The 109,103-nt window shown below is 37.9% G+C and overlaps 20 protein-coding genes and 2 non-coding genes across 39 annotated transcripts; 10 read left to right on the top strand and 12 right to left on the bottom strand.

Annotated features, from left to right (window-relative positions):
- The first annotated feature begins 1,269 nt into the window (after positions 1 to 1,269).
- LOC121782230 (glucose-6-phosphate 1-dehydrogenase, cytoplasmic isoform-like) lies at positions 1,270 to 7,752 on the top strand. 6 transcript variants are annotated; one of them, XR_006046277.1, is made up of 18 exons: positions 1,270 to 1,462; positions 1,854 to 2,076; positions 2,221 to 2,306; positions 2,469 to 2,523; positions 2,614 to 2,800; positions 3,068 to 3,225; positions 3,329 to 3,397; positions 3,481 to 3,539; positions 3,688 to 3,724; positions 3,951 to 4,022; positions 4,184 to 4,331; positions 4,434 to 4,529; positions 4,662 to 4,732; positions 4,823 to 4,938; positions 5,034 to 5,079; positions 5,145 to 5,324; positions 6,801 to 6,931; positions 7,012 to 7,545. XR_006046277.1 is itself a non-coding variant. In XM_042179979.1 (17 exons), the coding sequence occupies exons 2-16, from the start codon at positions 1,900 to 1,902 to the stop codon at positions 5,310 to 5,312; spliced, it is 1,545 nt and encodes a 514-aa protein (XP_042035913.1). In that variant the 5' UTR covers positions 1,270 to 1,462; positions 1,854 to 1,899; the 3' UTR covers positions 5,313 to 5,324; positions 7,618 to 7,752. The 6 variants fall into 6 exon arrangements, 4 of the variants coding, with proteins under 4 accessions (XP_042035913.1, XP_042035914.1, XP_042035912.1 ...); XR_006046276.1 differs by having other exon boundaries at positions 7,019 to 7,545; XM_042179979.1 differs by lacking the exons at positions 6,801 to 6,931; positions 7,012 to 7,545 and adding an exon at positions 7,618 to 7,752.
- Positions 7,643 to 8,226, top strand: LOC121782231 (54S ribosomal protein L37, mitochondrial-like). Its single transcript, XM_042179982.1, has one exon. It carries the CDS (start codon positions 7,643 to 7,645, stop codon positions 8,024 to 8,026), a length of 384 nt encoding a protein of 127 aa, XP_042035916.1. The 3' UTR covers positions 8,027 to 8,226.
- Positions 8,227 to 8,312: 86 nt separating this feature from the next.
- Positions 8,313 to 11,851, bottom strand: LOC121781766 (lysine histidine transporter 1-like). The gene is made up of 9 exons (XM_042179453.1): positions 11,801 to 11,851; positions 11,401 to 11,567; positions 10,544 to 10,927; positions 10,335 to 10,479; positions 9,136 to 9,384; positions 8,946 to 9,051; positions 8,777 to 8,868; positions 8,644 to 8,712; positions 8,313 to 8,571 (listed from the first exon to the last, which is right to left on the bottom strand). Exons 1-9 carry the CDS (start codon positions 11,849 to 11,851, stop codon positions 8,473 to 8,475), a joined length of 1,362 nt encoding a protein of 453 aa, XP_042035387.1. The 3' UTR covers positions 8,313 to 8,472.
- A 1,491-nt stretch (positions 11,852 to 13,342) lies between these two features.
- Positions 13,343 to 16,181, bottom strand: LOC121782372. Its single transcript, XM_042180176.1, has 2 exons — positions 14,678 to 16,181; positions 13,343 to 13,520 (listed from the first exon to the last, which is right to left on the bottom strand). Exon 1 carries the CDS (start codon positions 15,596 to 15,598, stop codon positions 14,687 to 14,689), a length of 912 nt encoding a protein of 303 aa, XP_042036110.1. The 5' UTR covers positions 15,599 to 16,181; the 3' UTR covers positions 13,343 to 13,520; positions 14,678 to 14,686.
- A 188-nt stretch (positions 16,182 to 16,369) lies between these two features.
- Positions 16,370 to 19,750, bottom strand: LOC121782371 (lysine histidine transporter 1-like). 2 transcript variants are annotated; one of them, XM_042180175.1, is made up of 8 exons: positions 19,576 to 19,750; positions 19,359 to 19,516; positions 18,724 to 19,107; positions 18,158 to 18,548; positions 17,617 to 17,722; positions 16,842 to 16,950; positions 16,686 to 16,754; positions 16,370 to 16,600 (listed from the first exon to the last, which is right to left on the bottom strand). In XM_042180175.1, the coding sequence occupies exons 1-7, from the start codon at positions 19,615 to 19,617 to the stop codon at positions 16,709 to 16,711; spliced, it is 1,236 nt and encodes a 411-aa protein (XP_042036109.1). In that variant the 5' UTR covers positions 19,618 to 19,750; the 3' UTR covers positions 16,370 to 16,600; positions 16,686 to 16,708. The 2 variants fall into 2 exon arrangements, with proteins under 2 accessions (XP_042036109.1, XP_042036108.1); XM_042180174.1 differs by having other exon boundaries at positions 16,842 to 16,933; positions 19,576 to 19,746.
- Positions 19,751 to 22,653: 2,903 nt separating this feature from the next.
- On the bottom strand, positions 22,654 to 27,571 carry LOC121781153 (COP9 signalosome complex subunit 3-like). 2 transcript variants are annotated; one of them, XM_042178859.1, is made up of 12 exons: positions 27,294 to 27,571; positions 26,671 to 26,786; positions 26,334 to 26,580; positions 26,182 to 26,239; positions 26,011 to 26,100; positions 25,485 to 25,550; positions 24,817 to 24,906; positions 24,557 to 24,715; positions 24,344 to 24,465; positions 24,123 to 24,195; positions 23,940 to 24,049; positions 22,654 to 22,842 (listed from the first exon to the last, which is right to left on the bottom strand). In XM_042178859.1, the coding sequence occupies exons 1-11, from the start codon at positions 27,488 to 27,490 to the stop codon at positions 23,981 to 23,983; spliced, it is 1,287 nt and encodes a 428-aa protein (XP_042034793.1). In that variant the 5' UTR covers positions 27,491 to 27,571; the 3' UTR covers positions 22,654 to 22,842; positions 23,940 to 23,980. The 2 variants fall into 2 exon arrangements, with proteins under 2 accessions (XP_042034793.1, XP_042034792.1); XM_042178858.1 differs by lacking the exon at positions 22,654 to 22,842 and having other exon boundaries at positions 23,815 to 24,049.
- Positions 27,572 to 28,582: 1,011 nt separating this feature from the next.
- Positions 28,583 to 31,599, bottom strand: LOC121781767 (50S ribosomal protein L13-like). Its single transcript, XM_042179454.1, has 6 exons — positions 31,580 to 31,599; positions 30,823 to 30,964; positions 30,346 to 30,417; positions 30,097 to 30,263; positions 29,805 to 29,916; positions 28,583 to 29,047 (listed from the first exon to the last, which is right to left on the bottom strand). The coding sequence occupies exons 1-6, from the start codon at positions 31,597 to 31,599 to the stop codon at positions 28,823 to 28,825; spliced, it is 738 nt and encodes a 245-aa protein (XP_042035388.1). The 3' UTR covers positions 28,583 to 28,822.
- A 1,214-nt stretch (positions 31,600 to 32,813) lies between these two features.
- Positions 32,814 to 34,334, top strand: LOC121780802 (60S acidic ribosomal protein P1-like). The gene is made up of 3 exons (XM_042178434.1): positions 32,814 to 32,950; positions 33,051 to 33,266; positions 34,113 to 34,334. Exons 1-3 carry the CDS (start codon positions 32,882 to 32,884, stop codon positions 34,164 to 34,166), a joined length of 339 nt encoding a protein of 112 aa, XP_042034368.1. The 5' UTR covers positions 32,814 to 32,881; the 3' UTR covers positions 34,167 to 34,334.
- A 2,763-nt stretch (positions 34,335 to 37,097) lies between these two features.
- LOC121781296 (caffeic acid 3-O-methyltransferase-like) lies at positions 37,098 to 40,013 on the top strand. The gene is made up of 4 exons (XM_042179037.1): positions 37,098 to 37,584; positions 38,740 to 39,047; positions 39,454 to 39,518; positions 39,614 to 40,013. The coding sequence occupies exons 1-4, from the start codon at positions 37,226 to 37,228 to the stop codon at positions 39,896 to 39,898; spliced, it is 1,017 nt and encodes a 338-aa protein (XP_042034971.1). The 5' UTR covers positions 37,098 to 37,225; the 3' UTR covers positions 39,899 to 40,013.
- Positions 40,014 to 40,525: 512 nt separating this feature from the next.
- Positions 40,526 to 43,092, top strand: LOC121781836 (putative pentatricopeptide repeat-containing protein At3g15200). Of its 3 annotated transcripts, none has more exons than XM_042179537.1 (3): positions 40,526 to 40,829; positions 41,059 to 42,960; positions 43,050 to 43,092. In XM_042179537.1, the coding sequence occupies exon 2, from the start codon at positions 41,090 to 41,092 to the stop codon at positions 42,563 to 42,565; it is 1,476 nt and encodes a 491-aa protein (XP_042035471.1). In that variant the 5' UTR covers positions 40,526 to 40,829; positions 41,059 to 41,089; the 3' UTR covers positions 42,566 to 42,960; positions 43,050 to 43,092. The 3 variants fall into 3 exon arrangements, with proteins under 3 accessions (XP_042035471.1, XP_042035472.1, XP_042035473.1); XM_042179538.1 differs by having other exon boundaries at positions 41,087 to 42,960; XM_042179539.1 differs by having other exon boundaries at positions 40,527 to 42,673; positions 42,857 to 42,960.
- A 2,220-nt stretch (positions 43,093 to 45,312) lies between these two features.
- LOC121780724 (uncharacterized protein At3g27210-like) lies at positions 45,313 to 47,922 on the top strand. Its single transcript, XM_042178356.1, has 3 exons — positions 45,313 to 45,554; positions 46,980 to 47,060; positions 47,431 to 47,922. The coding sequence occupies exons 1-3, from the start codon at positions 45,389 to 45,391 to the stop codon at positions 47,733 to 47,735; spliced, it is 552 nt and encodes a 183-aa protein (XP_042034290.1). The 5' UTR covers positions 45,313 to 45,388; the 3' UTR covers positions 47,736 to 47,922.
- Positions 47,923 to 48,212: 290 nt separating this feature from the next.
- Positions 48,213 to 49,453, bottom strand: LOC121780815 (ribonucleoside-diphosphate reductase small chain-like). The gene has a single exon (XM_042178449.1). It carries the CDS (start codon positions 49,366 to 49,368, stop codon positions 48,376 to 48,378), a length of 993 nt encoding a protein of 330 aa, XP_042034383.1. The 5' UTR covers positions 49,369 to 49,453; the 3' UTR covers positions 48,213 to 48,375.
- A 1,177-nt stretch (positions 49,454 to 50,630) lies between these two features.
- On the bottom strand, positions 50,631 to 54,795 carry LOC121781049 (uncharacterized protein YciO). Its single transcript, XM_042178730.1, has 9 exons — positions 53,158 to 54,795; positions 52,966 to 53,081; positions 52,574 to 52,627; positions 52,436 to 52,460; positions 52,140 to 52,262; positions 51,817 to 51,983; positions 51,592 to 51,661; positions 51,270 to 51,368; positions 50,631 to 50,977 (listed from the first exon to the last, which is right to left on the bottom strand). Exons 1-9 carry the CDS (start codon positions 53,344 to 53,346, stop codon positions 50,912 to 50,914), a joined length of 909 nt encoding a protein of 302 aa, XP_042034664.1. The 5' UTR covers positions 53,347 to 54,795; the 3' UTR covers positions 50,631 to 50,911.
- A 6,879-nt stretch (positions 54,796 to 61,674) lies between these two features.
- On the bottom strand, positions 61,675 to 62,628 carry LOC121782130. The gene is made up of 2 exons (XM_042179851.1): positions 62,212 to 62,628; positions 61,675 to 61,794 (listed from the first exon to the last, which is right to left on the bottom strand). The coding sequence occupies exons 1-2, from the start codon at positions 62,561 to 62,563 to the stop codon at positions 61,775 to 61,777; spliced, it is 372 nt and encodes a 123-aa protein (XP_042035785.1). The 5' UTR covers positions 62,564 to 62,628; the 3' UTR covers positions 61,675 to 61,774.
- A 375-nt stretch (positions 62,629 to 63,003) lies between these two features.
- On the top strand, positions 63,004 to 63,077 carry TRNAN-GUU. The gene has a single exon. It is a non-coding gene; the product is annotated as a tRNA-Asn (tRNA).
- Positions 63,078 to 66,307: 3,230 nt separating this feature from the next.
- Positions 66,308 to 69,375, bottom strand: LOC121780672 (ACT domain-containing protein ACR6-like). 8 transcript variants are annotated; one of them, XM_042178295.1, is made up of 7 exons: positions 69,180 to 69,365; positions 68,689 to 68,734; positions 68,487 to 68,601; positions 68,335 to 68,402; positions 67,280 to 67,885; positions 67,046 to 67,189; positions 66,308 to 66,957 (listed from the first exon to the last, which is right to left on the bottom strand). In XM_042178295.1, the coding sequence occupies exons 1-7, from the start codon at positions 69,224 to 69,226 to the stop codon at positions 66,619 to 66,621; spliced, it is 1,365 nt and encodes a 454-aa protein (XP_042034229.1). In that variant the 5' UTR covers positions 69,227 to 69,365; the 3' UTR covers positions 66,308 to 66,618. The 8 variants fall into 8 exon arrangements, with proteins under 8 accessions (XP_042034229.1, XP_042034228.1, XP_042034230.1 ...); XM_042178294.1 differs by having other exon boundaries at positions 67,046 to 67,195; XM_042178296.1 differs by having other exon boundaries at positions 67,046 to 67,150; positions 69,180 to 69,358.
- A 599-nt stretch (positions 69,376 to 69,974) lies between these two features.
- LOC121781768 (exocyst complex component EXO70B1-like) lies at positions 69,975 to 72,250 on the bottom strand. Its single transcript, XM_042179456.1, has 2 exons — positions 70,219 to 72,250; positions 69,975 to 70,085 (listed from the first exon to the last, which is right to left on the bottom strand). Exon 1 carries the CDS (start codon positions 72,248 to 72,250, stop codon positions 70,229 to 70,231), a length of 2,022 nt encoding a protein of 673 aa, XP_042035390.1. The 3' UTR covers positions 69,975 to 70,085; positions 70,219 to 70,228.
- Positions 72,251 to 73,020: 770 nt separating this feature from the next.
- TRNAQ-UUG lies at positions 73,021 to 73,092 on the bottom strand. The gene has a single exon. It is a non-coding gene; the product is annotated as a tRNA-Gln (tRNA).
- A 1,627-nt stretch (positions 73,093 to 74,719) lies between these two features.
- On the top strand, positions 74,720 to 78,740 carry LOC121781172 (probable protein S-acyltransferase 7). Its single transcript, XM_042178886.1, has 5 exons — positions 74,720 to 75,011; positions 76,212 to 76,394; positions 76,657 to 76,950; positions 77,692 to 77,925; positions 77,988 to 78,740. Exons 1-5 carry the CDS (start codon positions 74,925 to 74,927, stop codon positions 78,498 to 78,500), a joined length of 1,311 nt encoding a protein of 436 aa, XP_042034820.1. The 5' UTR covers positions 74,720 to 74,924; the 3' UTR covers positions 78,501 to 78,740.
- A 2,134-nt stretch (positions 78,741 to 80,874) lies between these two features.
- LOC121782642 (uncharacterized protein At2g33490-like) lies at positions 80,875 to 85,041 on the top strand. The gene is made up of 10 exons (XM_042180573.1): positions 80,875 to 81,178; positions 81,693 to 81,765; positions 82,058 to 82,132; positions 82,747 to 82,808; positions 82,882 to 82,950; positions 83,024 to 83,052; positions 83,133 to 83,340; positions 83,434 to 83,643; positions 83,719 to 84,712; positions 84,882 to 85,041. Exons 1-10 carry the CDS (start codon positions 81,065 to 81,067, stop codon positions 84,890 to 84,892), a joined length of 1,845 nt encoding a protein of 614 aa, XP_042036507.1. The 5' UTR covers positions 80,875 to 81,064; the 3' UTR covers positions 84,893 to 85,041.
- A 2,420-nt stretch (positions 85,042 to 87,461) lies between these two features.
- Positions 87,462 to 91,555, top strand: LOC121780850 (aspartokinase 2, chloroplastic-like). 2 transcript variants are annotated; one of them, XM_042178489.1, is made up of 13 exons: positions 87,462 to 87,553; positions 87,711 to 88,249; positions 88,325 to 88,407; positions 88,489 to 88,529; positions 88,950 to 89,104; positions 89,253 to 89,402; positions 89,499 to 89,594; positions 89,821 to 89,937; positions 90,033 to 90,152; positions 90,235 to 90,327; positions 90,421 to 90,543; positions 90,699 to 90,815; positions 91,118 to 91,555. In XM_042178489.1, exons 2-13 carry the CDS (start codon positions 87,854 to 87,856, stop codon positions 91,307 to 91,309), a joined length of 1,683 nt encoding a protein of 560 aa, XP_042034423.1. In that variant the 5' UTR covers positions 87,462 to 87,553; positions 87,711 to 87,853; the 3' UTR covers positions 91,310 to 91,555. The 2 variants fall into 2 exon arrangements, with proteins under 2 accessions (XP_042034423.1, XP_042034424.1); XM_042178490.1 differs by lacking the exon at positions 87,462 to 87,553 and having other exon boundaries at positions 87,715 to 88,249; positions 90,421 to 90,537.
- Positions 91,556 to 100,519: 8,964 nt separating this feature from the next.
- On the bottom strand, positions 100,520 to 107,140 carry LOC121782891 (histone-lysine N-methyltransferase, H3 lysine-9 specific SUVH4-like). The gene is made up of 15 exons (XM_042180881.1): positions 106,693 to 107,140; positions 106,544 to 106,615; positions 106,306 to 106,374; positions 105,935 to 105,989; positions 104,851 to 104,981; positions 104,021 to 104,197; positions 103,831 to 103,929; positions 103,656 to 103,754; positions 102,775 to 102,824; positions 102,591 to 102,679; positions 101,997 to 102,159; positions 101,708 to 101,813; positions 101,430 to 101,612; positions 101,045 to 101,272; positions 100,520 to 100,905 (listed from the first exon to the last, which is right to left on the bottom strand). The coding sequence occupies exons 1-15, from the start codon at positions 107,041 to 107,043 to the stop codon at positions 100,792 to 100,794; spliced, it is 1,986 nt and encodes a 661-aa protein (XP_042036815.1). The 5' UTR covers positions 107,044 to 107,140; the 3' UTR covers positions 100,520 to 100,791.
- Positions 107,141 to 109,103: the final 1,963 nt, after the last annotated feature.

Raw genomic sequence — 109,103 nt, forward strand, 5'->3', positions numbered from 1 at the left:
GCCTTTTCACTTCCACTTCCCTCAATTTGCATAAAAATAAATAAAATCTTTTCATTAAGATATTTTAAAACATTATTGATTTTAAAATACTTAATAACAAATATGAATTATACAACTAAAACATACCATATATTTAAAATACTTAATAACAAATTATAAAAAATTGTAGAGCTCTGATTCACAATACATGAATGGGGATATTTGAAACAACATTTTGATTAAGCTCTAAGAAGAAAAATGAATCTAATTCACATCACCTATAACAAAAGATTCCAATTATAATAGTTACAACATTAATTTAATGCTCAAATATAAATAACATAATAATAAAAAATAATACTCATTAGAATTAGTTGTATAATGTAAACAAATAGGTTTTAAATTAATATTAGACAAATTCAGATACACTTATGACTATTGTGTTACATACAACACACTTAATAACAACAAATTTAAAAAATAGGCATGCAAATAAATAATAGAAAATAACTAAACGATTTAGATAATATTAAAGTAACAAAATTAAATATGAAGAATTGGGAATATAAACAAACATTATTATTATATAATAAAATTTATGATGTAGAAAACGAACTTCATATTAAACTAACATTGATAGAGAGTCAAGAGAGTACCTAAAATTTGATCAAATCTCTGCAAAATGTTCAACAAAGAATGTAATGAGAAAAATATAGAAATGTGTGGATTATAAGCTATCAAATGCTATATATTTATAGTAGAAATTAGAAGTTAATTTCTTTCAAAACCTTTCACTTCCTCCACTTATAATTAAAATAAAAGGAATTAACTTCCTACAATCAAAACCTATAAATATGAAGAATAAAACGTTAAAAAAACTGAATAATTAATTTCATTGATTGGTGGGGTCAAGACTTTATAGGGGACACGTTATTTCTTATATTATGATGAGAAAGTTTTTATTCTTAAATGTCTAGATTGTAGTATTTAAATTATATATTTAAGCTTAAATGATAATTCCATAAATACCCCTAAAACTCCCCCTTTATATATGTATAGATAGATTTTAGTTTATTCATTCCTATCTTATTCGCCTTTAATTTTTTTATATCTTTACTTAATTTACTAAACATTAATACCTACGGAGTATTTTATTTTTTTAAAATTTATTTCACTAAACACTAATTTCTTAATCTTTATGAATGAAAAAAGCGTTTTACCAATTAAATTATACGAGAAGAGAGCGTGACAGATGGCGAGCTCTCTTGCCGTCTCCCACCAACCCAGTCTCACACCATCTAGCGAAGTCAAATTAGGCAGCTCTGCCAAATCAACGTATCATCACAAAGCTTCCCTGCCTTCTCTCTCTACAAATCTCAATTCGCAGCTGCAGCAGCATTTACACCATCCCTCCACCTACTTTTTTAGGCAATCTAAAAGCAGCGAGGAATTGCTTTCCGGATTGCTGCTCATTTTCGCTGCGGTGAGTTTTTCCTCTTCTCCATCTGAGTATCCTCGATCATCTCTCGTTTGTCGTGATTTTTCCAGAATTGTAGAGCCTGCTTCGATCTGTTACCCGTAGGGGATCATTTAACCGGTTGATTTTCTGTTTGGATCGCGCAAAACTGTATGATGAAGTATTTATCGCCTAGTGTTTAATTTAAGACTGAAGAAGAGAATTTTGTTTTTATTTGAATTTGTAGCGGTTTGAATTGCAGCTGAATTGTAGTGAATCATCACTGGAACTGATTTGAGATTATTTCCCCCAAATTTTCAATCGCAGCTGGAATTTTTGATGTTTTTTACTATTGTTAGTATCGATTGACGAGAATTTAGTTATTGATATTTGTTGACGTCACGTCCTTGCTGTGCAGATTAGGAGCTGCTAATCGAGAAATTAATTAGCTCTAGCGAATTCTGATGGCTGCTGTGGGCGAATGGCACTGTGAAAAGAGGCCTTTCGATAAGAGTGAATCATTTGCGAATAATAATGAGAATGTGCCTGACACTGGTTGCCTCTCCATCATTGTCCTCGGTGCTTCCGGTGATCTCGCTAAGAAGAAGACGTTTCCTGCTCTCTTTAACCTTTACCGGCAGGTTGATCCGAATATTGCTTGTTTTTAGAATGAATACATGCTATGAATTCATGAGTTTGGACCTTTTACTTTGTTTTGGAAACTGATGTTAAGTGTGTCTGGAAGGCGACTCATCTCTTGTGTTATTTTGGATTGTGATGTTCAGGGATTTTTGCAATTAAATGATGTTCACATATTCGGTTATGCAAGGACCAAGATCTCTGATGATGATTTGAGAGATCGGATCAAAGGGTACTAATTCTGCAACTTTTTAGTTTGAGCTTATGGTGAAAATCATTTGGAAGCCGACTGCTATATGCCTTGGAAATGAAAGAAATATGTGCTTGATCATTCAGTGATGCATATATATACATTTGTGATTTGGATTCATTTCTCTTTTTTAAATCGTTGTAGGTATCTTCCCAATGGTAATGATGTCACTGAAGATGTCAAAAACTTTCTATTGTTGGTTAGTGATTGCTGTTTGGATGTCATATCTTATGCTTGGCCATATAGGATGATGTGTATGTAGCATATCCTATCATTGTTTTGCTTGCAGATTAAATATGTGAGTGGTTCATATGATGCTCCGGAAGGGTTCCAAGCACTAGACCAGGCAATATCTGAGCACGAGTTCTCAAAAAACAGTATAGAAGGATCATCCCGCAGGCTTTTCTACCTTGCACTTCCACCGTCTGTTTATCCGCCAGTCTGCAGAATGATCAAGAGTCACTGCATGAATAAATGTATGCACCATCACCAGAACTAGTTCTAGATTGCTCATTTCTCTGCATTTCCCTTTCGTGAATCATTACTCCCGTTAAAGGAGCTCCATCAGTCCATCTTCATAACTACTTCTATTTGACCCACTTCAATGTTTTTTAGCGTTGGGATGCAGTGTTGATCTATGAGTTTACTTTATGTATGGAGATGATAGAAATCCACTTAATATGCCTGCTTCTCATGCCTTACATCTTGACCCTTCCATAAGTCTTTAGTGTAATTATTTTCAGCTGATCTTGGTGGATGGACTCGTATTGTTGTTGAGAAGCCTTTTGGAAGGGATTTGGAATCAGCTGAGGAACTGAGCTCACAAATAGGTGAATTGTTTGAAGAACCACAGATTTATCGTATTGACCATTATCTGGGAAAGGAATTGGTGCAGAACCTGGTAATGCTTGTTACAATGTTCTGATAGATCAGTTTAGTTATGTGCTGCATATATAGATTTTATTCTAGAAGGAAATTGATCTCTATCTTAAAATATTTTGCAGTTGGTACTTCGATTTGCAAATCGCTTATTTTTACCTCTCTGGAACCGTGATAACATTGCTAACGTACAGGTGAGCTGCTTATGTTTAAATAATGAGAAATTTCAATAAGTCTACTCTGGCTTTTGATGCAAGCTTGACTTTTCTGTCCTCAGATTGTGTTCAGAGAAGATTTTGGAACTGATGGACGTGGTGGATACTTCGACCAGTATGGGTATGCCCATAAAAAAATTTGTTCTTGAAAATGTGAAATGTTCATAATTCTAATGAAGTATGGTTGAAAAATTTATGCGTTCTTCTTTCTGCTTTAATCACAGGTTATGAACTTGTAGTTTACTTATTTCGGTTTTTTGTTTTTGCAGAATCATCCGTGATATTATCCAGAATCACCTATTGCAGGTTATACTTGTTAATACAGAAAATTTTCCTTCTCGTTTCATGCTCTTTACAGAAAGTAACTTTTTTGTTGAGTTAAATGTATCCTAATCATGTGGTATATGTTAACTTCATTAATTAGCATACACAAGCATGAATTTAACTAAAAAAATGATTCATAATACAGGTTAACCTGAGTCAGTGCTTTCCCTTTACATATATTGACGTCACAATTTTATAAAACTTGCAGGTTCTTTGCCTTGTTGCAATGGAGAAACCTGTCTCCTTGAAACCTGAGCATATTCGGGACGAGAAAGTGAAGGTATATATAGGATGTTAAGAAATCCTAATTGGGAATTAATAAACCTTAATTGCATGTGGTCAACTTGGTTTCACTATGCTCAACTAAGTTAAGCTGAATTACCTCACCCGATGATTGTCAGAAGTATATCTCGGCTCGCTAATTATGTAGTTGGAATCCAGGTTCTTCAATCAGTTCTTCCAATAAAAGACGAAGAGGTGGTGCTTGGACAATATGAAGGCTACAAGGATGACCCAACCGTTCCAGACAACTCAAATACTCCTACTTTTGCAACAGCGATTCTGCATATACATAACGAAAGATGGGAAGGTAGCCACAATTATTCCAATTTGTGATTTTTATTTTTCCGTACATGAATAAGTTGACCTTGAAAATAGAATTTCTGATTACATTATTCATGACTTTCTGTAGGTGTGCCTTTTATACTCAAGGCAGGAAAAGCTTTAAATTCACGAAAAGCAGAAATTCGGGTTCAGTTCAAGGAGGTTCCTGGTGATATCTTTAAATGTACGTATTTTTCAATGCATGTATTATATGAATACTTATGGTGCCATCTTCTTGTTGTGTGATTGTATGAAAATGTGCAGTTTATTGTTTTAATTTTTTATTCCAATAAACTTAATTAAATCATGTGTGCAGGTCAAAAGCAAGGAAGAAATGAATTTGTAATCCGTCTGCAACCTTCCGAGGCGATATACATGAAACTAACGGCAAGTTAAATTCAACAATGCTAGTTTTCTGCAATTGGAACTCTGGTTTTTCCCTTTGTCTTGAACTTTAGTTTCTTCGTGATCATGCAGGTGAAGCAGCCTGGGTTGGAAATGTCAACTGCTCAGAGCGAACTCGACTTGTCATATAGACAACGCTACCAAGGGGTTGTCATACCTGAAGCCTATGAACGCCTAATTCTTGACACGTATGCTCATCTCTATACGGACAATATCTTTATTATGTGTATTCATTTTGTTTCTTCATTCATCATGAATGCTAATGTGATATCTCTGTATGCAGAATAAAAGGTGACCAACAACATTTTGTCCGCCGAGATGAGCTAAAGGTAAACACTAGATCTCTCTTTCATTGCTCGTATCACGTGTATTGATACTTAGCGGCCGATGTTAGGCTGCCTGGGAGATTTTCACGCCCCTTCTGCACCGGATTGATAAAGGGGAGTTCAAGTCCCTTCCTTACAAGCCTGGAAGCCGAGGCCCCGCAGAAGCAGATCAACTGCTGGAGAAGGTGGGTTATGTTCAGACGCACGGCTACATATGGATCCCTCCGACGTTGTAATCGCTTGCTCAGGTAACTCGTCCTTCTACCTAAGTATATTGTCTAGTACGAGGCAAAGACATGAGCAATATATGTATGATGAGTTGTGTCTCGAATAATTTTGTTTTTGAAGACAATAATATAGGTTGAAATCATGATTGATGCTTGCTTTGAGATTGAAAGGATTGATCTCTGTCTTCATACTACGACAAGAAGTGATCATACACATTTGCAATTGAGAAATTATTAGAAGTCTTTTGCAGTTTCAATTGAAATCCTCTACATCCAGGGTTCTTTTTTTAGGAGCGTGAGCTTGAGCTTGAGCTTGAGCTTGAGCTTGAGCTTGAGCTTGAGCTTGAGCTTGAGCTAAGGCCGTGTTTGGTCCGAGCAACGTTATTAATGGCGTATTACGGTTTACGGCATTTAACCAAAAAACCGCCACACAGTTATAGAGGTCTGCCTAGCAGGATATGACAATCGATAAATAAATAAGTAAAATATAATTAATATATAAAAAAATATGAAACATAATGCAAAAAATTTAAAGCAATAAAAATACAATATGTCTTTATAAATTCTTAAGCTAACAATTGAAATATAAAGTCATTATACATGAAATACATATTATGTCTTAAAAAATGGCTACTAATAACACACACGTAATTTGAAGACAACAAAGCAATAATAATTGGTAAAAGGCAAGGAATATACAGAGATGCTAAATTTCAAACAAAGCATACATTCAATCAACAAAGATTGTTCAGTTTATTATAGTACAAGATAATGGTGAGATACAATATACTTATTTATCCACGAAAAATAGTTCCATTTTAACATTTTAGGATGTTTATAAAAAATAGTCTAATTTCTAAAAATTAAATGTTTATCTTACATATTTTACCTACTTTTTTCCCCGGTCATGCTTTACCTATTTTTTCTCCATACCTCTCTTATTTTACTTACTTTTTTTTTTCTTTTCTCATACTTTACGACTTTCTCATTAAAACTCGTAGTTCACAAATTAATTTTTTTTTGGAGTAGATAAAACCAAAAAAAGGTTTGTCTATGATTAGATATCAAATAGCATGCTCAAGCAAACTGCACCAATGTGTGAACACAACAATCAATGACGGATCTAAGTTGTAATTAGTATAAGAGTGATTTGGTCGTCATGGTGAAGCTAAGATCAGACTCTTTTTCGACATCGAAAAATCACAAACACAAAATAACAAAAAAAAAACAACTTCCTACTAAAGTTGCATCTATGTTTTGCAAAAGGAAAAACAGTAAGAATATGAATCGATCCCAAAGTATAAAAACAAGCAGAAACCCCATCCGATAAGAATAGAATCACGAGATGTTTATGAGCATATTGCAAGCGACGTAAGAGCAGCAGCAGCTGAAAAAGACGAACTATTTGCTATCAAATTAAGAGAAAAGACTACACTAGAATAGTACAATACCAAATCTAAATCTTAAAAACATGAACATGCATACCTTCTATTGCAGTGCATATGTTCAGCTTGCGCGTTGCTGAAACGGTCTGGGTTGCAGAAAACGATACACAATACAGTTTAATAACCAGAAGTCGGGATCAAGAAGTTATAGCAATGATGTAACTGCAAAAAGAATATTAAGAGGTAGATTGAGCATTCTTTTGATTGCTTGGAGTTTAGCATTTTTACCCTTTTGGCTTCTAATCATAAATAAACACTTTGAGGTCGTAGTTGTCGTACTCCTCTTGCTGCACCTTCTGAATTTGTAGTGCTGAATTTCTTGGAGAGTTGGGATATCTCCAATGTCACCAGGGGATTTCCTCTAGCTCTTTGGTCTCGTTGGCTCTCCAGCGCACTATATTTAAGGAGTGGAGGCACAGACACTGCAGTGAGTGGAATCCATCTCCTTCTTCCTCTGCCTCTCCGGCTCTTTCAAACACACAATTCCCTATTTTGAGCAGACGTGGACTAAGTTGTCAAGAAACTCCGAGATACCACACATTTTAATATAACTAACTTTCTGATACTGCATGGAAATTTGAGTTTGTTCAGAAAACGGCTACCCAATTATAGCTTCTGGTTAAGATTATAGAAACTCTTGATTGTTGTTCATTCTTATGGTATCTTGTTGGTACATAGATATAGCAATGGCGCTGATGAGGCCATTGAAAAGCATCACCACTTCGAATGAGCTACTTAAAGTGGCGGGCTGTAGAACATTTGAGTTGTGTACATGTTCTAATATGTCATTGTGAAAATCACAGCTTCTGGTTATAGAAAATCTCGAGTTAAATACCTTTGATCCTTATGGTATCTTGTTGATACAGCAGACATATAGGTATAGCAGTGGCGCTCATGTGGTCATTGAAAAGCATCACCACCTCGAACGAGCTACTTAAAGTGGCAGGCTGCAGAACATTCGCTGCTGGAGGTGCTAAAGCGAAGAAAGGGAAAGGCGGTGCTGGTGGAGATGCCCCCAAAGCATCATTGATAAGCAAAGAAGTGAAATCCACTACTGTTTATGGTGCCAATATACTGAAAGATGGGCAAGACCCGAAAATCTTGCCTGATTCCGAGTACCCGGATTGGCTGTGGCACCTGCTTGACAAACGCCCCGCCCTCAGTGAGCTCAGGAGGAAGGACACTGAAACTCTTCCATTCGACGAGCTCAAGCGTTTTGTCAAGCTGGATAACCGAGCCAGAATCAAGGAGAATAACATGCTGAAGGCCAAAAATTAGGACACTAGTTTGTTTTGGTGATGAGTTGATCAAGTTCTATATACAAGTAGATTAGCTCTACATTTTCCCATGAGAAATTATGTAGTTGATGTTGAGTGAATAACACCTCTAGAAATGGTTGATGTTGCTCTCAAATGATGGTCTGTAAGTTTGGCCTAAAACTAGGACAAATCAGTAAAAACCTGATGATTGCTGAACCAGAATCGACATATTGGTCCGGACCTACCGGTTTTAAACTGGGAAAAAAATGGGTTAAAACCCTGCGTAAACTAATCAAGAACTGATGATTTGACTCGTAAACTATCATATGATGAAGGCCTAAAAGCCCTAAACCCTCCTATAACTAAGTCTTCAAAATCAAGAATCAAAGTGACAAGACAAATTGAGCTCCATTACACTTGAATCTCAACTTGCTTTATTACAACAATAGTAAAGAAACAAATGTTCTAATTATAGAATTCATATGTTCTGGCTTGGAGAATAATCTGTCTTAGCCCTCCAATAGGTGCAACAACCATCAAAAGAACCCCCAATAATATGCACACCTGAAAATCAAATTTCAAAATCAACTCTCTCTCTCTCTCAAACCCAACATTCCTCAAGTTGGATAAACTTACCCAATTCACCAACCAAGATAGGCTGAATCTCTTTGGTTTGTAGATGGCAAGCCAAATGATGCAGAGAAGCTGCACAAAATCAATATTTCATAAAAATTTAACACACAATCATATATGCAATTACATTGCTTACAAAGTACGTGTTTGGCGCGAATGTGAAGCCTCCAAAGAACCCGACAAGTGCGCCAAAGAACGGGAATGTGATGGCAATAAACATCGTAAGAGCTGAAAATCACAAGACAACAACAATGTCACATATTTATTAGGACATAAGTATTTTAACATAATCACAGTTTGCTTACCAACATAAGTATTCCTAGTAATAAACCTCAGATACCAAGTTGGCTTGAACTTGAGCTTCTTCACAAGCACAGTCTCAGTCATGTCATAAACTGGTATGGCATATAACTGCACAAACCAAAGCCAGGCACAAGAAATGAGAGGTTTCTTGCTAGAATGTTGGCGAACGAGCCTTTGAGAGCGAGCGCGCACCTGATAGCCTCCAATGAGGTGAACCGCGACAAACATGTTAGCCGTTGCAACTAGCCACTCGGGTCTCTGCAGGGTGATCAAGACGTTGTCCTCTACTGTCGTCCCAAAAGTCCAGTACCCGATGAGGGCAACGGGGAAGTAGCACAAGGACACGATTACATAAGCAACAATGGCTCCCTTCCACATAGCTTTCTTCGACGGCCTCTGTGGCGTTGAAGGGAAAGAAGCTTGGATCTCCATCAGGACGTTGTGGCTGTTAAGAATATTAGGGTTTCTGCTGCTGCCCTCTCTACTATCCTCACTTAGTTCTTCCGGCTCTACTCTACCTGAAATTATGTTTTGTTCTGCTCTACTGCGCTATTATGCCCAAATTTGGGTTTCTACCACTGCTATATTGCACAACTGCTCTATTCTGCCCAAATTAGGGTTTCTGACGTTGCTGCATTCTGCGCTATTATGGTTCTGCTATACTACTCTTTCCGAAATTACAGTTCTGCTATGCTCTATTCCGCTACTCTGCCCAAACTAGGGTTTTTACGTTGCTGCATTCTGCGCTATTATTTGCATGTTATTCTACTCCTGCTCTGTTGCTCTACGCTATTATCTGCTTGCGCTCTTGCTTGCTTTTTATCTACTTGCGCTCTTGTCAGCCGTTATTATTCTACTCCTCCTACAGTTGTCCTCCTGCTACAGTTGCTACTCTGCTACAACTGTAACTACTACGCTGCATCTACTACTTCTGCTACAGTTGCAACAACTGCCCTACAGCTGCTACTCTGCTACAGCTGATACTACTACCCTGCGTCTGCTACAGTTGCAACTACTGTCCAGCTGCTACTCTGCTACAGCTGACACTAACTACCATGCATCTGCTACTCTGCTGCAATTGCTACTACTGCTCTGCATCTGCTACTACTGCCCTATAGCTGCTACTTTGCTACAGATACTACTACTCTGCCTTGCAGCTCTACTTATGCAACAGCTGCAACTACTACTGCCGTATAGTTTCGACTACTACTATTGCTGTCGATGTTTGAGGAAAAACATTTTTGAGAACTTTGTACCAAGCTGGACAATATAGATGTTCCAGCTTGAGGGGGAGTGTTAAGAATATTAGTATTCTGTCCCACATCGATATGTGGCCTGTGTTGAGTAATAAAATACACCAAATACACTACTACTTTTCCGCTTATATCTATGTGACCATTGTAGGCAAAAGCCGCAGTCCCCAACGCACTGAAGAAGTCGAACACAGCACCAGCCGTTGTCATTGATCTACGCCCATAGTGCCCGTTAGGCTGCACGCCTTTTCCTACAGAAGCGCCCCACGCGATTGTGAAGTAACTGCAGAGCTCAAACATGTTAAGGTGTGGTTTGGTAACCAACAAAACCTTAGAAATAGACAGACCTTATAGACATAACTGCTGCGGCCAGAGACACGCCCGAGATTGCGTTGAAGCTCGGGAGCTGGGAGAGGACGAAGTGGGCAGACGCGGTGACCATGATGAAGTAAGTGAGTTTGATGTTTTTGCAGTCCCTGCAGACCAAGTAATGGAATTTCTTGAGCGAATGGCCTCCCGTGATCATGTAAACTATGTCGACAGCAACCAGGCACGCGAGCTGCTGAGGCAAGACGATCCACAGCCCAAGCTTGTCGCCAAAGGCGTGCTGGCCTAGCTCGTGGTACCTGTCGAAGCGCCTCCCCGGGACCATCTCATGCATGTGTGCCATTTGCAACAAGGTGTAGAGAGTGATCATCCAAGATATCACCAAGGCTGCCACTCCAGCTCCCCTATTCATTCAACACAAATATCACAATGTTGGTGAGCCACGGAAATTCTGTGTCTCTTTCTGTTTCTGTTTGTCACAACACACAGCATTCACTCACTTTTTTCTCAAACAAGATAATTGCTCCCCTCTCTTCTCCTCCTTATGTTCTATTACAAAACACTCAATACCTTTTTTCTCAAACAAGAATTGCTCCCTTTGCTTTTCCTCTTTTTTTCTATTGAAAATCATTCAACATCTTTTTTTTCAAACAAGATCATTGTAAACTTATCTTATCCTCTTATGCTCTATTAGAAAACACTCACTTGTTTTGGCTCAAACAAGATAATTTCTCCCTTCTCTTTTCCTCTCTTGTTCTATTAAAAAATACTCACTTGTTTTGGCTCAAACAAAATAATTGCTCCCTTCTCTTCTCCGCTTTTTTCAATTAAAAAGTACTGACTAGTTTTGGCTCAAACAAGATAGTTGAGAGTTTACCATCCGAGTTCGGACATGGCATAAGGGAGGCTGAGGACTCCGGCTCCGACAATAGCAGTGATATTGTGAAGAGTTGAGAACCACCACCTTGCTTTTCTTGAAGCAGTGATGGGAAGCCAATCATCTATGGCTCTCTCCTCTGCAGACCGCTCGTCTACCTGTGTTATAAACAACAATCAAGGCCTCCGAAACAACCACCGAGAGTTCAAGAATCCGATATGCAACTAGCAACCACATTCTTTACAAGGCCACAAGTTTAATTTGAATTTAACGAAGAGCATAGAAGGAACCATGAAAAGTTCTTGAAATATATCATGTTTTTTGTATAGTGACCAAATGTGTCATTTTATTGCCAAAACAACAAACACACACACCTACACAACACATAGAAGGAACTTACATTAGAATTATTGTAGTTTTTCCTGTCATAACTTGGGATTTCTGCTTCCATATCTAACTAGTATAGCTTATCTTAAATTTCCAAGTAATATAAGAGAATGAAGATTGAAGAGGTGGAAGTGAAGAAAAATAATCAAGAATCTGGTTCAAGCACATGTGAAATTTAAAACATGGCATTATAGGATCAGAATGTAACAAAATTCACTATCACAATCCTATATATATTTATCAAAATGGCATTTTAAATTTCCTGCCTACATTTTACTCATGTGGGTTGATTACAGAAATTGATATTGAATGAAAAAAACAGTTTAAACAGTTAAAAAAATAAAAAAATAAAAAAATAAGAAAACCTAGTCTTTGACTAATTTGCTGCAAATAATGCCCAGAAAGCTACATGTTAGCTAACTATTTGTCACTCTCTGTCACATACACACACACACACACACACACACACACACTCTAAGAGTCAAAATTATACTCCTACTACTTATTTTGTGAAAATTGAAAAAAGACATGAATTTCCCTAATAATAGCTGCATATCTTTGTGTGTAATTTGACAATTTGAACAGTTTTGCTAGACACTTTTGTCACTTCGGTTTATCAAATTTTAATTCATGGCACTTTAAGATGCATATATATTTTCCTAATTTACTAATAAAATTGTTTTGCTTAATGATGACTTAAATATAGAATTTATTACATATTTATTGAATTTGTATTCCCTGTATGTATAAATTATTTTATTAACATTGTGAGTTGGATATAGGAAAAGGATTATTTGCCAAGTAATGTGTCAAGGGTGTAGTTTTCTTTTTCACTGGATTAATATACAAACATGCATTTGATATTTGGCAAAAAAAAAAATACCTCATGCAAAATCAGGGACAAAGCTACATGAGGATTAAAAAAATTTGTTTGTGATTTATCTCATATTGTATCACACAATTATCTTATCTATTTAACTAAAATTATCTTGACATATTCCAGCATACATATAAATTGAGAAAGCGTGATGCCGTGCCATTAGAAATTGAAATATAAGCGACGCCTATAAATTTGACTGTGTTAATTTAAGGGAAAATTTTTGTATTCTTCCTTAGGAATCCAGTATATAATTAAATTAAAAATGAATTTTTTTCAAGTGAAGAACGACTGTAGTAGTGTAGATTATCTGAATAAACTGACTCTACATAACTTTAGAGTTGTCCAACGTTGATGTGAGATGTAACTTATAAAAACAACATTGGATTATTATAACACAATAATAATACTAATATTTCATGAGCTCATCCTTTTCTTATTAATGAGAGTCATCATTTTTTGAATTTTCAAATATGTCACTATGTATCAAAGCAAACCCAGTGTAAAGAATGCGTCTTTTTGTCCCACAAAAGGGTTATGGAATTCTTTATCTTTTCAATTTATAAATTGTTTGATTGTTTACTAAAAATTGATTTAGTTTCATAGATGGTCACTGCTGAAGATGGTCTTTAAAATGTACATTTACTCAAAATCTGGACTAATTTGTTGGACAGAGAATGAACAGAAACATCATAAATCATCAACTAAATATGATGTAAATTGTAACTATACATGCACAAAATGTATTGGGTAGGGGTGTAACAGAGCTTCTCTCAATCATACATTACATGAAACTGGCTCCCCTCCGAAAGCATCTCTCAGAAATGCACCAATCTGTTTCATGGCCTTGCCTGACCTGCATTATTCATCACAGCAATATTTCAACACCAAATTCTTAAATTACAAACACAATTCACCATGGCAAGACATAACAGAGGCAAGAGTCATGTTTCAGTTTGTTTTTTTCCCAGAAAGCAACAAGACATGAGTCGCATAGCAGATGATCACGATAGAGGCGTAGAAAAGCCATAGCCATGGTATCAAATAAATCATGGTTTTACCACATCTAATATAACTTCAAATATCAAATCAAATGAACCAACATCAGTAGCTTTCTATGCTTTACCAAGTTCACTCTAACTCATGACTGCCCGCAATAGAGAACTGACAACAAAAAGCAGTTTCCCCCCCGACATAATCACACTCTGAATTGCAATGAAATAACATCATCCCTATGACTTAAGAGGCTTGAAAAACCAGACTATTCTGGTTGTTTCCCTGTATCATTGGCCATCTTCCCAGTCTACCTTCCTTCACAAATGACACCTTAAAAAACTGGCTATCTTGCAAGAATAGGGCTCATTTTTCATATAATCATCTAGGTTAAACGAACTAGCAAGGATTATGCATCCGAAGCAAAAGAAGGGATTTGTTGGGCATTACAAAAACAATCACTTATTCTCGATCCACTTCTGTTTTTCTTCACCAGAGTCCTTCCCTCGCTCCCCATGAAACAAGGAACAAACATAATTGCTCCCCATAAAACTCCGTAGGACCCAAAGCTCGACAAAGTGCTCCTAACAATTTTCAATAAGAGGATCCCAGCGAGAGACGTATGCAATGCTTCGTCTTGATTAAATAACATAGCGTTCATTTAATGCATAGATGCGATAGAGCGACCATACTCCTTTCATAATCTGTCTCTCTCAGTTAGGACTTTAAAGCTAACTTAGTAGTAAGGCAAAGCAATGATGTTATCAGGAACAAACAAGAACAAGTAATTCAAGTAACTAATCAACATACATTACCTCCATAGATGCAAATCTTCAAGCATACGATGTCCAACAACCACACAATACATCATCATTGAGCAAATTAGAAGCAACCAGAAAGCATTTAGCAGACATAAAAATGTTATGCCAAACAAAAATCAGGATAGTCATATCTTCACACCACAGAATAAGCTCAAATTCGTGAAATTAGGGGAAACAATAAAAGAGAGAGAATTGGTACCTAAATTGACTACGCCTGGGTGCCGGCCATAGATTTCAATTGGATGTGATTCGAATCCAGTGAAGTATTCGGCAACGCTTCATACGATCCGAATCTCGTACGGACGCCGAGCGTCTTCGCAACAACAGTGTACACCACAAGGAAGATAACAAGCACGAGCACGACGTGAAGAACAAAAACTAGGTCGAGAATCGCGGCGGCTCTCATCTTCGAGTCATCCAATTCGCACTTGGTCGATCCCTCGACGCCGCTCACCACATCCAGCAGCTTGTGGCAGCCCTCGGGAATGAATGCGTCGACGTAGAGCGATAATCCAGTCTGCAGCGCCCACAGCCCCTGCAAGCAGAAGGAGGCGCCGAGGGCGGCGTCGGCGATGAAGAGCTTCGGGTGGCAGGCGAGGGCGAGACACAAAACGGAGGCGAGCGCGGCGACGGCGGCGGCGGTGGAGTCGCATTTCGCCTGGAGATCGGAGGTCTGCGCGGCGGCGGAGGAGGAGAGGAGGGAGAATTGGAGGAGGAAGAGCGCGGCGGCGGCGGCGAAGAAGAGATCGGGAGGGAGGGGGAGGAGGGAGGGGAGGAGGAGCGCGACGGCGAGGAGGAGGAAGGCGGAGAGGAGGAAGGCGGATTGGAGGGAGGTGAAGAGGTGGACGGCGGTGCGGCCTTTGACGAGGGGATCGGCGTCGGAGGAGGCGAGGAGGTGGTGGACGATTGCAATTAGGAGGCAGAGTATGGTGAGGTGGAGCTGGAGGTGCCGCCAGCGATGGTGATTAGCCACGGCGGCGGGGTAGGGGAGGGGGTGGTAGGGTTTGGCGACGTAATCTGCGGGGAATTTGAGGTGGTTTCGGGAGGCGGAGATGAGGTGGTAGAGCCCCTGCGCTAGCAGCGCGGTGGAGGAGAAGATCTGGTAGATTAGGGCTGCCATTTGCACAACCCTAAGGGAATTCGGCGGTGGTGATCAAGCTAATTGATCGGACAACAATGGCGGATTTGGTCATCAACTAGTGGAATCGCGTCACTGTGATTTTGGGGAGAATTAATTTACATTTTTTTAGTGTTAAAAGATAAAACCCTCTTTCAAGTCTCACTAACTTTGTCAATTGAGATCACCTCTGCTAATTTGTGTTAAATTAATGATTTGTTTTATGATTTAATAGATTTCAATAAATTTTAAATCCAATAAATTTGTTTAATATGATTACTTTAAATTCATATATTGATAAAACAATGTGAAAACTAGTACAAAAAAATACAATTGTAGGAGTAGCTCGAAAAAAAGTGAAAAAACAAGCAGACCATCCAATGTGCACTAGCATATCGAACCACCAATTTATTGATTATAAGTACACAACTTTATAAATAATAAAAATTGTTAATTAAGAAAAATGTATATAATTGATTCGGGTTTTGCAGGAAAAGCATAATCTTTCTTCATATTATATGCTTTCACTTTAGTTTTACTTTATATTTGATTTGTCAATATGGTTAGATCATATTTATCAATATAAATTAGAAACTTAACTGTCATAACATCGGTTCTAAGTGGTAAAGACATATATATTTGCAATAATGCAAAGGAGTTTGACTTCCCATTTATTATTTCATGCCATACTCATCAATTAAATATTTTAATGTATAAATAATTGACAAAGTGTCATCTTTATAATTTAACAATATTTGACCTCTTCAATAAAAGTGACATAGGAAGGTGGTATGTGACTTATCTTTGAAGCATTTTCAAGTATAGAAAATACAATGTAATTAATTTAACCAATTTATGGAAAACTACACATATATAGCTATAGAGTGTTAAATGTTAATCATCCAAGTCATGGTAGAATTTATAATCTTTAGCTTGAATAATAACCTGCCTGAGCCCTCCAATTGGTCCAACAATCATCAACAGGACACCAAATATTATGCAAAACTGAAATTTCACAAACCAAATTAATTAATTAAATTGAAAAATTCAAGAAATTAAATAATTGGCATTAATTTGTGAAATTGCATACCCAAGAGGCCAACCAAGAGAAGGTCAACATCCTTGGCTTGTGAACCTTAAGCCAGACAATACAAGGAAGCTGCAAAAATATTAAAAAATTATCATGTCACGTCTTTGGAGTTAGGTGTGAATTTAATTATAATAATATAAGGAGTTATTATCTTACAAAATATGTGGTTGGAGCAAATCCAAATCCTCCAAAAAATCCAAGAAGCGCATTGAAGAAAGGAAATGTGATGGCAATAAAAGTTGTGAAAGCTGAAAAAAAACAATTACTACTACAAAACTCATCACATGTTAAAAAATAGTACTGTACATATAAATAATCCATTCTTCCTAATTTAAGAGTCTCTATTTGTCGTTTTGTCATTTTGATAGCGTCTACCAAACTAAAAAGGCCCAACCTACTTCTCTTAATATAAAACTCACATTCCACTTGTACTTCATTATAAAACACTAGTATATAAAAGTGAGATCGATCACAACTGAGTGTGTGAAATGTACCATTAATACGAATAAAATTACAAGTCTTGAAGTCGCATTTTTATCGTGCAATACACATTTCTTCAGCAGAATTCCTCCAAAGACTCTAATTATGATGTATTTAACATAATATGATAAAAAAAAAAAGACAATGTCGTTCTCGTTAAAATAGCATCAAAATTGAGGTTACACTATCAAATACTCTAATCGGTGTGTAAGTCATAGTCCTAGAGCTGCTATTTTTTCAAGCAATACCAAAACCTACAACTTACTCTCGCATTAGGATGAGTGTAACATAGTACTATGACTAAAGAACAATATTACGTATCGATTCATGTCATTGCACGTTAAACTAATTCCTTAAAACCCGTATCAAGTCAACCTAAAACTCTAAGTTCAGACGGAGGGAGTAAATTAACAAGACAAAATGAGTAGTTTATCATAAAAATAAAACTCACCAACATAACTATTCCTTGAGATAAATCGCATATACCAAGTTGGCTTCAACTTGAGCTTCTTTATTAGCAAAGCTTCTATCATGTCAAAAACCGGCATTGCATACAACTGCACATATATGTATCACTCCAATTTAAATCATATAATAGTAAATATTTCTTTTGTCGCACTTTATTCGATATACATATATATTTTTTAATATATTTCCTAGATCAAATTTATTTTATTCTTTTAACTTTAACTCACAAAATAATACTTACTACCTTCGTCCCCCAAAATTCGTCCCAGTTTGACCGGACACAGGTTTTAAGAAATATAATAGAAAATGAGTTGAAAAAGTTAGTAGATTGTGGGACCTACTTTTATATATTAGTTTTATAATAAAATATGAGTATGAATGAGTTGGAGGAATATGAGACCCACTACCAAAAATGGCAAAAGTGAAATGGGATAAATTTTGGGGGACGGACGTAAATGGAAAACTGAGACGAATTTTCAGGGACGGAGGTAGTAATAACCAACTTAAATAAGAAGATGACTAACCTGATAGCTTCCAACAAGATGAATGACAACAAACATGTTAGCCATGGCAATGAGCCATGTAGGTTTGTTTAAAGTGGTGAGGATGTTTTCATCAACTTTATTACCAAAAATCCAGAATCCAATTATAGCAACGGGAAAGTAGCATAAGGCGACGATGATGTAAGCAACGACAACCCCCTTCCACATAGGTCTCCTCGAAGGATGCTGCGGTGTGGACGGCATAGTAGCTTGGATCTCCATAACCACATTGTGCCCTCCGTAGGCGAACGCCACACTCCCAAGCGCGTTGAAGAAGTTAAACATGCTTCCTGGCATCGTAGATTTGTAGCCATACTCCACTTCCCTTTCAACTCCTCTCGAGATCGAAGCTCCCCATGCCACCGTCGAATAACTGGACTCGAATTTGAGATCTTTGGATTTAGGTATTAATGTACAGGTGTCAAATAGGATAATTTATCCCATGAGAGTAGCCTTAACGCTATAAACAAAGCGGATTGACTCAAACATGATGAATCTTCAATGGTACGCTAAAACCTAAAAGGGGATAGGGTTGAGTTATAGTGTACCTTATGGACATGACAGCAGCAGCGAGGGAGATGCCGGAGATGGAGTTGAAGCTGGGGAGCTGGGAGAGGACGAAGTGAACCGAGGAAAAGATGAGTATGCAATAAGTGAGGCTAAGTTTATTGCATCCGGGACAAACCAAATGATGGAAGTTTTGAAGGGACGTGCCGCCGGTGATGAGGTAAACTATGTTGAGTCCGGCGAGGACTACCAGCTGGATGGGGACGATGATCCAGATGCCCAGCTTCTGGCCGAAGGCGTGCTGCCCGAGCTCGTGGTATCGGTCAAAGCGTCTCCCTGGCACGAGCTCGTGCATCTCCACCATCTGCCACAGCGAGTAGAGCGTCACGAGCCACGAGAGGGCTAGGAAAAACACGCCCGGGGCCCTGATCATTAGTGCCAAAAATGGTCAAAGCTATGAATTGGGGAGCAGAGACAACCAAACAACAAAAGATTAATTACAACTCAATACCAAAACAAGCTAACAATTAGTTAAAGGAAACATAGCAAAGTGCTCAGTGCCATGAACTGACAAGCAAAGTTCACAAAAGCGATGATATTCCAAAGATTAACATAGCACACCAAAATAGACATGTACACAATACAAAAACTAGATAAGAAACAGCTCAGTCGTTACCATCCGAGTTGGGACATGGCGTAGGGGAGGCTGAGAACTCCCGCGCCAACCATGGCGGTGACGTTGTGGAAAGCCGAGAACCACCATTTGGCTGTCCGGGAGGAGGTGATCGGGAGCCAGTCGTCGATCGCCCTCTGCTCCGCCAGCCGCTCATCCGCCTGCAATTTTCCATTTCTTTAAATTTGAAACATTTCTATTACAATCAAACATGACTTACATCATCGTTCTTGCCATAGATTGGAGTTTGATCAGCCTCCATTGTTGACTGATGATTAGAGGAGAAAATAGGATTGAATAAAACCTCACTGACTTGTATTTGTTGGAAGTTTAAGAAATGTCCCAAACTAATAAATATCTCTCTCTTGAATTTGTGAGGAAATCCGCTAAGTAACAACAACGGTGTTTCAATAAAATAGTAGTATTTCCTTTTTTTTCTTTTCAATTTTTTTTTTCATACTACTACGGCGTTTTGAACATAAGCAAAGGATTTTGGGAATAATTACTTCGTGATTTGGTATTTCATTTTCGTTTTTTTCATGACTGATCAAAATTTGGCATAATTTAAATAATTAGTATCTTTAGATTACTATAATGACGAATACTACGTTAAATAGTTCATGATTTAATATTCAGTTATCAACTCCTAAGAAAATAATTAAGATTTAATATTCTGTTATATGTAGCTCCCTATTTATATAGCCTCCTTCTAGAAACAATTAGTCCAAATATTAGGATTTTATTATTGTGTTGTACTTCCTGCATTTCATAACAATAGAGTCACTTTTTCATTTTGACATATTCCATAGGAATAGAGTCATTTCTTTTTTTAATAAAAAATATAATACATTTTCTCACTCTTACTTTTCAATCTCTCTCACTTTTTCATTTTGACATATTCCATAGTAATAGAGTCATTTCTTTTTTTAATAAAAAATATAATATATTTTCTCACTCTTACTTTTCAATCTCTCTCATTTTATTCTCTTTACTGTTTTCTTTCTTCTACTTTGTTATCTTTTTATTTAATACATTATTAGATTGGCTCTACATTTTCCCATGAGATATTATGTAGTTGATGTTGAGTGAATAACACCTCTAGAAATGGTTGATGTTGTTCTCAAATGATGGTTTTGTAATGTTTGCTCAAATTTATCTCTCGGTGGTAGGGATGTCGGGCTCAAATAGGACCACCGGTTAAAATTCGAACCGGATCGGTGATTTCAATTTTCGAACTAGAACTGCCTTTGCTGAACTAGAATTGGAATATCGGTTTTACTGGGCCGCCGCCGCCGCCCCCGCCAGAAAGAAGCGGAACCGGCACCGGACGTACAAGTTGCCACCTCCGAAAACGAATGAAGAGTACGCTCTCTGGAGGATGAACTACCAACCGGATGAAACCCTCGTCTTGGCGAGCTGTTGGGTGTATATTTCGGAGGACCCGGTATTTGCAAACAACCAAAAGCAGGTTGCATACTGGGAGCGCATCGCTGAGCGCTACAATGAGGCGAAGCCGCCGAGCGCGTAAAAGCGCCATAGGGAGCAGCTCCGCAAGCACTGGGATCATGTGAAGAAGCAAGTCAACCTGTTCTCGGCGTAGTACGAGAAGTGCTTGAGGGAGCAGAGAAGCGGCGAGAGTTTGAGCGATGTGCGCGATAGAGCGCTGTTGTCGTACCAGTCATTGTACAACGACTTCAAGCATTTCAACATCTGGGTGCTCTTGAAGGACAAGCAGAAGTTCCAAGGTGGGATTCTGCCATCGGCTGCGCCAAAGAGGACGAGGACCACCGAAGCCGGTGCTTACACGAGCAGCGAAAGCGGCGCATATCCGGTGGACCTCAATCGGACGATGTATGAGGAGGAAGAGAGTTCCGGCACAACGGTGTCTTCCCGGCATCCCGTTGGCATCAAGGCTGCGAAGAACAAGGGGAAGGCGAAGGCGACATCCTCCTCAGAAACCGCGGCCGCCCCCCGTCACCGATCCCTACCCCGACTCCGACCCAGACGTCACTTGCCTACGCGGAGTTGGCAGCGGCCGCCAACTGGAGGACGTTGTTGGACACGCACAACGCCCTCATGCAGTGTCAGGACCCGGCAAAAGCCGAATTCCTCCAGGGGATGATCGATGAGCTACGCCGCAAGTTGGGACTTTTGTAGAGTAGTCAACTTTTTTTCTTTTCTAACTCGTGTAACTTTTTTTAATTAATGTAGGATTTGTCATTTTTAATTAATCGTGGTATTTTTTTTAATTATTTTGTATTGACATATTTGAAATTATTTAAATTAATTAACAAAATAATAGTGAAATCTATAGGACGGCTTGTAGGACGCTCCATTACAGATGAAAGGGTATGAGGATAAATTAATGATAAGGCGGTGCATAGGGCGCCCTATTGTTAATGCCTTACGAGTCCGAAGTAGCATATCTTCAAAATCAATCTATGGCACTGTCCGTACACATCTTGATGAATTTGAGATGTTTGGGGCCCACTGGAAAGAGAAAAAAAGCAGCCTGGAGGCATATCTCAAGTGAAATGAAGAGAAGCATTTGATTGGATGAGTACAATTGACCAGCTCGAAGTCGGACATCTGTCCTGTCCTAACCACTTTAGATTTATGGAATTTGAAATAGACGCGTGGCGAATTAGAATGCTTGGATTTAACGCACGTGAATGGTTGGATGACGTTTTGTCGGACTAAATATGCAATGTGGGCCCGCCGAATACAAACTGCACTTATTTAGAGCATCCACTACGCGTCCCGCGCACGGCTCGCGTTCCGTCCCGGAGGGACAGTTCCGCCGCGGGATGCGTTGCAACGTTCGTCCCGTCCCGTAGCCCGTACCCGCGAGACAAGGGACGCGCCGTCCCGACACGCGCCCGGGCGACGTGTCGCGCCCCCGATGCATGCGTGACGCCCACTCGCTGGCCCGCGAGTGGGCGCCGTCACGGATGACGCAATAATTCATTTTTTTTAAAAATTCGAATTTTAATAAAAAAAATTATTTTTCAAACGGTAATGTTATCGTTAATTTTTTATTTTCTTTTTTTATTATTTTTTATTTATTTATTTACTCTATAAATAATCTTATTTCATACTCATTTCACACACAAACACACATCTATTCCTCTCAAATCCTCTCTATAACCACTCCAATTTCATCTTAAATCAACTCAAACAAATGGATCCTTTTGAGCAAATGCGTCAACTAATGGAACAATCACTTGAAGAAGATCGACGCCGAGAGACGGAGGAAGCCGCGCCGCCTCCACGACGCTCCCGGACATACATCCATCGCAACCGGGAGGAAGCCGCCGCAAGGTTAGTACGATACTACTTCTGCGATAACCCGATTTGGGGAGAAACCTACTTCCGTCGTTTCCGCATGAGTAAACCGATATTTCTCCACATCGTGAATACTTTAGAGGCCCAGGAAGAGTTCTTCCGAGAAGGGTTCGACGCGGTCGGGCGTCCCAGCCACACGACGCTGCAGAAAGTGTGTTTGTTTTAATTGAATTGGGTTGGAAAAAAAATAAAAATGAAATTTAATGAATAGTAATTTAAGGGACGGAGCATTGCAGGTTCCGTCCCTTAGTTAAGGGATGGGAGAATAAAGTACAGTGGGGCATCAAATAGTAGTTTAAGGGACGGTGGGGGAACGGCGTAGTGGATGCTCTTAGACACACATGTTTTTCACTTCCACCAGCCTGTATCAGAATTTAGATTTTTCATTTTTTTATTTTTTTATTTTTTATCGTGATAATATTTTTATGTGGGAATTATTGTAGTAAAGTCTTTGGGGATATTTGGTGATTTTGATATTTTATATTTGGAATGCAACTGTAGTGAGACTGAAATGTGTATACATTATACTGAAATGCAACTAATTGATTATTATCAATAAAAATCAAACTTTTTAGTGATGATAAACAAAGATATTATACATTATGACATTGTACACAAGACATTTAAAGATTTTTTTAGATTTTAATTTTATGAAATAAAATTCAGAATTTTAGATTTTAAAAGATGAATTATTAAAATAAAACAATTAAGCCTACTATTTAAGTATTAATTAGAAATATCCCTCCATCCACATATACATATACAATGATTCATAGATCTCCAAAAAACATTCTCATCCCTTTTATAAATACCCACTTCATTCACATCCCTTTTATAAATACCCACTTCATTCACATCCCTTTTATAAATACGCACTTCATTCACATCTTATTCATCTTCCTTCTTTATATTCCTATAATTCTTTCAAATCATTCCTCACAAAACCCCCCAAGTTCTAGTTTATTTATTATTTTAATTATGCTATTTTTAATCAAGTATAATGTTTTAGTTTAAATCAAATTTGATTTAAGATACACTCCACTATATACATGCTTGCATATAATAGTAGTATGAAATAAAAAGGTAACGAAAATATAGGACATGATACCATGAATAGCGAAAGAGATGTGATGAATAATAGATAAGGTTGTATGGGGCCAATGTTTAAAAAAGACTCTCATTCCTAATACCAGCCTCTACCATAATAAAATGAAAATTTTCTACTAAACAAAAACTCACAAGTCATCGGAAGCGCCATACTTTGTTCCTTTTCACCTCCCTCATAGGTTGAATTTAGAAGGAACGGTGTCGAAATCGTCATAATCAAATCTCTGCCGTTCCCTCCCAACCTGAAAACACAAAGCGGCCAAATAAGCAGATGCAGTTTGGTCTCGTGCAACATAAGAAGAACTGAATATGTACCTTTCCAAGGTAAGAAGGGTCGCATGACATAACCTCATTCATGGTCGTTACTTTCTTCGAGAGCATCATAATCCTGAAACATAGTTTTACCAATTCATTCATGTCCAACAATCTAGTAGATGGAGCTGTTTATCTGATAAACTATCTATGCAAATGTGCAGCATTCACATGCTATCCGGTTAATACTTTCTTGCTACATGATTTTATGATAACATTCGTACCTCTGGATTGAGAAGTCGAGGTGTTCAATCATCTCACAGGTTTTGTATTGCTCGGGGTCCTCGAGGAATCTAACCATTCCATCCTTCTGGTTGATTGTAGCATAAATGTCACCTTCTTGAATCTATTCCCGGAGATGAATAATAATATCAGATCAAGCCAATAAGTTTCGGTGCTGATTCAAACAACATGAGTAAGTCGTGCATAAAACTTACCATTTGAAGAACATGCATTTCAGCCTCTTTTGCGCTATTCAATTGAACTGTGTTCGCTATGTCTTGGAGGGAGAGAGTCAGGTATGTCTGAGTCAACCTCTGAATATTGCGTTTATACATTGATGATACCACTTGCTTCACCAACCCAAGATTATTGTCCTGGAAGTTGAAGAAAATCTTACATCAGACTCAGAATCGAAGCACCAGGGTGAAGAACTTCGATGCGATTACGAATTTAAATGAAATGAAAAAAGGCTTACGCTCTCAAACTTGTCCTTGTTCATCTGCACATAATTCTCAACCTCTGATACTTTGCCGGTACTATAGCTATTTACCAACTCAAGGTAAGGCTGCTCATAAACAAAATCACACAAATGAGTGAATTTAACAACTAAATGTAAGCAGGAAAACTAACATGAAAAAGGCACAAGGAACATATATTATTGAAAAAAAGCTCAGAAGAATGAAGCAATAACAGAGAATGGAAAATAAATTTGACCAAATACAGCTCCAGTTACAAAAATCCCAGAGTCCCATTGCTTGGAGAAAGTTGATAAAGCCAGATCCATACATATATGAAGCAACCTATCAGGACAAGCTGGAGCATAACTGATTTTTGCTAGACTGCTAGGCGGTTCAGATTCAAAGTCAATGAATTACTCATTAGGTCAGATAACTGCATTGTGTTCGCTTTAATAAGCATTGGTGTCATGTACTGTAGTAAGTCATGAATAATCCTCGACTGCAGAAGATTCCCAGTTTATAAAACCCAGAAAAGTACGTTAATAAATAGTTTCAGAAACATGAATGTTAATGCAGTTGCAGTAAAAAACTAAATGCTTTTAACCAAGTAAAGGATAGCAAACACTAAATGAACATAACATCTGATGCCCTAGTAGTAAAGTATAGCTGGTTTTCTGAAAAATACCTGAGAGAAATTCTTCAGATTCCTTTGAGCGGCTGATGAAGTATACTTGGGAAAACTAGTAGCAAACTGACATCAAGATCAAATGCATACATGCGGATAAGTTTAAGATTTTCACAGGCTGAAAACAATTATGCAGCCACAGATAGCTTTTCAAATAAGGCACTCGGCAAAAAATCAAGTACTAGAGCTATCAACAACTAAAAGGGAGTACTAATATATTACAAGAAAGATTCATTAAAATAGTCCAAATGCTGATTATTGAGAATGTGATAGTACTTTCTATACTGTAAAAACCAGATGTAAGAGTTCATCAAGTACTGGAGTGATCATCAAATTTTAGCCTAAAATGGAAACTCAGGTTGCAAATTGTAACCAAAAAAGTTATGCCAGCAAAGATAAAAAAATTATCATAGTTTCAGTAGCAAAGTGTATTTTCCCTAATAAAGTTGCCCAAAACAAAATAAAAATAACAAATATACATAAAAACAAAGGTACAAGTATAATTTACATCAGGCTTCATACATACCTGTCCAAGATGAATGAGAGAAACTAGAATATATTTCTTGTATGCTTCAACTGCTATGGCACTAATAATGGGCATAGGTGCTGTTACGACCTAAAACATCAAAGTTAAGGGCAATGTTATAACACTAGAATTATATAAGAATCTAGGTAATAATCATCAGAATGTACATACGTTGTGTAAGAGCTCTAAGGCTTTGCGAAACTTCTTTTGTCCTATGCAAATCATACCCCTAATTGTCCCAAAAATCAAATGATGTATCAGTAAGCTTGTGTCAATAGAGCTCTATAAAACAAGAAAAACAAAAACAAAAGGTGACAACCTACCCATAATAACAATATAGAAACAGATCACGAGGTTGATCAACCTCAAACACATCATCTTCCAAGACAGAAAGGCCAGTTTTATAGCACTTCGACATCAAACACAGAAGCAGAAAGTCAGGATGTAACGTTGTCAGCTGTTCGGTTGACGACTGAAGCTTGCGTATGGAAGTCAGCAATGGAGCTACACCACGCATGGGATCTTCAAGCAACACGACTTGTTCCTTTAACCTTTTACAGATAGATATAACTGCAAGTCAAGAAGCCACCAAAATCTCAAAAATTCAGTAAGAAAACATCAAATTATAACCAAGTATTCGGCAAATAAAAAAAAGGATACATTTCTCAGGCGCCAAACGGATTTGATCTGCAGCACACACATTGATGAACCTGGCTACAGAAAGTACGAGCTCATTCGCTTCTTCTTTTAATATTGTACCACACGTGCAGGCCTCCCTAATACAAAATAATTCAAGGAAAAAACATCAAAATAAACAATAGATACAACTACCTCTTTAGTGATGCCTTATTCCATTCTACCAGCTTAACATACTGATAAACCAAACAGCCTGTAGAAGCTAGAAAACCGATTTTGAGGAAATAATCCGTGCACAAAGCAATTGAACGTACATCGCAATAAACTAAGCCAAAATTTCTTCAAATAATCACGCGATTAGAGAAATAAGAAATTCCTTAACAAACTGATAAAGCATACAGCTAGTAGAAATTAGACAACCGATTCTGAGCAAATACCCCATCCACGAAACAATTGAACGTATAACGCAATAAACAAGGCCAAAATTTATCCAAATCATCACGCGATCAGAGAAAAAGAAAACGAAATCTCCACCGACAAATATAAACCCTAGCTCACAAATTCCACTTAATTCTCAACAAATTTAACTATCATGAAATTGAAGGTGTTGCCGTATATATGAGTGTAATTAGGGCAGCAATGCTCACAGGATGTAGAGATAGCCGAGAGAGTGAACGGAAGGGTCGAGTTCGGTGAGCAGAGGAGCAAGGCGAGTGGACTCGGTGCGAAGCAAATCATCGCACTGCATCAAGTAGTTGCGCAGCTGAGTTAACTCGCCGATGTTGCCGGAGAGACCTTGGATTTGAGCAACTAGCGATTCTACTGAGTTCATGTTCAGATTCATCACGTCAAATCTTCTCTCCCCTTGATTTATGTAACAAGTTAATCTCTCCCTATGTCCATCTCTGTTTGGGCGATGATGATTATTGTTACTCCTATTATTTTATTATTATTTAGAAGAATACACAATAGAAATGAATTGGGCTGCTTTTTATTTTATGCTGGGATTATTGGGCCGGTTTGAGTTATCCATATGTTAGGCATCTCGTTTAATTTCAGAGTTACGAAACAGTATGTGAAAAAAAATCAGAGAAAAAGTTAATAGGTAGTTTTCGATTTTTTTTATATGGTACTCACTCCGTCCACCAATAAATATCTCGTATCATATTTACTATATTTAGTAAGTAACTTTACACTCCACTAATTTATCACACTCACATTTTATTATAAAATCAATATATTACCAATAAATGTCTAGTATCGTATTTACTATATTTAGTAAGTAACTTTACACTCCACTAACTTATTCCACTCACGTTTTATTATAAAATCAATATATAAAAGTATGATTCTCGCTCCATTAGCTTTTTCTATTCACTTTATTATTTTATAAAGTCAAACAATTACTTAAAATTTGTGCCGATCAGATATAGGATATTTAATCATGGATAGAGAGAATATCAATTTATAATAAAATATGAGTGTAATAATTTAATGAAATATGTTGTCTATAAAAAAAATGAAAGTTTTAATTGAGGATATATACCAGAAATAACAAAATGCGACATAACATCACGAACAGAAAGAGTATTAGTATTTTTCTAACAATCATTTTTAATTATAGAAATTAGAAAGTAAAACTTTTGTTTTTGAACACAATCTTATGAACAATGATCTCTTTTATGTATAGAAAATTATTTTTATTCACATTAAAAATAATAGTAGTATTTTCTTAGAACTTGGGGAGCACACACAAGTTTTGTTTTTCAAAAGGGAATGAAAAACTTTATTACTTCAAATTAAAATTAACTCAAACCACACTTCGAAATTTAGAGTGCTTTGGGGTGTTAAAATAATGTGACATGTGACTTGTATCCATTTATTGTATATTTATCATCTTGCAGTATACTAACTAATACTCTTGAAGAAGCAGATATAGAGGACTCGAAAAAAGTTGATTTTCCAAGCTTTATTTCTAATCAAAGAAGTGAAGAGCCGAAGAGTTAAAAAAAATCGAACAAAAATTCCTGAATTTCATTCGAAGTTTTCTCTAATCAAGATTAAATTACCTAAGAAAAACGATGAAGTAACAGCATCTATGAGCAAGTAAGTATACCAGAACACATGCGATTCCGATCATCAGAAGAGCGTCGGCAGACAAACAAAGCTCTGGCCATCATGCACTAATCTCTGCTTCAGGCTTGTCTCTCTTCTTGCCCTTTTTAGGGTTTGTAGTACCCTGTGCTTGTTCTTCGGCCTTCTTTTGAGCTCGGATCATAGCACGTCTTGCACGGGGTCGCATTTCACGCACTTGTCTTGGAGGCATCACATAAGGTTCGATAGCCCTATCACCAAAAGGGTGCTCGCTGCCAGCAAATATCCTCAATTTTCTGTCTCTATCCTGGAGAAATCCAACACTAATATTTAGCTGGATGAACTTACATAGACATCAGATATTAAAGACTAACTAAATGATTCTGGAACGAACGATTGCAGTGTAGGGGAGAACCATAAGTCATTCATGCTATGTCACATTATCGTGAATCTAAGAAGTTCATAAAACCAGTATAATGATTTCCAAGTTATCGAGCTACATGTATTGCAGAATTTGCAAGAAAATTTAAAATCATAGTAATCACCTATTAATGATTTATCTCTTAATTTCGACTGGTATTGCAAAATTATTAGCATATCAAAGAGAGACGGACAAGCTCACATTGTTCAAACATATCATAACTCAGAACATCGACTTGTCAAAGCTCATAGTCTAACTTGTAATCTAAAATTTTCAGGACATTAAATTAATTTCAAAATAGAGAAAGCCCCTAAGTTTCGAATGACCCAAAGACAATAAATAGCAATAATAACGATACAATGCGTAGATAAAAGGAGTTGTATATCAAAGAAATAGACCTACATCAGGCAGTTTGTTCTAGGAAGCATTCACATTGTTCAAACATATCATAACTCAGAGATTTCACTTTTCAGATATTAATTTTCATAGTCTAACTTGTAATCTGAAATTTTCAGGACATTAAATTAATTTCAGAGTACTGAAAGCCCCTTAGTTTCGAAGAGGAATATCATCCAAAGACAATAAATAGCAATGATAACAATGCATTAACAAAAGAAGTTGTGTATCGAAGAAACAAACTCACATCACGCAATTTGTTCCTAGGAAGCATTCGCATGATGGCTTTGCGGATAACTTCTGTGGGATCCTTCGCCATCTGATCCTTCAAACTCCTCTCCTTTAGGTGGCCTATGTACCTATGAAATCCATATAACCAATATATAAACAGGCAAAACCATATCAATGCCACAAATACAAAATTTGCACCGAAGCCATACAGTTAAAGAACAAGATAGCATTAGTTCAATCAAATAACACTGCAATCACCAATCATCACACCACTGAAGCAAGACAGAAACATAAAGGGTTGAACTTGCCCTGTATGCCACCGATAAAACTTGTCAGTCATTTTCCTTCCTGTAACACATACATCCTTCGCATTGATAATGACGCACATATCCCCATCATCTCGATTGGGAGCATACGTAGGTTTGTCCTTGCCCTGAACCACAGTTGCTATTTGGGATGCTAGTCTACCTAATACCTGACATCGACAAATCTCAGTTATGCCATGCAACTCATAAACTAAGTACACACGACTCGAACAGATAATCGATTAACCAAACCTGCCCCTTTGCATCAAAAACCCTCCATCTCAGGCCATCCAATTCGATACGCCGCAGTCCTGCAAGCGCTTTCTGTGAAAACAAATTGACTCATTAGCGCGAAATCTACGCACATGTTAGAAACAGCTCAAGAATTCTATCAGACACACTCCAGGAAACTCGTCAGCAGCTACTCCCCACTGAAAGTAGCTTAAACCCTATTTCGCTGCACTAAATCAAATTTAAGCAAAGATAGAATCCTAATTATGAAATGTGTAGCAATCTATTGACTAAATCAAACCCTCGTTTTCAAAATTGAATGCTAAAACACGGACTTGAGCTATCAAAATGACCTAGTTTAAGCAAATTCCTACTCAAGGAGAGCAATGTATATCACTTTCTCCTCAAAACAGATTAAATCAGTAATTTCCACAAACAGCTAGCGTGCGTGCATTAATCATCAAAACACCATAAGACTGAAATACAAAGAAGACCTGCCTTAAGATTGCCGCTAAAAGCTTGTGCGGCGGTCGACATACTGAGATTCAACCTGAAAATGCAGCCAAGACGAGAACTTTCTTCAGCTAATACAGATTTCTGCTTCGCGGAGAGAGAAAAGAAGAGAGAAAAAGGGTGTTTCCTTGCATTTGTACGATATATGGGCTTATACACTTTTTATTAGGCCTGAAAATTGTTATTGGGCTCAAATAAAAATGATAATGCTGATTAATCAATCTTTGTTACTACCTCCCACATCAAGTGTCACATTTTACTATTTCGGTTCGTCCCACAATAAGAGTCACATATAGGACGTAGTAATTTTTAATTGTAATATTAAATTTAAATACTTTGATGTGACAAATTCTTTTTATTTTTTAGGCACAACGCACGTGACTCGAACTCTTAATATCAGAGGAAAATGTCATACTTGGCATCAAGCACTCACCCCGCTCCCAACGCACACACTAGTAATTACGTGTTTGCAATTACAAGATTAGATTTAAAGACCACACACCCCTAACCCACTACACATGCTATTTAATTTTTGTGGTCATTACAACATTAGACTATACAATTCTATTATAGTTTTGAACTTTTGAGCATGAGACCATGAATCCTCAACACAATTAATCATTTTCTACTCAATTCCAATATTAAATTAGAGCCTATAATTATAAAGTTGCGAATTTTGCCTCCATGTTGATGTGTCAAAAGACTAAAAACCATGGATGAACAAAACAAGTACTCCTATCACCTTAGTAATTCATAAGCCATGTGAACATTTGAATTTAAAAAAATGCACATTCATCACACACCATCTAAAAAAATAAAAATGAATACACCATCTCAAAAAGTAAAAATGAATACACCATCTCAAAAAGTAAAAATGAACTCACGCTCGAACCCACGACCACAAGGTTAAGAGCCTTGCGCTCTACCAACTGAGCTAGACGAGCTTACTATTTCGATTTTAATTAGTTCTTACACATACGTATAAACTGTTACTATCGATATGTATAGGTATATAGTACAACTATTATCATTGTAAAGTCATGGATTGAACAATACCTTATTTCCGACTTTATCTAATTGTGAAATTTATCATTGTAAATATTACATTCATTGTAGTTCAAATTGATATCTAGAAGGTCACTACTACTTATAGAGTGTTTCATCATATAAGTTGTTTTATTATCAGCTTGATATTATATTTATCCAACTTATTAAAGCTAAAGTCAAACACGATCTGCTAAGAAAATTCTCATTATGAACACAAACTCGATCGACAACATTAAAAAACGAACACGATCTGCACATACCCGAACACATGAAATGAATCAACGAGTTCGTTAGTGATATGATTTTATTCGTTTGTATAGGACTATATTGAACCCGAACACACCCCACACATCAAATGAACCCATGATCCGCAAGCGATGTGATCTTATTTGTGATGACGTGACTCGACAACCACATGAAATGGCACAAAACGGTTCAAGCGTGTTGAGGGAGAGATATGGTTCTATGATGTCATGGTGGTAGTCATAGCGGTGAAGACTATGAATAGACACACCATACAAAAAGTAAGAAAACTCTAATAAAATAACATAATATAATAAAAAGAAGAAAAATAATAATAGTAATAAGTAATAATGGGTAACCGAACCCAACCTGAAATTATCATATATCTATCAGGTCGATACAATAATAATACAGATACGAAAAGACTTGATACAAACCTATTAATTTCATGTGTGTCCACGCTAGAAATATAGTAGTGAACATGTTTCCTTTTTATTGAATCATACAAAATTTAATATTCCATTATATCTTTGGTTAATGTATTATGTAGGTTATTCATTATACAAGGTAGGGGTTTGTTTGTGAAATTATCTGATTTACAGGGGTCCAACTGCAAAGGGTAATAATATTTGGACTGTGGCGCAAAGAAATTTCTCATTTATATATATCAAATCTAAATTCCTAAACCTAAATCAGCTGCAGTAATCCATTCATCTGCAAAACCCTAATTCTTGTTTCATCTCCGTCGGAAACGATGTCGGTTGGAGAGCTCGCTTGCACCTATGCTGCTTTGGTCCTCCACGACGATGGAATCCCCATCACTGTAACAATTTCTCACTGATTGATTTACATCTTCCAATTTTTCGTTTTTTATTGTATTCGTAGATGTTTGTGTGTTTAATTCAATCGAATTCCTATTTTAGGCGGAGAAAATCTCGACTTTGCTGAAGGCTGCGAATTTGTCTGTTGAATCGTACTGGCCCAGTCTTTTCGCCAAGCTTTGCGAGAAGAGGAATGTTGAGGATCTTATCATGAACGTCGGCGCTGGTGGTGGCGGAGGCGCCGTCGCTGTCGTTGCTCCAACTGGCGGAGCTGGTGGCGCCGCTGCAGCTGCCCCTGCTGCCGAGGAGAAGAAGAAGGTATTATTTCATCTGTTTTTTTCTTTCAAATTAGTTATTGTTTATGTTTTATTAGTATACTAGCAATGTGAATTGAAGCTCGGAATAAATGTTAAACGGATAGAATATAACTAAGATGGAAAAAAATTTCACATCAGACACTTAGTCATAGCAATCAAGAATGTATGTGTGGATTGAAGAGCGTGAGACTATTTAGAGCCTCATTGTTAGAACTGTTGGTTGTTTTGTGCTACAATATGGATTTGATTTATGAGATTGCTCTTAAGTGAGCTGTGTAGATCAGAGAAGTAGATTCTTATTTGAATCATGAATGCTCCTTCATTCAAATTGTATGTCTTTTTTGTGTAAATACTTTTATGAAGCTAATTAACAATCAAGAATTTTGGTGACATTCAGAATTGTGTGTGGATTGATGAGCTTGAGACATTTTAGAACCATATTATTGAATACATTGGTGGTTTTGTGTTATGATATGGATTTGATTCATGAGATAGCTCAGAAGTAAGCTATGGAGATTATAATTAGATTCTTATTTTGACTGTCCTTCATTCAAACTTTATGTTTTTTGTGTAAGTAGTTTTATGAAGCTAAGTAATAATCAAGATTTTTGGTGACGTTTAGAATTGTGTATTGAAGAGCTTGTGGAGACATTTTAGAGCCATATTGTTAAATTCATTGGTGGTTTTGTGTTTTAATATGTATTTGATTTATGAGCTAGCTCTTTAATGAGTTATAAATATTAGAAGTAGATGATACTAGTTTTGATGATCCTTCATTCAAAGTTAATGCATTTTTGTGTTTTTAATTAGATTGAGCTAATTAATACTGTATTTTTAATCATTTCAGGAAGAGGAAAAGGAGGAGAGTGATGATGACATGGGTTTTGGTTTGTTTGATTAAGAGAATTTAGTTTGAATAGTCGTTTTGTTCTACACTTTTTTACCTGGAGTTGAACTTGTTTTAGATTCTTGTTGTTAGTAGTTACTATGTCTTACTTCAAAGTACTCAAATTGTGGTACTCGAATTTTGAGGGTTTTTTTTGATCTTATGTGAGACCATTTTCATTCATTTTCTGATGCATTTTTAAGCCTCTCAATATCTGATGGAAAACCAAAAACACATTGTGTTTTGAGCCTCTCTAATTTTAAGGTACATAACACCCTTGATGATGTCCTCATCTAAATCCCAATTTCACAATTTTTTTGTTGAGTTAAGATTGAATAAATCTGAAAGTCTAATTCAATTTTATTTTCACTAAATAATAATAGGAGGAAGAATTGAGGAGTGTCTTGAACGTATGAACTTATTGAATTTGCTATTTCTATTACATGTAAAGATGTTATTGGTACTAATATTAGTAACTTAAATATTGTGCCATAGGGGTGTGGTTTATTATTGAAACCTATTTGAATAAGTACTTAATTAGTTTTCATGGAAGCTGTATTTTCTAGGGGAACATTTGAACATTTCAGTGATCAACGATTATTTCCTTTGCCCCACTTAAATTCATAGTACATTTTTCTTTTTTCAATGACACATTTCTTTAAATAGAAACATCAACATTTATTTTATTCTCTTTATTATTTTATTAAATCATCATGTATTTTATTATTTGTATTATTTTATTTTTTCTACTTACTATCAAAATAGAATTGTGTAAAATATTGTGTCGACTGGAAAACGTCCCACTCAGAATATAACGTAGATAGTATAAAGTTAGTCAATTTACAATTAAATTAATTGAATTCTAATAGAATAAAATTTTCTCCTAACATTCTAGCAAGGATATACATCCACTACCCATGACCGTCCCTAACGATCATTTAATAAAAGTATAAAACACAAAAATAAGGAATTTAAACAAATTTAAAATAATTTGGAAAATACAAACCCTCATGAATTGTATCGGTAGCACGATTAAATTGGTATAAATGGTATATTCGTTATCAATTCAATTCATAAATCCGAGCAAATTGGTAGTTGGAAAATCAATTTTTGTCTAATTTGGTTTGTGACAAAGCATGGAATAGACTGTATGGATCAATCTAAATTGGGAGAGAATGCTCACAAGTCACGTCAAGTTCATAAAGTTATATGCCTGTGGGACTGCCACGTCTATATTGATTTAGAGAAAAAAAATCGTGATAAAAATACAACCTTTGTAATATAGTATGTTTGTTTTCGGACGAATAAAGTAACAATAATTTATTACCAATATAGTAGTAGTATAATTCCATTGGTGAATTATTCTATTTCATGTCTCACACGATATTGTCTGTGGAGATCTGAAGTTTAAAACGTCATTTGTAAAAGAAATACTACTCCCTACGTCCCAGCTAAAACGACACATTCCTTGACCGATACAGAACTTTAAGAGTTATTGGTTAATGTTAGGGATGTCAGTGTAGCCCGCAATCCGTGGGCCCGAATAGCCCACCAAATTTATAGGGTTAAGGTTGAAAATTTCTAGCCCGATAAAATCAAAACTCGATTAGCTCGCACCCGATTAACCTGCAACCCGTTAGGGCCAGACCCGAAAACCCGATAAAATTTCTATTATTATATTTTTTAACTCCTAATTCGACACTTCATTGATTAATTTTATAATATAGAAAACTAAAAAATAACTTTCAATTTTATATTGAATATACAAATTATATATTGAATTTTATTAATATAATAATTGATAAATAAATTAAAAACGTCAAATTCACTAAAAAAATTTAAATCATGCATTAAAATTTCACGAAATATCTCATATATTAGTATTTGATCATGTTTATGATATCTCAAATTTATCATAATTAAATATTTTTCATTTTATGAATATAACTAATTTTCATCATTTTTTTATTGGATTGATCACATGTTAATTTTATCGGCAGCAACCCGATTAACCCGTTGCGCTAGCTCGAAACCCGAGCTTTTAGGGTTAGGGCTAAACTTTTATAATCCGAAAGAAATCACAACCTGATTAGCCCGCACCCGATTAACCCGCAATCAGGTAGGGTTGACATCCCTAGTTAATGTGTTTAATTGGAGAGAAAATGTGGGTGTAAGTATTAAAATAGAGAGAGAAAGATATATGAATATTTTAATAGTAGTAAGAAAAAGTTGTTTGGTGTATTAATTGGAGAGAGAAAGTATAAAAAAAAATATGTGTCATCTTTGTTGGGATAAACTAAAAAGGAAAACGTGTCATCTTAAATGGGACGGATGGAATAGTACATAGTAAAAATTAAAGTTGTCTTGAAAAACTCAAATATTATTGAAATGTTCCTATCACTTTGCTATTTTTTTTTATAAAAAAATCTATTCATCCACGAAATAGTACTATATCTATTTAAAAATTGATTACTTTTTATTTATAGTGAGATTTTATTTCCAATAACTTTCTGCTATATTTTTTATTAATAAGTACTGGAGTACTATGTGCTGCAACTAACTTCTCTTATTTGCTTAAAAACTCGTAACACATTCAATGACAACTATTTTAATGATAGCAGAAAGTAACTTTTTAAAATTTTCTCATTTTTATACAAATAAAGGTTAATTATGATTCAAATTCAAACTAATAAGCTTGAAAATTCAATTCACTACCATCACTACAACCAGTAGATAAAAAATAAGAACCACAGTTAATCATCTTTTTCAAAAATAAATTTAAAACTACTCCAAAAATGATGAAAACGTGGACAAATTCGTGGACATTTCAAACCACAAAATCCCTTCCTTCTTCTTCTCTCATTCCTAAGAATGAAACATTAATAATAGCTGCGAATTTCTCCCTCTAGCATTGTACTCAATCTAATTTTTCTCAGATCTTTTTTTTAGTAGCACATTTTTCTAACTAAAGTCAACTACATTTGTATGAGTTTTAAAAAGCTTTTGGTTTTATTTTTTACTCACATGAATAAAAAAAATTCTGGTAACTAATCCTACTTATTTATAGCCAAAAAATGTCGACGGAGGAAGAAGCGCGCACGTTAGCAATAAAATGCGCCACCGGCGCCGTGCTTCCGATGGTGGTGAAAACCTCCATCGAGCTCGATCTCTTCCAGCTGATCAAAAACGCCGGCAGCATTTCGGCGGCTGAGCTCGCTGCTCAGCTTCCTACGAGCAACCCCGGGGCCGGGGCCTTGCTCGAGAGAATCCTCCGCCTCCTCGCCGCCCACTCCATCCTCAGATGCGAGGGCGGAGGAGACGAGCGGCGCTACGCTCTTTCAGCGGTGGGGAAGTTGTTCACCAAGAATGAAGAAAGCGGGTCGTGGTGCGGCATGTCGTTAACGGCGCATGATAAGGTGCTCATGGAGTGCTGGTAAGTCATCAATTAATTTCACAAAATTATCTTTAATTTGATAATCGATGAGAAAAATTAATTTAAATAAAAAATGCTATATTTTAGTATTGCCAATTTTTATTGAAAAAAATGACAAATACCGTTCCTGATTTCAAAATTCACATCATTATAATTTTGAATCTATTTCATTATATTCCGTTTTTAATCAAACCGGAAAATTAATCAAAATCCTGAAACAAGGAAAGTTAGTACAACTTTCCAGGATTCTGAATCCTAATTTTTCTTAGGTATTCTTTTTCTCAATTTTAGTATTCTTACATATTTAATGCAATATAATAAAGCTTACCACCACCACCACCACCATTATTATTTATTACAATATTTTAAAAATAATTTAAAAGCATAAACCATACTTAATTTCAGGATAATAAATAACTATAATTTAAATTATCATAATTATAACTATATTATTAATATTTATTTTTATTATCATAATAATAATAATTTATTAAATAATTAAATATAATTATAATTATATAATAATATAATTATTATCAATTTATAAATTATTCATTAACAATAAAATTGTAGTGAAATTTTAAATTATAAAATTTATTCAATTAAAAATTAAGTAAATATAATGATAATAATAATAATAATAATAATAATAATAATAATAATAATAATAATAATAATAATAATCTTATTTATTATTATATTATTATATATTATGATGTATAATCCATATTTAAACTATCAATCGTAATAATAAATAAAATAATATAATTATTATCATTTGTAATTAATAATTTATTAAACAATATGTATTATTATTTTTATAAATAAAAATGATATGTATATTTTTAGTTTAGTGTTTAAATCAAATATATACTTTCAAATCTTGATATTTTCCAAACACGGGAAAGTAAAGTTATTAGAAATCATATTCCCGGGATTCATTTTCCTAGGAATCATTTTCCTTGCCAACTTTACTTTCCCGCCAACTAAACATGGCCTTGTTGGTGATTATGAATTGATTAACCAAAATTTGATTTTCAAGTGACATCCACTCTAGTAGTTCCATATAAATCTATCAATTCTTGTTTTACAAAATTCGATAACCCCTGATTATTATTAACTAAATGGATTTAATTTGTGATATTGAATGATTAGGTATCACTTAAAAGATGCAATTTTGGAGGGAGGCATTCCTTTTGAAAGAGCACATGGAATGAGTATATTTAAGTATGCCTCCAATGATTCTAGATTCAGCAATCTTTTGAATCAGACTATGACTGACTCCACTTTACAATACAAGAAAATATTTGAAATGTACAATAATTTTGAGGGGATTGAAACCCTAGTCGATGTTGGCGGCGGAATTGGAGTATTGCTAAGCATTATCATCTCCAACAATCCATCCATTAAGGGTATCAATTTTGATTTGCCTCATGTCATTCAACAAGCTCCATCTTATCCAGGTATTTAGCTTATACGACATATATAATGATTTCAGTTCTATCTACGTTCTCCTTTTGCGTTGATATGAGACATTTTTTTATTTGCAGACAACATGACGTGAGAATTTTATATCGACATGGGACATTTGTTTTTTTCATTTGTCAACACTTTTCCTTATTCACTATCTAATCGTATTGGATAAGCCCTCTAATAATCTGGACTAACTTTGAACCCCTATATTTACTCACATTTTCTGTTTTGATCCAAATATAATGTGGAGTTACTTAATTATAGTTTCATCCTATAGTCGACATGCACTAAAGTAGTCCATGAAACTTAAATAATGGCCAAATTCTTCTTTATTTTGCAAGACATTTTTTTCTATTTGCCAACATATCTAAGTACTACTATCTAACATGGGTCTAGGTATAGAGCATGTTGAAGGAGATATGTTCATCAGCGTGCCTAAAGGAGACACAATTATTATGAAGGTATATAATTAAGTCAAGTCCATAACGACCACGTACTCTCTCCGTCCACAAACTAATGATTTAATTGTTTTCGTCACGTGCTTTAACAAATGTAGAATGTTATGCATGATTGGGCCGATGAAGATTGCGTCAAAATCTTGAAAAATTGCAAAGCGGCTCTACCAAGAAGCGGGAAAGTTGTGATTGTCGAATATGTCCTTCCGGAGATCCCCGAGAGTGGTGTGGAAGAGTTACTCAATGTGATGATGTCGGCCTATACTTCAGGAGGTAAGGAGAGGACAGAAAAGGAATTTCGAATCCTAGGAAAACAAGGTGGTTTCCAAGGATTCAGAAAAGTGCGCACTTCTCCCCGTTTCTGGTTCTTGGAATTTTATAATTGAAGTTTAGAATTTCTCCATAATGTATAACACCCTTCAATGGATGTAAATAATGTAACCACAATTGATACTCAATTAACCTGAAATTACTGGAAACAAAATACCCCATCTCCTCTTACTAAGATGTCACATTTGTCGAAAGTTTCGAAAAATCTTTGATAATTCTGTCTTTACATCTATTTATATCTAGCTTTGCATGTTCGGCCAGAGTCATTTAGGCTCCAACTCCACCCTCCCGAAGTTCATTCTCCAGGGAACTAATTTAAATTATTTCGGTATATTCTTTTTAATCCAATTTCCCCCAATTTCGTTAGAAATATATAGCTATTTGAGCCAGTATTTTACTATTAAGAAGCAATGTCTCTTGTTGATATTAATTACTGTAGATAAGTCTTCGGAAACACATTTAATTTTAGAATCTACTTTTATAAATCGAAAGTGGAATTGATTTTCCTTTCCATTCACTTGATTAGTGATTAGTGTGATTGCACAATTTTGTTGTAGAGAATTTGTGACACCATAACCACATATGTAATCATGTATTATTTTATCATTAACTATGACATGATACCAATTAGACTTGCATAAAAAAAATTTATGATAATTAATAATAATCCAATGAAAAACAAGAGAGGAGGCAAAAAAATGTCAACGGAGGAAGAAGAGCACTCGGCGGCAATTCGATACGCCGCCGGCGTTGTGCTCCCGGTGGTGGTAAAAACTGCCGTCGAGCTCGATCTCTTCCAACTTATCGAAAACGCCTGCAACATTTCGTTTTTAAACGATTACTATGAATATAAAAAATGATTTTTAAGGGAATAAGGTTTATTGTTAATAAACTCAAAATAAATAATCCATTTTTTTATTCTTCAAAAAGCCGCCATTGCTTAGCAGCTCAAGCTCCAGCCATTGTTTCCTTCATCTCCAACTCCAGGTGCTCCCTCTCCCGGATGTCGGTTTTGATCAAAATTAGCTCTAGATTTGAGAATATTGGGTTTGTAAACTTGTTTATATGCAATGCTACCCTAATTGCGGGATAATTCCTAGTGAATTTGTGAAATTTCTTATCGATAATAGTTATAGCTATAGTGATTGAGCAGGAACTTCAGAAATTTTTGCGGTGAATTGATTCGTTGCTATTTTGATGCTTGGTTTTCACACGGGCCTTAATTTGTGCTTTAATTGACCTAGGCCATGAGAAATTTGCAGTGGGATTTCATCATGAATTCGAGATTTCGCTTGCAAATTGCTACTGTTTTAAGGTATAATTACTTCTCAATTCGCACAATTTCCAGCTCCATTGACGACGAAGCTCTGAGAATCCAATTTCTTCTGAAGAACCATTTCCACGAAGCTGCGGAATCAGTCGAGCGCCGCCTCGAGCAATTAAAGCCCCCGCTCTCGCACGAATTGGCCCTCAATGTGCTCAAACGCCACCGCTCCGACTGGAAATCCGCCTACACATTCTTCCGCTGGCTTTGCGATTCATCCGGCTACGCTCCTGAAACCTCCATCTACAACGAGATCGTCGACACGCTAGGCCGAAACCACCGCTTCGACGAGCTCCGCCTACTGCTCGACGAAATGCCGAGGAGAAAAAAACCGATGGATGAACGGACGTATGCTGTTGTTGTCAGCAGATTAGCCGCCGCTCACAGGGTCGACGAAGCAATCCAGTTCTTCGACGGCATGGAGGAACTAGGCCTCCGCCGCGACCTGCCTGCGTTTCAGACGCTGCTGCTGGCGCTGTGCCGTTACAAGCATGTGGAAAGGGCGGAATTTCTCTTCCGCGTTAGGAAGAGTGAGTTTGCTGCGGATATCAAAACGTGGAACATCGTGTTGAGTGGATGGTGCGCGCTGCGGAGCTTGCCCGATGCCAAGAGGTTTTGGAGGGACATTCTCGCGTCGGATTGCAAGCCGGATAGATACACCTATGGCATCTTCATCAATTCGTTGTGCAAATCCGGGAAGGAGGGAAGATCGCTGGCGCTGCTGAGGGCAATGTGGGAGCAGGGATGCAGCCCGGATGCGGCCATATGCAACACTGTCATCGACGGGCTGTGTTTCAAGAAGAGGATCCCTGAGGCTCTTGAGGTTTTCAGAGAGATGAGAGAGAAGGGGTGCTCGCCGAATAATGCTACGTACAACTCGTTGATCAAGCATCTCTGCAAGATTCAGAGGATGGAGGTGGTGGAGGAGCTCGTTAAGGAGATGGAGGAGACAGGTGGTGCCTGTGCGCCGAATGCTTTGACGTACGGGTTCGTTCTGAGGGCTGCGAGGAACGCAAAGCAAGTTGACAGGATTTTTGAGAGGGTTAAGGAGAGTGGGTGTGAGGTTGGAGGGGACTTTTACAACATGGTTTTGAGGTTGTTTGTGGGATGGGGGGATGAGGAGAGGGTGGGGTGTGTTTGGGGTGAGATGGAAAGGAGGGGAGTGGGGCCCGATCGACGGTCGTACACGATTGTTGTGCACGGGCTTTGTGAGATGGGGAGGGCCGGGGCTGCGTTGGAGTATTTTGCTGAGATGGAGTGCAAGGGTATGTTTCCCGAGCCTCGGACGAAAATGATGGTGGAGGAGATGAGATGCAAGTTGAGTGAAGGAGAGAGGGGGAGTGAGAGAAGATTGAGAAAAGGGAATGGTTTGGTTAAACAAGTCAAGAAAGCTAGGTAGCATTGTTAATTAGGGCTTGTTTGTTTTGGTGGATAGGATATAGCAAGATAGTAAATTCGGGATAAGAATTCCGGGCCGAAGAGAGAGGATGATGGAGGCAGTAATGAGGTAGAAAGATAGATTTTTGGCTCCGTCCCGCTCTAATTGAAGCATTTTCCTTTTTTGTGGGACGTTTCTAAAACTCTCTACTTTGTTGGATTACTTGCAATTTGGAACCTGATATAAGCATCTACGATCTGTAACTTGATCGAAGAAAGCTTCCTTTCGAGTTAAACTGCGTGTTCTCAACAGGTTACGAGATTACAACCATCACCTCAACACAGCAATCTGCTTTGCCTGTTGATGCTGCTGATCAGATTGGAGGAAAAGCTGTTCTACATAGACCCAACCAAAAGGTAAACCAAGCGAATTTGTGACAGTTATACGTTCTCCTACAATAAACTGTCGTTGCAGCTAAACTTGAACTCCGCCTTTTTTATTTCAGAAAGTGATTCATTGCTACATACTCGTAGTCGGGGGCGGGGGCGGGGGCGGGGGCGTAAGACGAGGGAGATTCATAGAACTATATGCAAACATACATTCTGTTCTTTGCTGTGGTTTCTTGAGTGAAATGGTCTTGTTCAGATTTTATCATTAAGCTACTGGAATTCATTTTCTTACTCTTTTGCACCAAATCAATTTAGTTTCTTTGATGTTTAATCTTGTTAGAAGCATTTCTTTCATTCTGTGATGACTGTGAAGTTGATATACCTTTTCAAATTCTCTATATAAGTTATTACATTAATATTGGCCTTGGTCCTGAGACAAGGGCTGAGCGAGCTATGGACCTCGACCTTGCACAGGGAGGACTCCTCGACTCGATTGTCTTGAGTTTTTTTTTTATTTTTGTAGCTTTCATCTTCCTGCAATTTTAGTTGTAATATGTGACACAAGTGTTCTACATTCCTCAAGTTTTAATTTCAAATATAGGAGTACTATATAGAAATACTTTTTTATTGCAAAATTTACTCAAACATTGATAATGAGATTACACTACATACTAGAAATCTTATTGACACTTTTAAATGAGTATATACTACTCCAATATAAAACAATAAATAAAAGGATATAACGGAAGCCTTGAAATGATTAAAACGTTTGATTTCAACTAATTCAAAAATGTATAATCATAATATGTGCACATATGTATTTAAAATTCTTAACACTATGATAATAAAGTGAGAAATGTTAGTTTACTTTACTTTACATATGCATCAACATCAATGACTCGTCACTCATCACTCCATTTACAACATTTGGCATCTAACAAAAACGATAAATAAATCCAACTTGGACGATGTATATGAAATAAATTCATTTTATTATTAAGGTCATATTACAAAAAATAATGATGAAGTTTGATATATTTGCAATCATCTCAGATGAAAATATCTGGTCTCCTAAGTGTAAATATAGTACTCCTATTATTAATGTTTTTCAATTAAACAATGTTGTAGTTTGTATGAATAGACTCACGTAGCTTACCGACGATAACGCCCACGCATGTTTTTCTAACTACTATATTTGATAAGAATTCATAAAAAATCTTTAACAAATTCAAATTTTATAAATTTTTTGACTAATTTTAAAGTTGATAGAGGACCAGAATTTAATCCAATTCTGTTATTTTTCCTATCAATTTATTCTATTAAAAGTAATAACACAGTAACATCAAATCATCGATGACCTTTTCTAAATTCAATGACAATGATTAATTATAACAAATTAAGTTAATACTATTCCCACAATAGAAATTTAGTTTAGGATATTGATTAAAAAAGTCAAAATCTTCATTCCACCTACCAAGTAGTACTATATCATACTCCATTCGTCCCGCTTTAGCAGTCTCAGTTACTTTTGAGCCCTTGTTTTGTAAAAATAATAGTAATAAATAATTAAAGTGTAAAAATGATAAAATAAGATAGAATAATGTAGAGTTTGCTCGAAAGTAACTAAGACTGCTAAAGCGGGATGGAGGAAGTAATCCACAACGCAGCCTTTAATTTGTCATTTTCTTTTAATTTTGTCACTAAACAATACACACAGTTTTTTCCCTTTTTGTCAGTGTTAAAGTCTCTTTGAAATATCCAGTGTCGGCCACATAATGACAAAAGTTTCAATAGTCGTAAAAATCAAGACCAAATTAAACGCAAAATTATAAAAACCAATACCAATTCGATGGGTATTAAGTTATTAACTATATTAACTATTGTAAAATTATGGGAAAAATTATACTAGTAATTATAGTATTTAAAAGATTCTCTAAACTTTTTTGGGAAATGTTGATTTAACGCAAAATCAACCTCTAATAATTCACGATTCTATTAAAATAAAGTAATAAACCAATTTGATATCTCTATCGATGATTTTATTTTTACATGATTAGATTTTTTTAATGTATTTTATATTGAAACACGATTTAAATATGACTTAATTTAAAATAAATTAATATATCACTACATATTTTTTATATTAAGCACCATCGGATTAGGATAAGATTAATATTTTTTTATTAGATATCATATGTAAACTTATCATACTTCAAATAACGTTCTTCCGAAAATTAGTAAGAAAATAATATAATTAATAATAAAACTAGATATTGTATATATCCATTCAATAAAATTATAACCACAGATATAGATTCACTCATCATAATCAAAGTTATAGTAACATATTAAATGTGTATATATTGTGATTGACCATTCATAAAGATATTTTAGCCTCCTCTCTCTAAAGGATCAAAACAAAGCAAAATAATTTTTTCAACAACTAAGTAAAAATATGGGAGCATGCGTTTCGCTCTGTTTATCAGTGGATTCCAAAAACGAGAATCTCGTGATCTCCTCGCCGGTCAAACAGAGCTCCTTCGCGGTCAACGGCCGGGATCATTCCGCCGCCGTGTTGGCCGTCACAGCAAGCCTCTCTCTTCCCGGTTCCCGCGGCGGAGGTATTTTTTCTGATTCTCCTTTTTTTTAAGTGAATTATGCATCAATTTTAATTAGTTTTAAAAAATTTTGTTAAGAATTAAGCTAATTCATTTTTTTACAACTACTAATTCAGTAGATAATATTAGTATGATTGTTGTTTTTTTTAAAGATGTTCATCAAATTGTAATTTGTTTGTGATAGGTGAGTGTTTTCTTTTCGTCAAATTCTGATTAATTCCACAATTTTTTAAATTGGTTCGAATTTCTTCTGGTGAATTTTATTTGGGAAATCATACATAGATGTCATTGCCCGAGTTAAATAAAATCGCCGTGAATTCATAAAGAAAACAATGTTTATTTTTTTTGAAAAATATCAATAATATATTACACGTAGGCGACTGGAATTTTTTCAATTACCAAGAACTCCAAACTTGTTTTTACTGACTCATAAAATTTGACTTGTGATGATATTGTGGATAAAAAGTTCCATATATTTTGATTTGAAAATCTTCTGACATAAATGGATTTAATTTAGTTGTTGATGTATTAATGTTGCTATTATTATTGGTTTGGGGGTCCAACTTGCTACAGAGTACATAATAAATTTTCTGGGGTTGGATATAAGTCTGCAACATTTATTAGGTTTGTGATTAAATAAATTGTTTACCAATATTGTCACAATCATGTTGTTAAATATTTATTCATAAACTAATCTTGTGATTGGTTTTGGTGAACCAGAATTAAGAAAAAAAATAAAAATAAAATAACAGATTGAGGGATGTCTAAATTTGTGGTAGTATGGAGTATTTTAAAAGTCTGTTGGTAGGTAGATTAGTTACCAGTTGGGATTGAAAGTGAAGCTTTTTCTTTAAGTTAACAATACAAAAAAGAAACCAACAGTTTTTTGGCATCAAATCAAGAATACTTGTCTGATATGGCTTGTAACTGCACATTATGTTCTTTTTTATGGAACAAATAACGTCCAATGCTGCGCAAAAATATCTCTTCCGATAACAGAGCTATCGAACCTAACTGCTAAGCACGCGAACTAGTCGTTCTTAGGGGCACTGTGAATGATTATCAACTGTATCTCTTGAGTTAGTATAAGGGTTTAAGTAAATTCAGTGTGTTGATAATTTTATAGGAACTGGTTATTGTTATTGATTATGTTGAGTGTTTGAATTGTGTCTCTGGTTGTATTTCTTGTTTACTACTTAAAGTTTAAAATTTCATTTAGTTCACATGTTTTTGAAGGCTAAAATGTTGTGTAATAGTGTCAGAGGTTATAATATTGAGATTCCAAACTGTTTTTCTTCTATTTGGTCACTGCTTTGCATCTGATTCCTCTTGCAATGGATGAGGCATTTTATCATGAGACATTCCTTTTGTCGTTCGAAAAATTGAAGTTATCCTCATCTGATCAGAGGTGCCCTCGATTTCTTTCAGGTAGCAAGGATGATGCGTTCTTCGACTCACAACCCTGGTTGGAATCGGATTGTGAAGATGAGTTTTTAAGTGTCAATGGTGGTATGAGATCCGTCTTTTGGAATTTCACATTTTTCGTTTGGTTAATAATACATTGTTGGATCTCTACCGAGCAAGGAGGTTTTAGGTTTATTATATCTTCTACTTTATTCTCTATCCACTTTAACACACTAAAAAACACTGAATAAATTTTGCGTCAAAATAAATGATTCACTTTGAATGGGACGGAGAGAGGATTTCCTTAGGCCATACTGCTAATACTACAATGTAGGCAAACTACAGTTTATCTATACATTTAGCAGAATCTGATGTGGCCATCGATTAAGGGGAGCTACTGACGTTAAAGTATTGATTCACGAGTTCTGTTTTCTGGATCAACTTCATTGCGTAATCTAGTCTTGATGTATTGCAGATTTCACCCCATCTCGCGGAAGCACTCCTGTCCACCACAGATTCTCTTCGGGGAATCCAGCGGTGAATAAGCCCCAACCCGTACCTGAGCCTTTACCAGAGCCTTTACAAGAGAGCTTACGCCACCAGCAAGGGGGAGACAAGGAGGATGAAGCCAGCGAGGAGAGCGTGGTTGCTGGAAACGAAGAAAGGAGCGGAAGAACTGGGAATGAAGAAGCAGTGACAGAGGAGCAGTCGGTGCAGTGTTGCATTCCCAGGTTGCGTTCAAGACGACCCTCAGCGACAGCACGGGTCGAGAAAGTTTAGACACCATTAACATGGTGAGATACAGTTCACTCAGTTATAAGTTATAGCAATGTGGATGAACAAGCAAAGTACATATTCGACAATCCTATTACCTAAATTTTGTGCAAAGGGGCATTAAGTTCCTGAGAATAGTATTTACACCCCGAATTTCGGTTTCAAGGTTAAGGTTATTTGGTTATTCACGTAACTTGATACAAATCCCACATCATTTTCACATGAAAGTCTGTACCAAATTAGCTATTTGATATACCTTTCATGTGGAACCAAAGTATCATACGAGGATAGATTAGCCATTCGATATACGTATACCACAATTTAAGGTTGATTTAGAGTTGTCGAAAAAGTACTCATGGCTCATTGATAGTGGATATTCGAGAACGACAACTCAATAGGAGCCTTCAGTGGCTCCTACTGATTGGTCCGTGTATGAAAGCAAGATCGGAGAAAGAGCCCATGTGGCGCCAACACCAATTCGTTATTGCAGATGCTCTTAATTAATCCTTTAGTCAGTTAAATAATTTTTAAACATTGTAATTATGAGTTCCTCAATTTCTTCAACAAAGAAGAGATAAACAAACAGAAATCCACATTACAAAATCCTAAAACTCTATATTACAAAGAAAATACCATAAATCAAAGCTCAGAAATCCTCATCCAGCTTGAACACATGAGAGTCGCCGCCATTCGCGTTCAAGCTCGACATCACCGACGCCTTCTGATACTCCCCGACCCTCTTCTCGAAGAAATTAGTCTTCCCCTGCAAACTGATCAGCTCCATCCAATCAAACGGATTCTCCACATTGTAAACCTTCCCACACCCGAGCGAATCCAGCAACCGATCCGCCACAAATTCGATATACTGACTCATCAAATCGCAATTCATCCCCACCAGCGCACACGGCAGCGCCTCACACACGAATTCCCTCTCAATCTCCACCGCATTTGACACAATCGCCTTCACCCTCTCCTCGCTCAGCTTCATCTTCAGCAGACTGTAAAGCAAGCAAGCGAAATCGCAGTGTAATCCTTCATCTCTCGAGATTAATTCATTCGAGAAGGTCAATCCAGGCATTAACCCTCGCTTTTTCAGCCAGAAAATCGCGCAGAAGCTTCCGGAGAAGAAGATTCCTTCAACGCAGGCAAAGGCAACAAGCCTCTCCGCAAATGATTCCGATCCGTCGATCCAGCTCATTGCCCAATTAGCTTTCCGCTCTACGCAGGGGACGGTCTCGATCGCGCGGAATAATCGAGCCTTCTCGTCGGGATCCTTGATGTAGGTCTCGAGGAGGAGGCTGTACATCTCGGAGTGGATGTTCTCGATTGCGATTTGAAAGCCGTAGAAGGCGCGCGCCTCCGAGATCTGGACGTCCTTCATGAATCGGCCGGCGAGATTCTCTAAAACGATGCCGTCGGAAGCGGCGAAGAAGGCGAGGACGTGCTTGATGAAGTGCTGCTCGTCGGCGGTGAGGGAGTCGAAGTGGCGCTGGTCGGCGGAGAGGTCGACCTCCTCCGCAGTCCAGAAGGAGGCCTCCGCCTTCTTGTACATCTCCCAGACCTGCGGGTAGTGGATCGGGAACATGCAAAAGCGGTCGGGGTTGGGGGCGAGGAGAGGCTCTTCGGGAAACGACGGCATTGTTTTGGGGATGGTTGGAGGTTGTGGCAATGGAGGATTTAGGGATTTGGATTTTGAATTTTGTGTTGAGATTTGGGGATTTTGGGAAGAGTATAAATAAGGGTTTGGGGGGATTAGGGGCGCGGGAATTTGAATATTTTGGGCGAGAAGATTGCGAGAGACGACTCTTTTGAAATGGCGCCATTTTAAAAAAAAATTATTTTAAGATAAATGATGGAATATATTCCAATCTTTAGTGATTTTAACAAATTCATCTCCAATTGTTTTTTGAGATAATTGTTTCCAATTAATAAATTAAAATTAAATGTTAGGTACTAGCCATGGTATTGAATTTAATTTTTGGAGCAATATATTACTCCACTTCATACGGATTTACGTCTCATGTTTTTTTACATGTATTTAAATATATGTCGCATTTCACTTTTATTATTTTTTATAATTAGACACAACATTCTATACTAATTTTTTTGTTTTTAACTTTTTTGCTCAATTTTCTTTGTATATGTTAACTCCGTGTTGAGTCAAAGTTAGAGAAGTGGTCGCGGATGAAGAGAGTATGTTTTAATGGACTCAAAAGATCTGAATGAAATTGATATAGTATTTAGTAATAAATGTTGTGATAAAACTAATTACTTACAATGAATCTGGTAGTATTGTTAAAATCGTTAAAAAGTCTAAATTAAATTAATTATCAACCTTATTTTTTTGGGATTAGGATGTTCAATTTGAGGGGAAACTTGCGAGGGACGGTGTTTGGGGAAATTATTTGTGAAGCATTTATTGTGCTTTGAATATGAATTTATTAGTGAGTAAATATAGCTTCCGGAATTTATTTCTCAAAGGGAAGACTAATTGAGTATATTGATAAAGAAAAACAGAGGTTCACAATTATTAATTAATTATCATCAGAAAATAAATTGGAAATTTATTGTAAATTAGTACTATTCCATCTATCCCAACTAGGTCGAATTGTTTTCATTATGGGAGTGAGTATTATATTGTCATTTTGGTTTGTCATAACTTCAAATTCTCACTACTTTTTTTTATTAGTAACTAAATGATACGTATGATACATACATCATCATGAAAATCTGTTAGGTGAAATCAGTGATGGGAAATAGTACTAGTAAACTGCCTTATTTATCAATAGTTTCTTTTTTGAAGTAATTAAAATTTTAAAACTATAGTTTTTAGACAAGGTTGAATGGATATTTTGAATATTTGAATGAACATTGCGAGGGAATGTATATGGAGACTTTGGATCTGTGGAATATGGCGTGTAACGCTTTTTGTTTGAATTCAAACTGTATGGATACGAAAAATACTCATACAGTCATACTAGTGTCTAATTTGTACAAAAAATATTACTTCAACAACATTTGAAATTGATCAATATAAAATGACTTTGATTTTGATAACCAAACTGTAGGACTAAATTTGAATCATCAAAAGGAAAACTGAAGCAATTAGGAGAAGTGACTAACCAAGCAAGTTTTACACTGTACAAAGCTCCTTAGTAGTAATTGAGTAATTACTCCACTTTTTATGCTGCGTTTTTACCTGAAGGATCTTCTTCTTCTTCTGCAACCATCCATGGCTGTTTCGGGCCCTGACAACAGAAAAACCGAAACGAGGGAAACAGTTGGAGTAAGTATGTCAAGACAACTGACCAAAATTTAATAGCCAATAATAGAAGCCAGTCTATAATATCAAGTTTGCCAGTTGTCCCAGTATGTCAAAAGGCCTCAAACTAATTAGGGTTGGACAGGAATTATATACACCTTCCAACTTCCCTCAGATTTCCGATGTGGGATAGGTTTGTCCTCAACAGTCTTCAAATACAACACATATTTACGATTGCCTTTCGGATTGACTATACATTAACATAACACAACTTTTACCTTTCCTTGCCGTATAATTTGAGGTGAACTCCCAGTCATGTCCACAACAGTAGACGGCTCAGCTAGTCTAGTCCCAGCAGCAACAACAAAATCAAGTCCCTAGATCATGCAAAATATCATTATTTTGCAATTAACTGTGCGTATTATACCATACCCAGAAAACATGTATCAAGAACGCAAGCAACACAAAATCAGTTATACACAATATACTTTTGAAGTCTCTTAAAACTTTGAAATAAGACCATCCATGTTTAATTGTTTAGAGGGAAATGTATCTTTTAGCATATTTTGAACAAAAGTGTAAGATGAGAAGATGCAATACCTCTGGTCCATACACATCAGCTATTATGACTGGATCTAATATCCATTCATCCTCTCGTGGTGATCTCACACTGGGCAAAACAGAAAAAAACTGCTCTAGCATAAGCATACTCAAACATGGTTGTAAAATATGTTTTGAGGAAAGAAAACATGTGTGTGCGTGTGTGTGTGTGTGTGAGAGAGAGAGAGAGAGAGAGAGAGAGTAAATCTCGACGTACAGCCCTACCTAGTAGATATTAAAGGTGCATCCATTTTCTCCAGTATCGCCTTGCACACAGCATCATCTGGAACACGAACACCTACATTTGTTCTTGATGCATACTTGGAAGATGTAGTCCCATATCGTATACATTGTTTTGGCAGTGCTTTACTAGCAGTCAAAATGAAAGTATACTGTTACAGGAAGAAGTAGAATTACACTTTCAGATCTTTCAACGGAAAAAGGGAAGAACCAATCAAATTAGATACAATAATAAAACACATATTGTCTCACTTAGGAAGTACTTTAGTTTGTTATAGCAATAAAACAGCATAGCCAACCAGACTTACTGGACCAGGCAGGCATTGCTTGACAGCTCGAAAGATGTTTGCAAGACCTTGGCCATTGCCACGAGGAAATCCAGTAGTATATGTGTCAATGTCTTTGAATGAGCGGCATAGCAGACTAAGAGGCTGCAAAGTTACAAGAGATCAGCAAGCATAGATAAGACATGTATCGAACCAATGGCTAAACACAGTTAAATGGATGAACTGCAGCCCCCAATTTCAAGGGTGACCCAAAAGGGCAAGTCACGTAAGTTGTAATAGTCGTCAATTTTGGGATTTAGCATGTAACTGCTACTTGCCTTTGAAGGTTCTATATCCTTGATTCTGGAAACAAATCAGTAAATTTATTGTCACCAAAATAGGAAAGCAAAAGAATAGGACTGTAAGTCCGTAATCACGAACTTAACAAATTTTATAAGAAAATCAACATCACCTACCTACGCAGACGTTCGATGGCTGAGTTGTTTCTCAAATCACAAGCTATTGCATACCTATTGATTAACAAAATGGAATAAGTCATAATTCTAGCTTTTCTTGTTTCAAGTGTGATTCTCTTACTATACATGATATGCTTCAATTTTTGAAAACAGGAATAAGAAGGTGTCAAGCAGAAGCATATACCTCATGCTAAGCACTACCCAGCACTACACGAAACTCAACATTAAATCCTATAGCTAACTATTTGCATAATTTAACAAACAAAATACAATTGGTGTGATTCATCATTAATATCAAGTGATTCTATACGATGTTTTTTCATCACAATTTCCTCAATATCCAATACAATTAGAATTCAACATTGAGTTCACGCGGTGAGAAATTGACATACACAGTATCGGTAGGGATAACTCCAACAGCTCCTTCCTTCAGTAGCTCAACGATCGAGTCCAATTTCCACGAGTCCGATCCGAACGGATCAACTTCGACGTACAACAATCCACCCTCCTGAAGCGGAAATAAGGTAAGGCAGTTCAATAATTGCACTTCCATTCACAAATTGATAGAATAACAGATTGAAAACCTTAGTGAAGCGAGGCGTGGAGTATTTGAGGCGTTTAGGGCTCTTCTTAACAGCTCCGAGCGCTACGAGACGACGAGAAATGGTTGAAGTTGACGGAGATGATACACGGCACGGGGTCGGTGTGGAATACCGCCGGAACGGTAGCGGTGCTGCGGCGGCTCCACCGAGTCGTCTGATTTCAACCGCCATTTTCTCCAGCTTGGCCGGAGAGGATAGCTTAAATGCAAAATCGAGATATTTTATTTTATGAAATTGTTTTTGGGGATTAAACAAATTCCCTTATAAATGAAGAATACGCCTCACGTTAATATACAGATTTTACTTTGAATGCATCGACATATTTTTAAATGGTATAATTAATTTAAAAATTATGTAATATCCAAACTGATTTATTGTATTTTTACATGTAACTTTTAATTAAAATAAATAAAAAGAAGTCTGTGTAACTATATCTAGAGTGATCGAATATATGCTAGATTCTTCAGCATCTTACCACACATGAGAATAAAATTACAAGAATATATGCTAGATTCTTCAGCATCTTACTAAAATCAATTTAAATATATACTATTGTACAATAAAAGGCATTTCAATTCAATAATCAAGCTTTATTTTTTAGATTAAATGAGCTTGTGGATATTATAATAAACTTGTTTACCAAATTCACGTAAATATTATTCATATATCAAGTTCGTTGTCAATGCATATAGTAATGGTGAACACTTTGATTGGTTTATTGTCGATAATAGTATTAGCTTGGAAATTACATTTAATGTTAATATTGAGTTTCGAATAATATTAAATGATAGTTCAACTAAAAGATTGAAAGTCATCTGAATTAGATCATGATTTTATAGACAAGAAAATATAAGTTTATATCATAAGGTTTATTTTTCTATTATAGAAAAATAAAAGAAAATTAATATTTTTTATTAAATAAAATGTAATACTATGTATATTCAATCAATAATTTCCGGTTTTTCCTAATTGAAATGTGGGCTGTGTTTTGTTTTTTTTAATCGCCATACATGTGGATATAAGGAATAGCATATTCACATATATAAGATTCGATCAAACATCGGAATAAGTAAGGGAATTTTTTTATTGTACTCCGTATTTGTTGTGTTGGTTTACGAACATATGTTACTATGAAAGTATGTCATATTAACTGAACAAAATATTTGGAATTGGGTAATAATCCAATTCCTTCAAAGTTCAATTCCGTCTACTGAACGAACCCTTATATTGCCCCGGTGGCAGTATGCTCGTTTTCGTCTCCGGTGAACCTCAAGTTAATTCATTATATTCAAACAACTATTTTTGTCTAATGTGCTTTGTAATAGTGAACTGCTTAGCCTTGAGTAGTGATGGTAGGTTTGAAATTTCTTCTATACTTCCATCTCCATGCCCCAATCCTCTTACTTCTTCCCTAATTTTTCTTTTAAATTTCAAATTGCCATACTACATAGTACTTAATACATCATGTTCTTCACCATCTACTTCACAGATAAAAGCAAGATATGATACACCAAAAAATACCACCAAACAACATATTGGCAAAAAAATGAAAACCAAATAAAGCAAAACTAAGAAATCCTCAAGAGACACTCCACACATATAGCTAATCCAATACACGAAGCTGATCTAATCTACGCGTAGAGATGCACATCAAGAACGACGAGGAAGAGCATGAGAAGCAAACCATAGATAACCGTGTGAAGCAGCATCGATGCAACGCTAGTTTTCATGTTGAGAAAATCGACCGGCTTGTGTTTCCCGGGAAGCTGGATTAGCAATCCCGGCGACAAGAATGCAAACAGAGCTGTTCCTATCATCAGTGCCGCATAATCCTTCATTTTTTTGTTTTTTCAACCCCCCTCTCTCTCTCTCTCTCTTCTTTGTGGAGAAGATGCTGTGGAAAAAGAAAGAAAGAAAGAAACAGCAGTTGGTGGATTGATGGTGCGATAATATAAAAAAGAGGGAGATTGTCTTTTTGGGCTTTAAAATTCATGTGGAGGGAGATAGATAATTTTCTACTTTACTTTATCACCCACTCTTAAGGCATCCACAATGGGACGGATGTCCCGGCAGACTTCCAAAAAACACCTTCTGCCACGTCATAAGGACATCTCACTGCACTGCAATTTCATAAGGACATCCCACTACACAATGACGGACATCCCAGGGACATCCACAAAAAATAATAAAAAATCGGGGCGTTCGTCGTGTCAACGCAATGGCGGACGTCCCGGAAAGCCGCGGAACTCCGGTGTCCGCAGCGGACGTCCGTATCCATATGCATGCGGCCTAATGGCGGACGTCCGGCACGCCGGTTCGACGTCCGCCGGGACATCCGCCATTGTGGATGCTCTTACATGTTTCTTAAAACTTCACTTTATTATCTTTATTTCTATACTATATCTATAAATGAAAGTGTAATGAAAATCTATAAACAGGTGAGAGTCATGAATAGTGTAATGAAAGTGCATTTTAATGCCAAATAATTGTGGATAATGCAGATATAAATGTTGAATTTTCAAGTGGCCAATATTGTCAATTTATCAATATTAGGAACATTATCATCTTATCATTATTAATACTATGTGGGTTTATTTAATTAAAATTAGCACATTTAATATTGTTACACAATTTCAGCATATACCATGATTTAGGGGTGGATAAGACAAGAATAGTAACGGCGATAGTGGTGGCATTATTGTAGCCAAGTAGGTGACTCATGCTAAATTTTTCTATTTATCATCAATTTGCACCATCATGAAATATTGAAATGTCACACATTTTGCAATGTCAATCACATTAAATTTGATAATATGAGCTGCCACGAATTAAAATGCTTATTTGGGAATGGAACTTCCTTGAAAAATAAACATATCTGCACCAACTCCAATTATTATCTATAATCTTTTTATTTTCTCACATTATGTAAATATTTGATATATATAAATGTTGTAGGTGTATCGTATAATTTAGAAGATAGGGCCATTATCGAAACATTCCAACAGCTGGCTAAAACACAATTTTGGTCAAAATCAAAATACATTTAATTTGCAATTAACGTCTTTTATATGGACAAAAGTGGAGAATATATTCTAGCTTTAACAAAACCTGCATAATTAGTAGTACCATTAAGTAATATAATTGGTTATTTTTAAAGTTAATTAATTATAAATTGACCAAAACATGACGATTTTTCCAGACAAGTCCAGGTAAGCGTATTATTCTTTGGTCTTGGTCTTCCTCTATAATCACACCCAACTAGTCTAGGAATATTATAAATAGAATAAATTCCATTGCACTTTAACTTATACTGTTACCTAATCAGTAATCACGTTCATATCAATCGAATAAGATGCGTTTGAGATTAAATTGATACATTTTTCTTTAATTAGGATCAATCATAGTCTTTCCCATTTACTCTTGTTTATGATGTTTACTAGAATCATAATTTATTAATTGAATGAGAAACGTGTTACTACCTATACTGCAATTTATTGCAAAATTAAACTACACTTCACTTAAAAAACTTCAATTATTGAACAATATATCAAGAATAGTGTTGTTGACTGAGCCCACTTCGAAAAATAGTACAAATCCAAACAACATGCCGACGTGAGAATCACGTAATCTTGTTCCCTTGTCCCAACAATCATAAGCTCATCTGTCATGCTGTCTCTTATCCGTCTCTTAACCGTCTCATCTCTAAATTATCCATGGGTCCACTATACTTTTCACTCTATCTCTTAACTAAGAGACAGAATCTGCAACCCTCCATCTCTTATCCGTCTCTTAACCATCTCATCCATTAACTATTCATTCAATTTCATTTTTTATTTTTATTTCCAACAAATTTAATTAATAAAAACACACTTCATTAAATAAAATAAAAATTACCACTTAAAATCCTAAAAAAAATACATAATTAAATTCGTGGCATAATAAATACAAAAAGACATAATTTAAAATATAATTTTATAGAAATTATAAAAACTACTTCGCCGGCGAATCATCTCCCGGAGGAGGTGGAGGCGGAATACCAAGTTGTCCCGCCAGATACACAATGTCGGCATGATGGGCTTGAAATTGGGTAGTCGTCATGCGGGAAGTGTCCGTCATCGTGGCGGTGAAGTACATGGACATTAAGGAGGAGGGCGGCCCTTGGGAGCCCGCCTGGCTTGATTCGCCTCGGTCCCTCCTCCCTCTAGCCGCCTTCGTGGCCTTGGTCCCTTGCGGCCGACGGCGCCCAAGGGAGGACCCCCCTGCATCGTCCGTCTTGCCCTCAACCTCCTGCGAGGCAACCTCTTGTGCGGCGCTGCCTGAACCGCCCCACTAGACGAGTATTGGCCACCCGCCGTGTGCTTCGTGCGCTTCGAGGTCGAGCCCGTGCTGGACTGGACACCGCCGGCACACCTTGCCTCGTCTTTGACGACCTCCCAAACATCGACATGTTTGAATTCTTTGTCGGTGTCGTCGAAATAGACTCGCAAAGCCGATCTCAGAATGTCGGCTCCCGTGACTTCGCTTTGGTAATGAGCCGCTTCACTCTTGTAGATGCCGCAGAATTTTTTGACATTTCTGTCGACTCGGTCAAAGTGAGCGCGGAGCATCTTCAATGTGCGGCGGCGGGACCCCTTCTGCTTAATTCCCGACGATGGGATCGTACGAGACGCTGATCCAGGTGTTGTACACAGCCATCGCGTCCTTGCAGTTGTACGGATGCCGACCTACATCCTCATCCTCCTCGGCCGCCTCCGCCTCTTCCTCCACGGCATCGAATGCCCTGGAGCTTCCACCGCCTCGTCCTCCTTCTGGAGTGGATTCATCCGGATAATCCTCCCTAATTGGGGATAATCCCTGCGAATACCTCAAGGCGGAAGGACGAGCGTATGCATCCACATCAAAATGGGGTAGTTGGTACCCCGCCGGTGTCGATGAACCGAAACCCGAACCACCCAATACATTGTACATGCCCCCCAGTCGCCAAACGCGTTGATGTCAAACCCGCGGGAGCCACCCTCGTTTCCGTCGCCCGACATTTTGTGATGAAAATTGAAGAGGTTAGATGAAAATTGGAGAGGAAATGGAGATGATTTGGGAAGAATAGATGTGTGTTTGTGTGTGTAATGAGGATGAAATAGGAGTATTTACAGAGTAAAAAAATAAAAAAGAAATAAAAAATGATCGAAAACGGTAATATTACCATTTGATTTTTTTTTGTTAAATTCGAATTTTTTAAAAAAATGATTTATTGCGTCAGCGTGACGAAGCCCACTCGCGGGCCGGCGAGTGGGTGTCACGCGTGGCGCCAGCGCGTGTGGCGAGATGGCTCGCCATCCGTCTCGGTGGGACGGACAATGCATCCTAAAATGTCGCCGGAACATGTTCTCCCCAAACCGCGGCTCCGGAGCGAAGTAGTCCTCATACAACCAACGGTGTGCAGCGATGTGGTTCCGGGGTACTATAGCTCGACGATGGATGGGTCGAGGCACCGCAGGCTGCTGCTACTCCTGCAAGGCCGCTTGTATCAAGCGATTTATCTCCCTGGGTCGAGGTACCGCTGGCGTATGTCATCAGCACCCGCACCACTACCACTAGCCATTTTGGATATACTAAAAGAAACGTAGAGAGAGAGAAATTCGTTAAAACAAGTGGTGCGAATGAAATGTAGTTCAACGAGCCGTATATATAGAGTTTTTTTTTTTTAAAATAAAAATCGGGATGTCCGCCGGGAACATGCAATGGCGGACGTCACGACTGACGTCGTCGGAAATCTGCCGAACTCCGGTGTCCGCAAGCGACGTCCGCGTCCGTCAGTCGCTCGCCTAATGAAGGATGTCCGATACGCTAGTCCGACGTCCGCCGGGACGCCCGCAGCTGCGGATGCTCTAAAGCAAAAGGCTCGAATCCAAAGAAAGAAATTAATTGCTTAAAATTAAAATAACTGCTCTTGCTGTGTGCTGACACATTCACACCACCGCCCCATCTCTACTCTCTTCGCTTCTTCGGTTCTTCACTCTTCAATTCAAGAAATATACTCCGTCAAGAATGGCGGACTGGGGCCCAGTCCTGGTGGGAGTGGTGCTCTTCATCCTGCTGCAGCCGGGGCTCCTCTTCCAGATCCCGGGCAACAACCGCCACGTGGAGTTCGGCACCATGAAGACCAACGGCAAGGCCATCACTGTCCACACCCTCATCTTCTTCGTCCTCTACGCTATCCTCATCCTCGCCGTTCATATCCACATCTACACCGGCTGAGATCCAGATCGACATCTCCCCTCTTTTTTTTCTTTCTTTTCTCTCAGAATAGAAAGTGTTGTTAGCTGTTTAATTAGTACTTTCTTGTTTTACTTTGCTGAATAATTAAAGCTTTCGTCTTTAGTTATAACTACGCATTTTTCTTCCTTTCTTTGCTGTTTTTTTTTTGTTGATTATTTTTTAAGAAAAAGAAAATGCTAGTGATTTTGCAGTGGAATGGAATGAAGGTTGACTCAAAATGGCTGTTTTTATGGATTGAAGAATGATGACTGTGTATGATCTAGTAGGGATAGTGGTGATTGATGAAAAGGAGTCATGTTAAGCAAATGAATGAATTGAAGGTAGATTTTATTATTCCATTTTCCTATGTTTTTGTAAATTAAAAGAAAATGCTTGTGATTTAATTTTGTAGTATTTGATACGATGAAATGGAATCACGGTTACCATGGGTTGGGGAATGTATTATTATGCCTAATTTAGTTCTCCTAGCAATGATGATTATTACTAGGATTTACCATTCCATCAAGGTGTCTAATTTAGTAGGAATGATGATTTGTAGGATTTACCAATCTATCTTACCAAGCACCTCCTTTGAATCGAACTTGATTAATTGAAGAGGCTCAAGACATTCCTAGAATTTGGTCTGAATTTCATATACTATTACTTTCTTGTTTGTACAATGTTCATATTCACTTATGCTAGTCATTTCTTCCTTGTCTTTCTGGTTTATATTCCTGTCATTTAGATTAATGGAATGAAAATAGGAATGAAATAACGGTTTCCATCGGTCGAGGTATGAATGACTACGTCTAATCTTGTAGAAAGAGGACTCACCGTTTCATTCCCTTCTCTATAAAATTGTACCAAGCATATCCTTATAGTCGAACTTGGTCTGAATTTCGATATATTGCTCCGATTCAATTCACTGTGTCTATGTGAGTTTGTTTCTTGAGTAATTTCTTGTGATGAGAATTGAAGTAGATATCTGTTTAGATTTGGGAGTTTTATACAATCTTGAGAAAGAAAGAAATGCATCACATATCACATACCAAGAAACATACTGTACAACATATGCCATAAAATTGAAGTTGATTATGTTGTAAAAATTGGCTTGTAGAAGAGAGAAAGGAACAGCTCAAGTATGAGGAAATGGTAAAATTTATACATCTAATCAGCATGTATATGAACTCCTATGGCAACAACCAAGAGTGTGTAGATGCAGAAGTACAAAATGGCATGTACTATGATTGAGATCCCACTGGTGTACATGTTGCCGAATTCGATGAAGCTTGCCCTCGCTGGGAGCTGGAACAGCAGCCCCGGCGATAGGAGGATGAACAGCCCCACTGCCACCGCCACCGGCCCCCAATCAGGTCCCATTTCCTCTCTTGCTCTGCGTCTGATACTCGCGTAGGATTGGGGAAGTTTCGAGTGCTTACAGCCTCCTGTGCTAGCTTCTTACGCTGATGATTTGTTCTTGCAATGGATGTCACAAAACTGTCTTATTCTTTGTTGGCTGCTAAAAAAAGTAGGGAGATGTGTTGTCTTATAGTGATGTTTCTTAGTGAAGAAGTTGAGTGGAGTTGAGCACAAGGTAGAATTTGGTATGAGGGAAAGTATATTGTGATTAGGAAGGGCATTTTGCTTTTTTTTTTTCTAGATTTAGGAAATGGTAGCATTTTAAAGATGTACATTGTGAGAAGAAGCCCATAAAACTTATACTCCCTCCGTCCCGCACTACTCGCACTTATTTCCTTTTTGGGCGTCCCAAGTTACTTGCACTCTTTTCATTTTTAGTAAAAAATTTCACCTACAGCCGTCATTTTTTACTTTCCTATACACTCATTCCTTAATCTCCGTGCTGAAAAGGAAAGGGGCGAGTAGCCCGGGACGGAGGGAGTAATATAATTGAGGGATATGACGTTTTTGGCCCATCTATATTGTTGGGTCCATCTAATATCATGTTATAAGTTGAATGAGTTCCATCCTAGAATCAACAAATAGTGGATATAAGAAATCATCTATGGAACTCATATAGTGATTTTAATTTTTTCTTTATATAAATGTGAGATGTTTGTAATATTTGTTTTGTTTAATTCACCAAACAAATTACTTGGTCCCTTGGGGTTGACTTGACTTGCTAAATTAAAGAATTGAGATGCATTTTTAGCCAAGAACTCGATTTTAAGTAGATTTGGACGTTTACATAAAATTCTTTAGTATGCAAAGAAATGCTCTGTAATATTACAAAAAGTATATGTTGTCCTACACTCAAGATCATGATCACTAAGCCTCAAAAAGAAAAGAAAGAGAAAAAAATGCTGCCATTGTTTAAAATGCTGTCTTAGTTTGAGTAATTCCACACTGCACAAGTAAGTAACACTATTAGATTCAACATATATATATATATATAAAAGTCAAGAGGAAACCAACCCAATAATCAAGTCAGTGATGTCAAAAGGCGTAGATTAAAGAACATCCTCAATGTAGACATAGAAATGCTTCACAATCCCTATTTATGAATTTCCACAACATAGAAGAATGAACAAACATATGTCATATGTGTGTTACCCTATTTTGGAGTACTCTATAACGTTGTGTTACACTATACTCGTCATTTTCATACAATGTCGCAAGTGCTATCAACATCAAACTATCAAATTTAAGAAAAAATGTCGTGTAACATTTGCAAATTCGAAAAGGCGGTAGACAAATTTAGTGATTTAACGAACAATTAATCCTCTTATTATATAGAGACATAGTGTTTAATTCGCCCATTACCTGGTGCGACCTTATAGCAATCGGAGCTCGGCCAGAGGATACTCCGGCCGATCTCCGACACCTTCGCGACGATCCCGGCGAAGTAGAAGAGCGTGACCAGCATGATCACGAGCGGCATGAGCACGAATCCGATCAAGAACGTGACTATTCCGAATAGCATCAGCGCCATCGAAATCCCAATGAACAGCAAGCCGAAAGCTGTCGGAGAAATCTGGAGGCGCCGCGATGCCGTGGGCGACTGCGGCGGAGAGAGGGTGGGGAAGGAGATGGAGAGAGGCGGCGGCCGGAAACAGTGGACCATCATTGACCATAGATCGTTGAGTGCCATTGTTTGAGGATCTTGACCTCTCATTTTTTTTATGATTTCTTTTTCTTTTTTTTTTTGGAGTGGGATTGGATTTTGAAATTTGAAGAGCGGTGGAATGGATAGGAATTTGTGCAGAGGAATCGAGGGGATTTAGTTTTGAGTTTCGAGAGTTTAAGGATAAGGGAGAAGAAGAAGATGCATGCTGCCGCCACTTACTATTTTTAGCATATTCAATTACTCAAAATAGAATATTGTTGATGACTTGGATTTTCGAAGCAAATGAAGTCATGCTTATTAAATCGATGTGGGAATGAAATAAATGATGAGGTTAAGTGGCTAACTTTCATTTAATTAATTTGCTTAGTATAATTACCAATCTCATTAGATAAGAAATAGTCGTTCATTTTGATATCAATCGTTCTGTCTTCTAACATTTTGACAACATTATTACTCAATAATAATAATAATATAATAACAAACAACAGGCTGGAATAGCTCAGTTGGTTAGAGCGTGTGGCTGTTAACCACAAGGTCGGAGGTTCAAGCCCTCCTTCTAGCGGTTTTGTTTTTTTTTTTCGTTTTTTTTTCCAATAAATTGAGCTGAATTTCAATATCTCTCTAAAATAATACTACTACGATTTTATTTTTAGGTAATGATTGTTACAAAATTATTGTTAAATCCAAATATTCTTGAAATTATAAACATGTTCCAATTTCCGCAAACAGAGTTTTCTTTTCCAGTTTTCATACCTAGAATAAAATTATTTCCTTGGGACAAGTCAAATAGCAAAAATCCATTCATATCTCCTTACATTACACTAGTAGTAATAAATAATCAAATAAATTGTCTACTTTATTTTTACAAAACTTCAGTAGAAATTTTAGAGAGCAATTAGAAAGAGCCCAAAAATAATTTAGGGGCTTCCAAAAATTGACGGGCAAGCGCCGTCAAAGAGGACGGAGCTCGCTCGCCGTTAAATAAGTGTGTTCGTTTCGTGGGCGTTGGCACGACTCGCCATCACTAGACGATCATTGACGAGTCGCCTCAGCACCCCCGACAGGACGAGTTGAGTTCGACTGCCTATGCAACTCGTTGTTTTATAGAGCTAATTCCCTTTCCTCTGTTTAACGATATCCGATGTGGGATAATAACTCGGTCAACCAACTCAGTCAAACATTCTATATTTATTTATTTTCTTTAAGACTCCAGCCCACTTATGCTATTGGGCCTAGGTTTATTTCTTTTATGTATAGAATAGGTTTTTAGATTCCACTATATTTGTATATTTGTCAAATATTTGAAGGGTATTATTTACGTGAATTGGTGCATGAAAATGAAAATTTTCATTCCGTTCCAAAAAAAGTGTTTGGCACTAAAGAATAAACCGTGTTTACTAATAATATCCCATATCGGTGTACACAAAAAGCTTAATCCACTATATAAGTCTCATGGGTCTCTCCTCTTATCACCAATTGGTTTTAAGATGGAACCCATGAATTTCTATCATGGTATCAGAGCGGGTCGCCGACTGTGGATCATACTTAACTGACCCAGCAGTATATCTGCTCTGAAACCGAAAAAAATGACTGACCCAGCAGTATAACTGGGCTAAAAATTTGGGCCAGTGGTCCAACCGATCGAAAAAAAATTGGACCGAGTGTGAAACCCATGAATTTCTATCATTTACCAAGTACAAATGTGCTTGGTATATATAAGTAAAACTCGAGCACAACAAGTGCAATTGCATCGAGTATTTTCTAAGCACTTTTCAAGCGCAACACGTAGAGATTTCCAACACTTAAATGTGCTTCGATATTGGTCGATGTGGGACGAAACGAACATAGCTGCGACCTAAGCATCCAAAATGTTTGCTGGGTAAAGTCCTTTTTTGTAGTGCAAAAAGTGATTAAAACCGCAAGACTAGAACATATACCCTAAATTTAGTTACCAACAATATTATAAATATTAATTAGTAACATTAATACATATTCAACCACGCAATAAACGCATGAATTTCATGCAACAATTAATCAAAGTAATAATTGTTGCTTGCTCCCGTATATATAGTACTAATATGATATAAATAACATATATCTAGACGAAATCGTCTGAATTAATGAGCTCAAGCCGGAATCTCTCCTGAACGGTGGAGATGTATCCAGTGGCCTTGGCATCCACCGCTTCGTCACCGCCACCGCCACCGTAAAAATTAACACCAAAACAAAAGCATAAAACCGCCACCAAAACAAGCAAGAAAAAAGAACATTACACTCCAACCAACCCAAAAAAAAAAGTTGATAGTAAATGATTTTTGGCGATTGGCCCAAAAGTATATGAAATAATTAATAAAAAACAAGAAATGTGACTCGTGAATAAGTAATAAGGATTGGCATGTAAAGATCTAAAGTTGCAGTGTTAAGAAAGACGTGTAATAATTTCTCACAACTTTTATTTAAGAGTAATTTTGCAATATATTCAATAGAGTCAAATGGCAAAACAGAATAAAATAAAGTTGAAATGACTGAATGAGATAAATAAAACAATTCTAGTGGTTGAACATGAATCTTACCATAGATTTACATGTTAACTTCAGATAAGTACTTAGACATGATAAAGTCATGGCAAATGTTTCAAGATAAGATATATATGACTAACTATAGATAAGATGTTTTTTCGCTCTAGCTAGTAGGTCCGAGTTTGGATCACTATGATTGCGCAAGTTAATAAGAACATACTCCCTCCGTCTTATTTTAAATGGAGCATTTCTAATTCAATATATGATTTTATATAGTGTGGTTTTGTGAGTAAAGTGGAGAGAATAAAATAAGAGAGAGTATTATAATAATTAATAAACTGGTTCTATTTAAACCGGTCTGATTTGATTTAAAATTTAAGAATATTACACACATACAATTTATATTTGTTTATCTTTATTCAATTTTATGTAGTCTAGTTAAAGCTACTACAAGTTTACATGATTTAATTATCTCAATTTGTCAAAAGGAGGTTCATTGTTAAATGGAGTAGCTATTCTATTAAACTAAGACACTATCTTTATGATGCATTCAAACAATTAATTAAACCTCGTTTACGAAATGTGAGTATTTATTGACAGTAGGAGAATATCTCAATCTTTTCACATCAAGTGGCATTTCTTCCTCTTTACAAACTTGGCTCTATATTCGAAACTCGTTTGATTCTTTCATGCACCTTTTTTTTTTACTCTGGAATCTTGATAACTTTTTGGTCTAAAGGAAATTTCCCATGCACCTTCAATATTCATCAGTATTGAATCAACAGTGAACCTTGTTCGCTATTCAAGAAATGAGCAGAATTGACTCCAATTCTATGCATTTTACCATGTTCAGTTTGCATTATATATTTCTTGGTGGCCCTAGAAAAAAGCTAGGGCCCGCACTGTTCTCAAAAAGGGTGATTTTCAAATCAGTGTTCTTTGTTGTAACCAAGAATTGAGTGCAGGATTACTTTTTTACCCCTTTCTTTTTCAATTCCCCTTATTCCCCTTTCTCTTTCATATGGGGTTTTTTTGTCCTCACACACTCTTGCGGTTCTTAAAGCTGCGTTCATTTCTTGCAAAGTGAACACATATGCCCAATTTCAATTCAGTGGGCCATACCCACGTAAATCAGACCATGTTTTATTTCTCTTCATTCCCTAACAAGGAAAGTGAACACGTTCTACTAGATATATTATCGCAGGCCAAATTTTTGAAAGAAAATGACACCGAACACGATATGAGAATAAACATGGGATCTAGTCATAAACAATAGCGGAAACTAAACGGGTCCTATGATGACTTATTTTATCTAGCTAAATTAATTAACACTACATATATTGTACATGTATATTACAACTAATTTACATAACTTTCCACAGTAGAACTATCCTGCATGAACATAATGTACAGTATATTTACAATGCGCAAGGAAAGACCCCGCTAAACTAGCCCAAGCACGGGGCATTTTTGTTACGCCCTACTGTCTCGTTCTCGTCTAGAGCTACAACACGCGTTCTAATTCAATGGGAATGGCCCGGTTCTCGTAGGATGCTCACAAAGACTATTGGTAATGCAAGGGAGTCAAGAGTACGATCCGATCAAGAAACTGGAAAAAGATCGATTCCCGAACAAGTTCCCCAAAGTGAGGGCGCTGCTGCTCCCCTGCTGTTGTTTGTCCGAGCAGTTTGAGTTCCATTTGACGTGCAAGACGTCTTTTCCGATCTGTTGGCGGATGGAGTCGACTATTGTAGGATCAACTTCGTCTCCTGACACATCTGTGACGCAGAAAGTATGCCTGGCCTTCCCACCCTTGCTAGAAATTTCTGCTCTTTTGATATAGAGGTTGTTTTCTCTAAGTATCCTTGTGATGTTAGGCAGAAGTCCAATTCTGTCCTCTGCACATAATTCCAACTCTAATCCCTGAGAAACAAGGATTTGCCATTACAAGACTACATAGTACTAACGAGTCGAGAATCATATCTTGAGTATTGAAAACTCACAAGCATACCTCGGAGCTTCTCCTTTCAATGGCTGTTTCTAGACGCTGTGTGATACGTTGTCGTTCAGCTTCTGATTGTACGGGAACACCATCAACACAACGCACGTAGTATTCCTGCAGTTTTGGATAGCATGAGAATACTACGTCCGTTACCTGATACTAGCTAGAAAAAATTACTCTCTTCATCTCACTAAGAGAGAATAATCATATAGAATTGCAAAAATTACGCAGGAGGAATTTTACCTGATATGCTTCATCTGTCCCTCCACGGACTACTCCATGAAAAACAACGTATTGCATATCTGTCAGAGTGCATATGGTATCAAATAACAGCTTAGGTCGATCGTCTGACCTCACGGTTATGACTGTATAACCCTTTTCAGTCCGATCCGAGACTGTTACTAAAGGATTAGAACTCTTGTCCTGAACTACTCTCGCTATTGATCCTTCAGTCTTTTCGTAATCCTGATCAGCAAACATCTGATGTAACCTTCTCTCACGGTGAGCGAGTCCAGGGGGAGATACGGTCAATTTTGCAGTCTTCGTATCATAGTTTGATCTAAGAACATTGCACAGACGCTCCTTTATAGTTGAAAGGTGTTTTGAATCCCCAATTGCACATCCGGTGGAATAATCAGTTATGTGAACCACTGCTGCGGCTCGTGCCTTGTGCGTCCACAGCTCAGCACTTACCACGCTGCAGTGGAGATCAGCGAGGACCGCACATACCTCGGATAACAATCCTGTCCTGTCTGCCCCCGTCAGTTCAATGCAGGTGTACTCTTCATACGGCACCATTCCAACCATCCCTTGCACAGAAGGTGTTGAGTCATCATTGCTTTCGAGTTTCTGAAAATAGCATTATCATGAACATTTGTAAATCCCAGGCAAGAATCCATAACTGAAGCAGTGTTGATGTAGAACATTTACTCAAACGTACTTACTAAAAAGTTGCTTTTCGCACAAATTAATAACTAACTCAACCTATCTCGAAAGAAACATAACGATGTGATGTAGATTTAGTTTATACAAGATTGTACTATTATTCGAAAAGGTTCGCTTTGGCACCATCAAGTAAAAGTCTATGCAACAAACAAGAATACTACAATCCCCCTAAACCTTACTTCCTTATATCAGAATTGAGAAAATCTATGGCTCAGATCTTTAGTATTCTCTTATCTATTACCAGTGTTTACTATTTAGGCAGAACACCGTCACCCCTTTTAACGAAGAAACTTAAAAAATGAAAGAATGAGAGATTAGATCCTAAATCTGAAAAAAATGAGAAAAGGCTGTACCGTTTGGATGTCACTAATGACCTCTTGATCCATGATCTTCTTTCGGTTGCAATCAACCACATTGAACACTGCATCGAAAACCAAGTAAACGAACATAAGAGCGATTTCGAAAACCTTTACAGCAAAATAACACTTAGCTAATGACAACTTACCATCCATGAACCATCCAGCATCAGAAGAGATATAGCCTTTTACAATCACCAGATTCATGTCTGTTAGAATCTGAACAACATGAAGAAGAGTTCCATGCTTTTTGACACTGTCAACCTAGATAAAATGCAAACCAACAACCAAAACTCTACAAATTAAATCAGCTCATTCAATTTCAATCCATGGTCAAGCAAAGGTATACACCTTTATTATAGTGGCATCATCACAAGATTCATTGTCAATTACAACCCTGCAAGACAATCATAAATACTGATTTTTACATTAAAATTTCCACCAAATAAGCAATTCTACCCACAATTTTCTAATTCAGAGTTCGGCATGAAGGAAATTGGATAAATTAGGGATTATTCAAGCTCATTTATGAAGATTAAAGAGGATCTCCCAATTCGAGCCATGAATCCATCATATTGCGTTTTTTTATTCTTTCCAAAGACTAAATTAGAGATGCTAGATCACAAAAATAAGCTTTTAGATTCATGATTTGCTAATTCAAAGTTAAATTATGAATTATTCAAGCTTATTTTAATCAGATTATGAGAATCCCCAAATTCAAGCTATGAATCCATCGGATCGCATTAATTTTTTTTTTCTAAAAACAGAATTGGAAGTGTTAGATCGCAAGAAATTTATCAATTACGGTGAATCGAGATGAATCAGGGGAAGAAAAACAAAACCTGGGAGGATTGATCCTTCTGATGAGCTTGGCAAACTCATCATCCATTTCTTTGTTTTAAAAAAACAAATGAATATGAATAAATAAAATTTTAAAAATCAATACATTTAATCTTATTTCATTTGAGAAGGAAAGAGGTGAAAAAGAGAAAGTTGTGAATGTTTTAGAGAGAGAAGGTCCGGCGGCGGCGGCGGCGGAGATATTTTGCCTACAACATAGCTGCTCTTGCCACGTGGATTTTTCTGTTGTAGCTTCTATTGCCACGTGGATTTTCCTCCGACTGAATTTAACAATATTTTTTAATAACATAGCTGCTCTTGCCACGTGGGTTTTTCTAATATTTTCTACATGGTTTTGCCTACAATTTTTTTCCTAATGATTGTTTGCCCTCAAGGTTGGCTCTGTTGTTTTTAACTTTGGTGTTAGAACCAATTATAGTTCAAATCATTTCTTGCTTTCGATTAACTAAATCTTCTTAGCAAAACACATTGTACTTTTATATGTTCATTGTAAGTAGTCTTGTGAATTTGACATGGCAAATTTTAGTGTAAAATTGGGAACAAGGAAAAATTATCAGAGCGTTGTGATTTATGAGTTGAATTTGGTATAAAAAAATAGATGTACAACACGATATACTACTGCAAATGGATGAATGAGTATATATTTTGAGCATTTAACAACTTTACAATATTACATTCAACTACATAATAGAGTGAGAGACAATTGATGATTTTCATATTACAAAACGTATTGCACTCAATCGAACACGTACAAGTTTCACATCTACGATCACAATCCTATCTATTTTACTCAACAACTACGCATGTCATATCATTGTCGTCAATCCTCGTATATGTTTGCTTGTTCGTTCTTCTTAGCAAATTACTACTATGCTTGTTGGACTCATCTGCAAAACAAAAAATGCAAATTTATAAATATGGATATGAAGAGTGATTGACTAGGTACAGAAATTAATCTTAATTCACAGTTTTGATAGTATAAAACAGCACAAAATATATAGATTTAATGAAATAGAAAACCTTGTTTGAATCATTTCTTGCCATCAAAGAGCTCCTCAATCGAATTCTCAACGTCCTCTCCTTGATACTTGACGTACTTCTCTGTCTGTCTCCCCGCCGTGAACACTTGGCTGTACCTCCCGACAAACGATCGGTATGCCGGCACCACCATGTTCGATATCGAAACCCTCAGCTCCGACTGCAATTGCTCGTCGCAGACGACCCAGGTCGTCTGCGTCCGGCTTATCTCATCAAACATAGCATTGAAATTTTTGAACCTCTCCTTGAGCACCGGCTTCGAGACCTTCCCGTGGGACGTGAGGCCGTCCGGGTGGAGGTAGCTCAGCAGCTTCCCCCATGTCTCCCTCTGATACACCTTGTGGTACTGCCTCAGATCGGACGACTTCTTTCGGCTATACACGTCTCCGATTAGGCTACTTATCTCGTTCGAACCTCGTACCTTCTGCAAGACGTATCTCCCGTTGTTCATCAAGAAGATCGCCCCGAGGGCGTGGTCCTTGTAGAGCTTTGACTTCGCCTCCATGTTCTCGTCGAGTAGCTCCATGATCTTGATCATGTGCGCCGCGAACTGGGAGGAGTTTGAGCCAGGCTTAGACTCTGACTCCTCCCCGTGGTGGCGCTCCTTGAAAATGTGCTCTAGTGTTTCCTTGTACTCGCAGGCAAGCTTCATGTAATTCATGGTGTATCGCGTGAGCGGGTGGATGGCGCCGCCCGGGACGGGCGTCCTGCCTGCGTCCGTCCGGATGGAGGTCTCCAGCTCTGAGAACATGGAGATGATGGCCTCCCCGAGGCGACATCTGATGATGTTGCTTTCGGTGTTGAGGTCATTGCGCCAGTCCTCTGGGACGTCCTCCCCGCCCAGGGTGGGGATGACATCCCGTAGGGCCTCGTACATGTCGAGGAACTTGAAGAGCTTCTCTGAGGAGCTCTTTGTGAGTGCGACAGCCCCTGCAAAGTTTAGGACTGTCGCGCTCACGCACTGGGTTAGTGCAAGGTGGAGGTGTCCTAATATGGCAGGGCTGTCTGGGAAGACCGCTCTTGTCAGGCTCCCCTCACTCGCCAAGAGCGAGGGGCAGTGCTTGAATATCCCGATCCACGAGATGATTTCTCTCTCTAGAATCTCCCATTGCATCTTGTGCACGTCGTCGATGCTATGCTTCTCGAACCCTAGCTTGTGGAGGGCCGCGTCGAGGGCGCCACGCCGCGCGACGAAATAGGCCTCGCGGCTCTCCGTGTCATACCCGACGGCCGTCATCACCTTCGACAGCCTTATCAAGTTGGAGAGAACCCCGTCTTCGTATCCCGGGAAGCTATTATCTTCCTTGGAAGGAGGTGGCGTCTGCTCAGGCGCCACCTCCTCCTCTGGTGGGGGCGCGACTTCCCCTGTCGCGCCCTCGTCTCCATTTTGTGGAGGATTGGTGTCAGGGAACCTAGACTCTTCCAGAAGGTCCTTGAACTCCTCCTCCACGTACGACATTGCCCGCTCGATCACAGCGCTAATGCGATTTATCGAGCGGGCGATGTTGGGCTGCGCGGAGTACGACAAGAGGGCCATGGAGAGGGAGGAGAGGCGCGTGATGGCGTCGAGGAACGACGACGCCTCCTCCTCCGGCACAGAGCCCCATTTGACGCTCTCGTCGCCGGAGGAGTCGTAATCGGCCACTCTGGCCTCCACCATGAGCGAAAACTGCTTCACAAAATTGGGCACATCTTGAGGTATAGATGATTCGCCGCCGCTTTCCGGTTTCGGAGCAGACAACGAGGCGAGATATCCATCGACTTCTTGAGAGAGCTTGTCGATGTTGAGAGCGGAAGGAGGCGGCGGTGGATCTTCTTCTCCTTCTTTAGCTTCTGATTCAACCGCCTCGACCCCTTCGCCGCCCTCCTTGTTCTCTTCATCGGCTGTTTCCGCCGGCTTTTCTTCGTCGGTGGATTTTGATTCTGCGCCGTTGGTTTCAGCTTTGCCTTCTTCGCTGTCGTTTTCAGGCTTAGGATTGTCGGAAGATTCGGGTTTGCCTCTGTCGGAATCCATGGCGGTTTGTCGGTAAATTGGAAAGGCTTGTCAGATTTGCCAAGTTTCAATGGATCTGTATGAAAGAGTGATCCTTCAAGCTGTAATTTTCGATTTTTTTTTAATTTTTGCGTGGTGTATTTTTGGTATTTGGGAAATTTTGGAAAACCGAAATGGTGGTTATGGCAGTTGGATTTGGTAGAGCTAAAGGAGGAGGAAATGTGGACAGAGAAAATGGTGGAAATATTACTTTGGAGAGGGAGATGGTAATGCTATTTTTGGAAGTATTATAATCAGACTACACCTACCAATTTTACCATTATGATCAGTTATCACCACCATCTTTGCATGAAATATATTTGGGCAAATTGCAGTCATCAATTACTTACGATTTAAGATGATGGCAATTGGCGATTTTAATATATAGTATTCGTCTTCAATTCACATCTAAATAAGTTTTTCAACAAGTGTTTAGAATTAATTATTTTTTAAACGCATGATTAAAATGATCTTGAGGTCAATATAAAATCCAAAATATAGGAGTAATAGATATTGAATATCGATCTTGCTAGGTTAGGCATGACAATTTGATTCCATTTCATGTTGAAATTGTTTTACATGAATGGTTGAGTTGATTACGAAGCCTATACAAAATTAAATATGACTTGTTTTCTGAAGTGTTTTTGAAGCCTATATAAAAATGTACAAAATCCAAATTGTGCGGTTCAATTCATCTGAGTTTGAACAACTTAATTCGATTTAATTTCATGTCCTTAAAATAAGGAAAAAAAAGGTCTCACCGGGATTCGAACCCAGGTCGCTGGATTCAAAGTCCAGAGTGCTAACCACTACACCATGAAACCAATTCATGGCTGTGACAACAGTATATATTAATTGTATCGACAGATCTTTGTGTCCAGACTCCAATTTTTGGCGTGCATTTCCTGCATTTTGCCCTTCCCGGAGGGCGGAGGGTGTGCGCAAAGGGGCATGCGACGCTGTGGAGAACGAACCGCCGAAAAGTGACGCAGTTGCAGCTCTTGTGCAATATTATTTTATTATGTATCGATAATACATAAATGGGGTGTTCGGTTGGCAAGATTAAATCTCATGAATAAATATGTATCAACCCTTCAACTTAATCCTAGATGAATAGTCTCATGATAATTTGTCATAGCCTCCCCCTCCAACTAAAATAATCCTACAACTTAATCCTAGATGGATAGTCTCATGATATTAGTCATGGCAACCGAACGCCACTAAAGAAGACGATAGCTTATTGGGAGAAGACATGTGTTTCTTCCTTATTACTATAAATATTGTCTTTGAAGTGAGAATCTAGTTGTTGATGCAATAAAATGTTATGCAAAAGTTTGAGTGTATATCGAGATGAGAAAGTTAAAGCTTACTACACACGTTCATGACCTGTAGAGGATTAAATTTTTTGAAATCAACTCAATATTTATCAATTTAATTTGGAAAACACTTCATTAATTAATAAGGCTGAAGTTAAGATCTGCATAGAGCATAGTTTTTGAGACAAAGGATAAAAGAAGGGAGAAGGAAGAAAGATGTATGTTACTTTAAGAGAGACTATCTTTTTAGGTCCACGAACTTTACCAAAGTATCATTTTAGGTCCGTGAACTTTGAAAATATCATTTTAAGTCAGTCAACTACAAGTTAATATCATTGCGGGATTTTAAACTTTTTCTGGACGAAAATGCCCTTAAGGCCTTCAAAGGGCAATTTGGACAATTCTTTCACCACTGATCTTGCCTCAAAGACCTAGAGTCCAACAATTTCTTTTACTACTATTTAATTTAATTACCATCCAAATTGAATTTAAATATAATTACAATTTGACGTAAAAAAATATGTGTTAATTTTTCAATTATTAGATGACCAATTATTTAGGGATAGTGAATTGAGACTTGATACTTTATTTTGTTTTTTCAATCTAAACTGCATTTTAAGAACTTACTATAGATGATTTGTGAATTATATTTAGTTTATTTGTTTCGAAATTAGATAACTATTAATTTGGATTGTCATTCGGAGTATTATTTATATGAATTTCATAATTGAGAACAATTAACATCCAAATTGAATTTAAATATAAAAATTTATCGTTAAAAATAGTTGGACTCTAGGTCTCTGATGTAAGATGAGTGGCTAAAGAATTGTCCAAATTGACCTTTGAATGTCTTAAGGGCATTTTCGTACGGAAAAATTTAAAATACCTCAAATGATATTAACTTATAGTTGACGGACCTAAAATGATATTTTCAAAGTTCACGAACCTAAAATGATACTTTGGCAAAGTTCATGAACCTAAAAAATCGTTCCCTTTTAATTTTATTATAGATTGATAATAGAAATGAAAGGAAGTAAAATACTAGTACTATATATCAATATTGTTTTGAGTATCACCAAAACATAATGGTTTTTTATGTAGACGTACATTTGAAAACTGGGCCTGGGCCCAGTTGACAACTATTGACTCAGTGGAGTGAAGAAACAGAAAATATCAAATTCCCATTTCCCCAAACACGCCCTTTTTCCATTCTCGCCGGAATTCTGCTCAGTTTACTGTTGAAAACTTTTTATGGTGGCAATATTGCTGGGAATTGGTGTGAAAGATTTGAACTTGAGAGTGGGAATTTGAGAAACAAGTCAGGAAACTGAGGTCGCAAAATGTATGTAGTGCCTCCCCCAAAGGGGTCCGGATCCGAAACCGGATCGGGCGAGGTCCGGATTTATCAGGCTTGGAAAGGAAGCAATGTGAGTTTTGATTATTTTCTTTTTCATAATTATACGTGTAGTGTGTTGTGGGATTGTTTGTTTATGCTGATTTGGGATTCTTTGCCATGGGTAGAAGAGGAGGCTGTAAATTGGGGATATGGGCATGTTTGTTTAAGTTTAATTTTCGCAGGGTTTTATCTGGTGGTTTTAGGGTGATGTTTGTGTTTCTCTTGAAGAATGTATAGTGGCTGTATTGGTTATGAGGGATTTAGCAATCAGGGAGAGTTTGATTTTAGGTGTTAATGTGCTAGCTCATCAAAGATTGGAGATGCTCATGCTACTGTATATAACTAAGTGCGGCGCATTTAAGATGTAAAAGGACTTGGTTTTATAGATCAGTAATCACGGTTTTGGGTGTTTGGTTTATGTGTTTATTGTGCAAGCTCATTGATGATTCGGCCTGCTGCCTTGTGTTATCTAAGTGCAGCGTGTTTAAGATGTAAAAAGACTTGGCTTTATGGATAAGTAATCGCGGTTTGGATGTTTGATTTAGGTGTTTATTGTGCTAGCTCATTGGTGATTCGGCTTGCTGCCTTGTATTTTCTAAGTTCAGCACGTTCAAGATGTAAAAAGACTTGGTTTTATAGATCATTAGTTGCGTTTTGGATGTTTGATTTAGGTGTTTATTGTGCTAGCTTATTGATGATTTGACATGCTGCCTTGTATTATCCAAGTGCAGCTAGTTTGAGATGTAAAAAGATTTGGCTATATTTGTAATGAGTGAATTAGCAATTGGGGAGAGTTCGATTTTAGGTGTTAACTGTGCTAGCTCATCAAAGATTCGACATGCTGCCTTGTATTATCTAAGTGCACCACGTAAAGATGTTATGGTAGTTTTTTTTTAATTTTCGAGCTTTTATTCTTGATGTTATGGTAGTTTTTTTTCGGGTTTTAGGTACCCTTGAGAGTCTTATTTAAGATTTGAGCATTTATTAGTTCCTCAGTGTAAGGCCACTTATTAGTAAATTGAGAATTAGATGCCATTTAGTCCTGAAATTACTGATACGCTTTGTTTTTCTATATTTGCATGATATTAGGTGTGCTGTGAAGCTCGATAAACACACAAACTTATGCAATTGACACTATGATTCATGACTCTGTGTTGCGTTGTTTCTTTTAGATTCTGCATTGATGATCCATTGTTGTTGAATGTTTAATCATTTGCTTTTATTATCGCAGAAATTCTTCCTTCAGGGAAGGTTTGTTTTTGGGCCTGATGTAAGATCACTGGCTCTCACTATATTCCTGATTGTTGCTCCCGTCTCTATTTTTTGTGTATTTGTTGCTCACAAGCTGATGGATGACTCCTTTGATAACTGGGGAGGATATGTTATGACAATCGCCATTGTTTTGACGTCATGTGTATGTCCTCTCTTTCTCTCTCTCACCCCCTCATCGTAGACATGTTTGTCAACAGTGCTTTTCGGTACTGCTAACTGATATTGTTATCTATTACTCGACTTTTCTCAAGTTCGCTTGAGAATCTCGAATCACTGCTGTAGCCACCTTTATTAGTTCTTCTTATTGTTTGAACTTTGTTTAACCACGTTTTTCGCACATGTTACATGAAACGATGGTTTATTTCTTTGGTCGAGCTTTTCATGCCAAAGTGTTCTAATTTCAGGATTTGATGCTTCTCCTGCTGACCTCCGGAAGAGATCCAGGTATAATTCCCAGAAACGCCCATCCGCCCGAGCCTGAAGTTTGTGATGATAATAACACCGGTGGCACTCAAACTCCACAGCTACGATTGCCTCGTATTAAAGAAGTAGAAGTAAATGGCACCACAGTGAAGATTAAGTACTGTGACACCTGCATGCTGTACAGACCACCCCGTTGCTCCCACTGTTCGATATGCAATAACTGCGTCGAACGATTTGACCACCACTGCCCTTGGGTTGGACAGTGCATAGGACTGGTAAGATAATTGCTGTAGTACATACTACATACTTTAAGGGTTATTGGTCGATAATATCACGAACTAATGGCTGAATTCCGGATTTTCCCACAAACTTAAAACTTGATCGTAAAAGTCCTGAACTTTGATTGTGTTTTGGGGTTTCCTTGGAGAAATCAAATCATATGCGGCTTGTTGGATAATCTAGGTGGACTAGTTGAACGGGAAAACAACGATGACACTTTCAAATAGATGTAAGTGATGTCGTTTCACGCAAACATTGCGATTAAACCTTATCCCAATTAAAATTAGGGTTCACGTTTAAATTTCTTCTTGTTCCTAGATGAAATTAAGGGTGAAAGGTTGAGTGTGCAGTATCCAAGGTTGTTAGTTATCTTCACCGAATTTCTTCCTTTTCTTAGATTAGATTCGATTCAATAAATGTCACGTATGAATCGGTAAAGGCCACGCATGATTCGATTTTACTGGAATTGTCAATCGTGAGAAATCCCAAGCACGATCAAGATTCATGATTTTTCCGGAATTTGACCATAGTTCGTGATATTAGTGACCAATAGCCTTTTTCTTTATAGTTAACACTAACATTGATCTAAGCTTTAAGGTTCTTGCAAGTAATTCCGTCCTTACGTTAAGCTTTGCCTGAAATCGCTATGTTATCCTATCGCAGTTTATGAATTTGGTTCGACTTTGAGAACTCCTCCTGCACGTATATATTCTGAAGTTTACACTCTTTTACTGCAGAGAAACTACCGGTTTTTCTTCATGTTTGTCTTCACTACCACCCTACTATGTGGATATGTTTTCGGCTTCTGCTGGTTTTACATCAGAAGGATCATGAATAATGACGAGACATCTATCTGGAGAGCATTGATCAAAACACCCGCCTCCATAGCTCTTATCATCTACACGTTTATCGCAGTTTGGTTCGTTGGCGGCCTTATGACGTTCCATCTCTATCTGATCTGCACAAATCAGGTGCGGAACTTCGTATTTTGCTATTTTTTCGTGCAGGCTTTAATATGCATCTTCGTTTGCAGACTACATACGAGAATTTCAGATATAGATACGACCGCCGTGCCAATCCCTATAACAAAGGGTTGCTGCTGAACTTCACAGAGACACTCTGTGGCTCGATACCTCCATCAAGGAACGATTTTAGAGCCAAGGTGCCGAGAGAAGCTGCTCTACCCGCTCGGTCCGTTGCTGGTGGTTTTGACAGTCCTAACACGGGGAAAGGTGGGGAAGACATCGAGATGGGGAGGAAGGGCGTGTGGGGGGATATTGGGTCGGTTTTAGATCAACATGAAGGCGAACTCAGTGGCAACGATGGGTTAAGCAGAAATAGTGGTGGATTAGGCGAAATGCATCCGGAGACGAGGAGTGGAGTGGACGAGGGTGGTGGAGGTCGGGGTGGAATGCATTCGAGCTGGGGGAGAAAGGGTGGGAACTGGGAGAGGTCTCCCGAGATCCTGGCTTTGGCTTCTAGAATGGCGGAGGGGAACCGGGGTGTTGGGAGTGGGAGCATCGGTGCGACGACGCAGCCGACGTAGGCAAGACTGACATTGTTGGGACAAACCATTTTCAGATGGTTGTTGTTCAAGGTGGAGTGGTGTTTGTTTGTAGTGTATTCAAGTTTGTTTGCAAAATCTCTCTCTCAACTTCATTGGAGTGGTGTTTGTTTGTAGTGTATTCAAGTTTGTTTGCAAAATCTCTCTCTCAATCTCAACTTCATTTGTATTAACCATCTCATCATGTCTACTTCTACTCAATGGACTTCTTATTCTACTCTATTCCCTCTCATCCCAACTGATTGACTCGCATTTTAACTCATTGTTTTTTTTCAGATTTACCCTTTTTTATTTTGAATGATACTTTTTTTACAAAAGTTGGTACAGTAATATTTTGATATTAATAACAAAGTTTGCTTGAAAATTCTTAATGGTAAGAAATACTTGACATATATATATATATATATATATCTATATATATATATATATGGGTTTTGATCTATGAAAAACCAAATTTAAATACAGAAACGCAAAACAGTGTCATGCCAAGCACATTTTTAGGTCATAGTTAGTTTATTTTTAGGTCATACTAACGAAGTATGACCTAAAATGATCTTAACATGACATTAAACTCAAATCTTATAATATGACATAAAACTGCTTAATTATGACCTTCCGTGTTTTGTGTTAATTATTGACCATTAGATCATCTAATCCTATGGCTGAGATTTGGGCTGCATTTCTGGATTTAAACACATACTTATTTTGATTATCATACCTATATACCTATACTATAGTGGGGAATTTATTCCTAACTTCACGTTAATATGGGGCCTTTGTCAGAAAAGGGAAATGCCATGTTAAGAAACATGCAAGTGAGGCTGTGAGGATGAATCCACGATGTAATGTTATTGTAGTGGTTTTCTAATTTTTTAAAAAAAATTTAGTGACATTTTTTGTTGATAATTAACTTTGTGACATTTTTCGGTGATCAAAACCTGATATTATACGTATTATCATGGAGCCTCCGTCAAGAGCCTTAGATATCAAACTCTAAAAGTTTGAGTTACTTACCTATGGAATTTAGTGATTTACCTTAAGTCACATTTAAAAAATACTTCATCCGTCCCACAATAATTGTCATTTTTTTCTATTTCGGTCCGTCTCACAATAATTGTCACACTTCATTTTTACATTTACCTTGTGCCACATTTAAAAAATACTCCCTCCGTCCCACAATAATTATCACTCTTTTCCATTTCGGTCCGTCTCACAATAATTGCCACACTTCATTTTTACATTTCCCTTATGCCACATTTAAAAAATACTCCATCCGTCCCACAATAATTGTCACTCTTTTCCATTTCGGTCCGTCTCACAATAATTGTCACACTTCATTTTTACATAAATGGTAAGTAAGTCACACATTCCACTAACTCACTTCATTAACATTTTATTATAAAACCAATATAAAAAGTGGTCTCACATTTCATTAACTTTTCCTATCAACTTTTCTGTATGGAGTATAAAATTTAAGTAATTTTTCACCAATAAAATAGAAACCCAAAATTTGGATATAATTCATGTATTTATTGAAGCTAAGTCAAGAATCGATTAATTGTATTCCCATGCAAACATCTCCGGCTTAATTAAATTCCCATCAACAGTTTCAACTTTCAACATGTGGAAGAAAACTTTAATAAATGGGAGAACAAAGAAATGATTAAATAAGACAAGTTTGACCATCTTTTAGGAGGGCAAACTAAGTCAATAAAGCAATCATATATTTTCTCTCTTTTTTTAAAGTAATACTCCCTTAGTTAGATAATCTAATAGTCTCGTTTTCTCATTTTAATCCAATCAGGATTGACGCTGCAATAGAAATACGATCATTTTCATAAGCACTAAGTTCAATATCTCTCACGATATTTATTGACAATCAGTGAAAATTCTGAATTTTCGATATAATATCAATATATTTAATGATATTTGTTTTGACGATCAATATTTCCATTTATTTCATTTTAGTCCAATCAGCATGAGCACCATAGTGGGATTACAGCCTTATGGTTGAAAAATACAACTATGTGAATCAGCAGGTGGCTTTATTACTACCATCTTTGCATGCACCCAGTCCATCTTCGCCAATTCTCAATCTATCCTATGTTAGTGTTTAGTCAAACTCGAAAATGAATTGTCTTACCAGAGCCTTTGTCCTAGTAGTAAGGAGCTTAGACATTATTGCATAAGGTGCTAAGTTCGAAAGAAGTTATTTTTTTTAAACAAAAATTAGGCTATTGTTATCCGCAACTAAAATTACCAAAAAGGACATGGAAGAGACGTCTGTCAGTCTCCATTGCTAATTTTATTTATTTATTATATTAAGACTGTTTGTAACAGAAGCAGAAGAGCTGAATTTGCTTCCCACTTCTGCATCTCTCTCTCTCTAAATTATACTACACACTTTTTCCCCTTTCTTCTTTCATCTTCGTATAATATATTGCTGTTTGATTGATTGATTGATGTAGTTGCTGAAAAATTCCGGTTAGTCTCGTTGGATTTCATAGTAGTAGAAAGTGGAATTACTGCAGCTGGTTCTGACGGAGATGAAATCGCCACTGGGGAAGCTGAGAAGATTGGGGCTGAGCAAGGGCGAGCCAGAGGAGGATTTGGATCACCATATCTGGGTGCATATAGATGGTTTAGCTCAAGCAGCAAAGGTGCAATCTAATTATTGCACCCTTTGGTTTTTCCGCTCTCGATTGAGCTTTGAATTTGGCTCTAGTTGTAGTGAATCGAGTAGATTACCCCTCAATTCACTCGTTACACTGCGTCGGAATTCAGATCCTAGGTCAATTTTGTGCATAGTTATGGTGCATTGCTTTTGATGCCAATGCTGACGACTTACTCCACTAATGTCTGTGGTTTGCTGATAAAATCTTACTTATTAGCTTTGATATATGTGTGAATAGTTGGTGTGGTGTTTGAAGAGACGAGTGGAACTGAATTCATGTGTTTTAGGATTTTTTTGCTTGGCTTGATTTTAGAAAACTCGACTTAAGATTCCGTTTAGTTGCTATGAGTGAAGCGGCAAGCTTGTGAAAAATGCGTTGATAGTTCTTGGTGCTACTGCTTTTTGAGTTATTCATAATTGGAGTAGCGTCTCACCATGTATGGGGAATTATGTACATGTTTCGAGATAAGTAGGCTGTATTTGCTGTGTTTCGTTTGCAGGATATGAAGGATATGAGAGCATGCTATGATGGCTTACTTTCTGCTGCAGCTGCTTCGGCAAATAGTGCTTATGGTACAATTTTTTTTATATGTTTATTTTGTAGCTCACATCCTTCTCTTTTGGGTGGAAAGAGCTGGATTTTGCTTTGAATTGTGTTGTTATCTTGCTTGATAGTAGTCCTTTTTCTTTTGAAGTTTCAAAAACTTATGGATATTAGTATTAGTATCTAATCATTCGGACTGTTATCGTTCAGTTTAGAACATACTGTATATACTTACAGTATGTTAGTAGAACAAACATCTATAAATAGATTGTCCTTTATAAATCTTGTCTTATATGTGACAATGAACATATTATCCTACAGAGTTCTCAGAGTCGTTGATAGAGATGGGAAATTGTTTATTGGACAAAACTGCAATGCATGACGATGGAGAAAGAGGTGAGTGCCAGTGGCTTCAACTACTAGCCATTTCTTTGTTTTTTATTGAATGAAATGTGCGTGGTGATGCTATTATGTTTTTCATTTGGCTTTCTTTATATGGCTTGAAAAGGTGAATGGATACATTAAACAAGAAATGATATTTAATGATGTTATGCACAAGAACTGAGGGATAGGATAAGTCCAAGATATGCTGCTTGGCGCAAAAACCAATTGGATCTATAAGTGGCTTAGTTCTGTAGCTTGTACATTTGTAGTCTTAAATTTTCTAGATTTAATTTTGCTATTTTACTGATCATAATTGTAAACAAAGTGAGTTTATTAGTTATGTTTGAATAAAATTCAATTGATTCAAGTACATCTTGAGCTTCCAATGGCTTATCATTTCTCATAAATTGTGACATTTTTTATTAACAAGAGTATAAGAAAATTATGAAATGTTGCTTTGCTTTTGATCTTGGGTTCTCTCAGTTTCATTTACTCTAAATTTTGTTTCTTTCTGTGATTTTTTTATCAAAGCATTTTCCTTTTGCTTTTGGTGTGAACATAATTGGATGTTGCAAAATGTTGGGAAAACAAAGTAACTTTCTACAAGATTTTCTATGATTGTGCAGGAGGTGCAATATCATTGCTGGGAAGAGTGCAGCTTGAACTTCAGAAACTTGTTGATAGCTATGTTAGTATATGTTGTTATCAATCTCTTGCAGTACTTAGAATGTTAAGTTAACTCATCAATTCCTGTATTTCAGCGGTCTCATATTATCATGACCATTACACATCCATCAGAATCTCTCCTGAGTGAGCTACAGAAAGTGGAGGTCCAAGCACTATCCTACTCATTTTTATCCTATATTGTGAATATTTTTAGTTAACTATTCTTCATTGCTTCAGGAGATGAAATTGCAGTGTGACGAGAAAAGGTTTTTGCTCATTCCCTGCAGCTTTTTGCCGGATATTCTTCACCATTTTATGTTCTTATGCTTGCACGTATGAATTACAGAGAGATCTTCGAGTACATGTTGGGACAATTTAGAGAAAAAAGAAAATCACGACATGCGAAGGGGGAAACTTTTACCTCGGAGCAATTGAAGGCGGTTCGTGATGAATATGATGAGGTTTCAAGGCTGTGCATTTTTCGTGTAGAATCACTGAAGCAAGGGCAGTCCCGGAGTCTTTTAACACAGGCAGCTCGCCACCATGCAGCACAGGTTTTTGTATTTTTATTGTTTTTTTATTAAGTCTTCAATAGTTTTCCCTCCTGAATTTTCATGTATGTTTGTTTTGGACTTTTCTGAAACCAGTTAAACTTTTTCCGGAAAGGACTAAAATCTCTTGAAGCTGTAGAGCCTCATGTTAGAAATATTGCAGAAAAGCAGCACATTGACTATGAGTTAAGTGAATTGAATGATGTGGACAGTTTTCAGACTAATGATGATGGGGAATTAAGTTTCGACTATAGCCTAAACAGGAAAGAGCCTGAAAATGCTACCACGTCCAGGAATTCAATGGAGGTGAGCTTTTCAATGATCAAATTGTTAAACTTGTGTTATTTGTGTCTGAATTATCCTGTTACACTGAATTCACAGCTAGATCAGATGGGTGTATCAAGTTCCCAAACATCACAAATAAAAAATCTTGAGATGCAGATAAGCTTTGGCAGAAACCAAGGGGACGTATTCTTTAGTGAAAAACGTAGAGCAGGTATTCATTCTGCTCCATTATATGCTGAGAAGTTTGACCCTGCCGAAAGAATTAGAGAAATGAGGAATTCTGCACAGAAATATAGCAGACATGTTCTTCCCACTCCTGATAATCCAAAGAGTTCGACGAATAGCTCTACATCCCTGTCTGGCACCATAAGCTCCTCCGGTGGGAGCTCGAAAAATCTGTGGCATTCATCTCCACTGGACATTGAGAAGCAGAAGAAAATCGTAGAGGGCCATATATCGGCACACAAGCTTCCAAAATCTCAGGTGCTAGCTGATGATAACAGCAACAAGAAGCATTTTCTCCCTCTACCCCCTTCTGTCCCGCAGTTGGACACACGGAGTGGATCTGATAGCCAAAAGATAAAAAGGCAAGCCTTTTCTGGCCCGATAGTCAGCAAATCATCTAACAAGCAGCCACTCGTACCCACCAGTGGACCTATCAGCTCTACTGAAGTTTCTGGATTACATGGTTCTGTTTCTGGTCTTCCACCACCCCCGTTGACTCTGCCTCAGAATGCTCCACCTCTGCCCGCATCTTCTCCCAAAATAAGTGAGCTTCACGAGCTCCCTCGACCCCCTGAACCTTTCGGCTCCAAGGCCATGCATTCTGCTGGGGCTATCGGACACTCAGCTCCATTAGTCAGTAGAAATCGAGAAATTTCTCCTACTAATAGGAACCGATACACGTCATCAAAAGAAGGGTCTCCACTTCCTCTCCCGCAACTAACTGTCTCCAGAAGTTTCTCTATACCCTCTAGTAGTGAGAGAGCAACAGCATTTCATCCAGGAAAGACAGAAAATGTCCCTTCTCCCCCGTTAACGCCCCTCTCCTTATCAACCATGAAGTCACCAAACTCTGGTCGGATCAGAGGTATAAAAGTGAATGATTTTAACAGTTATGTCTTCTACTATTATATACTACTATGACTGCCTTCATCCGTATACAGAACTCTTGAGTTTCACTTGTCAATCACGCATTTGAAATTGCGTTATGAGATGAATACCCATCTGAATCCAAATCTAAATTTTTGCCGATGCAGGTGGCAGCTGAAGTAACCTTCACCGGTCCACAAGCAGTTGTAGTTTTCTGGAGTTAGCGTCTTACGGTATTTTACCCGCGTCTTTGCTGGGTGAAAGTTTGTATATAATGTTGTTTTTACTTTGTTTTTACGTTCGATTCGATCAATAACGTTTACTCCATCTGCGGCTTCAGTTTACTTTTGATTTTATTGATTGTCATACAGTTTAGAGGGTATTTGGCTAAAATAACTTATTTTAGGAGAGGTTATATAGCTTACTCTCTCCGTCCGTGAATATCTGTTCTATTTTGACTTGGATTCGAGTTTAAAAAATGTAAAGGAAAGTGATGAGATAGAGTGTGAATCATATTATTAATATAGGCTTTGAATCTATATATGCACATTATGTGATACATGAAAGAAATTGCATTAGGTATTAGTATAAGGTGTCTGAATATCTGATTTATATATTTAATAAATTAATAAAACATGAAAGAAATTGCAACACTTCTTCTTTTATTTATATTGTAATTGATCATAAATATTTTATGACTTTAATATTTTAAAGATAGTTTTCTTTCTCTAATATTGAAATTATTATATAAATTTATTATTTTATTAAATTACAAAAATATAGGTATGACTTATTCTATGGCCAAAAAACATTTTTCAATGATAAATAGTTGACTTTATTGAAGTTGGCGTGCAAAAGCAATACATAAATTCAAATTCCAATTTCTCACTCTTTTTTACTTTTTATTTATTAATTTTCATATGTTAATATTTGAAAATTAAAACCTTCGTCGTCACTAGAAAGATACATAGAAAAGCGTTGGAGTGAAATTTTACTACTAGCTGATCTCACTTCTCATAAATTGTGACATTTTTTTTATCAACAAGACATATATCTTTGTTTCTCTCGGTTTCTTTGACTCTAAATTTTGTTTCTTTCTATAGTTTCTTTCTATAATTTCTTCCAAATATGGAGTCAGCAATTTTTGTGTTTTTTGGACTTTTATTGATACTTAGTACTATAATTCAAGTGGGTTTGAATCTACATACGCATATTAGCATAAGGTGTATGAATATCTGATTTATATATATTTAATAAAATAATTAAACATGAACGGAGTTGGTACACTTGATCTTTTATTTATGATTTTTGTTATTTACTCTATTTGCTAATTTAATAAGTAATAGTGTAATACAGTAAACCGTTACTCTTTTGGCAATAGTATTATAATTGATCAAAATAAGTTTGTGACTTCAAAGATAATTTTCTTCTCTATATATACTAGAGGTTGATATAAGCATTAGCGCCAGTTTTTTTAGCCCTGATAGGAATTAGTTGGTTAGGATTTGGGCCTGGATTATTTGCTTGGACAAGCCTGTTTAGTGATCCAATTAAACATATGTTTTGTAACGGACAAAATTTCTCTTTTTTCACTCCCTTGTTTTATACGACGTGACTCTAGCTGGAGTCCATGCAATTGACTAATGTGTCCCTACTATTCACATAGAAAATACCAAATATGCTCCTCCCGCCATCAACCCTAGAACTCCCGCGGAAATTGCTGACCCTTCAACGTCAAAATTCACGCAGGTAATTCATCACCGCGTATTGTCGATCAAGTTCTGAGTTTGTTCTGAGTCTGAGAACTAAATATTTGTGTTTTTATTAATGTAGATGTCACAATCCTTTCGTACCAATGGTGGTCAGCAAATTCCTTATGCATCCAAAGGTTGTTGTGCATGCCATATGAGGAATTTTGTTTAAGTTTACATGTGAATGAGTACTTATCTATTATACATGTAACATAATGCAGATAGGACGCGTCGTGCATGGAGCGACAGAGAGGAAATCTTCTTGCTGGGAATAATGAAGGAGTTGGTTGCTAATGACTGGAAGCCCGATAACGGCTTCAGATTTGGGTATCAAATGAAAGCGGAAGAGGCAATGCGCCGAGAGAAAGTAGGGCTCCAGTTATTTTAATGGTAAAGCAAGGCAGACACAAAACACAATTATTACAATCTCTTTGTATCCATTACTAAATATAATAAAAAAAATACTACTTGTATTCCAAATTTAGTTAGTTCATAGCTATTTTTTCTCTTCTATTTTCACCATATTTTCTTTTTTATCGTATTTTATTAATTATACAGTACTATTAAAATATGTATCATCCTAAATAAGATTATTTTTTAATATGCAATAAAGAGTATTTTATTTTTTTTACATTAAAAAATACTATATTATTATGTACTTATATCTTATTATATTTTAATATATATTTCATTTGATAATATATATCAATCACACTTAATTATAAAAACAATATAATACTACTATATATGATTCCAAATATAACGTTTATTATGATTATTCAGTCACTCCATTAATAAATGTTATTGGAGTATTTACTACTAGTATTTTGTTTCTATAAACTTGATTGACTGCATTATAAATCAAGTGTTAATTGCTTAATGAAATGTTGTCCCACCTTTTTATTTGTTTTTATTAATTATAAAAACAACACAATTAATTATAAAAACACCTTTTTATGCAAGTGTGCAGATATAGAAAACGTTGCAACTGTTAATAGCTGGTGCTCTGCCGCGCAGTTTGCCCTCCGCCAAAACCATCTCATTTCTTCCGCGCCGCCGCTCCCCTCGCCCTATACACCTCATCTCAGGTGCGTTTCCGATTGAAACAATGCAATTTCAGCTCAAACTGTTAAATCATGAAATGATAGTACTATACAATGTTTGTTGTTTGCACCATTTTTTTCGCAGTGCGTTTATGTTAACCTGATTGATTCAATGCGATCGTACGTTTTTTCTCCTTTTTAGGCGTTTTGACGTTTTTCCGCTCGCTTTTCTCCGATAGCTCAGCCTCAGCTCATTCCGCTTCCGAAAAGATCTGCTTTAAATTCATCAGTCGAAATTTCTTCATTCTCTCCGCCATTAATAAGTACGCGAGGATCCAATTTGGCATGGCGGCGACATTGCATTTGTGTACCGAGTTTTTCTCCAAGAGCAAAAATGCTTCCGTATATCAGCCTATGGAGCTTCTTCGTAGGCAGCAATGTCTTCATTTCACGGCTCCGTTGCCGACGTGGCAGCCTTCCCTTTCGACTCACTGTTTGTCACTGAGGTTGAGATGTGAGGGTGGTAGGGCTGATGTGCTTGAAAGGAGTGACGCTCAGAGCCGCGGCTCTGATCAAACACCGAGCGAGAATGAGCTGACTTGCGTGATGAAGTTTGGCGGTTCGTCTGTTGCCTCAGCCGAGAGGATGAGAGAAGTGGCTGGCCTCATTCTTAGCTTTCCGGACGAAAGACCTGTCGTTGTTCTTTCTGCCATGGGGAAAACGACCAACAAGCTCTTATCGGTATTCGTTACGCTGTGATTTCTTCGGTATCCTCCTTTCGTAACTTGTTTTCTGATCATGAGGCTTGTGTTGCAGGCTGGAGAGAAGTCTGTCACTTGTGGTGTTTCGAATGTGTCTGATCTCGAAGAATTGGCCTTCATCAAAGAGTTGCATCTGAGGTTGTTTGGCTTTATGTTTGCAAGTTTTCCATTTTTTATAGGAAATGGTTTTCTGAAAGAGTTCTGCTTCGTTGTATTCAGGACTGCGGATGAGCTAGGAGTGGAGAGCACAATTATATCTAGTGAGTGACACTTCTTCTGGAATCTTGGTTTTATAAAGCCACACCAATTGGTTTTATCGTATGCATGAGCTGATAAAAAGTTGCTTGCTGGAAGGGGTATATTATATGTAGGACCAGTGGCTAGTAAATTTTCTGTCTTGATTGCTTGCCATTGAAATCCATTTTGCTTATGCCTTATGCATTTTATGTCAGCTTAATGTAGTGGATCGCATGCTTATATGCATAATTAACTATCTCAACTATGATAACTCTATCTCTAGGTGAATATTGTGTTGGTTGTTGTTTAGTTAAGTCCTCGTCTAGTCGTCTGAGAAATCACTCTGGACAAAGTTTCCATCTTCTTAAGTATTTGCGCCATAGTTCTTGTTATTGACAGTTTAATCTCTTTATTGTTGATTTTTATTCAAAACAATTCTGCAGAACACCTGTTTGAGTTGGAACAGCTTTTGAATGGGATTGCTATGATGAAAGAGATGACACCAAGAACAAAAGACTACCTGGTTTCTTTTGGGGAATGCATGTCCACAAGGCTTTTTGCTGCCTATTTGAATAAAATAGGCGTAAAAGCTGGACAAGTATGCTTTCTTCATATCATTTAATAATAAATCATTATAGGATTATAATTGTCTGTACATATTTTATACAGAGAATAATATATTATGATTAACGTCTGCCAGCACACCACATTGTTGTATAACAGCAACATTTTACATCTTTTTGCAGTATGATGCCTTTGACATTGGTTTTATAACCACTGATGATTTCACCAATGCGGATATTTTAGAAGCAACCTATCCAGCTGTGGCAAAGAGATTGCATGGGGATTGGATTAATGATTCTGCTATTCCTATTGTTACTGGCTTCCTTGGGAAGGTGGATCCCCGATGATCCTATATTATATTTCATTTATTCATATGGTTACCTCGTACATTTTTCAGTGAATTATGAGGGTATTTGGCCTTATTGTAGGGTTGGAGAAGTTGTGCAGTGACCACGCTAGGGAGAGGTGGTAGCGACTTAACTGCCACAACAATTGGGAAAGCTTTGGGTTTAAGAGAAATCCAGGTTAACCATCATCGATTCTTATTTGTATTCTTTTTATGCTGCTTAAATTACTAAAGCCCTCTCACTTACATGAAACCGATTCACATTTTCAAACTCTTTTAATCCAATTCTTGGAGTTGTAACCATGGTATTAGATGTTGTAATCTCCCATGTCCGCTCTATTGTATGAACTACATTTATATGATGTTGTGAGGTTGACAATAATCAACTGTTCTATCCGTTTTAGGTGTGGAAAGATGTTGATGGCATCCTCACATGTGATCCTAATATATATTCCCGTGCTGCACCTGTGCCCTATCTAACTTTCGATGAAGCTGCTGAACTTGCTTATTTTGGTGCCCAGGTATCACTAACACTTCTGAATATTATTTCCTACTAGGGTCTCCTTTTATTATTCGTATGCTGCTCTACTAAGCCAAGTTTTTTTTTGGTTTAAAGGTCCTCCATCCACAGTCCATGAGGCCTGCTAGGGAAGGTGGTATTCCTGTGCGGGTGAAGAACTCTTACAATCCAAAAGCTCCAGGAACCCTTATCACTAGATCAAGGGACATGAGTGAGGCTAGTTGCTTAATTGCGTTGAGAAACAGTTTTATTTCTAATGAAGTAATGTTGTTCACGTATTTTTCTCATGTATGTGCAGGCTGTACTTACTAGCATTGTCTTGAAAAGGAATGTTACAATGTTGGATATCGTGAGCACAAGAATGCTTGGCCAGGTTGGTTTTCTTGCTAAGGTAAGCAATGCCTATATTTATGTCAACATAGTTGCAATCACCATTAGTTTTATCATTTCCTTTTGCACTTCACTTAATATTTGCTTTGCGTAGGTTTTCGCAATTTTTGAGGATCTAGGCATATCCGTTGATGTTGTTGCCACTAGTGAAGTGAGTATTTCCTTGACGTTGGACACTTCCAAGCTTTGGAGTAGAGAACTTATCCAGCAGGCAAGCGTATGATATTAGAACTTCATTTACCTAAATATTTCTTTTTTGAGCTAATTTTAATCAGTTTCCTATTTCTAGCTCATGAGTGTATGTTTTCCTAACCTTGAAAGTTTAATATTTGTTGGAAAAAGTTCTCAGCCCGCTTCGCATTTCCTGATCAGGAATTAGACCATGTGGTGGGAGAACTAAAAAAAATTGCTGTTGTAAATCTTCTCCAGCACAGATCTATCATCTCTCTCATTGGAAATGTTCAGAGATCCTCACTGATAATCGAAAAGGTGTGCCGTCTTATTCAAACCTCACTAACTTTGCTTATCCTCAAATATATGGAATGGTTTCCCTAAGAATAACTGTCACCATGATAAACAAAGAGTTGCTGCAACGTCCAAGATTCCCATGTCGACTTCCATTTATCTCGTTCTTCTCAAGTTGTCTCATGCTATTATCTACCTTAAAGTGATTCACGTGTATTTCTACCTTAAACAACTGTAATTTGTACTCGTTGATTTCTTTGTCAGAAAGCTTCCAGATTACTACATTGTAAACTTGGTTCATGCTAATGATTTCTTAATGTGGGCAGGCGTTCCATGTCCTTCGCGGTAATGGAGTAAACGTTCAGATGATCTCTCAAGGTGCTTCGAAGGTGAATATATCATTGATCGTAAACGACAGTGAAGCAGAACAATGTATAAGGTCTCTTCACACAGCCTTCTTTGAGACGGATCTTTCTGGACTTGTTTGCAAAAGTAACTCTCAAACTGGTTCAGTTTGAAGTCTCTGCAGCATCCATAATCTTCTGAAAACGGCTATATTGCCTTCCTAGTTAGAATTGTTATCAGATTGATCAGATTTTAGTTTTAGATCATATGATTTGTTGGATTCTTGCAGTAGAGAGACTAGACTGCCTCTTTGTGCAAACGGTAATGCAAAAGTATAGTATGTTTTTTCCAGATATCCTTTGGTTTGATTGTTCTTGACTTCATAATTAATAATACTAGAGTAGGGATGTAATTGTACGTGAATAGAGCTATTCGAGATTCGACTTGAAAGAAGCTCGTTCGGACCTCAATTTGATAGTAGATGAGCCAACCTTGAGAGTCGAGCATGATTTCGAGCTGGACAATTTTGTCGAGCCGAAGCCTAGTGGTCCTCAGTTTTTTGGGTTGTAAATGTATAGAGCTATTTGAATTTCTACTTGAAAAATAAGTAGTTCGAACATGCTGAGCATTAGCCTGATTTCAAGCTCGATAGTTTTATAGAGCCAAGCTCTAGCCTGATGAAGCTTGGTTTCGCGGACATGTTTGAGTTAAAACATGAACCTACGATCGACTTCGAAAACTTCGAAAATAGATTCATCAAGATTACATTTTAAATGTATTTCAAAACTTTCACTACTTATTTAACGAGTATGAGCTTACCAACTCATAATACAAATATCAAACGAGCTTAGCATGCCTCAAGCTCGAATATCGAAAGTTTTGTAGGGTAGATAACTCATCTATCTTGAAGTTATTTGACCTGAAATATTTTTTTATCATGTTTTGTCTTACCTATTGATTGATCCGCGAATTTCTGATGTTAGTAAATGCTGATAGAGAATACAGATCACGACACAGAGATTTACGTGGTTCGATTTACTGAAGTAAATCTACGTCCACGGGAAGAAGGGAGGGCAAGATTGTATTGCTTGATCTGGGATTACAGCTTACAACACAGACTTGCTATATGATGTTTTATCTCTAGAGAGCTTAACCTTTTTCTATCTGATCTAAGTTCTATTTATACATTGAACTAAGATCGTGGCTTGCATCACCACTAATGATGGTTGTGGATGTCGTGGAGGTCATGGAGGTCCTGCATGTAGCGTAGGTCATGGCCTACGATCGTGGCCTGAGTTGACACCACGTGGTAGTGGGTGTGTTGGAAGTTGTGGAAATCCTGTATGGGTCCACTAACTCCTTGTTCGGTCGAATACTGAGACCGAACTGCTTTGGTTGCCGATCTGAGAGTAGAGCTTGATGCCGACCTGAGAGCAGAGCTTGATTGGTTGGCTTTTACCGAGCTGTAGGCTGAGGCCGAACTCTTACTGAGACCGAACTGCTTTGGTTGCCGATCTGAGAGTAGAGCTTGATGCCGACCTGAGAGCAGAGTTTGATTGGTTGGCTTTTACCGAGCTGTAGGCTGGGGCCGAACTCTTTTACCGAGCTGTAGGCTGGGGCCGAACTCTTTGGTTGTGCCGAACTGAACTCTTTAGTCATGCCGGACTGATACTCTTTGCCGAACTGATACTCTTTCTTGGGCTTTAGGCTGATGGGCCGTCATTGCTGTTGGGCTTGTTTAGTACGCACCCCATCACTACCCCCCCCCGAAGGGCGAAGTGAATCACTTCGGCGAAGTGAGTCACTTCGGCATTCTGGATAAAGGCAAGGGGGAGGCTGATGTCAGGGGACGTGCCTTGCATTAAATGCGACAGTAAAATCCGGCCGTTGAATCCTGAAAAGGTGGGATTCGAAACGGTGCGACGATTTTGAAATCTTCGCCGAATCTGATAAATACCTCCTTTCTTCATCATTGAAGCACTTTTGCGACTGCTTCTTCTGCACTCTCTTTTTTGCGAAAATTCTCTCTCCGCTTTCAAGAATTTCTTCAGACTTTCTTCACCTTCAAAAAGTAAGAAAAATGTCTTCTTCTTCTTCTTCGGAGTCGGGTAGCGGTAGGAGAGGCGGTAAGGGGTCTTCTGGCCGGAAAGAGTCCGGGGAGAAGACCGTAGAGTATTTCCATAGTATTTTGAGTAAGGATACTGTGATATCCCTACCCGAAAAATACTTTTTTCCTGGGGGGAAGGCGGTGGTACCTGACGGTGATCATAGGGCTGACTCCCCGCCGGAGGGTTACGCCACCGTGTACGAGGCCTGCTTAGAATGCGGGCTTCGTTTCCCCCTCCCTTCTGCCTTTATAGATTTACTAGATTTTTTTCAGCTTCCTTTAGGCCAGGTGACTCCGAACTCTTGGAGGCACTTGTCGGCCTTCGCTGCCGAACTCCGTAATTTAGGAAGGGATTTGTCTTTGAAGGCGATCCTTAAATTCTTTCAATTTAAGAGGAAGGGGTCTTGGTTTTACTTGATCCCTGTACAGCCCTTTAGGGCCTTTTGTAAAACGAAGTGGCCGAAGTGGCAAAACCGCTTCTTCTACTATGATAGGACCGCGGCTCCTAGTTTTCCCTGGAGAGGGCCGAAGTCCGTTATCCGTCATCCTCGGCCTGAACCGTTGGACGAGCTCGATGGCGAGCTCAACAAGATTCCCATAGTTAGGAAACAATACACGGAGTCTGAGCTCGTCAAGGGCGACGTCGTGTTCGACATCTCGTCTTCGGACGAAGAGGCCGAGGGTGAGGATTTCTCTTTATCTTTATGCTCTACTGCTTTAACGAAGAAAACTAACCTTGCTTTCTTGCTTTTTGGCAGTGTACATGCTGAACAAGGCTATCCGAAAGTCCTCCGAGCTTGTGGAGCCGGAGAGGCAGAGAGCCCCTCGCTCGGCGTCTGAAGCCGAGAAGAATCCGAAGAGGCAAAGAACCTCTTCTTCGGATCCGAAAGAGCCGGAGCCGTGTTCGGCTAAAGGGAAGGGGAAATTTCATGAGTCCCCAAGAGTGCCGGGGAAAGACCTGGTCATCTCCGAGGTGGTTGCAGACATCCCGGAACACGTCCCTGAGCCTTTTCAATGGCCGACGAATTTTGTGGAGGTAAGCTTTCTGACTTGGCTTCTTTTCCACATTTTTTGATGGCCATTCTGTTGAGTTTTTTCCTTGTTCATCTTCAGAGAGCCAAGCTCGTCTCCGTGGAGCTCTCCAAAGCATCCCACGACTACGAGGAGATGCAGAAGAAGTTGCATCTTGCTCGTAGTCTGGCCGAACAGGCTGAGGCCAAATTTGAGAGGGCCCGAGCTGCTAGGATCTCGGCTCAGGATGAAGCCCGGTCAGCCAAAAACCAGCTCATCATCCTGCAAGAGCAGACGAAGCACCGGGAGGCTCAGAAGGAGGCTGCCGCCGTGGCTGCCCAGGGGGAGGCTCTCCGTGTTTACACGGAGAAACTCTTTTTGAGCAGCCAGTTCTCGGCCTTTGTCGGTAGTCTGGTAAGGCTAATTACCGATAAGGGCGAGCAGGGGGCCGACGTCGTGCTGCCTCTGTACAGCCGAGAGATAGCAGCTCGGCTTCAGAATCTGCCGCTCCTTGAGGAGCTCGCTTCATCCTCGGTCCTGCTTTCTGCAGACCGAGTCCGGAGTTGTCGAGCTGATCGGGACGAGAACCTGGAGGCTATCTTTGCCTCCGTGGGACCCGTTTCACCCGCTTCGACTTACAACGGAGAGGGTGAGGCCGAGCCGCTGGAGCTGGAGGCCGAAGTCGAGCGGGCCGGGCATCCGGAGAAGGAAGCCGATCAGGAGGCGGAGGCGAGGCCGGCAGGATGCGAGGCCGAGGCTGAGGTAGCTCAGGAGAAAGAAGCTGAACCAGACCGAGGATCCGGAGACGAAGCTGGCGGAGTATGATTTCGTCTCCCTTCTCTTAGTCTAGTTTCTTCCTTGTAAAATGGCCTTGAAGCCCTCCTAGTGTAAAAAATTTTCCTTGTGAATGAAAAATTCTCTACACTTGTCTTCGTATAGCTTTTCGTACTCGCCTTTATTCCTGTTGTATTTTACTATCTGCTCGGTACAGCTGCCGAACTAATATAGCTGCTTTGTACTCAAGGAGATGGAGATACTTCACTGGAAACGGCTGTACTCTTCGGCTTTAGACGAAGCTGAGAAAAGAGCTATAGCCGATCAGACGAAGAATGACGAGCTTCTGGCTCGTTTAGTGAAGCTGGAGGCCGATAATAAGGACTTAGAGTCCGATAAGAAGGATCTGGAGGCCGAGCTGAATACGACCATTGCTGAGAGGACTGCGTACGAGGATTACATCCGTGTGCGCGGGGGAGTGACCATATCAGATGTTCAGAGTCGAGTTGATGAACTGTGGGAGGAATATCATGTACTCCGGAGGAACAATGCGCTGGAGAGCTCGGCTTGCCAACAAGTTGTGAAATCATTACGGCGCTGGGCTTCTCGTTACGACATCATTCTTTCCCGGCGTCCCGCAATCGAGAGATTCCTTAGGCATTTCCCGCCAACAGATGCTCGCACTCCAGATCAAGCCTCTGGTTCCCTTGTTCAAAATCCTACTCCAAGTCAACAACGAACTCCGGAACAGCCGGAAACGTCAAGACGAGAACGGGCTCAGGAGCAACCGGAATCGTCAAGACAGGGACGGACTGAAATTCGCCGAGGAGTTGTGACTATGAGCGAGCAAGATCAGCAGATGCTTATTGCAGAGACTCTTCATCGCCGAGGGGTTAGAGCTTCTGGGGCTCGCGGAAGAGGTGTTGGGTCGAGGATAGCATCTCGTCGACCTGCTTATTCTTCATCTGCTCGGAACAACCGAACTCGGCTTCCAGAGGATTTTGCAGATAGGTGGCTTAACTTCAGCAACCCTGGACAGTAGAATAGTCCTTTGTAATAGCGTAACGCCATTTTGTAGGGTAGCTGAGTTGTATGCCGAACAAGATTTGAAAAATGAAATTTTGTTTTCGCTTCTAACACTGTATTTACAGCTTAGCGAAAAAATTTCATCGTACTTGTCCTCGGTCTTATGAAGTAAACTTCTTTGACCGGACTTGGTCCTTGGTCTTATGAAGTAAACTTCTTTGACCGGACATGGTCCTTGGTCTGATGAAATAAACATCTTTGACCGGACTCGTCTTTGGTCTGATGAAATAAACATCTTTGACCGGACTCGTCTTTGGTCTGATGAAATAAACATCTTTGACCGGACTCGTCTTTGGTCTGATGAAATAAACATCTTTGACCGGACTCGTCTTTGGTCTGATGAAATAAACATCTTTGACCGGACTTGGTTTGTGTTCTAATTTGGCGATTTTTGTCGCCGGGATCGAACTTTCCCTTGTCCTAATTCGGCGAGTTTTATCGCGTGGATCGGACTTTCCCAGTTAACCGAAGTGGTCTTATGCAGTAAACCTCTTTGACTAGACATGGTCGTCCTCGGTCTTATGAGGTAAACTTCTTTGACCGAACTTGGTCGTCCTAATTCGGCGAGGTTTATCGCGTGGATCGGACTTTCCCTTATTGCAGTTCGTTTCAGACGAAGTGCTTATTTCTTAAGCCGAATTGTGGTCTTGTATCTTCCTGAGAAGCTTGGACTCACAATCGTTGGCTTATTGCAGTTCGTTTCAGACGAACTGCTTGTTTAAGCTGAATTGTGGTCTTGTATCCTCTTTAGAAGCTTTGACTTCACAATCGTTGGCTTATTGCAGTTCGTTTCAGACGAACTGCTTGTTTAAGCTGAATTGTGGTCTTGTATCCTCTTTAGAAGCTTTGACTCACAATCGTTGGCTTGTATATGTTCTAAGAAGGGGATCAGCCTTCGAAGAACAAGATACCTCAGTAACATTTGTAAGAGACGACACGCACAGAGACAGACAATACACACAGACAAAACGCACAGAGACAAACAAAGACCAAGCAAACCAAAGAAAGCACATTGACCGAACAGGACTCAAGACTGACTGGACTGTCTCTTACAAATGGAACTTTTTGAGGTTGGAAACGTACCATGTTCGGGGTACTTGTGCTCCTGACACGTGAGTCAATTTGTAAGACCCTTTGCCGAGGACTTCTGACACCCGAAATGGACCTTCCCATGTGGGTTCGAGTTCGCCCAGCTTTTCTGCTCGGCTTACTTCGTTGTTTCTCAAGACGAGATCTCCCACTTGAAATTGCAGCTTTTTCACCCTTTGGTTATAATACCGGGCTACTTGCTCCTTGTACTTGGCTGCTTTTATGCAGGCCAATTCTCTTCTTTCTTCGGCAAGATCTAGTTCGGCTCTCAGTCCGTCACCATTCATTTCTGAGGAGAAATTGAGTTCGGGGACTGGGTATGCCGATCTAAACCGGAATCACGGCTTCAGTGCCGTACACCATCGAGTTCGGCTCCGGTGTGACTTCGGTCATTTCGCCTGCCTCTGACTCCGGCTGCTGTGATTGCTATGCTTGATGGTGCCGAGCTGATTGCTCGGCACTTTTAAGCGCAATCTGCAAACTCTTGCTCTTTTTTGATCACCTCGGATGACCGCTATCCCTCCTTTGGTGGGGAAGGTGTTCGGCGAGGAAGCCTCTGATCGCTATGATCGGGCTTCTTTTCGTCTCCTCTAGATGAGCTGTCTAAAGACCGTTTTCGACGGTCTGCCTCATCGGCTCGGGAGAACTGGTCCGCAATGTCCCACATCTCTTGAGCTGTTTGCGGACTGCATTCCACGAGCTTTCTGTAGAGAGCTCCGGGCAGGATTCCATTTTGGAATGCCGAAATGACAAGTAGATCATTGAGATTATCTACTTGTAGGCATTCCTTATGGAATCTCGTCAGGAAGTCGCTGATCTTTTCGTCGCGACCTTGACGTATAGAAAGCAGCTGAGCCGAAGTAATCCGGGCTTCCGCTTTCTGAAAGAACCTCCTGTGGAAAGCATCCATTAGATCTCGGTAGGATCTAATGCTGCCTTGAGGAAGGCTGTCGAACCACCTTCTGGCGTTCCCGATGAGCAGCTCGGGGAACAGCTTGCACATATGGACCTCATTGAGACCCTGGTTCGCCATATTATACTGATAGCGTCCCAGGAAGTCATGAGGATCCACCAACCCGTCATAAGTCATTGACGGAGTTCGGTAGTTCTGTGGCAAGGAAGTTCGGGTGATATCGTCCGAGAACGGAGTCTTCAATGCTCCGTACATGGCGAACCCGACACCTCTTCGGTATGGAGGAGATGGAGTTCTCCTGTGATTCCGGTACCGAGGAGGAACAGGAACATGTCGGGGTTGAGGATTCTTCTTCCTGGAAGACACGGTACTACTGCGGTAGTGACTTTCATGTCTGGACGAGGAAGGAGAATCTACCGTTTTCGTCTTCGGCTGTTGGCTCTTTTGCAGGAAGGCTAAGAACTCATCCTGCTTCTCAGCCAAGAACAGCTTGACAGCCTCATTCAAATCAGGCTGCTGGGAAGACTCGGTGTGTGGACCTTTTGAGCGGCTTGTTCCTTCATCGTGAAAACTGGAAGTAGATGTCTCCCGAGGCTGTTTTCCGGACCTGCGGGCTGGACTAGCTTCCTCATGGTTTTCACGAACGGTATTACGGGTAGTGTGTGATCTGGTATGCATTTTTTTTGGGGTGGAAAAAGGGTCAAAAATTCGCTTTATCACAAATTTGGTTCTCTGTTTCCCACAGACGGCGCCAGTGATTGATCCGCGAATTTCTGATGTTAGTAAATGCTGGTAGAGAATACAGATCACGACACAGAGATTTACGTGGTTCGATTTACTGAAGTAAATCTACGTCCACGGGAAGAAGGGAGGGCAAGATTGTATTGCTTGATCTGGGATTACAGCTTACAACACAGACTTGCTATATGATGTTTTATCTCTAGAGAGCTTAACCTTTTTCTATCTGATCTAAGTTCTATTTATACATTGAACTAAGATCGTGGCTTGCATCACCACTAATGATGGTTGTGGATGTCGTGGAGGTCATGGAGGTCCTGCATGTAGCGTAGGTCATGGCCTACGATCGTGGCCTGAGTTGACACCACGTGGTAGTGGGTGTGTTGGAAGTTGTGGAAATCCTGTATGGGTCCACTAACTCCTTGTTCGGTCGAATACTGAGACCGAACTGCTTTGGTTGCCGATCTGAGAGTAGAGCTTGATGCCGACCTGAGAGCAGAGCTTGATTGGTTGGCTTTTACCGAGCTGTAGGCTGAGGCCGAACTCTTACTGAGACCGAACTGCTTTGGTTGCCGATCTGAGAGTAGAGCTTGATGCCGACCTGAGAGCAGAGTTTGATTGGTTGGCTTTTACCGAGCTGTAGGCTGGGGCCGAACTCTTTTACCGAGCTGTAGGCTGGGGCCGAACTCTTTGGTTGTGCCGAACTGAACTCTTTAGTCATGCCGGACTGATACTCTTTGCCGAACTGATACTCTTTCTTGGGCTTTAGGCTGATGGGCCGTCATTGCTGTTGGGCTTGTTTAGTACGCACCCCATCACCTATCAATTATACACGCCCACGAGCTCGAGTTTGAACAACGAGGCCACACCCTGAATTGAGCTCGAGCCGAACTCTTTCGAGATCGTTTATTACAATGCAAGCCGAGCTCGAACAACGAGACTGGAGCCCAAATCTAGCTCGATCCAAGCTTGATCCGGCCCGTATTAGGATTGGAACCTCATCAATTCTTTTTTAGCCCTATAAAAATCAGGGCCAATGGCCCAAATAAAGAAGCAGCTGCCCACTAAATTCCCCAATTAATAACCTAGAAAAAAACCTTTCATTCGAATCAAAATTCAATTTTAATGGCGTGCACAATCGATTTCCGGAAAGCTCGATGAAGGCTTCGGCAAAAACCTTCAAGCGCAAGCGAGCCGAGAAGCAACGCCTCCTCGGCAACGATGATGAATCCATGGAAATCGACGCCGCCGCCGCCAATCCGTCGATTATTAATGTCACCCATATTTAATGTATAATTTAATATTGTCACTTATCTTTGGTAATACATAAAATAATTTATTTTGCAATATCTACATTTAAAATATCTAGAACTACTACTTTAACTATTACTATTATTGAATATATATGGCAGATAAGGATACAAATTTGGTAAAATAATACGGACACCAAAAATATTAGTACTATATCCTTCTCTTTTTAAATTCCTATCTTTTCTAGTTTTTTTTCCTTCTCTTTTTAAATTCCTATCTTTTCTAGTTAGTTTGTCCACCACTGCTTATATTTTGAACAGGTTGATCATTTTTAGTTAAATTTTGATTAATCAGAAGAATAACGATATTTTATGCACCACTAAAAGATATCTTGTAGACTTATACACTAACAAATGAGATCAATTGAAGCAAGGTATATTACACTTCAACAAAATGAAGTTATAAATATACTTTGCTCAATTACAGCAGATCAATACAATTTCACACTATATGTAATGCATTTCTCCTTAGGTGGACTCGTTAGATTTTACCCATGGATAAAAGCGATGGCACGAACATACACCACCAACAAAAAAATGGGCTGGTTTGATTGTGATTCATAATCTCAATAGAAACCAATCAACTAGCCATGCACGCATACCAGCAATTAATCAGCTCTAGGAATATTAGTAAAGCCGCTTCCTACACTCGTCCGCACCACAGTAGCACGCCATCTGGCGTATCGTCCCATCAGGGTCGAGCACGCTGTCAAGCTCGTATCCGTAATCATAAGTGAGTTCCTAAAAGAACAAGACAAATTGCACGAGTATCAGACATGTGCTCAACACCAACATTAAAGAAAAATATGCTAAGTGTGTTAAGTGGAGATTTTCTTTTCGGCATAAGATTAAGAAATAGTAGATGGAGTAGAGAACAAACCTTCAAAGGCGGGATGTTATCAGCAGCAATGAGCATCACCCTTGCAAGTTTGATATCATGATGATTGCTCAGAACGCACTGGACAAACAAATTCGGCTGACAGCTGTGATTGATGAACCTGGCGAGATTGCCGGTATTTGCAGCGTCAATGCAAAAAGGCACACTTTCTGATGACTCTTCAACAATCTCTTTTAAGTGAGATGGCACACTCACATCCCTTAGCCGACTCTGGAAAGTAAACAGAAGAGTTTAGCTTTGATAGGAAACAGAGAAGAACCGAAAGGTCATGGAGAAGCTAAAGAGTACTCTATCCGTCCCATTCAAGATGTTCCCTCTTGATTAAACAGAAGCTAAGCAGTACTCAATTAAAGAATGCATTGTGCACCTCTCGTCCGTTCAGTCCCTTCATCGTTTGTAAGCAGTCTATGTCAAAAACATAGCTGTTATCTGCAGCCGGGTCCAAATCAGCAGTTTTCCTGACCAGGCCAATATATTCACAAATTGGGGCACCGGAAGGAATGTAGTCCCAAGACCTGACACCCCAGCCCTTCTTTGGGGTACGGAATACCTGTAAATATACACTCTAATAAGCAAAAACACAAGAATATTGTCTTCTTCTATAAAGATAATGAGGATTAAAGACTCCTAATAGGCCAAACAAACCTCCAGACGAAACCTAAGCCCAGATTGGCTGGTCTTGTTTACACATTCAGGTCCACAACCACAATTTGGACCACATTCAAAAACAACATCTGCTGGTTCAACTAGTCTGGCAAGTGAAACAATAAGGTTCATCAGATAATTGATGCAAGAAGAACTATGAAAATCAGGAACAAAACAACTAGATGTTCTTGAAGTGGCTAAATTTTCTGATTATCTAGCATCATATTTCTGAGAAGGGTTTGTGTGGTATTGAAACTATCTATAGAGTACTTTTCTAGAGGGTTTTTACCTTCCACCGTCCTTGTGCACATATGGGAACTCACCCCCATTGAGTTTTGCACATGCGCAAGTTCTTGGATCCGTGCAAGATCCACGACAGCCACATCCTCTTGGAGCAATTGTAGGGATACGTACATTCTTACTAAATTTCAAGTTCTTGATGTAGACAAAATCTAGATTTGGACACCAAATAAATCAATACACAGAAGTTCATAAATAATTAATAGGGAATTTTAGAAAACAGATTATTGTAATTGCAAGGAAGGTTTTTAAAGGTGTTTAAGCCTCAAGTCATAAATCATATAAACTGATAAACATAAGTAAAAATTATACTTGGTATTATAAAACATAGCAATTACCACATATAAGTAAAACATATCAAAACTATAACTAGGTATAAGTCTTTACAAGTCAAGTTGCTGAAGAGGCAAAGTTAGGGTACTAGAGAGTTGGGGGGGAGCTAAAAATCAAAATAAGAAACATTCTAATGGTAGTTGCAAGTTCACCATGCATCAAATGTGATTATTATCAATGCCTCAGAAAATAAAGTATTGCATGGTCATTCAGTATTAAATTTAGGGCCAGATCACATAACCGAACTAACCTTCTGTTCGAATGCAAGAATTATCGACCAAATTAGTGACAGGGATGCGAATTTTCTCAAGGCCTTGCGAAATATCTTCACATATCAACCTTTAAATAGAAGAGAATGGATTACATTTTACAATACAAAGGATTAAATAACATGGATGCGAGGTATTAAAAGTTCCCATATTAAGCAGTTATACCCTCTTATTTCTGATATAGATTTAGGAATACGGCCGCGAGTGAAATAAACCTGAGAACAAATGCAGAAAATAAAGATATAAGCGCTATGAGGGTGAAATTATATCACTGTCACTCGTGCTTAAAATTAGGAAATAGTTGAGATGAATAATGCATAACGCACAAGTCCTGAGGAATGTATTTCTTTTGTGGCAGACACTAGAATTTGAAAACAAGTGCTAAAAGAACCACCATGGAACTATAAACGCTGAAGTCCTGAGGAATGTATATCTTTTGTGGCCGACACTAGCATTTGAAAACAAGTGCTAAAAGAACCACCATGGAGCTATGTAGTGTAAAAATATCACAACAGGGCATGACTAATTTGGACAACTTTTAACTCACAAAGGAGACAGTTTGCAAGATAATTTTAAATGGTTTGAGTTAAAAGTACAAAAACTTGCTATTTTAAGGTTGGTGATTTTTCCAGGACAAAGATTCAGAAAAGATTTTTACCCATCATTAGATAATATCAACTTAAGCAAATAGATCTGGTTTAAGGTACAGTGTAAAAAACAAGCAGACCAACCATACACTGATAGTACACATAAAAAGATGGGTTCTAGTAGAAAAGTTTACTCTCATTTCCCATATAACAGAAAACCTAGATTTTCTCTATATACTTAATATACACGGTAACATTATTTTAGGTAATGCTTTTACTGTATATGGTTATATACAATAATACTTCTATATGAACATGCTTTTATGCATCATAAAAATATACTTATTTCCAAGATAACCACAGATAGGTTCCTAGTTCCCAAACTAGCAAAAGTATTCATATGATATAGTACTATTTGTCTTTCTATCTGTGTCCTGTCTGTAGTATAATAAAGTATACCTCCTTTGTCGTCAACGGTGGTTGCCCATCATCTCGTTTTAGACGAAATTTGTAAACCGTGAAGCCAGAGACCCCTTTCTCAGCCCAAAATTCAGTAACCTGCAAAGCAAATGGAATTAGGACTGCATGTATAAAACTACAGGAGTGAACCCCTTTTCTGACAAAAAATAGTTACCCTATACAAGCCATCATAAGTATAAACTTTCCCAACATAGCTGTCTTGACATTTATGTCCACGGGTTACCCTGACAGGTGAACGCTGCTCTATACAATTCTGTGGAGAAACAAAAATTCAGAAATTAGTCAATGTGATCATTAGTTATAGTAAAAGACAAAGAAGTCTCAGTTCAACAAAATTTCCATGCCTGAAGTGCCAAATTGCCCCTTTTCAATTCTTGGTCTGCAATTTGCCGTTTGTCTCCAAGCAAATTGTTTCCTCCTTGACCAGTGTAGACAATTTCCTCGCAATTGTCTAAATCATCCTCATATTGGCCGGACAAAACAATAGATACAGCAAGTGGGAGCTTGTATCCATTCAGTCCCTGCAAATTCAAAGCAAGAAAGAAACTAGTCAGGTCCCAGTTGTTGATCAAATGTAAGTGATCATTTATTTCATTTTATTTTATTTTTTGGGAGGGATTTTATTTAGCATCATCCTGTAGCCTGCTGATGACTGATGAGTAATGATGCAACATGCCTGAAGAAAACAGATAGATAACCAAGACAAAAGTTCAAAATCGAAAAGCAGTCTTATTTTGGGGACGTGCAAGTGTGTACCAGATAGCAACAAAAGTTCAAAATCAAAATCATGATGTTGAAACTTTGGCATATGAAACAACTAAAGCATAGGAAAGCAAAGTAATTCTAAATAGGAAAAAACATGAAACTAGCATAAAGTGAACAAAAGTAGGAAACTGTAAGCATATCCCATAAAACTGAAAAAGAAACTGAGGTATCCTACATCAGTTTAGAAAATTAACAACTACGTTACTCAGATCAACATACCACAATGGAAATAAATATAATATAAGTAGGAAATCACTTGTGAAACTTGTTCCTGGCACATAATAATCAATGGTCTGAACCAAAAAAAATTCATAGACCTAGAAGATATGTTATTTGACTGATTTTTCAAGGTTAACCCACAAAAGTAAGCACATGGAGCATCTTTGCCAAGGGTTTGGCTCAGAATTACCATTTTTTTCCCATATTTTCTGGAAGTCTCAGCAGTACCCCCAATGAAATCAATTCCAGCCAACCAATGGTGGTGACAACCGACCACAACCATCTCAGCTCGTGAAAAAAATTGGTGACCAACTTCAATTCCTGTCATCACGCAACGCATGAAAATTACCATCCAATCTACCAAATATATGTAACTTTTCCATGTTTAACTGATTATTGATTCAATCATAGTTAGTAAACATTTTCAACTAAACGATATAATACTGAGCCCCTAGTGTACATCACTTTATCTAACAGTTATCACAGCAGAATATTTAAGAAAGCAGTATGACGAGCTAAATAATAGAGGTTAAGTTCCTAGAAGGTAGACATGTTCTCCATATAAAATTTTTATGTCATAATCTGTATAGGCACATATCAGTATGGAGTTCATCTTTTGTATGTTCTCAATATCAGAGACTCTAATGATTGAAAATGCCTCTTGAGGATCTTAAAAGAACAACAAATGATAGGACCAAAGTATGCGGGTGGGGTCAATTTTCTGCCAAAAATTAAATCCTAACTCTTTCAGTCTTCATACTAAGTTCTTCTAATGTGGTTTGCCAATTTTGTGTATTTTTAGGCTATTACACCAACTCAGGTTACCAAAGCATGCACTCAAGTCAACTTTAGAGGTTTCTCTTGTCGTTAAAAATTGTAAAAGGATGGGATACAATTCAAAAGGGCATATCAAAAGATGTTACAATATGTGAATAATTGTTATGATGGCTATGACACCTTGAAGAGAAAATTTGTTAATGCCGTTAGAACTAGGTTGGCCTTACAATACAACAAAGAGGAAAAAAGGCAAACCCCACTTCTTAATCATATGTAGTACTCATTTCCTAAGTGTCGGTTGGATATTCATTTCTGTACTCATTAGATCTTGACAACAATTTCCTGAGAGCGTTTATATGTAAATGCTAATGTATTATCAATATAAAACACATTTGAAGTTTTATTATGTGTGCAACTTCTATGATATTTCTAGAACAGCTGGTAGATACCAAGACGTTATTGCACTAAGAAGGTTCACATATCTCAATGCCACCAACCTGGAATGGAGCCAATAACCTTCTTAGGGAATAGAATTGCATTAGTATTCCTCATCTGTCATTCATCAAAAGTGAAACAAGTGAAGACAATTTTCAATAGAAGTTGACAAGATGAAGAAAATGGAAGCACTGCAATAAAGTGGAATGTTGACACGATGTATAATGCTATGTGTCAGTGCAACACAAGATAAATTGCCAAACAGTGAGATATATTCAAGAAACATAGCATTTGACACTTCAAAACTGAACAATAAGTTGTCAAATTACTAAAATGAAACCAGCATATTAGCTACCTAGAGAAGAGCAAAAAAACATGGCTGACTACTTGCTCGAGTAAACTAGAAGCTGGAACTGGAAAAATTAGGGCATACCTCAGCAGTAGCCTTGAGATCTGGGCGCTTGGAAGCCTTTTTAGCTGGATCTTCAGCTGTATCGCCATTCTACACATGTTCCCAATCGCAAATCAGTAAAATTAAACCGAATGAAAACGATTGCAACAAAAAAAATAACAACACAATGCCAAAAATCACATCTCCAACAAATATGGATAGACTGCTCAGCATAATAGCGCGTGAAAAATACGACGTTAGGTGGAAACACATTGCAAACCTTGGATTTAGATTTTGAAACCTTTTTAGCCTTAAGATCAGCGTCACGCTTCGCGCACCTACTCTCCTCGGCCTACAAAATCCACCCACGCAAACACTAAGCACGCCGAAAATGCTTCCATAATAAAACAAATGCACACTCTCAGCTACCTTGATGAAATTGAGATAGTATCGGTTGAACTTCCGCAGCGTTTCCGTGACCTTAGCGTAAGCGCTCTTCTCCACAGGGACAACGGCGGATCCGTCGCGGTTTCCACCACCTGAAACAGCTGCAGTGGACTCCTCTGCATTCTCCGGCTTGATCTTCTTCTCCGGTCGCCCTGCTCTGGCGGAGGCAGCGGCGGTGCGTTTCCTCGCGGCGGGAGGTGGAGAGTCTCTAGCTTCGCGAGTCTCCGCTCTCGCTCTAGTTCTCCTGAGAGAATATCCGCTCTTACTCCGACTGATTTCTTTGATTGTGAGATCTCCATCCGGTTGTTTGTCAGTGGGCAGTAGCACTACCATTGCTGCTGCAGCTGCTGTGTTCTAGTGAGAGAAAGCACAACAGATGGAGAGATAAGTGGAGGGAATGTGAGCGTGGGATGGATGTTTTATTTTTGGGGCAAAAATTTGAATTTTTTTGGAAGTCACACTTTCTCTCTCTAGGGTTGAGTAAATGATCTAGAAAAATGTGTAAATAAAGCAAGTAGTCAATTCACCTCCCAATTAACGGGTAATTTGGAAATTCGATTGGACATCAGTGTATTACAACTAGTAATTCAATTTTTATGATTTTTTTAAAATATCTGTTCAATAATAGGAATTTCCTTTTTTCATGTATTTTAAAAAATATGAATTCAAAATGAAAGTATTAAATATTAAGTGGAATGAATTATTCAAATATGAGACTATTTATTATTTATTGTAAATATTAAATTCTCCATCCGTCCTTAAAAATTTGCCACATTTCATTTTTTGCATTCGTTTTATAAAAATAATAGTAATAAATAGCTAAAGTGAAGAGGGGGTAAAGTAAGAGAGAGAATAAAACTTATTTTACTCTCTCTTTACTATAACCATTTATTATCATTTTTTCAAAACGAATACAGAAAATGAAATGTGCCAAATTTTCAGGGAAAGATGGAGTAAGATATAACATCCTATTCTAGATAAAGTTAAATTTAAAATTTCACAAGTACTTATATGCTCATGACCCCATCATGTGCATAGTTCGGATCAGCATATGCAACGTGAATCTAAACTTGACTTTAAATAAAATTTAAAAGTTCCCAAGCACTTATACGCTCATGGCCCCACCATGTGCATAGCTCAGATCGGCTTATACATAACGCGAATCCAAACTTAACTTTAAGTAAAATTTAAAAGTTCACACACACTTATACAAGATGAGAATGAAATTTAATTCGTATTCACCGGTGGGAGGTCATTACCAAGTGGTATCTTGTCCTGTTTTTTCATTTCGATCAATCCTACGATAAGAGTCATATTTCACTTTTACCATAAAATGGTAGGTAGATCTCATATTCCACTAAATTATTCCACTCACATTTTGTTATAAAAACTAATATATATATATATATATATATATATATATATATATATATATATATATATATATCAGTGTGATTCATATTCCACTAACTTATTCAATCTACTTTTTTTTTACATTTCTTAAAATCCGTGAAGTAACTATATAGGACTCCTGTTGTGGGAGTACTACTTGTGGAATACATAAAGAGTCTTTTTCGCGTGTTTTCGATGAGATTAGTGAAAAAATTGTATCACTTCTTAATATTTGAACAACTTTGTTCATCAAAAGACAAATTCACCGAGGCTGAACTTAGATTCAACACAATGAAATGTCAAATGTGATTGGCTTCGTAGGTGAATAGGGCATTTCCTGATCTTGTATTGAAGGCACATAAAGTTAATGCAGAATAACTGATGCAATTAGTAATAAATCAAAATGGAATACACATGCATTTAATTAATTTATACACTGCATTCAAACACACAAAAATCGTCACACGCATCTTCAAGAGTCAATTTAAATTTAATTTCGAATTTAATTTTTAATCAATGCTATTAATATTAAAGTAAAGACCCAATTTGGTTCTTAACATATTGCGATTTTACGCTTTTAGTTCAAAACATTATCTTTTAAATTATTCGGTCAATCACAAATAAAAACGGGTCACATTTGGTCCGAATTTGACAAAACTGTTAAAATTTAACAGCCAAATGGATTTTAATTACATTTTGACTGGATTAAGTTAATAAATATGTTTTATTAATGTCTAATATCTAATTAACCCAAAACTAATAAATTAAAAAAAGATTGTCTCGCTCCATGGGGAAGGATTGCCAGGGGATGTGTTGTTGAAGACGCGGGAGAGGATGGTGCGGCGAACGTCGGAGGGGGGCGGCGCAGGGGGCGGGGAAGGAGTTGTGCTCGAGGACGTCGCTGGCGATGATGGAGAGGAGGGGGTGGGAGTGGGAGAGGTAGCTGAGGGCGAAGGCGAGGACGAGTAGGAGAATGACGTATGCCCTGAGCTTGAATGATG

This window comes from Salvia splendens, chromosome 20 (genome assembly GCF_004379255.2).
Source record: "Salvia splendens isolate huo1 chromosome 20, SspV2, whole genome shotgun sequence".
Classification (NCBI taxonomy): Eukaryota; Viridiplantae; Streptophyta; class Magnoliopsida; order Lamiales; family Lamiaceae; genus Salvia; species Salvia splendens.

Excerpts from the sequence above, each read along its gene's own strand:
- LOC121781049 (XM_042178730.1), bottom strand. The coding sequence starts at position 53,346 with ATGGCGGTTGAAATCAGACGACTCGGTGGAGCCGCCGCAGCACCGCTA. Across the intron at positions 51,369-51,591 it reads CTGATGTGTATGGACCAGAG|GGACTTGATTTTGTTGTTGC; the intron begins GTATTGCATCTT and ends TGCATGATCTAG. Across the intron at positions 50,978-51,269 it reads AAATTATACGGCAAGGAAAG|GGCCCGAAACAGCCATGGAT; the intron begins GTAAAAGTTGTG and ends TTCTGTTGTCAG.
- LOC121781768 (XM_042179456.1), bottom strand. The coding sequence starts at position 72,250 with ATGGATTCCGACAGAGGCAAACCCGAATCTTCCGACAATCCTAAGCCT.
- LOC121781767 (XM_042179454.1), bottom strand. The coding sequence starts at position 31,599 with ATGGCTTATGAATTACTAAG. Across the intron at positions 30,264-30,345 it reads TTTTTGATGCAAAGGGGCAG|GTATTAGGTAGACTAGCATC; the intron begins GTTTGGTTAATC and ends TGTCGATGTCAG. Across the intron at positions 29,048-29,804 it reads CTAGGAACAAATTGCGTGAT|GATAGAGACAGAAAATTGAG; the intron begins GTGAGTTTGTTT and ends GGATTTCTCCAG.
- LOC121780672 (XM_042178294.1), bottom strand. The coding sequence starts at position 69,226 with ATGGATGATGAGTTTGCCAAGCTCATCAGAAGGATCAATCCTCCCAG. Across the intron at positions 67,886-68,334 it reads TCATTAGTGACATCCAAACG|AAACTCGAAAGCAATGATGA; the intron begins GTACAGCCTTTT and ends TGCTATTTTCAG. Across the intron at positions 66,958-67,045 it reads TTGAAAGGAGAAGCTCCGAG|GGATTAGAGTTGGAATTATG; the intron begins GTATGCTTGTGA and ends CTTGTTTCTCAG.
- LOC121782642 (XM_042180573.1), top strand. The coding sequence starts at position 81,065 with ATGAAATCGCCACTGGGGAAGCTGAGAAGATTGGGGCTGAGCAAGGGC. Across the intron at positions 81,766-82,057 it reads TTCGGCAAATAGTGCTTATG|AGTTCTCAGAGTCGTTGATA; the intron begins GTACAATTTTTT and ends ATTATCCTACAG. Across the intron at positions 83,053-83,132 it reads TTGCAGTGTGACGAGAAAAG|AGAGATCTTCGAGTACATGT; the intron begins GTTTTTGCTCAT and ends TATGAATTACAG.
- LOC121782231 (XM_042179982.1), top strand. The coding sequence starts at position 7,643 with ATGTGGTCATTGAAAAGCATCACCACCTCGAACGAGCTACTTAAAGTG.
- LOC121781153 (XM_042178859.1), bottom strand. The coding sequence starts at position 27,490 with ATGAATCTGAACATGAACTCAGTAGAATCGCTAGTTGCTCAAATCCAA. Across the intron at positions 24,716-24,816 it reads ACAAGGACAAGTTTGAGAGC|GACAATAATCTTGGGTTGGT; the intron begins GTAAGCCTTTTT and ends TTCAACTTCCAG. Across the intron at positions 24,050-24,122 it reads ACCCTTCTTACCTTGGAAAG|GTTGGGAGGGAACGGCAGAG; the intron begins GTACATATTCAG and ends TTGTGTTTTCAG.
- LOC121782891 (XM_042180881.1), bottom strand. The coding sequence starts at position 107,043 with ATGGTAGTGCTACTGCCCACTGACAAACAACCGGATGGAGATCTCACA. Across the intron at positions 103,930-104,020 it reads GGGGCAATTTGGCACTTCAG|AATTGTATAGAGCAGCGTTC; the intron begins GCATGGAAATTT and ends GTTTCTCCACAG. Across the intron at positions 102,160-102,590 it reads TTCTTGCATTCGAACAGAAG|ATTTTGTCTACATCAAGAAC; the intron begins GTTAGTTCGGTT and ends GTCCAAATCTAG.
- LOC121780850 (XM_042178489.1), top strand. The coding sequence starts at position 87,854 with ATGGCGGCGACATTGCATTTGTGTACCGAGTTTTTCTCCAAGAGCAAA. Across the intron at positions 88,408-88,488 it reads ATCAAAGAGTTGCATCTGAG|GACTGCGGATGAGCTAGGAG; the intron begins GTTGTTTGGCTT and ends CGTTGTATTCAG. Across the intron at positions 89,105-89,252 it reads TAGGCGTAAAAGCTGGACAA|TATGATGCCTTTGACATTGG; the intron begins GTATGCTTTCTT and ends ATCTTTTTGCAG.
- LOC121780724 (XM_042178356.1), top strand. The coding sequence starts at position 45,389 with ATGGGAGCATGCGTTTCGCTCTGTTTATCAGTGGATTCCAAAAACGAG. Across the intron at positions 45,555-46,979 it reads TCCCGGTTCCCGCGGCGGAG|GTAGCAAGGATGATGCGTTC; the intron begins GTATTTTTTCTG and ends GATTTCTTTCAG. Across the intron at positions 47,061-47,430 it reads GTTTTTAAGTGTCAATGGTG|ATTTCACCCCATCTCGCGGA; the intron begins GTATGAGATCCG and ends GATGTATTGCAG.
- LOC121782372 (XM_042180176.1), bottom strand. The coding sequence starts at position 15,598 with ATGGCAGCCCTAATCTACCAGATCTTCTCCTCCACCGCGCTGCTAGCG.
- LOC121781766 (XM_042179453.1), bottom strand. The coding sequence starts at position 11,851 with ATGGAAGCAGAAATCCCAAGTTATGACAGGAAAAACTACAATAATTCT. Across the intron at positions 9,385-10,334 it reads CTTTTGCCTACAATGGTCAC|AACGTCCTGATGGAGATCCA; the intron begins ATAGATATAAGC and ends CTTAACAGCCAC. Across the intron at positions 8,572-8,643 it reads TATCTTGGTTGGTGAATTGG|GTGTGCATATTATTGGGGGT; the intron begins GTAAGTTTATCC and ends TTTGATTTTCAG.
- LOC121782371 (XM_042180174.1), bottom strand. The coding sequence starts at position 19,617 with ATGGAGGCTGATCAAACTCCAATCTATGGCAAGAACGATGAT. Across the intron at positions 18,549-18,723 it reads GCTGCTGTCATGTCCATAAG|TTATTCGACGGTGGCATGGG; the intron begins GTACACTATAAC and ends ATTCGAGTCCAG. Across the intron at positions 16,601-16,685 it reads TCTCTTGGTTGGCCTCTTGG|TTTTGCATAATATTTGGTGT; the intron begins GTATGCAATTTC and ends GTGAAATTTCAG.
- LOC121781836 (XM_042179537.1), top strand. The coding sequence starts at position 41,090 with ATGAGAAATTTGCAGTGGGATTTCATCATGAATTCGAGATTTCGCTTG.
- LOC121782130 (XM_042179851.1), bottom strand. The coding sequence starts at position 62,563 with ATGAGAGGTCAAGATCCTCAAACAATGGCACTCAACGATCTATGGTCA. Across the intron at positions 61,795-62,211 it reads TTGCTATAAGGTCGCACCAG|TGTGGAATTACTCAAACTAA; the intron begins GTAATGGGCGAA and ends TTACTTGTGCAG.
- LOC121780802 (XM_042178434.1), top strand. The coding sequence starts at position 32,882 with ATGTCGGTTGGAGAGCTCGCTTGCACCTATGCTGCTTTGGTCCTCCAC. Across the intron at positions 32,951-33,050 it reads ACGATGGAATCCCCATCACT|GCGGAGAAAATCTCGACTTT; the intron begins GTAACAATTTCT and ends TTCCTATTTTAG. Across the intron at positions 33,267-34,112 it reads CTGCCGAGGAGAAGAAGAAG|GAAGAGGAAAAGGAGGAGAG; the intron begins GTATTATTTCAT and ends TAATCATTTCAG.
- LOC121781172 (XM_042178886.1), top strand. The coding sequence starts at position 74,925 with ATGTATGTAGTGCCTCCCCCAAAGGGGTCCGGATCCGAAACCGGATCG. Across the intron at positions 75,012-76,211 it reads AGGCTTGGAAAGGAAGCAAT|AAATTCTTCCTTCAGGGAAG; the intron begins GTGAGTTTTGAT and ends TTATTATCGCAG. Across the intron at positions 76,395-76,656 it reads CCATTGTTTTGACGTCATGT|GATTTGATGCTTCTCCTGCT; the intron begins GTATGTCCTCTC and ends TTCTAATTTCAG.
- LOC121781296 (XM_042179037.1), top strand. The coding sequence starts at position 37,226 with ATGTCGACGGAGGAAGAAGCGCGCACGTTAGCAATAAAATGCGCCACC. Across the intron at positions 37,585-38,739 it reads AAGGTGCTCATGGAGTGCTG|GTATCACTTAAAAGATGCAA; the intron begins GTAAGTCATCAA and ends TTGAATGATTAG. Across the intron at positions 39,519-39,613 it reads GAGACACAATTATTATGAAG|AATGTTATGCATGATTGGGC; the intron begins GTATATAATTAA and ends TAACAAATGTAG.
- LOC121782230 (XM_042179979.1), top strand. The coding sequence starts at position 1,900 with ATGGCTGCTGTGGGCGAATGGCACTGTGAAAAGAGGCCTTTCGATAAG. Across the intron at positions 2,524-2,613 it reads TCAAAAACTTTCTATTGTTG|ATTAAATATGTGAGTGGTTC; the intron begins GTTAGTGATTGC and ends TTTTGCTTGCAG. Across the intron at positions 4,332-4,433 it reads ACATAACGAAAGATGGGAAG|GTGTGCCTTTTATACTCAAG; the intron begins GTAGCCACAATT and ends GACTTTCTGTAG.
- LOC121780815 (XM_042178449.1), bottom strand. The coding sequence starts at position 49,368 with ATGCCGTCGTTTCCCGAAGAGCCTCTCCTCGCCCCCAACCCCGACCGC.